The 140,230-nt window shown below is 41.9% G+C and overlaps 1 protein-coding gene across 1 annotated transcript; it reads right to left on the bottom strand.

Annotated features, from left to right (window-relative positions):
- Nucleotides 1-22,105: 22,105 nt before the first annotated feature.
- suclg2 (succinate-CoA ligase GDP-forming subunit beta) lies at nt 22,106-116,666 on the bottom strand. The gene is made up of 11 exons (XM_079579316.1): nt 116,576-116,666; nt 100,153-100,294; nt 85,615-85,714; nt 84,586-84,676; nt 83,093-83,245; nt 81,266-81,355; nt 80,425-80,521; nt 78,493-78,654; nt 75,947-76,089; nt 35,139-35,259; nt 22,106-22,702 (listed from the first exon to the last, which is right to left on the bottom strand). The coding sequence occupies exons 1-11, from the start codon at nt 116,657-116,659 to the stop codon at nt 22,590-22,592; spliced, it is 1,296 nt and encodes a 431-aa protein (XP_079435442.1). The 5' UTR covers nt 116,660-116,666; the 3' UTR covers nt 22,106-22,589.
- Between the last annotated feature and the right edge of the window lie 23,564 nt (nt 116,667-140,230).

Genomic DNA, 140,230 nt, shown 5'->3' with positions numbered 1-140,230 from the left:
AGGTGCGCATGGCCCGTGGTGATGTCCTCCTCCTGCATATGAAATGAGTGATTGCGGGTTGTGGGGGCTCTTCCCTCACTCCATGTCATATCCAGGCCACACAGTCTCGTGGGTGGGGGGGGGGGACGGGTTCTGGTTCGGTCCCCACGCTCCAGCCCCCCCAGGCCTGTGACATACACATAACACATTGGCACTGTCACCGCCGCGGCTTATTTTAGAGCGGCCTTGGCTTGGGCAGCAGAAGGAGAGGGGGAAAAAAACAAAACCACACTTCAATTTTATGTAAATGGTGTTAATAAATATGTGTGTAGGGGGGATAAAGAGGGATGAGAGAATTCCCAGAGCCACACGGTGCAAAAGTGACGCTGACAGTAAGTCGACAGATGAAGAAAGTGAAGCTCCATGTGGGGGCTGTTACGGTCCAGAGAGCGCGGACAAAAAGTGTTAAAGCAGTGAAGTGTAAAGGCTAACTGATGTGTTTAGTTATATATGTACTCATTTCTTGTCTCTCTGGGTTTTGGAGCTCATTTCCTGGGTGGTAAAAAAATGAGTGGCCTTATCCTCAATAGTTACAGTGTATAGTTACATATAGTCCGGAAATCACGAATCGACCCATACCACGAGACTGAAAAGTGCGTATTTATTTTTATTCCACCTTTGAATTATGCTGTTGCGTCCGTAGGCAAGACACTTGTGTTCAGGTGTTAGTCCTGAGCCATTGCGACTGTGGGCCAACCTGAAGAAAATGTTAGCGGTAGGGGAAACCGTGGCATCCAGAGGAAACCTGGCCGGCTGCCTTCAGTGATCCTCAAATCCTCTGGTCCCTGTTTCAGAGCGTGGTGTCCTGCACTGGTCAGCTCCTCCACCTCCTCCATCCTCTTCCTCCTGTGTAGCTCCCGCTCCACAACAGCCTCTGCGTTTGTCCCGGTTTTGTTTCCTGTAGCACCTCCTGTAACACCTCCACTGTGCTGCAGGTGTTAGGGGGGTCTTGTTGTCTCTTCAGTGTTTCAGAAGAAGCTCATAAGCTGTTTGTTTACTTTTAAAAAGCTGCTGTCTTCAAGACCATTATGGTAAAAAAAAAAAAATCAAATCAAACTCCACAAAAACACGGCAAAGACGTTCAAAAGCATCCAGTAAAACAATGTGGAACACAAAAAACACAAATGCAGTTCGCAGAAAAAGGCAAAAAACCCTGCTGTACCAAGAGAGAGGGAGGTTGCTGCTTGTGTACGTGTCGCCGTGACACCCACATTACCTGTCGTGCCCATGTTCTCGGTAGCTCCAGCACTGAATACAGTTATTATGTCCACAAACAAAATCCTTCACCGACCGGACCTGGCATGTCTATTTCAATCTTGCGCTAATGTGTTTTTTCTTCTAATCATGCTATTTTACCCCCCACTTCAGCACTGGGTTAATTCGCGGCTTTGCTTTCACACACTTTTGTCTTTTATTTGAGTGCAAACTGAGACGACAACCCAGTTTCTTCTATTTGTCCAATTTAGCCCCCGCTGCTGCTTTCTAATGGGCCTTTCCACTGAACTAATCTCCTACGTTTCCTGCTGCACCTGGCCCCCTGTCACTGAGATGGAGAGAGTGTGAGGGAGGCACCACACGGATGCAGTCTGGGTATACGGTTTGTGTCTCTCTCATCTTATTTTTTGTCTCGTCCATGGCATTTTTGAGACAGTGTCAGTTCTTAAAAGACAAATGTGGGCGTAAATCAAAACTTACATGGTTTCAACAAGCGTTTGCTCTTGCTTTGACTCGGCAATTTGTGGAAAGGCACTCTCTTGAACACTCACATGTCGGCAACAAACGGGGCAGTGTTGTTATTGTCAATGAAGATTGTAACAATATCATTACGGTGATGCACCTTTTTGTAGTGACGATAATCTAACAATGAAAAGATAAGAATAGCTCTTTGGTGACTAAACCATGACGAGACATTTACGAGTTTTCGATGATATTTGCAACTAGGGCGTGAGCGTGGAGCCGCAGAACACATCCGCTAAATGTGACACAGGTCAGATGGGCTCACATGCGACCTGCTCTCCGTGCGCTCCAGTCTGTGCCTATGGTTTGAGCGTGTGATTGACCACAATCAAAGTGTGTTTTTCATGCTAAACTAAAGTGCAGACGGCGCTGACTGAGGAAGCGATGATTGAGGATGAGGAGAGCGACCACTTTTGGGAAAAGCCATATAACACTTCTGTCTTTATGGTGTAATCTGTCTGTCAAAAGCATAGGACAGCCTGTCAACTTTCATCTCAATTTCCAATATGTTGGTTAAGTGATGATGGCACGATAGCGCAGCGGTTAGCACTCGTGCTTCACAGCTAGAAGGTCCCGGGTTCGATTCCTACCTGGACGGGGCCTTTCTGTGTGGAGTTTGCATGTTCTCCCCATGTCTGCGTAGGTTTCCTCTGGGTATTCCGTTTTCCCCTACCACTAAAAACATGTACGATAAGCTAGGAAGAATTAAAGTGTGTTTGAGAGTGTGCATAGGGGACGGCAGATGGAAATTAGCCCAAGGCTACAATCTGGAAACCAATAATACTAATTGCTCTACTTCCGGGTCCAACAGAGTTTTAACCCTATTCACTTTGGCTGATTTTGACCTTTTTTTGAGCTGACTACAAGGCGCTTTTTTAATCATCTGATCCCAAAGAAATATTACATTTTTTCAGGATTTTCTTTAACAATGCTTTTCTGACATTAATTATTATACATTTTTTTTATTTTAAGTATAAAAACATCTTTATCATCTTTATATATATTCATTCTGCCTGGAGAAATTGTGAGCTATAGGATTCTACTTTGGTGTAAAACAGTTTTGGGCCCTTTATCTGTTGTTATTTCAGCAGAAGATTCAGATAAAGCTGCATTTTTTGCTGTGTTTGTCTATGCAACGCTCAACAGTTTGGACCCGGAAGTAACTTATTATTGTGTGTGATGACACACTCACCAAACGCATACGTACTTCTTCTAAATACTTATCGACCAACATTCCTGGGTTGAAATAGTAATACTTGATTACTTAAAACTAGACTAAAATTTGACTAAAAGTTTTTTGACACACATTTAGATATAACTAAAAGGAGACTAAAACTAAGAGGGCTGCCAAAAACCTCAAAAATGTGTGGAGGTGCCTGGAAAAGAGCTGTCCTCATCTACGCGATCAAATATTCCAATACATACTCCCTCCATCTGCATCATATCATGGTACAAAATGGCAATAAAATCAATTTGAGCTCGTCATTGTGATGTTTGGTTACTGCTTGGCAAAGTCTGCGCCTGTAAACACTCAATGGATAATCCCATCTGTTCACACGGTGCAAATCAGGCTGTGTTTGTTTGCAAAGCAGCCATGAACTTTCTGTTTTACTACATTTTGGATTCCTTTTTTTTTGTCGGTTTAATTTTGGACGCGTTGTCCCTGTGCACCTTCCCCCCCAGTCTCGCGAAAAAACAATGACGGAGACGTAAGCCTGGCACATGCTTCCAACCGCGCAGACCATGTGTTGATTATGAAAGTACACATATGTTCCCCGTCTCTTTGGCTCTACGAGATACAGGCTGCTCACATGCTCGTCCTAATCATTCCAACGGCAGCCCCAGCTCTCAGGGGGGATGCCAGCCAAAGCCCACATTTCCAAAAACACTTGTGGACATTATGTTATCAACTGCCTCACAAATAAATGATGAGAGAAGGACACACAAATGCTGTTTGCAATCGCGCCTGAAGATCCAAGGGGGGAAAAAAGGCCTAGTCATTCACGCTCAGGGAATTTGCTTGCATGGTTGTGGATTTCAGATTTTTTTTTTTACTAGAACCAAGTAAAATGGAGCTTTTTATTTTCATTTATTCATTTTATTATTTTTGGCGAGAGACTTAAGTGGTGAAGCAAAGACGCCGAAGCCAGAGCCAGCGGCAAGTTATGTCAAGGTCGCCTTAACCAAACGGGTCTCCCATCAATGAAGCCAAAGCAGCCGAGGGTGCTCAAGGACTTATCTTTTTTTGCTGTGAAAACTTTTCTTAACACTGTCTTCTCTTTTATTCATCATCATTAGCTGCTGCCAACTGAGAGCGCCTTCCAACATCTTAAGTTGCATGAATTCTTTTGCGATTTAGTTGTCTTACTGCAAAGTTGTGTGAGACAAGTCTATACTCTTGACAATGTTCAACACCAGAAGACTGTGGATTTAGCCGTGCAGATTGAAGTGTTTCTTTTTGTTCAAGGATTTGTGATTTTATGTTGCTCCCTGCTCTGTGAAGCACTTCAAATTACCTTGTGTATGTTGCGTTTTGTGTGCACGATAGTTCCATCACTTAATTTTTCTGAATTGATCTGCTGGGTGAAAGATTACAGCAGCACTTAGATTCGTGTTTGCACTGCAAGCATGGTGGAATAAGTTGAAAAGTGTTCCTTGTGTATGCAGCATAAGAGCAGCATATTCAATCATTTTCATCCTGTCGCAGAAAGATAAAGAGTTGCCTTGGAGCTAGTTTCTCCGGTCGGAGGTGAATTTCACACATAGACAAATAGTGTTCATAAACTTGCTCTCTCTCATACATTTGTGAAGACACTAGAGAGTGGTCGCCTGAGGTGCCCTTGGCGTGTTCTTCAGGCCTTTGTGGTGAACACACAGAGCACACCATTGTCAGCGCAGTGCCCCCCGACACCCAGGCCCCCTGGTGTCCTGATGCAAACTGTGCTGAGGTCAGCTCTCATGGTCCTCCTGCCACTGTGGAAGAGTGTTGGACATGTCAGAATCAGAATCAGATTTGGTTTTATTACCATGGTTATGAACAGGTTCACAACTAGAATTTTTTTTTCGGTCAATCATGCAACATGAAACTTAAAGAATATAACTTTAGATAATTATTTAACTATAAAGACTAAACTATAAGGCTATAATACTATAAAGGCATGCATAAAATTTAAGCTATGATGATAAAGATAACAACAATTTGACATAGAACAACAGCGTGAGTGTATTCACAGATGTACAGGTGCAATATGAGTGTGGACATACCACATAGTGCAATAGAGCAGATTACATTCACGAGTCTGTAACAAGTCTGTTTTAAATGACGAAAGATCAATGCTGAGAGGCATTGATTTGAGAAATAAACCAGGCTTCTACTTTTGTTTTTATGTTTGAAACTTATATATAGACAGGTACGTATCAACTCGTCTAAGCTCAGGTAGGAACATATCACAGTATGGAAGAACTGTGTGCCCTCAGTCACGCAAAAAGACCAAAGATGCTGTTAGCATTTGGCCTCTCCCAGCATATTCCTACAGCTCAGTGAAGTTAGAAGTGACCATGCTCTTCCATGGGCACACACAAAGACCAGACAGGTATGTATCAGCTCGTCTAAACTCAGGTAAGAACATATGTCAATATGGAAAAACGGTGGCCTATTCCTTTAAGCAGGTGACATGTCTTCATGTTTTCTGTTCAAAAGGTCCTATGGAAGTTCAGATCAAATAGTTAATCTGTGTCACACGTGCTCGTTGATGTGTCGTAGACCAGTGTTTTTCAACCTTTTTTGAGCCATGGCACATTTATTTCATTGAAAAAATCACGAGGCACACCACCAGCAGAAAATGTTATAAAATGTAACTCTGTAGCCTATACTCAGTCGTTCTCATCAAAGTGTCTTGAATAGGAACTGTATAGTCTTGCAAACCACAATGCCTCAATGCATCACTAACTCTCTTGTCTCAAAGAAATGAACTACCTGATATGAAAGAGTATCATATGGTTACTCTGCCGATCACTAGACAGCACAAACACTCTAAACAGTACATTATTTGTGGATAATAATGCATTTGTTTAAAAAAAAAAAACTAGGTGAAATTGGATAATTTCCCAAGGCACACCAGACAATGTCTCATGGCACACTAGTGTGCCACGGCGCAGTGGTTGAAAAACACTGTCGTAGACAAGAAAGAAATCAAGAAGTTAAGAAAGCACACTTATGCAAAATATTTTAAAGCCTTACATTTGTGGGCATTTTATTTTAAAATCTTTTCAAAACATAGTATGCTGGCCAGGTAGTGTCTTACCCGCATGTAGCAATCAAAATGCCTTCCTCATGCACGGCATAGTTCCCTGCAACATTCATAAAATCTGTGAACCATAGCCTTTGTGCCAGTAAAAGTTGTCATAATCCATTTATGGGAGGTCATGTATTCTTTCCCGTTCCCTCTCCAGCGGCTCTTCCTGCACTGACACATGCAGTATTGTGCCATCTGTGTGTAGCTTGCTCACGCAGTTTGGTTCTGACCAGAGTGGAGCCAGCTCTGAGTCCTGGGACCTGCCCCTGGAACCCTTCCTCCTGCTCCGGCTTTGATTTCCAATATGTCCGCAGGCTGCAGAAACACATACTCTTGTATAGAGTCCCGAGGCACAGAGGGGCAGATACGAGGATAATGTATTAGAATATTTGAAGACTTTGATGCAGGATATTAGTCATGGATTCAGTTATTTCTAACCAATTGTTGTTTCTTTTCCTCCTATTTCCGTCTCTCATTTAATCTTTTAGCAGCACTGAAGGACCAAACATTGTTACAATGCATGGATTGACTGCCCAACAGATAGCAATTGAATAAACTACAGGCAAGTATTTGTCATAGCATGCTGTCATACCTTTGTCTTTACCTGTGCTGAGCTGAGTATTGCTATTCGACAGAGACCCTATATATATTGTGTTTGGTTGGTATTCGGTATTACTGCCCAAGTGATTCAGCATTGTCTGGTAGTTATGCACATACACAGATCGATTTTAAATTCAAGAGATTACAGTCAATTTGAAAATGACATTTATTTGATACACCCAAACCGCGACGTGGCCCTTGGGTCGATAAGTTTGCTCATTCTTGCCAAAGTGGGGCCACTTTACAAAAGGCCCCAACCACATTTCTTTGGCAATCCAATGCAAAACCTTATTCCCGTTATTGTTTGTTTAGTCGCCTGCTAAGTTGTCACGTCTGCTGCATTTTGTGAACTCCAGATGGCAGAGGGCCCGACTCAGATGAGGACTGTCACATGAGGCGGTCATGGGACATCGGAACAGAAAAGCTCTCCTCCTCTGCTCATCCATCACCTGCCTGTAGCGGGGGAGCCAACTGTGCGCAAACGTGACCAACCCCGGGGCACTGTAAAGCTCATGGGACGGGACAAGACTTGACATGTAGAAAAATGAGATCAGCCCTTCTTGGCTCATCCGGTTATAACACATCCCAAAGTCATTGTCTCATAGAATAAAGTCTGTATTAAGCAATGTGTGTGTGTGTGTGTTTAGACTTGGCAGTTGTTGGGTGAGTGCGTGTGTGTGTTGGCCTTACAATCAGGTGAAGACTGCTCACGATGTAAATGATAGATGCCGCTTTTTGTCGGAGATGGCGTGTGCATCCGCTGGGATATACAGTATCTGCTTCAGGGATTAAGCTGCCCACAACCCCCCATTCTCTGGAGGATTCCACCGGGATCCAATGCATCCTCCTGCGCACAGGTGCAGGCCAGGCCCACCCCAGAGCTCAGCACATTAAGCAAAACTCTATTTATGATGTGGAAATAGCCCTCTATATTTATTCCGTGATTATGATTTACAGATTTTCTGTCTATAATGGAGATGTTTATGCTCTGAAACCTTCCTCATCCTTTCAATATGCGCATAGGAAAACTCACCAAATACAATGATACACACTACCAAGTTTTTAAAAAATGACATATTTATTACAAAAGTAGAGGCTGGGAATTTTTGAAGGAATAGTACTTAGGGGGTCGTATTGGTATCACTATGCTTATAAGTCCAAATCCCCATTAGCTATTGGGTGACACATTGTACCTAGGAAATGTCATCCAATGTAATGCTACGTAACAATTTGTAATCTATTTTGGTACATAATGTAATGGTTTCTAACATTTCTACTCAAAGTACCCTTTTTCTCGCTGCCAATGATTGCCTAACTTGAAGGACTTGAAGAAATGTGTTTGTTGTTAAAAAAAAAAAAAAAAAGAAAGACGAAAAGACCCCAGTAAGAGTACCTGAAGCAGTAAGCCACTGACGCTAATGGGGTTCTTAATAAACATAATTTAGAAAAATAACCAGCTGAGCTCAGATTTATTTGTATTTAGTAGTGTTCAAAATGAAGCTAAAACACCCATAAAAGTGTGTTATGGAACTTTTGACGTGAAAAATCAATTTTTATTAGTGAGTATATGAACTTTTAGTGACCCAGTGGTTAGCATTGCACCTTTACTTTCCATTGTAAAGGAAAGTGACCTCAATGATGCTCCAGGATCAATTGTTTTTCGAGTTTCTGGGAGGATTTCACTGTGGACGGACCCTCTCACGAGAAAACCTACAAAACAACCTGCAGAGTTGTAAAGGCCACTGTGATCGAAAGTAAAGGCACCATGCCCATACAGCCATTGTCTCACAAAAAGATAAATTCCAAGTTTTTTTCACATAAAAAGTTCCATAATGCACCTTTAAATTTAAACCTTTTACAGCAAAACATCATTGAAATTATTCAGTTTCATCTTCTATTTGATCTGCAATAATTCCAAGGACCCCCTGCACATTTTTTGCCCGTACCCCTGATTGGGAAACACTTTATGCCGCACAAGGTTAGCATGAGGACAGTCTTCCTGGAACCCAGCGCTCTCATACATACACTTGAATGTTGATACTACTTGTTTTGAACATATCCACCCATCCATAGCTAAAAATAGATGAAAACTGATGACTAGAATAAACATCAAGCAAAAAGAGCCCACAGGATACACAGGGCACAGTAACACATCAATATCCCCCGTACCACATCATGGGATCTGTGACCACTTTGGAGAGCATTTTGTGGCCCGGCTGACACGCATGTCCCAGAAGAGAGCAGTATTGTGTGTGTTGGGGGTGTGTGACAGTGGATCAATTGTGTTTGGGGCAGTGCACCCTCGGGACAGCAGTACAATATGAAAAGCCAGTGCTGAACGCTGCTCAAGGCCCTTCAGAACATTCCCTGTGAGTTTGGCCCCTGAGCCAAGGTTAAAGGCAGCGGAGACGCCATGGATCCTGCACGGGCCCCCCAGGACTGAACACTGGCGACTGTCTGTGTCAACAGGGATTGCTCATGCCATAGTACAGTAATACTGCGGTCATCACAGTAGGTTGGGTTCATGATTTACAATTCGATGATCAAAATCTCAGATCAGAGACGTTAGAAAGAAAACTCAAAACAGTGCCTTCTGGTGGGGGTTATGGAATCATTCAGATGTACCAAGCTGTAATAAAACAGAAAAGAAACCGCTAAAATACAAACTGTGAAGGTAAACTACATGCAAATGTTACACTAACACCAGCTAAGGCTGCGCTAACTGTGGCTAAACACTAATATCGGCAAAATTCCCTTTTAGAACAGCGGTATGATAAAAATATTAAATCCATATGATGTCAATAGTGAGGACTGTCAACTCTCTCGTTGCCAGTCAGGCCAGCGTCTGTTCACGTCACGTTAGTACGGCTTAGCTTGCTTTGGCCACATCCATAGGTCGGACCCAAAAGCTATAGCTGGTCAGACCGCACTGGCACAAAGCTCGCCAAACCGGGTTGTACAGGGATTGGGCTGATACACGCTTGCCAGCTTTTGTGATATTTTACTTTATTTGTCCTGGCAGAGAAGATATTTAGAAGGTCGATGTAACTTTATTTGTACCACAAAGGCACAAGCTCCTCGATTGCCCCAAAACGCCGACTATGCCAGTCTTTAGTTCACAGGGAGTGAAAGGGAGACTGTAGGTAAGTCGGCAAATAATTACAACATAAATAAAGGGCGCCGGGCCCGAAGATGAGCTTCTATAAAGTCTGATATCTTACTTTCAGTGCAGCCTCTGTGAAGAGAATGCAGCAGTCTATCCTGCGCATCTCTTCACAGATGTTGACCCCCAATACATTACATTTCCACACTGTTTTACCTGTGCGAGTCAAGATAAAAAAGACTGATCCATAAAACCTAGCAAACACTTAACTCAAAACATACATACAACTTAAATTGCCACATTTGCTTAATCCTTGAAAAAATGCATTCTTTGCATTCTTCAAATATGGTTTGCTTCACTTTTGGGAGTATTACTCTGAACTACTACTACTACTTACATTTTTGTAATGAGTGCTAATTCTAATCTTAGAAGCATTAAGGCAACAGTAACAGTCAAGTTAAGTATTACTAAAGAAATAGTGACTCCTGTGTGTAAATGTATAAGAGTATTCTTTGTTATTATTTTCTGGACCAATGATGTAAGAACAAGAAACACAAAATGATGTTACTTCATTTGCATATTTAACACCGGTGTAATAATCCACATGTATATATGTAAAAGATTAAATTCAGGAAGACTGTAATATGGCGCCTGGGCGGTGTTAACCCCAGTGATTTATTCTGACTTAATTTCAGTCTGAACACCTCTTTATTGCTTTTACTAGCATTAACGGCCCCTTGGAGGGAGAGGCAATAAACCGCGTGGCCATAACACCGCTAAATCATGCATTAAAGCAGCATACAGAGGATGTGAATGTCCCACTACCAGAGGGGGAGATGAATTAATAAAGTCACTGTAACTTTAACATATTCCCCAGGTAATAGAAATATTTCAATTCAAAGTATTGCCATAAGTATATGACAAGTGAGTATATGACATAATTTTTGGGAACTACCGCAATTGTATTGTATGCTGTCACCTTTTGTTCATTTAGTCTTTATTTAACCAGGAGAGTACTACTGAGAGCTATTTTACAAACAGGTCATAGCCAGCTCAGACGCAGTGCTCCCAAGTTGCAATGTAAACTCAAAGTCAATTAAGCGTAAAACCTCAGCATGGACATATCCAAGTATTTCACTATTAAAGCTAAATCTCCCATGCAATGCCCATGCTGCATCTCCACTTCCCCGACAAGCCATCATCGTAGGACAACTGATGGAATACTAATTAGAGCTGTGCCATTTGAATAATTCATGCATCTTAATTAGGAGAGATTTCCCATTAGGTTTTTAGATGTGACCGTTTGGCTTCTAGTAGTGCTATAGACCAGAGGTGCCCAACCTAAGGGCCGTGGCCCAGAACCGGTCGTCAACCCACTCCAGCCCGTTCACATTCAGTCCGAATTTGACTAGAACTGAGCCCACGCACCTTTTTTTATCTGGAGTTAGACAGACTCAGCGCAGCTTAGAGCTTTATGTGTTTCATGCATACCTGTGCCGCTCACAGTTCATCATTTGCATGTGCAATGGAACAATGTGTGTGTTTCTATGCACTTTCCCCGGCAGACCCCCTGGTCTGGTACCGGGCCTTTGTGGAAAAAGTTTGCTGACCACTGCTGTATTATGAGATTCACAAACATGTCTGTCATCTTCACCTGGATCTGGGACTAGAAAGAGTAACAGCATTCTGAGGATGAGAATGTCCTAAAATGTGCACTGTAGTACACAGAGTATGCTAAGCAGAGGGATGCAAAAAAAAAAAAGAAATCTTTACAAGAAAACAAGACAACTTTACTATACAAAAAAAATCTATGAAAACTTCCAAAGTCTTGAAGTTTAAGCAGAGTCACCAAAGTGAATATTTTAGTGATGAACCACTGACAAGGGCCAAATGGTGTTCTGGCTCTGCAGCAAACACTGTAGTAAGAACAGCAGACCACTTTGTTATGGTGGCATGTCGCTGCAGTCCAATTTAAGTATGCATGAATACTAAACACCAGCTGCTTTTTTTTTTTTTTTTTTAACCACTGCACAGGAACACACAGGTCGAGCTGGCCTTTCGGTTTAGGTTCACTGATCAGCTAATGTGCTATAGCCAAGACAGTACTCAGCAAGGCGTCCTTTTTCTCTTTCCTACGCATGCCCTCTCCTTAGAACAAAACCGCAAGCTCAGCCAATCCATCTGCCACAGTTTAGTGCGGAAATTAGGCACTCAATGTAGCATATTTGCTTAAGTAATTGGAAAGTAATTAATAACCTGGAAATACAATCATGCGCAGCGCCACAGCCATATCTCTTCTGTAAACCATTTGGAGGTAATGCAAGCAGATGCTGAACTAAACGACAACGTCTCCTCAGCACATTAGGGTGCAGCTGCGGAGTGCGTATCCAGCAGTGGGGTAAACAGGGTGACACAAATCAAATGTTGGTTCATAGCAGTACATGACATCGCGCAGCGGGCAGCTCATTGTCCGCCCCGGAAGGCTGGAGACTCGAAACGCACACCGGGGGAAGGACAGGGCTGAAACTGGAGCCGCGAGGATTAGGCCACATTAAAGCAGCCTCTAATTACGCTGCTCCAACATTGTGTTTTTATAAATATTTGATGAAATGTCATGGGCTGCTGTGAAGTGAGGGAGGAAGCTGGAGGGGGGTAGAGAGCCAGATTTTCTCCCCTTTCTCATCACCAACATCTCAAACGGCTTAGACCCGGGAAGTTGTAAAAGGTTTTATGAAACAAACAATTCAGTCAACCACAGGGGCAAAGACTCTTAAGTCAATTAAAAGGAAGAGGTACTATACTCACCCACCCAAACTTTGCTCCAACAAGTCATGGTAATGCCATTTCTGGCTTATCTCAATAAACGCATTGTATTTTTAGAGACAGTGTTTCTGTGTTTTCCCCCCCATTCTGAGGAGATGCGGATGGGAGAGTCTTTCAGGGCGAGAGGGGACGGTGGGGCTGTGTCATCCTGAAGTCCACAATCATCTCCGCTGTCTTCTGGGCGTTCAGCTCCAGGTTATTGTGGCTGCACCAGGACGCCAGCTGGTCCACCTCTCTCCTGTAGGCGGACTCATCACCGTCCGAGATGAGCCCGATGAGGGTGGTGTCGTCCACAAACTTGATCAGCTTTACAGACCGGTGACTGGAGGTGCAGCAGCTTGTGTACAGGGAGAAGAGCCAGGGGGAAAGTACACAGCCCTGAGGAGTTCCAGTGTTTGTAGTCCGAGTGTCCGAGACGATCTTCCCCAGCCGCACGTGCTGTCTCCGGTCTGTCAGGAAGTCAGTGATCCACCTGCAGAAGGAGTTGGCATTCCCCAATTTTCTGCTGAAACTCCCATTCAGATTATGGAATACATTTTGTCGACTGTACAAACTTTAGTTGACCTTGATGACAGAAATTGCCTGTGACTTTTTTCATCATCAAACCGAGCACTAAACCACAAAGCATTTCAAAAAGATTTATTCAAAGCTGCACTGTTTTGGAAATTTCCAATTAGTTTTAGTGGTTGTGATGTGTCTTGTTCCTTCTTTCTAATACTTCACCTAACCCCCCCAGGGGCTTTCTCGCGGTTAATTAAGAAGCACATACAAGCTGTTTCATTATTTCATATTTCTGCATAATGCTCTTTTGGAGATCTCATTGTCTTTCTCGCACACATACCGCCCCATTCGCCCCCTCCAGAGCAGATGCTGTCCCGGCGCTTGGGGACACCTGCCTGCATTACCAGAGCCCACCGCGCACTTCTTTTAAGCGTCCTTGAAAGGGGAGCTTGAAGGGCGCGCGATCCAGGTGGAGGGAGACAGGAGGGATGTCCCCAAGCCGCTGCCACCACTTTGAGGCTCCACCAAGACGGCGCAATGACAGCTGTTACACTGTGGAAGGCGCGCGGGAAACTGCTGCTTCACCGCTTTGTTCAGGGAGAGCGCGCGTGAAGAGCAGTCGGCAGGGCAGACGGAGTAATCCCGCCGTGTGATAGGAAAGTCAACGTGAGATTAACTTTAAGATACACAATGGCAAATCACGCGAACCAGCACTAAACCAGCACAGGCTCAGCAGGATGGAATTTCCAAAGTTTGAACGTTGATGTGCAAGAGCAAGAGTAATGTGAAGCACTGTATTACCCAATCACATGAGACGAAAGGGATAAGACTGTACTGATGGTAGTGCCCATGGACAACCTCGCCTGTGTGAATGGTGGTGATCGGGGAGGCCATTTCTGTCAGCCGATGGACAGCAATGGCATCATAAGCAGTTGTCTACTTTGAGAAGTTTGTCAAAATACAACATGAATTCAAGACATGGGGCCCGATCTTGTGCATCAAAACGGAGACGATAGCGTGACATTTTGCGCTCAGTAGGAGCGCACTTTGTGATCTTGCCACTCCAGACTTGGCGCATTTAAGTGGGTTGAGACACACACATTTTCCTCCAACCAGATCGACTCCGTGTCCAGGAGAGTGGTTGTGTGGGGTGAACATGTGCTTTTGTTTTGCTTCGCGTTCACGCCAAGCTCGGGCCGATCCGCGCCACAGCGGACGCTGTAGCTCTTTTTCTCTCGAGACGTGAACATCGTTTAGCTCACGATGGGGTAAATAAAGTTTTTAGTTTGACCTGTGAGAGCCTAAGGCTTAAGACAGAACGCAAGCCGTGTCAGCCGTGTTTCCATCAGTGCAGTCACCTCCTCTTGTGACGCCCCCTCACAGGTGGCGGAGGCGAATGGCACATATAGCGCCGCCACTCGGAAAATAATTCGCCAAGAGCCTGCGCCGCCCCGTGCGCCGCCACAAGATCTGGCCCATTAATTCTATTGTATTTGGAAAAGCCGCTACTTACACGTGTTAAAAATGACAGGAAAATGGAAACGCAACACTTCTTTTACTAACTTAGACTTTTTTTTTTTTCATATACATATATACACAATAGACCTATTTCTCTCAAAAATTGTTCACACATCTGTCAAAATCTGATAGTGAGTGTCCTTATTGTGTGGATGATCTGTGTGATGATCTTTAATGTTGTGGTCTTTGTATTTCCTTGATCTGCCAGGGACTACAGATGGAAGAAGAAGAAGAAGAAGAAGACACTTTATTTATATAGCACCTCTAACAGATAAAATCACAAAGTGCTTCACAGAGAATCACAAAAAACATTACAGAATTTACTTAGGAACAATCACAGCATTGTCAACTAAAACCTCGTCTGAAAAGCAGCGTCTTCAGCTGAAAAGGAAAGTAGCCATTGGATAATTCTGGCATATTTACATTTATATGTTCATTAATATGCATTGTCCCTTTGAATAAATAGATAAATAAATATAATACTAATATCTATATGTTAAGTAATATGTTATATTCCTTAGTTACTGAAAAAAGTATTATATTATTGTAACAATACGTTACCCCCAACACAGAATATTCCTATAGGTAATCAGCATCTTGATGTCACAGCTGTGAGTTTTGTTGAGTGTATACTTTTGTAATGTTGCGACTTAGTGGGGTTCACCCATGAGAGTTGGTAGCCTGGCTAACACCAGACTAAAATCACAAGTGATATTTAGTCTGGGGACCACCAATTCATTTTCTCGTAGGAGAGGTGTGGTTTACGATCGTCCATAGTCGTTTATTGGGCGATACGGAAAAAAAAAAGAAAAGTCTATCATGCGTCTGCACGTAGTCACAGCCAATCATATCATCGTATGAGATGACGTATGACGTACCCGCTGTAAACTTTTGAGCTAAATTATTTAGAACAAGGTCTAAAGCTTGATCGAAAAATACCATTGTGTCTGCTGCTGTCATGTTGGATCCGTCAATAAACTTCTTTTTTTTTATCCGTAAATAAACTACAAGCTTCCGTATATCGAATAGCGCGTCATCGTCTTGCCGTCCCTCCTTGTTCTGTGATTGGTTCCCAAATCCACCGGAAAATTTGGGCCATGGTCCCCAGGCTGTTGTGCAGTTCGAAATAATTCGAGCGCACACAGCAGCCTGGCGTTAGCCAGGTTAGAGAGTTGGTATGATATTTCAAAAGCAGAAACTCAAGAAATTGTTAATCTATGAACCATTGCCATCTCAAGAAAAGTTAATAAAACGCAACAAAAAACCTTTCAGGCAAGTGGTTGGTTAGGGATGTTATTGCGGTCGTTCTTTTAGAGGAGAAAATTGCATACCTGCACAAATCTCTATCCTTCTGATTAGCTTTGAACATCGCGTAACAATGATACTCTATTCATTGATCCCACAAATGCCGGAAAGCCTGAGTCCTACTGAGTGAGAGACAGCTCCTGAAGCCTTGAGCCTCTCATTCATCTTCACTGGGGTAATTGGACAGAGGGACACACTGTGGACACGCGCATCCACCTCCTGTGCGCCCAATCACAGCTCCATTTGCATGAAGAGCTCGGCAATTCCACCTCGATAAGACGGGACCGCCTTGAAAAATGAGTTTTTAATCTCAGCCTGGAGATGAGTATGTGACCTGCACCCGTTTTGTTTTCACACTCCCCTCTTCCTCGTCACAATAAAGCAACCTGTGGATAAATTTGCAGAGGCAGGAATGGGCACTGGGCGTTTATGAGTCCAGTCATTGTGCATTCATTAGTTTCCCCATATCTGACATGGCAGGGGAAGTGGTTGGAGATAGAAAGGGCACTAGACAACTCGTAACAGGCAATCAAAGAGGCGGACAGCGGACTGCGAGGCCCGGTCAGAGGTCCAAGTATTTATTCTACTTCTATTGCCCTCTATTGACCCGGGTAATGGAGGATTTTACAAGTGGAAGTGTTTGAAATCTCCTGTAGCAGTAGGTAATGTCTGTGTTCATTCAGGAGAGCGGTCCCTTCTTGGCCCACGCCGAGTCTGCTCCGAATGACATCAGCTACTTTTCAATCCAGAGAATCTCGGGGGGAAAAATTCAGTCATTATCGAACAGTCTGTCTGCCATGCCTCAAGCCATTTATAGCCATCCTTTCATTTTGCATGAAAATTAAAGCTTCAAATAATGTATGGAAAACAATATCTGATCACATTCGTCCCAGTTCAAACAAAACATGACACACTTACAAATAGCTGCATTATCATTGTTGCAACCTAGGGTGGAGGGAATTAGCAAAAAAACAAAATGGAAGATGGATAAATTAAGGTGTGTACTTTAATAACAAAGTGGACAAAAAGGCGATTTACAAATATACAAGTGCAAACAAAACCAATAAACAAAGGTTGCAAACTAACAATATCAGGGTACACAAAAGGAAACAAGTGTACGAACAAAATTAGGCTTAACGTATACAAACAAATGCAAGGCCAGCAGTCCCAAACAAGCAGACAGGTGTGTCTTTAAATAGGCGTGGCCATTCCAGGTGGAGACACAGGGTTGGGTCAGTCACACAGCTGCCGCACCAATCACAACGAAGAAGGCAGCAAACCACCAGGACCAATCATATTGCAGGGCTTGAAGTAATGACCAATCGAAACCGAGGGCTCACACAGTCAGAGGATCCATGCACAAAGAAACAGGTTTAAGGCCAGTGTTAGGGAGAATATTTATAAATTGTCTTTAGTTACTGAATACTCGACAGGAGCAGCAGATACCGCATCATATGACAGACATGAGTTCATAAGACCCTTTAACTGCTGCTGACATCATCAGTGACATCAGCTGGAAGCAGGAAGTGATCAAGAGAAATAAGATTAAACTAAAACCAGCGATTATAAGTGTAAAACTACAACTAAAACTGTCTTGTTGTGGCTTAAGGTACAAGAACACAGTACAAAGAGGAATGACATTTGAGACGATAAAATAAGGTTTATCTGATATTTCCAACAACAGTTAAACATTTCTCTATCGTTACTATGACAACAGCTACAATGGAAATCGATAGGAATCTAGCTTCCTGCCTCCAGCTAAGCCGGGAATGTTTACAAACAATTAAAGGGTCTATAATGTTGTGCAATATGGAGCTAAAATGTAATGATTGAATACTGTGATATATTCCCTTGATATTTGGAAACTGTAATACTCTCAAATGAAAGGGTAACTTTACAAGAATACAGTTACTCTAGTTACTCCCAAACGCCGTTTAAGGCACACATAAAACTAATATACAAAAAAGGGAGCTTGTAACAATCATCATTAGCATACTTTGTACTGAAGACAATTTGAGTGTAGAAATGATAAGGTGAAGCTTAGTATGGGCTTTTTAACACAGATGTGCAGCATCTGGAGGAGGATGATATGAATCTTAACATACAGCATGTTAGTGGAACAGAGCATTTTGAGCAGTTGAGAAGGAGAAAGTCTGATTACTCAAACATGTATTAGATTAGGTAAAACAAAATGAGGCCTGATTTGTTTTCCCTTTTCATGGTAAAACGCTCACTCGGTTTCTGCAAAACGGGCTCTTTACACAACGTGCCCAACCCTCCTCCGCTGTATACCTCTGCCACGGCGTCTCAGTCATTTGCATCACAAAATCCAGTCTTTGTGTTGATAAAAGGCTGCTTATGCTTCAAAATAAAATGCATTAAATCAAAAATGATAATGAAAGTACCAGCAGCCACTTTACTCTTTACCTTTGGACACTCTGAAATAAGTTTAACCTTTAAAATGTTGTTTCTGTGAGTGAGACAAAAGTATCCTCAGGTACATGTAGCAGATTCATGAAAATCACAAGTACATGCTCCACAAAACCCACTGCTTACACGACAAATACAAGAATGTTTACAATTAGCCACTACAGAGTTTATGTATTCATCCTATGCAAATGGATTCTGCACAGGCAAATCCTGCAGCAGGGCTGAGGCGTGCTTTAGCGGCGTTTACGCTTATGGGGAAAGCGATCCACTTTGCTTCTCTTTGCTGAACAAAAACAAGCACACAAGTATTAGCCTGCATAAACAGACTGGAGCAAACGTCTGCACATACCCCACGTACAATTACTTCCAAAAGTCACATTGTGCCAAGCTTTATCCTCTTGTTCATTTGGTGTGTTCATAGGCGGCCCGTCTGGAAGCAGCCTTCATCTCGCCATTACCGCTCAGAATATATGGTGAAGCCAAAATCAGAGGTGACAGGCCACTTTTCCCTGGCTCTGAGCGCGAAACATCTTGTGAGTGCGTGCTGTGGGTTGGAGCGCTTGACGGCGATAACATGAGACACTCGCGAGGCACAAGTATGAGAGCGGAGAAGATCAGGGGGGAATGAGGTGTTATTGCTGTTAGCTGTCAAAGTCACCTTTAGAAGCTCTTATGAAGCTAGACTCACCAATATGAAGGATTAGACCTTTTTCCAGGTTAACTGTGGTTTTGGAAACTCAGCCGTTCACCTCGCAACAATAAGATTCAGGACTTTCTGTGTGGATTTTACGTGGTCTCCCGGTCTGTGTGACTTTCCTCCATGCTGCTCATATTTGTCAAGTTCTTGCAATTGGAAGACCCTTGCTGCTCTGCATGTAACCACACTGGATGCTGGTTGACATACAGGCAGCATATGAAGGTTTTATGTGATGAATGAGAGCAAGATGGATTATGTAGTGGTGAAGTCCAATGAGGAAAGACTTGACAGGAGAAGGGGAAGATGGATTGGTAAAGTACACTTTCCAATTTTCAGAAAGATCGGGATTAGCACAGTGATGCTGACGAGTCCCTTAGGGCCACCAGCTAACTTTCCATTAAAACTAAACATCCGTTTTCGTATTAAGACACAGCCTGCATTGTTATTGATTGAGAGATGTCTGCAAAGCACAGATTGTCATGGTAAGGCAAGATATCGCATGTGCATTTTAACACTTTTTAATAAGCCTTTTTTGAGACTTACCCAAGGATATTTGAATCAATAAGTCCTTCAATTACACAGGCATGACAGTATCAGTATAAGTAGACACGGAGAGTCTAATGGTACTTTCAAAAAAAGTCATTTTCACAATAGCTGTCAGTATGTGTTGGTTCTGCGGCGATGACAGACGACAAGTGACAAACGATCACACGTTCGGTGTGAACGAGAAGTGTCTTTATATAAAGTCCCGACCATATGGGGAAGAAAAAGGCAGAAGAGCATGAAGAAGTAAGAATATACAGGGTTAGAGCTTGGATTATGGTTTCTTAGGATCTGCACACAAGAAAATAAACATGTTCATCAGAATGAAATTGAAACCTAAAAACACCTAAAAACAAAGTGTAGGCACAGTCACTAGAAAACACTATGTGCTTATTTAAAGATGCATTATGCAACTTTTATGTGAGAAAAAAAAAGTTGACATTGTGTGTATTTGACAATGTAGTGACCCAGCAGCTGTATAGATACAGATGGCATCTCTGGGATGACCCATATATGGTCATGTTTGAAAACAGTTAAGGGGGAAAACAATTTTGAGAAAAATCCCAACTTTCACAAATTGTTCAAAAAGTACTTTAACAAATGCTGAATTATGAATATAGTTTTCTACTAAATAAAGATACATTGACATGGGGAGGAGAAAAGTGGTTCAACAGCCCGTTAATGCATAAAACGGTGCTACATGATGCTACATGTTAGCATCGTGCTAATGCTAACAGCTAGCTAGCGCTTGCTATGACTTGCTACAATCTGCTGTGAGAATATATCCATATGGGCCCGATTTACACTTGACTTTTTTTGTATGTGATAAATAAGTTCATATTGCACCAGAAAATGCTAAAAATTGTGTTTCCCAAATTATTCTATTTTCCCCCTCGGCGAAGCCTCGCCCCCACGTGAAGAAGAAGAAGAAGAAGAAGAAGATCTTTATTTATATAGCGCCTTTCACAGACATGGTCACAATGTTGCCGTCTGTATCTATGACTGGTTACAATGGCGCCTTTACTTTCCGTCACAGTGGTCTTTAGGACGCTCTGGGATCATTTGTTTGGAAGGTTTTCACTGCGGACGGACCCTCTCACCAGAAAACCTACAAAACAATTGATCCCGGAGCGTTGTAGAGACCACCGTGACTGAAAGTAAATGCATCATCCTGACCACTCATACAGCCACTGGGTCATTACAAGGTCAAATACCAACTTTAATTTTCACATAAAAAAGTTGCGTAATGCACCTTTAAGATTGCATTGTCACTGGACTTGACATGAAATAGCATTTGAAACATTATTTGTCTGAATGTCACTTGTTCCATCCACATGAGTTCAATGACAAAGTGTTTTGGACTGGTCAGAGCAGGGACTGGAACAAAACACTTCAAGATTTATGGGCAAATGTTCTACCACTGAGCCACCATTGCCTCAAGTCTTCGTCAGCCAATAGTATATGTGTATCCGATTTGCTTTTGACCTATCAGGAGGGATCTGTCTGGGGGGGGGATGGACTGACTGGACACTGCCCGATTTAAGATTAGACCAACCCATTAAAGATGCAACACAATAGCCAGCACAATTCATGCCCGCACGCCGTCTTTATGAACCAATATATTCACAGTCACTTTGGAATAACACAATAAATCCAATACTTCCTGCGAGGAGACAGGCCTGACGCTGTTGTCTCAAGGAATCACACTCCCCCCCCTTCCCCTTCTGCACTTAAACACTTACGGCGGCTTCATAAAGTGGCAATTACCGTTTGACATCAATTCACGGGCGGCTTGAAGAAGCAAAACAGACAATTACAAAGAAGAGAGATACTGCGGCGCTGCCAGGGAGGAAAAATATAACTCCAATGGCATAATAATTCAGCTTAATTAAACCGGTCGGCCATTTCAAAACACCCCTCCCTCCCCTGCCCTCCCCCCCTTCCCTCCACCTGCTGAGGTGTAGGCAACAGTGAAAAGCAGGGGAAGGAGTCTCCAGGCTGACCTCCAAAAGCTCATCTATATTTATATGAAGGAGCGGCGCTAATTTTGCCCAGTGAATCAGTGTGCACATTCCGTCGTGACCTCCAGCTCGACTCTGAATTAAACAATATTAGGGCCCCGAGAAGCTCTGCCTTAACAAGCTTTTAAATTCCTCCATCCAATCCATCAGCGGAGAGATTCCTGACACAGAGGGGAGAGCATGAAATAAGGCAATTATTGAACCCTTCAGCCCATTTTTACGCCGCGGCAAAGCCAAGGGGTGTACAGCGGAGCGCCACGGAGCGACACACCTCTGAGTGGGCGCTTTTTTCCCCCGATGACTTCTGCTGATAAGTGCAACAAACTTTGTGCCCAGCGTCGGGAGTAGTTTGGCGAAAGGCAAATGACGCACTGCGTAGCCCGACTTTGTTGACTCACGATGTGACGCTTGGAATAATAACGATAAAACATTATTCGTAAAAAACGTTCATCATTCATTTATTCTCAAATTACACTGCACACACACATCATTATAAAACTGTAAGAACAATTATTATCTTTATTATGAAACTATTGCTTAAATCTGTCATTATTTTTTTTGAAGTGTGTACCTCGGTTTTCTGCGGGCACAATTCCAGAAAGTAGCTCCTTCAAAACATAAAGCGCTGTATGAGGAAAACAAACATAGAAGGCAATGGTTGTTTTTTTTTTTGGTTTCAAGACACACGATGCTGAGCTACTCTTCATTTGGCTTTAAATGGACAGGAGGTTTCGTTATTTGTGTATAAAAAAATAATGATAATCAAATAAAGGCAATTACGCATGTCACCTCAAACGGAATGCACCAGTGTAAGGTCACCTCATCATGATTCAAACGAGCAGTTCCCGTCGACACCGGAGAAAAGGAGGTGCGCGGTGGATAGATTGCCAGTTCAATTAGCAACTGGCTTGGCATCGACAGTGCTAGTGTTAAACAGACGGCAGTTTGAGACACTCCGCGCGAGAAGCACTTAGGTGTTACTTCCCGATGGCAGCCACGGCTTTCTTGGCAGCGTCGTCCAGGTCGTCTGCGGAGGTGATGGGGAGCCCGCTCTCCGACAGGATCCGCTTGGCTTCTTGCACGTTGGTTCCTAAAAAAAACAAGATAACAGTGTATTTCCAATCAGAGCTGAAGCTGAATATATAAATGTACGTATTAGACTGGATGGTGGCAGTTGCTGAAGAGCTGCATCTACAGCATTAAGCTACATCATGAAAAATGGTAGCTTTGGTTCTAAATAGTGGAAGACACGGCGACACGAGCAAGGCTTTGTTTATTAGAAGCAATAAAAGATGCTCCTTAAAGGCCTTTAACAAACAATGAAAGAGGAAGCAACGTAATTAAAATGTTAGTTGTGGTCCAAACTCATTCCTAACTTTCCTAATATAATTGTAGCTAGGGCCCGACCAATATGGATTTTTGGGCTCCAACAGCAATTTGACTTATTTTTTTAAACATTTATGAAAATAGTAAAGGTCTCAATCACACAAATATAAAGAAATAATATCTATTAGTAGTCGACCGATGCAGAATATGCACCGTTCCTCTATACCAGTGTTTTTCAACCACTATTGTGATATTGTCAGGTGTGCCTTGGGAAATTATCCAACCTCACCTAGCTGTTTTTTTTTTTTTTTAACAAATGCATTATTATCCACAAATAATGTACCATTTTCGAGTGTCTTTGCTGTCTAGTGATCGGCAGAGTAACCATATTATACTCTTCCATATCAGGTAGTTAATTTCTTTGAGACAAGAGAATTAGTGATGTATTGAGGCATTGTGGCTAGTGAGACTATACGGTGTTGTTCCTAGTCAAGACACTTTGATGAGAACATTTTCTGCTGGTGGTGTGCCTCGTGATTATTTCAATGAAAAAAAATGTGCCTTGGCTCAACAAAGGTTGAAAAACACTGCTCTATACTACTGTGTATGAAGCTTCTAAACGTGTTGAACTGTGACAGCAGGGGGTGCTGTATGTATTCATGTTTCCTAGCTGATATTTAAAATACACTAATATTGGTCCATATCCATTTGTAGCATTCCAATTCTTCACAGGGATGAGTTTGTAGACACATTTCACAACTGGCAGGGTCACTTTTACAAATTATGCTTGAAAACTAGTCAACAAGTTCATGAAACTGATTTAAATGCTTTATAATTAGATGCACAGTGTTTTTTCCCACCCACAAATGGCTGTGTTTACAATAAAAGAGGAAAACTCCATCAGAAAGATCAATAGTCTCTGCTGACAGATGGGTGAAGTTAAGGACTAAACTCGGGCATTGATCCGATAAAACATCCTGCTGTGAACAAGGTCAAGAGACCTGTTTCTTTGGCTGTTGCTCTGATATGGGGAAGCAGGTGCTTGGGTGATGCGACGGCACCCATGGGCGAGCAAAGCACCAAGCAAGCACCCTCGGGAGACAAGACTGGGTGACTCACTGCACACAGTTGGCACAACGTGAACAGAAAGAGGAAAAAGTCAAACGGAAAAGGGGCTGACTGGCAAAAGGTCAAAACAATAAAAACTTCCAAATCAAAAACCAGGGGACCAGAAGAGGACGTGCAAACTAATTAAAAGTCTGACACAAAAAAACTGCAATCATTGGCTTTGCCTGTGGCCGCATGGAAAACGAAAATTCATTATATTCCACAAACAATCAACGCTCATGCCCTTATCACTTTAGGTAAATGTCGAGGATTACCACCTGTAATAATGTAATATAATATAATAAAAAAACACAATATGAGTGATCACGATGTTGTCACATTCAGGGGCTGTGGTAGGCGATTCAATGTTTTACATAAATAATAAGAGTGCTATCATAGTACAAGGCAATATAGCTGCAAAGGCGGCAATTATTGGCCCTCGCCGACCCCAGTGCCCCGAGCCCTATTTCTAACTCAATCTTAGATTACAGTATTATTGCTCTCAGTCAGCCACTGATTTAAAGGGCTCTGGACAGTTACAAAGTTGACTTTTGCATTACATACATGTATGTGCACGACGAGAGGAGTGCATTAGTGTTTTTCGGGGAGTGCTCTCCGCTCATGTTGTGCTATATGATTATAAGAGGCCCTTTCCCAGCCCATGGTGGCGCTCGGGCTGAAAAACAAACTTTATAAAACAGGGTTAGAATCCTGGAAACATCAGCTGTTGCCTACCATTCAACAAAACATACGTCAAAAATTGAAAAAGTAAACAATAACAGGGACAGATTGTTTATGTGGGAAAGCAAAACAGTGCTCATTTAGCTTTATTTTAATCCTGGTTTAGTTTGTTAAGTTTAGTAAAAAGGTTTACAGGAAGTATGTGATATTACTTATATATCATGCAAATGTTTATGTGGGTGCAGACACCTGTGGTCTATGATAGGAATAAGAATGAATAATAACACATTTACACATATGGACTTCTCATTGTTCTCCATTACATTCTAACTACCAAAGATCAAGTGGACAAACTGTCAAGCCATAACAAGATGTTTTTTCATATACTCCCTGCTTATACAGTACATAACATCAAAGTACAACGAAAAAAAGAAAACATTCTCTTCAAATACTCATGGTGAGGTGTGCGCCGTGAGCTGTCAGACATCGCGACCTCTGCGCTCCCCGTGGTTGTGTAATTAAGAAGCTATGATATGTGAATGCTCCAGAGGCCCTGATCAATAGACCTTTTATGAGGACTTCCATTACCGGCCCCCACTTAACGCCTAATATTTCATCTCCTTTGTCCGGCTAACAATAAGTCATTCCAAACACATTCCTGCAGGCGCGCTCGGGCAAACAATCAATTATGTTGTGTCGTTAATTAGAATAAGAGCAGGACGAAGTGGCGTCATACGCAGGAGATAGAGCGCCTCCGCTTGTCGGGTAGTGGACGACGCGCCTGGAAGCCAATCACACTAACCATCTCAGTCTGAACAAAGTAGAGGCACAACTAACTTCAAATGGCAGAGGATAAGGGCCCGGAAAGCAGCCATATGTGCAGAGATACATAATTCAAAAGATATCATGCAAGACAAATAGGCTTGAGGAAAACGTATACGGCGTAAAGAAAACTGAGTCGTATACATATTCATAGAAGTGGACTCTGAGCAGAGCAGTATTGTCAAGTCTTTGTTTACCCGCACAAATTATATGCAAATGAGCTGGTGGCTGGTTTTGCTAGGTAAAGCAAAAACAAATTAAAGACAGAGCTGAAAACAGTCAGCGTTTACAAAAACTGGAGGCATATTTTCTTTTATTTTGCATTCTTTGCTTTAAATTGAGAGTTTTTTTTAAATTATATTTATCTTTTTCATATTGCTTTAAATTTGCTCTGTAGTAGTGGAGGTTTTGGTCTTTTTAGCATCATCTTTTAATTCAGTAATAAAAAAACTTTATAACAATAACTTCATAAACTGGCCAATACATCTAGCATTCACAAGAAACTCATGTGTTGTTTGAGTCTTAATAGTAACTCTGTTTTTTCTTGGTACACAGCTGAAGTCAACCATAACACTACATAGAGGTGTGTGAGTCGAGAGCAGTTCCACCATGAGCAGCAGGGAGCAGTGATGGCTCGCAGCAGTCAGCACCATGGACAGCGCCCTCTCTCTGGCGCTCAGCAGCAACAGAGGGAGGGAGAGTGCGCACCTGCGGCCACTAGGTGCTGCCAAAGACCTACACACCGGCTGGACACGCTCAACGTACTCAGCACCTTCACCAGTAACATTCTACAGGGTTTATACAAGCAGAAGGAAGTCACATTTAGTGCTGTTTATTGCCATTTTAATACCTAAATAATGAAACGAACGGCTAAAAAATTGGTGCATATAGGATTTGCAAATATTTCATCAAAGGGAATAATAATAATAATAATAATAAAAAAATAATAATAATAATAATAATAATAATAATAATAAAATAAAATAATAATAATAAAATAATAATAATAATTAATAAAATAATAATAAAATAATAATAATAATAATGAAATAATAATAATAATAATAAAATAATAATAATAAAATAATAATACTAATAATAAAATAATAGAATAATAATACTAATAATAAAATAAAATAAAATAAAATAAAATAAAATAAAATAAAATAAAATAAAATAAAATAAAATAAAATAAAATAAAATAAAATAAAATAAAATAAAATAAAATAAAATAAAATAAAATAAAATAAAATAAAATAAAATAAAATAAAATAAAATAAAATAAAATAAAATAAAATAATACACCATACAAATAATAAACACCGCAAAGGCGGTATGGAAGAAAATTACTTGGACAAAACTAACTTTTGAGCATTGTATACTTGGTAAATTTCAGCCAAAACTGCAACTGAATATGTTTTAGACCAGCTTGTCCTAAAGTCTGGGACATCGGAGCCCCTTTATCGATCAGAAGATTTAATTTTATCGGGGCCCCAAATAATAATGACTCTTATTAAACCCCACCTGAACTGACCCCATTATTCTCCAGTTCGACTTTAACCAAATTTAAAATCTTACAGCAACACAAATGAGACGAAAACGGGGATGAAAAAGTCACAAAAAACAAACAAAAAGGTGTCAAAAAAGCAAATTAAAAAAGCCACAAAAGAGCAGCAGAAGAGCAACAAAAATGGGACGAAAAAGTGATGAAAAGTGACCCAAAAGTGATGAAAAAATGACAAAAATGTGATTAAAAAAAAGCAAAAAAAAGAATGAAAAAGTGACAAAAAAATGGGGGGGGGGAAATGTGACAAAATGTGACGCAAAATGTAAAAAAAAGTGGCGATCCTGTGGCTACAGTGCATGGAAAAAGATCCTTCTAGATTTTTTATAGGTCTTAGCTTTCAAATGAGGAGTAACTCTGGCCTATAGTATGCAACCATTTAGATTTGTGTTTTTTGAAAGAACTTCTGCCGTAAAATTTTTGACCAATGCCCTAATTTCACAAGAAACTTAGATTTAATGCAGAATCTGATACAGATTTAAGAAGAAAAATGGTTTGTGTAGTTTTGCTTTAGTGAACTAAGAACTGTATTTACACTAAAACCTAAATAAGGAACCTAAATGTTCTGAACTTGTGGCTCAGTTATGTCAGTTAGTACTTTTTTCATTTCATTTCATATAATCTATTTATTCCCTTTTCATGGTAATGCAACAAGAAAAGCCACAAAAAACCATCAAACAACAACAGTAGCATTAATACAATCCATGACAAGAAGAACAGGAGTAGGATGAAGAAAAATTCTATGACTTTGATGACTTCAGAATGATAAATGATGTGATTTTGTGATTGTGGAAAGGGTTGCAACACCTAATGGAAATAATGATGATGATAATGGTGATGATAATAATGATTAACACACTTTAAATGTCGTCCAGAAAGTATTCACATTCACGGGGCTTAATGACTCTTTTGAATGACCAAGCAATCTTAGTCACAGTCTAGGCTTGTTGAGCTGAAATGATGATACAAATAAACAAAATAAATACATGCCAATTTTGCAAAATGCACCTGTTCACAGAGAAACGAAACCAAGTTATTGCAACCTTGAGTTTTCTCTGGAATGGATGCAGTTCACCAACGGGCCACCTACTCAAGTGCTCCGTCCCATTAACACGACAAGCCCTGTGCGGAAACAACACAAGAACAAGCAGCGTGTGATTACATTACCGCTTGACCACACGTTTCTGCTGGATTTCTGCCCCAATTAGCCGCCGTTCTTTTGCAACGATTGTGAAAATGCCAGTTTAAAGAGGGAGTCAATTAGCGGACAGCATATTTCAGTGGAATAATAAGGCTTGAGGTTGGGCCAAAGGACGGTGCCCACCAGAGTTTTGCAAATGCTCTGGGTTATTTTGAACACAATTAGCTTGAGCAGGAGCATTGTCCACTCCAGCTGCGTTTCTCAAACTGTGAGACGTGTACTGCTGGTAAGTACTCGGGCGCCTTCTCATCTTATTAGACACATTATTATTTATGCATTTAGTCCTGAAGTATGTGGCGCTTTTCTTGGGTCAGACAGGGTTTACATTAAGTGCAGTGGAAGGCACTCTTGCCTCACAGTCAGAAGGTTCTGGACCGAATGGGACGTTACTTTTACAAAAAACATGCTGGTCAGATTGGCCCATAGTGGCAGCGCATGTGGTGACACTCACGGTGGGTCAGGATTGTCCATCCATCTCATCAACGCAATTTCATTAAAAAAATGGAACATTTTGAAGGTACACTTTATTGTTCCTGTGGAGAAATGTGTCCTCTGCATTTGACCCTTCGATGGCGCTGGGGCAACACGTAAGGAGCAGTGGGCAATGGCACCAATGTGGAGGCTGATGGCTGGAGGAATCACCTATTGGTAAATGGTAAATGGTCTCAACTTATATAGCGCTTTTCCACCTACATTAGGCACTCAAAGCGCTTTACAGCAAGGATCCACTCACCCATTCATACTCTCATTCATACACCAATGTACGCAGACACTGGGGGCAATGTGGGTGAAGTGTCTTGCCCAAGGACACAACGACAATGTGCCGTTTCAGGAGGTGGGATTCGAACTCCCGACCTTCCGATCATGAGACGACTCTACCATCTGCGCCACTGTCGCCTACTGTATATGTTTTAGACCTGGATCCTGTTTTGGACCAAAGGATCCATGAGGTGGGACATGAAAAAGTTTGAGAACCCGTGCATTACAAGATTAGACTGGTCACTTTTTCACTGATATAATATTTTTTAGATTATCATGAAAAAGTGCATTTACTTCTGTTATTCAACTTAAACTGTGAAACTAATATATGGGAGACTCATTTCACGCAAAGTGAGATATGTAGCCTTTATTTGTTATAATTTTGATTATTTTGGCTCACAGCTTGTAAAAAAAACAAATTTAAAATCTCATAAAATTAGAATATTTAAAAAAGCCATAATAATAATTGTAAGCCATGATCATCAAAATTATTACTTTGCATGTAATAAGTCTATATCATACATTACTTTCACATTTTAAGTTGAATTACAGAAATAAACAAACTTTTTCATGATATTCCTAATTACATGGCGAGCCCCTGTAGTACATAAAGGGGGTCATTTACTAAGCCAGGTGCTAAATTGCTTCTCCAACGTATATATTTCTTGCATAGTTTTGCTTCACATAGCCGAGATAAATACGACAGCGCTCGCTGAAACGCAATCATTTTCAAGCATTTCCCCGCCTCAAATTTTGCACATTGTGGAGAAATTGCCTCCGTGTGCATATTCATCAGGGCCCATGCACCAAGTTTGCCGTTTTCTAGAAAGGTAAATATCAACTGCACTTGCTTATTGCTCCACTTCAGTGCACTCTAAGGTGTTAAAACACTTAGTAAATGACCCGCAACATGTTCAGAGACAAACCATATTTATTAATGACCATCAGGAGCCATCCATCTCTTCTGCCTTTACTGTCAATGTCAAAGTAAGTTAATGAAATTCTTAATGAGTAAATTATGAATAAGATAATAATTAATAGAATTTCCCCCTTTCTTCTAATTTGCTGGGGCCCCGGTCTTTCCTACTTTGATGTGTTTTTTTCTGTACCTATGGGTTGTTTCTGATTTTTGTGATCCCACGTGACTGTTGTTTTGGTCAGGCTCCACACTGTATAGGTACGGTATAGGTCTGTTTGGTCTGTGCTCAATACACTTCTCTGCCATCTGAAAATGACTCGTTGTGTGTAAATAATATTGCAGTTTATGCATTGGAGCTATTGTAAATATGTCTATGGTCTTTTCAAGGCCCATGTTGCAGTTTTGAAAGATGTCTTTGAAAAAATGTCTATGGTATTTTATACGTCACATGTTTGTGGTCATGTGAGACCCCCCTGTTTTAAATGGGGCTCACACACCTGTGATGTTACTTGCCCTGATGAAGACGTTGGTAAACGCTTTTAATAAACCCTTTTTTCCGCAAATTCAGAGTGCCTCAGCTCATCCTCTTTTGCCTAAAGGATATTTTACCGTTCCATGATTGCGTGTGTGTTGGACAGCCAGACCACAGAATGGCAAATATGTGAGTAGCTAAGAGCAACTGAATGTGACTAATATGTCATGTCCTTATCTTGGCAATTATATTCATTGTTTTTTCCCCAAAAGTCAAATTATTATTGTCTTTCTGTATATTGTAAAAGAGGACATGTGCGAAAGACCTTTCCTGTGCATTTATTGTAAAGCCTTTTTATCGAACCAGCAGCAGGCTAACATTGCTTCCTGGAAGTTGAACAACGTGCTTAAAAACTCATCCATGTCAAAAACTTGGCTGGTGGAAACGCTTTATATAAGTGAGAATGGGACTGGAATGGACCACCAACTAACTAATATAAAATCCATGCGCTCCCTTCCATTGCTTGCACCGGTAGATTAAGATGTCCCCACATTGGGTGGAATAGACTTTTACAGTCTATTCCACCCAATGTGATGAACATTCCATGATTCCCATGTGAAGGCGGAGAGTAAAAAATGCTTTTATTGGCTTTCTATCCATTAATCAAAGCTTTGTGTGTGCAGAAAGAAATGGTTCAGTAAATCAATAGAGTGAGGGGAGTGGTTAGACGTTATAGCCTCCTTTACTTGAACCCCGGGGCCTCTCCGGGCGTTTACTACAGCGGCACAGAGGACTTTTACGGAGAATGTGTGACTAGTGAAGGCGGCTCGGGATTGGAAACATTTAGCATTTTGGTTTGAATACGACTTTGAATGCCATTTTGATGTGTTTGTTGTCACATATTCAGGATTTTGAGGGCCACTTTGATAATGCGCATTCATGTGACCTGAGTGATGCTATACGAGCTCAGCAGTCACACCACGACATTTACTGCTGCCTTGTTATTACCGCAAAAAAGTACTGCTTTGTGCCGATACCCTCCTCCTAGGGCTTTTTGTAGACGCTTCGCAGCCTTGAATCAAAAGTAAAGGTAGAAACTAACATTCCAAAGTGCTTTTAACTCCACTTTTACAATGTATTCAAGATGAACCGTGGTCAAACTGGAATAGCAGTCTTGATGATCATAATTCATCATTCTTTAGGTAACATAACATCCGTTCTCTTTTTATGAAACTCCTGTAAATCAAACCTCCACATGTTCTGAAAGTGCTCAGTGAAGTGAGTATTGACTTTTAATCACAAATCTAACAATATGACTTCAATACACCAGATCGCAATTAGATATTGTTGAAAAGCGTTCAGCCCAAACGTTTAATTTACCATTTTTTTCTCCTGAGTTGCAGAGCGGACTTCACACTGAGATCTCATCATTCTGCCACTGTGCACCCAATCATAATAGCCGTAATTTTTGATAACGACGTAATTTTGCCGCAATCACGGTGAGGAGACGTTTAAGCGAAAAAACAAATAAAGGCAACATTTAACAGCGTCCGTGCTGAGATATGGGGATTTCTAACTCCCCTCCCGGTTAATCGACACAAGCCTTTAAAGGTCCTATATCATGCAAAATCGACTTTTTGGAGCTTTTAGCCATGTTGTTATGCTATTTCCTTATTAAAAACACCCCCAGAGTGGTTTGTGGCTTCATTCACGCAGCTCTCCGCAATCCTCCTGAATCCTGCTCTCTGAGCAGCTGCTCCTCCCTCTCCTCGTGAACGAGTGAGTGTTCAATTGTGTCGTAACAACGGCGGAACGGAAGTGCTCGACGTCTGTAATGTAATGTCTTAATTCTATGCTTACGGCCTGATTTTAATTTGTAAAACAGCGTTTTCATTATTTCTGTCATAAGAGAGAAACAAAGAGTAAAAAATGAAAAAAAAAAAAAAAAAACAAAACAAAAAAAAAAAAAAGGATGTGTCCGAGGTGCTTCCAGGTCAGCTGTGGCCAAAACAAACACATCGCGTCTGAACAGATCAGTCATGTTTGCGCTGCAGCTGTGAAGATGGAGCTCGTTACCTATTCTGGACACAGCTGTTTTTTATTCTTAACTAACGATAATGTCACGGAGAAAAAGAAGCGCGTTTGGCTACGAGGACGAGGAGTTTATATTCAACCCTTTTCAGGAAGAGGCCACTCAGCTGTTTTTTTCTCCGGGATTCAGCGACTATCAGCCAAAATATTGTTTTTCTGTGACTGTCTCTGATGGATGTTTGGTGAACCTTCGCCAGAATCAAAGTGGATTAACTTTTATAACCAACGCGAGTCCCATAATGTAAACAACGATGGAGCAGAGCGGTGAGTCAGTCCAAACGCGGGTTAGCTTGTGTGTTAGCATATTAGCATGTGTGTTAGCCATTTATGAAGCTGTGTTGCAGATGTCAACTCCGTATAACTGCATCGTGAAGTGACTTCACTTATTGCTCTTTATTTATATTACGGTAAAGTTGTATGTGCGGAGAGAGGGGGCGGAGTTAACTGAATCGAAGCGTTTTGTCTTCCGGGTTTGAAAAATACCTCCAGAAAACACTTATATTTATCACAAAAATGAGTGCTCCATAATGGTAGAGGTACAATATATCATATAAATGCCTATACTTAACTTTGGAATGGCTAAAATAGCATGATATAGCTCCTTTAAAAGAAGTTCTCCCAATTAAAAGTGTGCCAGTTAATCCACTCTGATCCCCGTTGAAGAGCGCGGGCCGCCGTGTCTCGCCCCCGCGGTCAGCCTCGCGAGTGGAGCTGATTGATTCTGAACAGTTTTCTCCACGCGACTGCCACCCGGGAAGTGATGACCCACGGCTAAAGCTCGGATTTGTACCAGCGAGCTCAGACAGGCCACCAGCAGCCACCTTCTGGACTGTGGAGCTTGTGCAGTCAGGTGAAAGTGTCACATTAAAAAGATGCAGATGAACTTTGTGTGTGTGGTAATTTGTTTTACTAAGGTTAAAATGCTGATGTTACTAATGTATGTGAACTTGGTGACCAGGTGCATCCGGCTTAATGTCACCCAATCCCTGATGGTTCAGACATTTAACAGCAACACATTGAACTGGTGTGCGCCTGTGGAGATTCAGAGTCATTGAGGTAGATTTTTAATCCTTAGGATGGTTTTGAAGGCTTATTATGGCAATTATCTGATGCAAAGTACAGCATCTCTGGCTGTGTATAGGTTTCTGCACATTGAAGCGTGCTCAGAATAAAACTTGCACATTAAAGTCTGTAGTGGAAACACGATCTAACTCAAGTCGCAGTATATTAAGAATGTCAGATAGAAAAAAAACAACAAGAAGAGAATAACTAACAAAACAACAAAACGATGAATCATTAGTTGTGATTTAAAAGTTATCATAATAAAGAGCAATAAGACTATTCCAATTAAGTCAATTCTATGAGTTTATAACTAGACTCCCGTGACAAATGTTATAAACTTCCACACCCCTGCAGTACTGGGGAGTGCAAGCTCCTCTGTATCTACCCACGGTGGGGCTCTGGAAACAGCTTACACTGCATGACCCACAATGCATATTAGAAAACTGCGTGGACCGAGTAAGCAACAGGCGACGCACACATATATGGTACATAGTCTTCCACCGGACGCAGGCATTGCCTGGCAGGATCTTGACAATTAAGCTAACCACCAACTGGCCCCGTGCCTCCAGGAGTCACCGGTGCCACCCGCACACACACTGATGCTCTGGTTTCGTTAGCATAGAGGGGTGAGGGGTGAGCCAATCAGTGCTGTCTCTGCTGTTATTCTGGCTGCCGCTAATGACTGGTGCGGCACAAAGTGACACGTATGAGGAATGCACTGCTGTCCCCACCGAGACACTGGGCCACAATGAAGACGGATAGGCTCAGGAGAGGAGTGCAACTATAATAGAAGGCTTCCCAAGTTCGGAACAAGGCAGTGCAGACGTATATAGCTTTGTGGAAAAGTATTAATAATTTTCATTAAGATTCAATGAAGTAGTCCAACCCAACTCAACACCCCACTACAGGTCTGGTTATTTCAGATATACTGTAGATTTCATCTGAAACTGTATAAATTACAAATTCATTGAGCGTTTCACAATGTTTTCAATTATGGTCTTTCCTTTCAACAAAAATACCACAGTGGATTAGCTTGTGTCATACTTTTAAACTCTTGAAAAGTCTAGGGAAAAATTGATCAGGATCAGGATTACTTCCAAACTCCTCCATTCACATTTTGTTACACAGTTTTAGAAGTCTAACTGTTCTAGAAACTTCTACAAGAGGCTAAAGAGAAAACTTCTGATGATGGAAGCAAAATGTCCTCTACTCAATCAACCCAATACAGTCGATGAAATTAAAACATCTTTGCTACTATGGACAAATCCTGGATGACTGAGAGCCTACACAAACATATCTTCTATTGTCCTGTTAGAGAACTGGTTTGAATCAGTTCGCACAAAGACATTTTTTTTTTTATTGCTTGAAACCATTGCGAGATAGGGCTAAGGATTTTACCTTCAGCCACAAAAAGAATTAGTCATAACTGCAGTGTGGGCAGGCTTTTATGTGGAGTTGCTCAGTCAATGCTGCATTCCTCACTGAACAGATACAGTCCCACTTCTATTAACTGGCTACTCACCTTCAAGCCGAACCACCAGAGGCACCTTCAGCTCCAGCTCTCGGCAGGCCTTGGTGATGCCGTTGGCAATGATGGCGCAGTTGACAATTCCCCCAAAGATGTTCACCAGGATGGCTTCAACCTAAGCGAAAAGATGGGATCAAAATAAAGTATAGATACAGACAACATCTATATGGTCAAGTTCGAACCAGCCATTTCTCCATCATTACTAAAAAAATGCTGAATAATGACTATATTTTTTTTACTAAATAATAAAGAGACAGAGACATGGAGAAGAGCAAAGGGGTTCAACAGTCCATGAATACAAAAAAAACAGAAAATGCTAACCGGGAACTATGCTAGCTTCATGCTGCATATGCTAATTCTAGCAACGAGTGCCGTTTTTCCGATTCTACTGAACAATTTGCTGTGAAAAAACATCCATATGGACCCAATTTTGGCTTGACTTTATTTGCGTGTGATAAATATGTTTATTGTCCGCCAGAAAAACGTGGAGAAAGTTGTGATTCCCATGAGAGATGAAGGTTCTAGAGCAGGGGTGTCGAACACGGGCCAGATCCGTACAACTAGGGGGCAGCTTAAAATAAACAAAAAAGTAATGATTTAATACTGATATAATAAGAGCTCAGGATATGAACAACACACTATAGCAACTACTATGTAGCACTTTGAGAAACCTGTGACACAGGCTTGTAAAGCGCAATTCAAGTGTAAGCCGTTGTTATTGACTAGGCCAAGTTGGGGCTTTGATCGCCAAGGACCCTTCGCACCCATTACATAGTCTCTTCAAGGTTATGCCTTCAGGGAGGAGACTGCGGAATCTATGGGTCAGTTCCAGTCGACTGAGGAACAGTTTCGTACACAATCAAGGATGAGAGAAACATAATTTCAAACGATTCACATGGTTTGACAAATAAAAAATCTTGAATCTTGACCAAATCACAGCTCATTATTAGAATTCATTCATTAGAAACATTTTCTCCAAAGTATTTTCCTGTTTACATAATAACCATGAATAAACCATCTAATATGGCTGTATTTAATGGGTCTAGACACCAGGCCGTCACAGTACAAATGCATGGAAAAGTCTCTCCCAGGCAGATTTAGACACGTCACACTAAATTGTCTTTTTAGATGGTAAAGGGCAGCTGATGTTATTGATTTAAAGTAGCTGTTTAAGTACAGGTCTGAGTCCACAATTTAGTTATATTCAATAATTCTTAATGATGATAATTTTGTAAGCTAGTAGATCTCTATCCACATGGAAAGTTTAACATTGTCAGACAAAATGAACTACAGTGAAACCATTTGTATCCAAGCAGATGGATTATTTTATCACATAGCGGTAACTTTGTGCACCCAAGCATTGATAAGGTTCAGTGGATTTTCAGTTTTCAAATGACATCCAGTTGAAGAATGGTTTTGGCCATTCATCTGAAACTTTAACATCATACTACAAACGCAAACTACTCAAAGTGAGTTGATGTTTCAACATTGCGTCACGTTCAGTTGTGCATCCTCACAGCAGCTTGATCCTAAGGCATGCTCCTGTGGGCCACACCTTTAGATGATATAAAGCACTGTCACTGCAGGCAGAATAAAGTGGAATGTATTGTTGGCAATAAAGAGGCCAGCAGGATACACTCGGGCAAAATAATAGAGCAATATCTCAGAGTGATACCGTGACAGCAGAAATTACACACATTATGGATCTTGCTTAGTTCTGACAATATGAAACAGCATTCACAAATAAAGTATTTTAAATACTCCATAAGCTAAAATGTCACATTGATTAACTTTCCTTTGCTTTATTCCCCGGCTGGCAGGTGACTCGAGAAAGGCTTTTCAAAGCGAGGCCCTGATTTGGGAGTGACTTGTTTTGCCACTTGAAAGTATTGTAAAAGTACTAGTTTAACTTTATAATGGGGTGTACAGGATAGGACCCAAAGTAACAAACACACACAGTCCATTCCAAATTACCTTGAGTCACACTACCTTATTGCCTTTTTGTTTAAAGACTCATAGATGTGCTCCTAATGCACACTGATGGTCTTATGGATTTATACTGAATCATTTCAATTACTGCCGTTAAATGAGCCTGAAGATAACAATAATGAAACACAGATCACAACTTTAGGGGATTTTTTGTTGGAGAGGAGAGGGGGGTGTAAAGGTAAAGGAAGCCAGTCATGCCTCTCTGTCCGCGCTTTCACACAATGGATGTTCTCGGTAATCAGCGTGCTAGCTCAGTGCAAAGTAGACTGGGCGCACACAAGATTAATCCCCCATGTTTGTTTATAATCACTGCTAATCTGTGAGCGGCCATTTGGATGAGCAGCCCGTGTCTCTGCGAGATTGTGCATGTGGTGTGTGTTTTCTGTGTGGTAATGATGTTTACAGGGACCAGAGATCAAGGACTTTGGAGCTACCAGAGCAAAAACAATAGTATTGTCCTCTCAGTGTAAGCCAGCCGAGAGTTCTTATGAAGGCCATATTTACTAGAGAGTAAAAACAATCTACATGGAGTGCTTTTACACAGTATTAATGTGGACATGAAATTGCAAGAAGTTCAAGTACAGATGTTGAAGTCATATAGTTAATAAAGTAATTTCCACACATTTAATGATGTATATGGCCAAAACAGCGACATGTGATGAACAGCCATGTAGCTATGGTAACAAAACAATACTAACTTAACTATTCGTATGCAGATCCAAACAAATACTTAAGCCTTTCGAATAAATAAAGTACAATTCATACAACACTGGGGAATAAAGTAAAATAAGTATTGAAATGAGAAACAAGAGAAGAGTGCTGTGCATCAAACACCGGTCTCCCACAGCCCGCCTCAGGGCCTCCTGTACACTTAACTGTACATTTACATTAACCTTGGTTAGCTCGATCATTTCTCAGCAAGACTATTTTAATGCACCACAGTCCACTGTGACCCAACAGTTGGACAACTGCTGGGATTAAACATTACTGCGGTGATATTTTACACAGTTCACATTCAGTAATAAGGATGTGGAGATGAAGAAAGTGAATGGTAAGAGTAGTGTATGGTAGTAGTGTTTGGTTTCAAACAATGTTTAGCAAATAATAGTTTTCCGCTTTAAACTGGACCAACACATTTGCATAGAAAAATTCAAAATAAGAAAATTAAAATGTATAAACACATACTGATGACAAAGATTGACTGATAAGTGAATAATGAAAACTGTAAAGCAACCTTTGAGATCAGTAAGTTGTAAAAGAGAATGATTGATTAAAGGGATATTTCAGGATTTTTGAATAGGGCCTCATTTCCTAGTTATCCAGAGTGTTGCTGATTTCTGGAGATATTTTTTTTGTAATTCATGCAGTTCTTATATTTGAAGAGTTACGTGGCGCTAGGCTGCTAGGCTAGCACATTTCTATGGTATCAGCGAGCCTGCATTAAAAACAGTCTGACACATTCCACAGTGCACCTGAGGCAAATCATTTATAACGCCAGACTAACCACATAAATGCTTGTGTCGATAGAATAATTTTTTGGAATATAACTGACCTTGCATCACATGAATGATCGCATTTTGATGGACTATTTTCCAGCAGATCACTCCGCCACTGCGTAGCTTATACAACCACGAAGCTGATGCTGCTCAAAAATAAGTTATTTTAAATGCAAAATGGTTAAAATTATTCTATCGACACAGACATTTATGTGGTTAGTCTAGCGTAAGTAATTTGCCTCAGGTGCACTGTGGAGTGGTTTTTAATGCAGGCTAGCTGATATCATAGAAATGCACGAGCCTTGCACTAGCCTAGCGCCACAAACTCTTCAAATATAAGAACTGCATGAATTATATCTCCAAATATCTCCAGAAATCAGCAACACTCTGGATAACTAGGAAATGAGGCCCTATGTCAAACATCCTGAATTATCCCTTTAATTCTCCTTACATAATTGCAGTACATTATATATAAATGCCACATCTCCTGGTTATAAGCAATCATATGTGTATAATAGAAAAAAAGTGTTTTTTCATTTTAATTTATTTGTGCAACATAAATAAATACATTATTTTTTGTACTGCAAATATAAAGCCTCTGTTTCAAGGGAGTTTTGGGAAATCAAATACATGCATACCAGGCTTCCTGCGCCCACTCACAAATTCAATTCACTGTGGAATATTCTAATACAGGTAAAACTGGAATTGGTGGCACATTACAATATGTATGTGCATTTCGAATACGCAATGGGCTCACCTGGGTCTAGTGTACACATATATACCTTCTACGACCTATTCTTTATACAGCAAGGTCTGCCTATATGTAAACACCAATACTGCACACAAAGTGCAGAGACAAGCCACTGGGGGGCAGTAGAGTTTCAGATGCTTTGTGAAGGCGCATTGGGGGAAGACTATGTTCTCCCTCTTTCAGCAGCCCATTTTTCAACTCTGCCTCTTTTGGGAAGAACCATATTTCTTCCATTCATGCGTCTCCAATTGACAGCCATGTATATTAATGATACATAAGACATGATTTATGCTGCTTGGCACAGAAGTAAATGCAGTTTATAGAAATATGGATGTAGCTGGGAGTTGCACTTTGCTGAAAGTTTGTCTTTTAGTGAATCTTTTCTGGTTGTGCATTGCATGCAGCAGTACAACACTTTGTGGGCAGTATCTGGAAATCGGTTGTGCTGTAGCTAAGTATAGCCACTGCCGAGAAGAATTTTAACAAAACTACAGTTAAGTGTAAAAGAGGACATAACCCAAACCATTTTATTTTGGTTTAAGATATGAAGCCAAGGAATTGATAGAACAAATATCACTATTGTAACAAGAGGCATATGGCAAAAAGTGGTGTCTCTTGTTTTTTCATGCAGAAACTCTTGAAACCTGAAGAAATGTCAAAAAAGATAATTGCGTTGAAGATGGGCATCATTATCTAAGGCAAACACAAAATTCAACAATATGATAGAGCCTGATTTTCCTTTGTCCAGATCCTTTAAGGTTCAACGGAATGGATGAAAAATAGGGGCTAAATTTAGGTCCTGGTATGATGCCCTTTGCAATCAAAAGTCCTACTCTGCTCAGCTGCATTCAGGCGCTGAGTGTTTCGGAAATCCTATCTTCAGGTATAAAATGGCAGTGCACAGTCCAATCCGCCTCAAATCTCCAGCATCACACTGGGGAGAGTCGCTGCACGGAGCACTGCCGCTCTCCTTAAAGGTATTCATTTCAGGTAAGTTGGCAGCAGGGTGGATGTCTTTCATCAGAGCTCAGCATAAAGGCAGCCGTCATAATGTAGCAGCTTGCGCTTTTCGCAGGATCCGTGTGCAGCAATACGCCATGAGCCGGTGCCTTATGTGTGCCGCTGAAATGATTCCGATTTCACAAAATAGGATTATTGCTGCTGCCAATGCGAACCACACCAAGGCTTTTCTGTGTCAGAGTAAAAAAGCACCTTTTCTGTCTGGCTTTATGTACTCACCAAGCACACCGCAGAAGGAAGTGTGACTCTGTATGAATATCAAAGTATTATAATGGGATGATCAGTCATATGATCAATCCAAGTCTGCGGCTACAATACGCTCTTCCTAAAAAGTTTGCCTCGAACCTCATAGGGCGAGTGCTTGAGTCCAGCAGCACTCACAGGATCAGAGCTTATGCCTCTGCTTGAATTGAAGTGTCATGCGGGCTGAAGACTTACATGATAAGTAACCAATCCGAGCAATAAAAATAAGGAAAAGTAACCAAATGGAGTAATTAATGGCCATATGCAGCACTGAAAAAGCATGGTGATACCTTACACACAGAATCATTGCTGCAGTTTGTTATTTATAAAAACCCTGCTTGAGGGAAGTTAAGGAAAAGCGTGACTTCAAAGTTGTTTTCAATGCACTCTAAAGCTTAAAGATGTTGCACTTGACGATTCATCCAACAAGCAGTGAAAAACATTGTATTCTTCATCATTCTGCAAGCACCCCATTCTTGGCTGGCGTGTGAATTATCATTCAAATACACATTTCCATGCCCACACCCCTGTTCAGCACAGCTAATCTCTGCAGGGAGGAAAAAAGGCAGAGCATCTTGTTTTTCTTTGTTAGTGGAGAGCCGAAAGGAGCAGGAAAAAGCCATGGTTGGAGATGGGTGCTGTGGCCTATTAAGGGCTATTGTTCTGTCTTATCTGGTGGAGACAGCCTGTACAGTCACCGCCCGCTTTGGCAGACCTTGTTTATTTGTGAGATCTGCCTGGCCCTCGGGATCCAGGTTAGCATGCACAACTTCTAAATTAGGCTGGCCTCACACAGTGCCAATCAGGACAGACACTTTTAGTTGATTGCTTCATATCATGGCCTCAGTTTGAAAGTAAGTAAGAAAATAGTAATAATAATAATAAGAAAAGTACTTTATTTGTCATTGTACTAATAATACAAGAAAAATTGTGTTCAGGTGTTAGTCCTGAGCCGCTGCTACTGAGCATGCCACCATTGTGGGTCAACCAGACCTGTTTTGGAAGTAGAGGAAATAGTAGCACCCGGTGGAAACCTTGCTGACTGCCTTCAGTCTCCTCTGATCCTCTGAAACACTGCACCACCTACTGGGTTTGTCCCTGTCCTACACTGGTGAGCTCCACCTCCTCCTTCCTCTTCCTCCTGCGCATCTCCCTCCGCTCCACAACAGTCTTCAGATCATCTTCTGGGAAGAGGTTAGCAGTTAATCTGTTTTATTCTCCAATGAACATTTATTAGCCAAAACAGTGGTAGGGACAGAAGCCACGTGTGGCTTAAGTTGTGAGTCTTGCCCGGGTACCTCCTCCTTTGTCCTTTTTTGTTTACAGTTGCACCTCTTGTGATGACTCCACTGTACTGCAGGTGTGGGGGGCTCTTGGTGCCTCTTCGGTGTTTCAGAAGAAGAAATCTGTAGCTCTCAAATGTCTTTAGCTCATAAGCTGCAGAGTGATTACTTTAAAATGGGATTTAATAACGTGACTTTGTCCTGTTGTGAACAGCCTTTGGATAACTAGACCATTCAAGGGCTGCCTCCACCATAAACAATGTTCTGAATGTGATTGAAGAACACATTTCCTCTAAAACAAGAAAAAAGTTGGTTCACAATTACTTATTACAATAATGATTTTTCTAAATGGTTTATAAATGAAAGAAAGGACAGCACTCCCAGTCAGGATTGACTTTTATAGCCTGTCAAATACGTTGTGAGTTGAGCGCGTTTTTGCTCGTCATTTATTCTAAATGGTTTATCCCATGCTCCGTAAGGACTAACAAAATAACAAGCTCAACTTTCAAACAGCTAAACTAGCTGTGCATTGTGGGAAAGTGTTGAATACTGGCACAAATGGGAAAAGAAAGTCTAGTCTATACAAATATACAAATTCTGCCTTGTTACTGAGATAATGATAAACATCAACATCTGTGACAGCGGCACATTCAGACTGCCGACAGAGCCAAGCAATTTCAAAAAGTCATTTCATTCCTTCAGAGGCTCGTACGCCGTAATTGTGCCTCACTTCACAGCTGAATGATGAGTCTTGCATGGTTAACGGATGGAGCACAAACCCATAAAAAGTACCTTAGAAGCAAAGTCATACAGAAAAAGGGACAACTTTTCAGCACATGTTTCCTAAAGGTGGTTGACATGTGAGCCTTAGTCATTCACTGAGAGTGAAAGGTGCAAGGCTAAGAGAGAGCGTGAGGGAACAGAAGCTGCTGGAGTCAGACAGAGAGGGAGGCACTGTGCTCGCTCCTATTGTAGGCTTGGATTGGTCCTGGAGAAGAGGGATAAGACGGAAATAATTATCCAGCCTGCTGAAGCATGACAGCCGCTCCTTGGTCTGCGGAGAGACAGACAGCGTCATGTCACCAAGCGGTCATGTAACTGGCTCAGACACCTCCTGACCGATGACAATCTGCACTTTTACTCCAGGGTTCACAATCCAGCACTCCTTTCAGCCTGATCGATGCCCAGAGAAGATGCACTTCACCTGGGAGAATGAGCACCAGCAGACAGCTCTAGTCTAGATGAACATTTACTGTGCTTAAAAGGAGCATATCATGAAAAATGTACTTCTTTGAGCTTCGAACCATGATATACTCGAACACATCAAGATCAATTCCTGGATTTTGTTAGGTAATAAGAATTAAGAAGATTTTCAAAGCCCAAAAACCATCACTAGACCCATTTTGAAAGCGAAATTTGTTTGTTAGCATGGTATTGGCAGAAAATGATGGCTTGTTCATTCTGTTAAGCTTCTAATGCTGTCAGCATAAGGCACTTTTTGCATTGACATGGGCACATAGGGCGGCGCACGGGAGAGAGAGCTTCTCGAACCGGCGGTAAATGACCAAAAACACATTGACAGTGAGTTTTGCAATTCATAATCCTGCTGACTGGTTTAGCCCGCTTCCTGTTTGCTTGCATATGTTCTCCTCTGGAAATGTAGTTGATGCCGAGGATTTTTTCAGGCAAAAATAGCTGCCCTCATCAAGTTTTGCACACACATACGTTCATTTCAATTGTTACATAAAAAATATGTATATACGCCTAAAAGCACATTTTTTTAAGTAAATTGGCAATTTGATATACTCAATTCAATTTCTGATCAAATAAAAGCAAATGTGCATATGCAACACCTTAACTACATTTACATTACTAGCCAATGTGGTTCCCGGGCCAGGACACATGCAAACAAAGACACAACACAAAGTCAAAAGTTGAACACAACTCCTCTTTGATTCCTGTTTTTCTCTGCTGGCTGAAGAATATGACCGAGTCTCGGCAGAAATGTCGTTCTTTCACACCTTAAGTGGTTGTAGCTGTACAGAAAGTGAATCCAGTTGAGAAACCAATTTAGACAACCTTAGCCAGAAAGCCATAAGAACTTCTATCGCTCCATCACCACATAAGTAATAGCTTTCTAAGAGTCTAATTCATTCTCACTAAAAAGAAAACACAAGTTCAGAACAAAAAAGAAATACTTTTTTCTATTGTGATCTTGGCCAAGCAGCAGTGAATGGCCTACTCTGTGTGTGTCTATAGAGGGCAGGCATAGTTCAATGGTTATAAGTGAGGCAACACAAGTTTGGAATTGCTTGTTACTATTACTATAACAATTATTATTATTAATATCATTATGAAAAAGAAGTCGTCACTGTGTGTTGATGTGGGACATTCCTACCGTACCGTACTATCTTGGCAAATCTGTTCTCCATAACAAGAACAACAAAAATGTGTGATTTGATTGATGTGGCTATCCCAGATAACAGTTTAAACAGGCGGAGAAAAATCACAAATTATCGAGATCTGGAGATTGAAATCAAGTGCGTGTGGAAGCTCCCCGGCAGAGTCATTGCCAAAGAAATAGAAAAGACGACGCTGTTAGGGTCTGCTTCAAAGAGCACTTGGCTGAAGACAGTTTATTAATAGATAGCCTATATCTGATAACATCTTGTTTGCAAAATGAGACTTTATTGATCTCACACTGAGGAAAAGAGGACCAATATTTTCATTCACAGCAATTACTTTTAAGAAAGTCTCTTCGGTATCGGTTATTATCGGATATTGGGAGGTGTTCAAGCCCCCAGCATCGGTATTGGTATTAAACGCAAAAAAAGTGCATCTCTAATAATTAGTTTATTATACTTTTTAGAACATGTTTATCTAAACTAAAGGATTAGGGTTTTCTACCTATAAACCACAACAAGCCATAATATTGTGTTGTTTGTAAAGGACAGTGTCTGGATATGTCATCTTGAAAGTCTTCTGTAAATGGACAACTTGCCAAAGAACAAAGGTCTGTTATGTTAACAATTTATATTATAATGGGAGTTTTTGAGATTGTATAACCCATAACTGGCCCAAATTGTTACTTCACCTCCAATCAATGTACAGCATGCAAAAGCAGGCAAATCATTAAATGGCTAATTATCTGTGCTATGAAATTATTGGCTACAGCCCATTGACTTAACTATTACTATCATATTAGCACCATTAGATCCATGTAATGGCCAACAACAGATAATTAGCTCATTAATAAGGTCTTAGTGTAGCTCATATGACCCACTAAACCATGAGCAATGACACGTGGTGAGCGGAGAGTGGCGGGCACTTGCGGTGAGCTGAAGGTTTGTCAGATGTCAGGGAGGGATGTATAGGACTGGTCTCCTGCTGCTCACCTCAGGGTATCACAATGTCCATCACCGCATATACACATGCACACACAATGTAAACCTATAACGGACACACACAGCTCCACTTCTCTGTGAATAGGATGCCACAATTGGAGTCTGTGCGGCCCGGGCATATTATTCATCCCCAGAGGGTGCCGTGTCAGCGCTGACAGGGAGACATAAATATTCCTCAACCTCTTCACTGAGGGTTAATGGCTGTCCATCAGGTACCAATGAGACACGCGAACGCACACAACGATGCCGCGTGGACACTTTCTATCCAAAAAACCAAGGTCACTTATGGGAATGGATGATGTTTCTATAATCTTTGTTGCACAACATACAACAACACGACAAGAGCTTATACAAAAGTAAATACTACAACAGACCCTGAGATTTCTACTCACGGGTCAGAGCAGGAAATTTCCTATTACATGGATCATATGCATAATAGTTAGAAATTGGCATCCATAATCACTGCAGAGACTGAGTACAACAAGATAGCAGATGAATTTAAAAGAGCCAACATTTTCAGCGTTGTTTCTAATGCTGCTTGGCCAATCACAATTAATTTATTCTAATGCATGCACACAGAAGGTCAATTAACCAAATGATTCCAGTTCACACTGCACCTGATCTTGGGAGCCAATGAGCCATCCAAAGGGCAGATGGGTGTGCTTTGCAAGGCAAATCATTGCACCCAGAGTTTCTTTTTGTCACATCCTCATCATTAGCATGTCTAAATATGCTGGACACTTGCACATATTAGACTCCATTCCACAAGTGGGCAAACAATTTGGTGTCAGAGCCAACAGAGAACGCGGAGATGCCAGTTTCGGTTCTTGTAGGTCAAGCACTCTTATTTCTCACAAACCTAAGAAATTATCATGGACATTATTAGTGTATTAACATGTGTGTCAAGTGTAAACAAACAGGACCTCTCCTATGCAGGAAATCTAAGAATATAGCAACATATTACCGTAGTTGCTTCCTGTCAGTCCTTTCCAGTTTTATAATAGCTGCAGATGCTGTGAGATTCACAGTTCCTTGTTAGCATTACATTGTTTCGTCACCCCCCCAACCTTTGCAATAATTGGCAGACTTGCAAATTCCTCCCCTAAAGCCAATTAAATGGCTCTACAAGCAATGCAGTGTAACAGTTTGAATAAATACCTTGGGGGCCCAACAAGTGAAACAATGCCACACTAGCCAATTAAACCAGAATGAGTGCATGCTAATAATCTAGAGATAGATTTCACCATGCTACCAGCTACTACAGTATTTCTGACTCCTACCTAATACTCACGCCCTCATTATCCCCATGTCATTATGTCGATGTTGATGATGCTTAAAATGTTCACATTACTTGTATTTTCTTTTTATTCTAGAGTCTATAGAAGTCTATACTCAGGCTTATGTGGCATGTGCAATGAACCACATCTGCAGTTGGTGCGTCACTATGAAATTATACTTTCTGTTTTGACGCCATGTATTTTGTTAACGTATTTCGAAGGGGAACTTTCAGGACAGACTGCAGGTTTCCTTTACATACTACTGACTGAAAGCCAGCCCGGTAAAGTGATTTCCGGACACGGCGAATGACTAAGGCTGCGCTGAAGATATGAGTAATTCTGAAATTATAGAGCAGGCACAATTCACTCGTCCTGAGGTCCGGGCAAGATTCTGCTAAATTGTCAGAAAAGCACAAAGCAAGTCGAAACAGATGGGCGTAATCAGACTGCAATTTCTCAACATGCTGATTGGCCATGTTAGCACTTTCCCTACATACATTCCACTGCTGCAAGAGCTGGAATATTGCTTTTCTTTCCTTTTTCTTACCCCATCTTGTCAAAACCTGGAATTGTCTGCCCTGGTATGCAAATGAGAAGCTATTTGAGTTCAGGAAGAGGGGTGTGGGGGGTTAGCTAAGTCTGACATTGCGCCCTGCAGACTTCAAATGGAGCTCAGGAGAATAGCGCAGCATATCAATTAGCCATTAAGGGTTTGCGCAGGTATTAGAGGGATCAGAGAACCCAATGAAGGCCTATACTGTAGAGGCAAAGGAAAAGGCGCCGGTTTTCAATCAATGCACGTATTATCCAGGGGCCTGGGCCCGAGTCAAAAGGTGGACCGATAAGGTGACCCTTGAACTGCTGCTACAGATGGAGCCTTTAATAAAGAAGCAATCTGACATGTAAGTAATTTCACTCTTCGATCGGTTTATGAGGTGTGTTAATGTACTGAAGAGGTAATTTTATTTTTAAATTATGTTTTTTTTTTCTTATGAAGTTGTTACAGATGTGAGTCACCGCTGTTCACCGTGTGTGGAGCTGCTTAAAAGCGCCGCAAGATCTAAAAACTCTAAAAATCAAAGAGAAAGGGTTCACTTTGCCTCTTTGATTTCTTTTCAGTGGAGGCAGAATTGCGCAGCCAAGAATTCTTCCAGGCATTACTGTAAAAATCGTAACATTACTACAGTTAAGCTTTCATACCTTGCTGTTTCGCCAAACCAAACAAGACAAAAAACGTTCTTTGACATTTCAGCAGCCCGTATGCAGTATACAGGTAGGCCCTTTAAAGAGGTTTCGCAAAGTGTTTGAAAAGCCAAAAGACATTGTGATTTTGTATCTCTGAAGTGCGTGACGTTTGTTTAAAGCTGCTGTTAAGTCCTCTCATCCCCAGTGGCTCCGTTAGGCATGTTCCACCGAGCTGCTGAGTGGCACATCCAATATGGAGTTAGATTTCCGGGTTACACAAGCGAGCACTGCCATTTTCCACCCGCCTTTGGTGTCTTAATGCTCGCAGCGCTCTTCGGTGGGGTGGAAATGATTGAATGATTATGTATAGCAGACACACACCACACAGATAAGCAATTCTTTCCTTTTGGATTCAAGGTGCTCTTTGGACTAAAGCAAGAACTAGACCACATCAGTCAGACTGATCAGCCTAAGGCCATCAATTCTGAAAGCAAGGGTTTCAGTTAAGTTAGATGAATATAAAATAAGCTAAATATATATATATATATATATATATATATATATATATATATATGTATATATATATATATATATGTTGATTGCAGTGGCTTCACTACAACTCTGTGGATTGTCCCGTACGGTATGCTTGTTTTGTAGATGTATCCTACGGCATTGTGATTATTTTTACTGCAGTTAAATTTCGCTCAATATGGACATGCTTGTTCTCTTAGTACTTTTTCGTCGCTGGGTCTAGTCGCCCTGACCCTCGTCGCTGGGTGAGTTTTACAGATGAATTAAGCCTCTAGGCAAAACGATTAGCAACACTGCAGACCCAGCGCTTCGGTACAATTAAGACAATATTTTGCTCTGGTTAAATCCAGCACAAACTCTGATTTAAGGAGTGTAGTCTGTAATAAAGTCAGCTCTATGTGGAATATTGTATTTCCACTGAAGAATTCTCCAGTTCGTTGCTCTTTGCTCTCCTCAGCTGAGAGGTGTGCCCTGTAGCTGTGCCACACGTCATGTGGTGTTGATGTATATACCATGGTAATTAAATGTGTAATAACCATCAGTCTACCCCAAGGGCAGCTGTGGCTACAATAGAAGCTTACCACCACCGAGTATGGAGTGAATGAATAATAATAATGCAATGTAAAGCGTCTGAGTGTCCAGAAAAGCGACATATAAAACCCAGGCATTACTATTATTCTAATTATTAATTATTGTTAACAACACAGTAATTATGGTAAATGCAAGGAAATGTTATTTCTTCTTTGACACAACAAAGTTAGGCTCCCTTTGAACAGGGTGTACTGAGTGGTTCACAGCCTTGCCTGTTGAACGTGTAAATGCCCATAATGTGTTGTGTGCTCACTTATTGTGATCTGATCTCCGAGCATCAGACGCGTCATTGTTCAGGGCGAGCCCCCATCCGGTTATTGCTATCTGCTACCCCAGACTTGGAGAAAATAAAATTAATATTTTATGACAACTCTTCCAATTCTTGTGTTAGAAACAAAGCTCCAAGAGCCAAGTGCAGTCAGAGGGGTCTCAAATCTCACTTCTCATTTGTTCTGCCAGAGGCTGCAGTAAAAGTGCACCTAATTCATTCTCCTTCAGTCCATAAACTCTGGCAGCAGGACCTTTCAAGTGGTCAGTGCCGCCCTCCCACTACAGATCAACTCTTTCAGTTCCCGAAGAGTAAACAGGCACACTCCATCAACACAGCGTCCCGTATAGCCCGTCAGCTACTCCCAGTGCCGCCCATGAGTGTGCATGCATGGCAGAGGGGACGCGATGGAATGGAAGTCTTTGCTGGCAAGATGAGCTCCAGTGATTACAGGCTGAGACAGTTTTCTAATTATTTTGTCAAACATCAATCGTGTGGGCTGATGCGGGCTGTCCTGTGGCCTGATGGACAATGTAATCACCGCTGCGGAGCCCCCACTCCTCATGTGCCATGTGTTTAAGCGCTCTTCCACGCCTGAGCATTCCCACCCTCTGCCTCTATCTCTCCTCTCAACCTGTCTGACACACTCAGTCAGTCAACATCACACGTCACAGCACATTTTATATAATGCAACTATGGGAACTAAAATACTCCAGAAAATTGTACACCAAGAAAGAGTGAAAAGAACACATGTAAATGGTCATGCTCGTTGTAAATTTAATATGAACTATTTCAAATGATGTTGAAATAACCATAATGTCACTGACTTAAATTATTCCATTTATTTTAGTTCTGCATTAAATTCAGCTCGATGTGCTCACAATCATTGTTTTACTAAATCAAGAGAGTTGTGTCCGTTATTGCTTTTAAAATATTTCTGCTTCCCCTCCTGGAACCGCCACCTTAACGTGGTGGGGGGGTTTGAGCACTCGAATGATCCTGGGAGCTCTGTTGTCGGGGGCTTCGTGCCCCTTGTAGGGTCTCCCATGGTCCTAGGTGACGGGTCAGACAAAGAGCGGTTCAGAAGCCCCTTATGAGAGACCAACAGGCCCGGTTAGAACCATGAGGCCTTCCTTCCGTGGACCCACCACCTGCAGAAGGAGCTATAAGGGGATGGTGCAATGTGATTTGGGCAGCTCCAACAGCTGCCCCCATGACCCGGCAACAGACAAGTGGAAGAAAATGGATGGATGGATGGCTTTTTAAAAGAAGAACTAAATAACTTGTTTACCTTAATAAACCCTTTTTGTAGTCCCTCTGGGTTAATACAAGTGTTCAATGGGATGATTGGGGGGGTCATTCATCTCCCCTTGTGTCTCTGTCCAGAAAACCACAATTGCAACGTCCCTGCCTCCAGGTCGGAGGCACAATACAGACTAATGGAATCATGAAGAAGAAGCTAACAGGCCAAGAGGCAAAGCTAACTACGGGCTTGCACCACTTTAGCAGTTTTTACAGCCACGTTTGAGTAAAAATTAGTCATTAAGTTGTGGCACAATGTGCAATATCCCTCTCTCCCGTTGTCTTTTCTGTCAGCATAGTATTTACTCTAACAGAGCAATGAGTACAAAACACAATATGCTACGACACCTGCAGTGGCGCTAATGGCCTCTAGGGGCATGAGTTACTTAGTTCTGCTTTAAATGTTGATTGCAATGATGATGATTATTTGCACTGTATATATTGCACTTTGTAATTCTGCTTTTGTCCCCTAGGACTACAGATGGAAATTAGCTTGAAAACCCTACAGCCTGGTACAAGCTCTTTGCTTACGAGAACATTGTAACTGTACATTGTCCTGATAAATACATAAATGAATGAAATGAGTCCCTACACCTGCAGCACACAGGAGGCGTCACAAGAGAAGCTACAGGAAACAAGGACGGGACAAACGAGGAGATGGTGAAAGACTGTTGTGGAGCAGAGGGAGCTGCGCAGGAGGAAGGAGGAGCTAGGGGAGCTGACCAACGCAGGACACCATGCTCTGAGATGGGGACAGGCCCAGGAGGCGCGTACCGCCTCATTCCAGAGGATCAGAGGGCAGCCAGGTTTCTTCTGGGTGCTACAGTTTCCCTTCAGTGACCACTGACACACAGTGGCAGTGCGGCTCAGCTGCAGCAGGACCAGACTGATACCTGAACACAATTTAGTTGCACGCTTCTACAATGACAATAAAGCACTTACTTCACTTTTTACTTTAAATGAAAGTAAACAGAGAAGTCTCTTATAGCTACAATATTCAATGCTTTAAAAACAAAGCCATTTTCTGTGGTTTCTGGACAAACTTCACACATGGGGTAAGCAGGAATCAATGCGCCCAGAGTTGATTTACCAACATTCAGCCTTGAGGTGAAAATACAAAATGAATGTATACGGATACTGTATCAACTCCACATATCTTTCAAATACTTCAATCTATTTGTCTGATTAAATTAGATTTATTGCACGTCCCGATATTGTGATATGTGCTACTTTAAATAAATGTCAAGAACAACGACAAAAGGTTGCTGTCTAGGCAACCACTGAGATGTCCTCAGCACCTATAGAGACAGAGCGCTGCAGTGTGAAATCAAAGAAAGTGCTTACGGTCAAATCTATTCCAGTACGCAACTGTAAACTCCACCATTCATTGTGTTTAATAGCTTTACAACATGTGACAAAATTGAGAAAGAATAAGGACTAAAAGTATGACTGTGCACAGACAAGATTATCATGCAAAAGAACCCATAATAACAATAATATAAAAAAACAACAACAATAAAGAAACAAACATACAATATTATTTAGTGCAAGCCTAACATGCAATCCAGTAAGGCAAAAATAAATGCTGCTATAATTCAACAAAAGAAGCAAACTGTCAAACTGCAATTAGCGACGTTTCCAGAAACATGTAACAGCTAGGTTGTGTTTATGAGGAGGCAGATATTGACTGAGATTGTATGTCTGACATCAAAGCTGCCTGGAGAACAAGGCGCCGCAGACAGTCGTGTCAGTTTGGACAATGTGTTCACTACGCCACTGGATCATATAACACAATACTCAACATGTGTCATCAAGCTGCCACTCATGAAGACAACCACAGCAAAGGAAGCCGGATTTTATGATACTGTAGCCTGAGCCAAGTGAGAATGATTTCTAGGAGATAATGAAATGTACGTCGCTCCTTTTTGATTTGGAAATATTTTCATTCCATCCATCCTTTACCTCTTGTCTAAACCAAAAGATATAGGCAGACAGAGAGAGAGAGATTGTTTCCATTCAAGTCAAGAAGAACGGAACTTGAAAATAGAAAAACAACATATTTGGAAAAGATCGATGTCTTATCTTAAGTGCTACAATCACATCCAATCCCATTGAATAATTTCTCAGCTGGAAAAGATCATTGCAGTGACAAAAATCTATTCCATGCCTCACCATTTAAACTAACAAATACCTGGCAGACTATTGAGGAAAGGCTTCTGAAGAGAACAGCCCTTAAATGCTTAAATATATTTGAGATTGCATGTTGAAGAATCTGAAGTAAAAAAAAAAAAAAAAAGATTTGAAATGCCAAGATTTATTCTGCCTTAGAGAATGTGTTACAAGTGTAGGACAACATTCCATTACGCATTCTCACTGCACACACTTGCGTTTTTTTAAAGAGTGCATCAAAGCAGCGGGGTGAGAAGAAAAGACAAAATGGTGGAAAAACAGCTTGGTCAGTGAACCTTACAGAAACCCTGGGGGCCTGGGCAGCAGAGACAAGGCCAACAGGGTCCGAGTGCAACCACAATCAGGAGGTTAATGTGAGCTGTGAGCGGCCTAGAGCTTTGTTGGAACAGACAAAAGCCTGGACACGAGCCTGATCTCTAAATGTAGTAAAACGCTCTGCTGAAACAAAGCTACAAAGCGAAACAGGATACACAAAGACAAAGTGCATGTTACTCCTCTCAGGAGTAACATGTGATTAGGGCATATCCCAGTAACTAAAGCCTGAATAATACAACTGAGAAACAAACAAAACACATCAGACATGTGGTGGAACCCCTACATAACGGGGACTGGACAACTAGAACTGGCGCTTCTTCAGTTCTTCTAGACGTTCTTCTCTTGGCACCACCTGCAGAGGGACTCCCGTCAGCCCTGGGTCTATCTACAGCCTTTCCGTCCATAGGAGTGGATCTCTGCTTCTGTGGGTCTCCCCGAGGTTTCTCTTTTATCCAACTGAGTATTTGAGTTTTTCTTTGCTGGGTAGGAAGAGTCTAAGGACAGGGGGCGCCTCTGAGGCTCGTCACCATCTGCTGTTGAGGCTTATTTGGACATTATCTCTACTGGACACTATGTTTGCCTGGACACTACATCTGCCTGAACATTACATTGTGTTGTTCATTGTTTCAATGTTTGGTGCAGCCCTGTGAGGCTACTGTTGTGATATTGGGCTATACAAGACGATTGATCGATATACACAACAATGACCATCAATATCTATGGGCTACGCTATGGGAAGTAGGAATGTGAAAGGTAAACTGTCTACACAAATCTACACAAAGACGGCATATGCCCAGAGATCACCTGAACTGAAACAACCACATCCCTGTGAAACTGAACAATAAACCAACTAATTGATCTATTTAAAGAAAACATTCTCAATGTAAATGAGACGAGGATAATGAAAATAGAAAGATACAAATTGCTATCGTAAACCAGATGGTAAACCTTAATATACCTCAATTAAAGTACCAGTCAGACATTGAGACCTATGGCTTCAGTAGTGATGTGCTTTGAGGTTTGCAGCTGTTGAAGCACATGTTGTTTAGACTCCAAAATATAGTCAACAAAATGAAAGAAGAGGCATCGTGTAGTCTCTGTTAGCTGCGTAAATGCTCCTCCATTGAAATAACAGCATTTCCCATTAAAATGCAAATCTTCTACTTAAAATGTGTTCTCCTGATATTGCAAATAAAAAGACAACATACCATGCACAGCCGGACCTCGTACTCCATCCGCCTGTGTGACAAGTTGTTGACAATCCTGATGCGCCACACGAACAGCGTGTAATATCGTTTGCAGTAAATAAAGTTGACTGTGCAGACAAGTATAACAGTCGGGTTTTAACTTGTAGGCCACATTTTTTTGTAGAAGTGTGTGGCACAGACACAGTGCTCCCCTCGCCTCATCGGGGAAGCGCATTAGAGGCAACCACACCTTTCTATCTTTCAAAATGCAGTGTAAAGTCAAATGAACGGGTTAAACGTATGAGCAGGAATAGAGCGCGCTGAATGAATGAGCCCAGGTCAGTGTGTGTTGAGCTCCTCCTTCCTTACCTAACATCGACACCTGATAAAACTTTTGGGAGCTTTTAACCGTGATGAAAATCATAGGACAAGCTTCAGTCAATGTCTACCCTAAAGGCACTCCCACCATTTTATGTAATTTAGCCTAGGTGTTGTACTAGTCTAGTCTGGTTCAGTTCATACATTCTCTGCAACCACTGTTTGTGGTTCTAAGTATTCCATATGTTGTGGCAGAATTAACACTTTGGATTAAAAAGGTTGCAGACCCTTGATCCAGACCCACATAGTCGTGATAAAAAAGTGGGAGGTCATTTTATAAGAATCATTATCAGTTTTACATTTTATCCATAATCAGCCTCTACTTCTTTCTTTTCTTTTTTTTTTTTTTATAGGAGACCATCTGCAAATGATCTTCGGTATGACTGGCATTCAGCAAACAAACCAATTAAAAAGACTCAATGTTCCCTTGATATTCTTTGCCGATAACTGCGGGAGGGAAACAGCGCTTGAAGTAAAATGGGTGGTCAAAGTTCAAGTTTGAGCAAACAATAATATTTTGTACTTTCACAAAGGATTGGCAGAGAAAATGTGTCTTGTTTATGAAAATAATGATAAAAGTGAAATGTTTTGCAAAACACTTAAAAGGCACATGGATTCTTTACTTTGGAAAGCAGCAGTCCATTCATTAGGCCTATTTACACTTACTGGCCTCCTGTGTCGGTTTAGTTCAAGCAGAAAGATGAAAAGGCATTTCTGAATCTTTGGCCTGTTGGCAGTTTGCAAGGCCACGTCTTTAACACCGCTAATTAATTTACAGCGGCACTAAACAGCTCTCAGCGCTATTAACCTGTGTTTCAATGTTGCAGGAATAACCTCGACAAGAAAATTCATAAATATCCCGGACATTAATAGGCTCGGAGGACAGGAAAGGGCACAGCGTTCCTCGCCACACACGCCTCAGAGAACACCAATGATCTCATCAACTGTTCGACATGATCACCGCGAGGGGTAGTGGGTGGGTGGGGGCGTAGAGGAGGCGCAGGGTACGGGTGGACAGTCCCAGAGCAGGACACGTCCGTCTGCCATAGCCTTCCTCCCTCACGTCTCCTACATGGACAGATGGATATGGCGAAATCTAATTGGTGGCAAAAGGGAGGAGACGGCAGATGGTTAACATGGACAGAAACTCCATAAAAAATAAATAAAACAACTCCGTGGCGACAACATTAGCTGGCAGCAGTGTTTCACATATAAGCAAAAAGGCATTATGCAGAGTTCAAGATCCATGACTATGTTGAAGCCATGTGTGAAGCGTGAACATAGCACATTTCCCGCTCAATAGGCATGGGACTCGTGACCAGAGGCTCTGAATGGTTAACCAAGCAGCAAATCTGGTGGTGTATATTGTTTCCCTGCTTGCCGTGGGTTGTAAAATACGCAAATAGATTCAGATATGGAAGGTTTAAAGCCTGAATGCTCTTTAATCACAGACCAGGAACAACCTTTTAACACACTTCAAAAAGATTAGGATTGCGCTTGCATACATGTTACGCATATGAAATATATTCTGCATTCCATAGGCACAGGACCATTGACAAAACAGGTAATAATCATGATGCATTCTAGATTAGAGAATGCCCACTTAAATGCAGGACTGTATAATGCAAATTCAACGGTCTGTGAGCAGCGTCCCAAAAAAAGCAGCAATAAACACTGCGTTCCAAATTATTATGCATGGATGGTATTGTGTCTAAGGGCTCTTTGAATCACTGACATCAATCTCAAACACCTGTGATAATTAGTAAAGCCTAGTAGAAAAACTACTGAAAAAGGACGTTCCACATTATTAAGCAGACCATTTTCAAGCAATATGGGAAAGAAAAAGGATCTCTCTGCTGATGAAAAGCGTGAAAGTTAAATGTCTTGGACTAGGTATGAAAGCTTCGATATTTTATGACAGATTAAGCATACTCATTAAGAAATTTGTGGCTGATTCAGAGCACACACAGGTTTGAGCAGATAAAGGCACAATGAAGACGGTTTCTGCCAGACAAATACATCAGATTAAGAGAACAGCTGCTACAAAGCAGCAAATTGGTATTTGAAGCTGCTAGTGCCACGGGAGTCATCAAGGTGTAGGACCCTCCAGAGGCTTGCAGTTGTGCATAAACCTTCTATCCGGCCTCCCCTAAACCATTCATTGAGTGCTCATGAGCAGAAATGCCTGCATTGGGCCCAGAAATACATGAAGACTAATTTCCAGTCAGTCTTGTTCACTGATTAGTGCCGTGTAACCCCGGATGGTCAGATAGATGGAGTAGTGGATGTTTGGTGAATGGCCACCATGTCCAAACAAGGCTGTGACGTCTGCAAAGAGGTGGCAGAGTCATGTTTTGGCCTGGAATCACGGGGGCCCTTTAATCTATGGTGCAAAAAGAAGAACTGTGCTTTCCCTAACAAAATCATCTTCATGCAAGACAACGCACCATGTCCTGCTGTAAAGAATACCTCTGCATCACTGGCTGCTATGGGCATAAAAGGAGAGAAACTCATGATGTGGACCCCATCCTCCCCTGACCTCAACCCTATTGAGAACCTCAAAAAAAAAAAAAAACATCTATGAGGGTGGGAGGCAGTTTTCATCCAAACAGCAGCTCTGAGAGGCTATTCTGACATCCTGCAGAAACTATCCAAAAACTCACAAGTTTAATGGATGCAAGAATTAAATAAGACTCCTATGTTAAAATGTAACTTTTCCTGTTCAGATGTTTTTGATTGAAATAGCTTTTGATTTCAGTAAATATGACCTCCTAATGCTGCAAATGCAATAAATGACCATGTTCAGTTCATTACAACCATTAAAATGTATTGAAACTATGAGTTGCATAATAATTTGAAAGTGTAGATTTTGAGTTGTTTATTATATTTATTTGGGAATAAAATACTGTTATCACTAGCAGGTTTTTTCAATCACATTCAAATGATCCTCTAACAGAGAGTCTAAACTAAAGACTTAAAAATTATGCAGTCATTTGAGTTGATAATTTAGAAAACTTATAAAAATATCATTTTCATAATAATTTCGAACGGAGTGTGTTAGTGATATAAGCATGTAACAAGTAACCAGAAGTGAGCAATAAAGTGTCAAAAAGGCAGCAGCACTTTCTTTCCATGTGATACTATGATGAACAGGTTTGAATCGTGGGTGCCAACTTTCAGACACTTTGCTATACAAAGTGAAATATGACAGAGACAGGTGCAGGACAGCAGCGTGGAGGGCTGTCGGCTGTTTCATAAACAACATTTCCCGTTTTGGCCGCGTGGAATAGCACAATGCTCCGAAAGGGGCTTCATTTCGGAAAGATAATCTGACAAAGTTCGCAAGGTGGTCCAGTGCAGAAACAACAGTGCTCCAAAACAACAAAAAAAAGACAAAAAGGCGTGCAGCAATAGGTTTATATTTTTCAAAACGCAATAAAATCCGTTTGGGGTGGGAACCTCTGGGTACATCATGATTCAATGCACGATACATGGCTCACAATAACAATAACTGAAAATAGCTAAATCAATTGCAAAAATACGATTTTATTAAGGACTATGTGATAAATGTTATTTATCATTTACAATTGTTTTCATGTGCCTTGTACCTCTTTTTCTTGAATAAATAAGTGAATAACTGATCCCTGACTCACTGAAAATGGGTCTAATTTATTGATCTGTCAGTGGCATCACTTCATTTACATTCAAATAAACAAGAATACACAGTCCTATTTCAAGAGGATTAAATCAACCCCAAATTAATCTTATTCATAATTATAAAAAAAAATCATTAAAGTAATATATTTGTGTGACAGTGTTGATTTTATTTATTGGTTTATTTGGTAAAGACAGTGCATGTTAATCGACCCCCATGAGCTGCCACCTTAACGTGGTGGGGTTGTTTGAGTACCCGAATGATCCGAGGAGCTATGTTGTCTGGGGCTTTATGCCCCTGGTAGGGTCTCCCATGGCAAACAGGTCCGAGGTGATGGGTCAGACGAAGAGCAGCTCACAAGACTTCTATGGACGTACACCAATCAAGGACCGAGACGTCGCCCGGCATGGCGCAGCCGGGGCCCCACCCTGGAGCCAGACCTGGGGTTGGGGCCCGAACGCGAGCGTCTGGTGGCCGGGTCTCTGCCCACGGGGCCCGGCCGGGCACAGCCCGAAGGGACGACGTGGGCCCGCCCTCCTGTGGACCCACCACCCGCAGAGGGATCCGTAGGGGTCGGGTGCTAAGAGGACTGGGTGGCAGTCGAGGCCGGGTGCCTCGACGACCTGGTCCACATGCACAGCTTCTGGCGTTCGGGACATGGAACGTCACCTCGCTGGGGGGGAAGGAGCCTGAGCTTGTGCGGGAGGTTGAGAGATACCGACTAGATATAGTCGGGCTCACCTCCACGCACAGCTTGGGTTCCGGATCCCAACTCCTGGAGAGAGGCTGGACTCTCCATTTTTCTGGAGTTGCCCGCGGGGAGAGACGGCGGGCTGGGGTGGGTTTGCTCATATCCCCCCAGCTCAGCCGTCACGTGTTGGAGTTCACCCCGGTGGACGAGAGGGTCGCGTCCCTACGCCTTCGGGTCGGGGACAGGTCTCTCACCGTTGTCTCGGCCTACGGGCCCAACATCGGGGCAGAGTACCCGGCCTTCTTGGAGTCCCTGGGAGGGGTACTAGATAGTGCTCCGACTGGGGACTCCATTGTTCTACTGGGGGACTTCAACGCCCACGTGGGTAACGACAGTGAGACCTGGGAGGGAGTGATTGGGAGGAACGGCCTCCCCGATCTGAACCCGAGTGGTGTTCTGTTATTGGACTTCTGTGCTAGTCACGGTTTGTCCATAACGAACACCATGTTCGAGCACAAGGGTGTCCATAAGTGCACGTGGCACCAGGACACCCTAGGCAGGAGGTCGATGATCGACTTTGTAGTTGTGTCATCTGACCTCCGGCCGCGTGTCTCGGACACTCGGGTGAAGAGAGGGGCTGAGCTGTCAACCGATCACCACCTGGTGGTGAGCTGGATCCGCTGGCAGGGGAGGAAGCCGGTCAGACCTGGCAGGCCCAAGCGTGTTGTGAGGGTCTGCTGGGAACGACTGGCGGATCCCTCTGTCAGTGGGGTCTTCAACTCCCACCTCCGGAAGAGCTTCACCCAGATTCCGGGGGAGGCGGGGGACATGGAGTCCGAGTGGACTCTGTTCTCCTCCTCCATTGTTGATGCGGCTGCTCGTAGTTGTGGCCGTAAGGTCTCTGGTGCCTGTCGCGGCGGCAATCCCCGAACCCGGTGGTGGCGCCCGGAAGTAAGGGATGCCGTCAAGCTGAAGAAGGAGTCCTACCTAGCCTTGTTGGCTTGTGGGACTCCTGGGGCAGCTGAGAGGTACCGGCAGGCCAAGCGTGCTGCAGCTCGTGCGGTCGCAGAGGCAAAAACTCGTGTCTGGGAGGAGTTCGGGGAGGCCATGGAGGAAGACTATCGGTCGGCCTCGAAGAAATTCTGGCAAACCATCCGGCGCCTCAGGAGGGGGAAGCAGTGCTTCACCAACACTGTGTACAGTGCGGGTGGGGGGCTGCTGACCTCGACTGGGGATGTCGTCGGACGGTGGAAGGAGTACTTCGAGGACCTCCTCAACCCCGCCGTCACGTCTTCCGATGAGGAAGCAGAGGCTGGGGACTTGGAGGTGGGCTCGCCCATCACCGGGGCTGAAGTCACCGAGGTGGTGAGAAAGCTCCTCGGTGGCAAGGCTCCGGGGGTGGATGAGATTCGCCCTGAGTACCTTAAGTCTCTGGATGTTGTAGGACTGTCTTGGCTGACACGTCTCTGCAACATCGCGTGGCGGTCGGGGACAGTGCCCCTGGATTGGCAGACCGGGGTGGTGGTCCCTCTCTTTAAGAAGGGGGATCGGAGGGTGTGTTCCAATTACAGAGGAATCACCCTCCTTAGCCTCCCCGGTAAGGTCTACTCCAGGGTGCTGGAGAGGAGGATCCGGCCGATAGTTGAACCTCGGATTCAGGAGGAACAATGCGGTTTTCGTCCTGGTCGTGGCACACTGGACCAACTCTATACCCTCCGTCGGGTGCTCGAGGGTTCGTGGGAGTTCGCCCAACCAGTCCACATGTGTTTTGTGGACTTGGAGAAAGCGTTCGACCGCGTCCCTCGTGGTGCCCTGTGGGGGGTGCTCCGGGAGTATGGGGTCCGGGGCCCTCTGCTAAGGGCTGTCCGTTCCCTGTATGACCGCAGCAGGAGCTTGGTTCGCATTGCCGGCAGTAAGTCAGACCTGTTCCCGGTGCGTGTTGGTCTCCGCCAGGGCTGCCCTTTGTCACCGGTTCTGTTCATTACTTTTATGGACAGAATTTCTCGGCGCAGCCAGGGGCCGGAGGGTGTCCGGTTTGGGAGCCTCAGAGTCTCATCTCTGCTGTTTGCAGATGATGTTGTTCTGTTGGCTTCAACAAACCGGGACCTTCAGCACGCACTGGGGCGGTTTGCAGCCGAGTGTGTAGCGGCCGGGATGAGGATCAGCACCTCCAAATCCGAGGCCATGGTCCTCCACCGGAAAAAGGTGGTTTCCCCTCTCCAGGTCGGTGGGGAGTCCTTACCTCAAGTGGAGGAGTTCAAGTATCTCGGGGTCTTGTTCACGAGTGAGGGACGGATGGAGCGTGAGATCGACAGACGGATCGGTGCAGCGTCAGCAGTGATGCGGTCGCTGTATCGGTCTGTCGTGGTGAAGAGGGAGCTGAGTCGGAGGGCAAAGCTCTCGATTTACCGATCGATCTACGTTCCCACCCTCACCTATGGTCATGAGATTTGGGTAATGACCGAAAGGACAAGATCGCGAATACAAGCGGCCGAAATGAGTTTCCTTCGCAGGGTGGCTGGGCGCACCCTCCGAGATCGGGTGAGGAGCTCAGCTACCCGGGAGGAGCTCGGAGTAGAGTCGCTGCTCCTCCACGTCGAAAGGAGCCAGCTGAGGTGGCTCGGGCATCTGTTTCGGATGCCTCCTGGTCGCCTCCCGCGGGAGGTGTTCCAGGCATGTCCTAGTGGGACAAGGCCTCGTGGAAGACCCAGGACACGGTGGTGGGACTATGTCTCCGAGCTGGCCTGGTGTCGCCTCGGGGTCCCCCCAGAACAGCTGGAGGAAGTGTGTGTGGATCGGGAAGTTTGGGCATCTCTGCTGAGACTGCTGCCCCCGCGACCCGGCCCCGGATAAAGCGGAAGAAAATGGATGGATGGATGGAGTGCATGTTAATGAACACACCACAAGTTTGGTGCTTAAAATTGTTGTACTGCCCTCGACTGCTACGTCTTAATTCTTGATCATTATTGGCCTCTATTGACTGCGAAAACAGTCGAGCACTGCTACCTCATTAATGTACATGACGGCATCAAAAGTATCAATATCGGAATGAAAAGTATCTTCGTGGTATATTGCAAAATCGATATATTGTCAGATCTCCAAAAATCAATGCAGGGCAATACTGGCAAAAAAGAATCTCACTATTGTTTTTAACTTTCTTTATAATTAAGTGCCACTTAGGTCATCCATCAGATATTTACTAAATATATTCAAGTGACAGCTCTTTTTGCACATCAAGGCGCATTAGTACCAACGAAACGGCCTGTCTCTAAGTGGCGGGGCGACGGTCTGTTTCTTCTCGTTTCTTCTTATCGCCTCATATTTTTTCTACCTAAAAACCCGTCTACACAGCGGAGATCTGACACAGCAGGTGGTGCAAGTGGCTTAAGTGTGCAGAAAGGTCTTTTTCCACACAAACTACGCTTCACTTTCAAGTTTCGCTCCCGTTTTTATCAGTGAACTTCAAGCCTAAACACGGCATTTAACAAATCCAAGCGCATCAATGGAGAAAACAGACGGGAAATATTACAGATGTTTGCTGAAGATGGAGGCAATCTTATAATTTCATCTCAACATAGCAAAAACCAAGGTAAGATAACTGCATAACACTGATTTGTACAGTAGTAGTATTAAAAGCTTTATTAAATGAGAGACAGTGACAGTTGGGTATGATTGGGGCATGCAGCCAATCAGAGCGCTGCTTGTGAGGTGACAGAGAGCAGCACTGTTTGTGGTTGAGCAGATCTTCCAGACTCCAGACAATTACACTATACTGCCTGTCTTCAAGTCTATATTTAGATAAAAAATAGAGAGAAACAGGGCAAAAGGAAGAACTCTCTATGCCCCGAGAAAGTTCAAAAGGAGGGGATGACTAAGATGTATGTATTCCCTGTATGATGTTATAACTTGCACATGTGTCCCATCACCAGGTGCAGAGCTACTAAAATGAAGAAACTCCTTTAAAGGCTTGGGATTAAAAAAAAAAAGCTACGCTCGCGGCTGCGACTCCCATCTCTCCTGCGCCCGACTTCACAAGGTCGCTCAATCACACGCAGCTTCCCTCCCCGTGGCTTCCGAAGGCCCTATCTGATCGCTGGCTGCTCTCCCCGGCCCCATGGTGTGAACCAGGTGCGCCGATGACAAAGCGCTCCTGGCAGCAATAAGAGAACAGAGAGAACGGAGCTCAATTAGCCCAAGCTCCAATCCCGGATCCTCTATTGATTTCCCGCAGATGAAGAATGGCAGACAGGCGAAAGCTCAATCAGATGAGCCCATGGGACCCGTCTCCCTCTGGTGTTAGAGTTGGCAGGGGACAAATTGGTGCCGTCACAAGATGCCGGGGTGAGGCGCATACGTTAGGAATGTGCAATTGTTATGCATACATGATGGGTAAGTAAAAGCATTATCTAGACACTAAAAATGACATGGGTCTTTAACCGCTTGCTGAGGGTCCAAACCTGATCAAACACAGCAGGAGACAGACAAGCATTAGTTCCCTTCAGGGCAAATCAATCTGACAAGCCCCATTGGATTCCTCAGGACAATTCTATCACTTCCTCAAATTAACCTTCACAAGAGGCATGGGAAGTAGACCGCATGGCCCCTGACAGACTCACCTCTTTTTTCTGCAAAGTCAGGATGAGCCCAAGACTCATTAAGGGCATATTTTGGATCAATGGTTACGTACACATACAAATCTCCTGTTGGGCAAAATATAGTGCACTTACACAGCTGCTGGGGGCTGCAGAATAACAATGTCTTTGAATCAAATGTCAAAGCAAAGAAATTCTAAATCAAGACAAAAACACACAGATCTTACAGTATTCCCAATGAGGATCATTGGGATGTGCTGGAAAAGGCTTTGTACAGTCAAGGCGTCACAGGCAATTTTTTTTTTTTTGTCACCTATTATTGTTAAAAGAATTAAGCATCTCTACTTCCCCCATACTTTTCTTTAAATTAATGTTATCATCATTAACCCAAATATAAACAACATTCATACCGTCAGTCATCATATATGTTTGGCATCATGGCAACCCTAATGGTAATAATAATAATGCATTGGTTTTATATAGCGCTTTTCTGGACACTCAAAGACGCGTTACATTGCATTATTCATTCATGCCATACTTGGTAGTAGCAAGCTACTATTGTAGCCACAACTGCCCTGGGGTAGCCTGATGGAAGCGAGGCAACCAAGCCATCGGCCCCTCCGACCACCACCAACCACTCACTCACTACATTCACCCAGGCTTCCTTGTGTTCCCAAATGGTCCCCCATCCAAGTACCGACCAGACGGGATCGGGCAGAGCAAAGCAACTGAACGCTAAAATGCTGATCTCTTAACAAGCGACAAACTGCTAAAATGACAATATATCTCTACAAAAATAAACATGACACACTAGGAAACTCAACACCGGTCGGTCACACAGTGCTTAGCAAAAAAATACTGTAAAGTACTTTAAATGTATTTACTTTCTATTGATGTCACTTGCCCACTAGATGCCCACTAGTAACTTCATGTGCATTCGTCTTGTTGTATGAAGCGCTTTACCTTTACTCTGTGTTCAAACTGTGCTCCCCAGCAGCACTGAAAGGTTCTGCAAACACTTTTTCCAAAGAAACAACTCTCTATGTTCAACGAGCAGAAGGTCGCCCCGCCTCGGCCCACACACCACCCAGTATCAAAGCTGAACAATTAGCCTTTCTGCCATCCCCCTGCATCTCCCTGGCTTTAAACGTACAACCTTGAGGGTGGCGGACATAAAAACATACACAAACAACAGATAGACTTCCTTGGGCTCATGTCGAATACATTTCAAGGGCTATAGCGCAGGGTCAGAAAACTCAGAATACGGACTACACCACAGGTTTCTCACATCGCTGCATGGATCTGTAATGTACAATAGAGCCGAAAAGTCCCATGGCACAGAGAGAGAGAGACCAAAGGCTGATCTGTCGCAGGCTTTTAATGCATTGTAAGCAAATCCCCAGGAAAACCATTATATGAGCCAGAGCCATTTCCCTATAATGACACACCGATCCAATGACCTCCACTGAATACACAGAAAGCTACATGAGTCACGGCCATGGGTAAACCTACAATCTCTGCTCGCCAACACCGCTATTTAGCACTTTTCCTGTGAGTAAGGCCGCCCTCGTATGATGACTCTATCGGCGGGACGGAGTACTAGCCACTCCGCGGTCAGGCTCCAGTTTAGTTCTTGTGCAATATTTAGCGCACCGGGAATAAAAGTCTATTACAGCCCTTGCTTGCCTTCCTGTCCCTCTCCTCGTCTCTACGGCTTTGCTTGTGTTTATAGCACAGGGGACCTCCATCTCCCACAGGCTCTCAGCTTCAGGCGACGAGGCGCTTTTTGTGTCCCGCTGAAACAACACACAATTGGGTTTTTCGCTTTGCAGGTTGCTCTCGTGATTAAGAGTTGCCGGGGTCCCGATGGAAATGTGGCGATGTTGTGGCCTATAACAAATGGGACTGCATGCTGTGTTTATTTTGTTTTGTAGTCACAATGAAACAGGGTTGCAATACATTTATAATGCTTTGTGATTACAACATTGCATAAATCAGATTTATCACAATACTGTCTTGGTCCCAACTATATGTTCACCATCAAATTAATGATCCTATAAAAGCCTTGGATAGATAAAATGTTTGGAGTGTCCAGATCTAGTGGTGTCTTATGTGGGACTAGTTCTACTTTTAGTCTTGGTTCTAGCTGCATTTTAATTGGCAACACTTTTGACTGGTAAATATAAGCTCTTTAGTGCAGTTACAAAATATTTCAAAAGTGTATCATTTGGATTAGGTTTTTCGAGTCTTTTCACTAGAGGTCGGCCGATATATTGAGATTCCCTGCACCAACTAAATTTAAAAAGAAACAGCACACTGGAAATACAGGACTTTTCTCTACGTGCATTTGCGTTGAGAACTTTAAAGGGGCTAGATGCAAGTTTGCCCTTTTATACTCACTACTGCCATCTCAGGTCATATGTGTAACTGCACCTTCTATATTAAGCTTGTGCATGACGGCACTTCGGACCCGAATTAACACCTTTTTGAGTGACAGTTCATGATTTTAGAGGCAGTTGTGGTGAACAGGTCTGGGCTCATTCTACACATTAGGCCATGGCTGGAACATGTAGGGGGAGGAAGATACATTGTTTTAACATGTTTAAACTGTGTATAGTCCCTTTAAGGAACAGGCCATCGTTTTTCCATACCGAGATGTGTTCTTACCTGAGCTTAGACGAGTCGATGCGTACCTGTCTGGTCTTTGTGCGTGCACTCAGTCACGCAAAAAGTCCAAAGATGTTGTTAGCAATTAGCCTCTCCCAGCATACTATATCATATGGACCCAAATGGGGGTGAAGGTAGAAGAGACCAAGCTCCTCCACATATTCCCCATTTAAATACGGTTACATGAGCAGTTACACGATCCATGTGTAGTTACACAAAATGAAACATGTTGTGGATAAAAAGGGGCACTATATTTTAAGGCGTAATAACACCTTAGAGGCACTAGGGACGTCTGCGAGTGAAGACATTACTGCTACTGATGCAACCATATTTAAAAAAAGGCAAATGTGGAAGAGCTTGGTCGCTTCAAACTTAACCTCCGTTTGGCCCCATAGAGGAGAGGAGGAGAGGCTAAATGCTAACAACATCTTTGGTCTTTTTGCGTGACTGAGCGAACGCACCAAGACCAGACAGTTACGCATCAACTCGTCTAAGCTCAGGTAAGAACATATCTAAGTATGGGAAAACGGTGGCCTGTTCCTTTAAAAGTTTATGAATTTGATCACATTTTTCCTCGAACCCACGTGTGTTCAGTCAGACTACAACGCTGCCAGCACAGGGTCTCCTCCACGTTACAGGCGAGGGAGGGCATCCTGCTGCGTGGCACCTGTAGCTCTCCATCATCTCCTCGTGCACAACTTTATGTTTGGATTTGGCTTCTGTTATTGCGTCTTTCTCACGTCGGAGTTCTTTCATCAGAAATAGCCCAGTGGTTTTGGACGCACTTGTAGTAAAGCCCTTCGGAGATCACTGTAATTTGGCTAATTGTAGACTGCTGCTGCTCACACTTTACGCTTTAATCCATCAGAAATTGTATAGGTGGTTTGAGAGGAGTCAAGTAGGCAAACTTAGCAATAAAAGAAATCCCTTCTTAGAATAAAAGCCAGCCGTAAAGTCTCCAGCTGAGATACCACCAAAGTAAATGTAAGTATCCGCTAAGTATGACTTTAGCATTATTATGAAATATCCCCGGAGTCTAGCTTTGCAGGCGCAGGGAACAGTATTGAAGTTCATGTGAGTTTATCCTCTGCTCACCTGGTGCAGACCGCGGGCGCTGGCTGTGGGCACTTACATGCGTGTGAAAGGCGCACATTAGACATGGCTCAGACGCCGCCTCAGGGGGATGAGAACAGAGGTGCCCCGACTCCTGCAGGTTTTGCAGCTGGCCATGAAACGGAAGGAGCTTTTCACATTGACTTTAACAGGATTTAGCCACATGAAAGGATACACGAAGAAAGAGGGAAACGCACACAAAAAAAGGGGGGGAAAGAATGGAATCGTAAGGGGACAGGACGCTACAATATGAAGTTGTCTGGAAAGGTTATTTATGGGAGCAAAATGGAACAACGGGCGCAAGAGAGTTTAACAATGGTGAGCGTGGACATAAAGGTCTGAGCATTGACCCAATAAATCCTTCTCCACAGTATCACAGTGAATCATCTACGGCCATCGTCTTCTGCATTTTCATCTCTTTATAACGTCACGCCATGCAACTCTAGCTCTGTCTCCTTCCATTAATTTGACCAACTCAAATTAAAAGCACAATTTGAAAATCCTTGCTGTATCCATCTTCATGTATTCCGTCAGCATCAAATCAAAACTGACATCTTTCCTTTACGTTGGATGAAAGCCTTTTTTTTTTTTTTTTTTACATTTCACAACCTGCCACTGCACCTTGATCTGTCACCCGTCACCCACATTTCATTGCTCTGTGCTGTCGATTATGTTATTATCCCCTCACACTTTCCATCTCCTCACTTGTCTCTCTAGCTCTCATTTCTGAGCCAGCATCACCATAGAAGGTGAGTCCCTCTTCTGTCTTGAACTCCTTTGACACAAGTGCAGCACATCTTTATTCTCCTTATCACTTAGTAGCACAGATCTTTCCGGGCACTTTCTTCTGGGCATCTTTCTGTACATTTTTGAGGCCGAGTTGTTGTTTTTCTTACACATATTCTGAATGCGATTACATTTTCTATTTGCATATCAAAATTCAGATTCAATTCATTATGCACAGCTTGTCCAGGATCACAACAAGTGAAAGAAAACTGAAATATGAACTGCTAAAGTAAAACAAGTATTCTATGCATTTCAGAGCTTGTTTACATAATACATAATTGGACAAAAGGGGACAATATATTTTGTTGCTTGTAAGAGAGTACATTACCTGGATAATTGCAGTCAAATTGCTATTGACATTTATTAGTTTGCATAAAATCATACTGCCGTTTCCCCAGTGTTACGATTCCTCTGATTTGAAGTTAAGCCAAAGTTAACATGATTTTCAATTCACTTTTTTTGCTGCTTATGCGGACCAGTGAAGAGCATCACGAGGGAAAAGAGCAATCCCACAAACAAGAGTTTGGTTAAAAAGGGGGGCACAGGTGATTTAACCATTTCAGATTCACTGAGCTGGAAAGAAGAGTCTAAACTTTGGCTGGAGGGCGGTGCGGGGGAGATCTCTGGGACAAGCATGATCATTTTGTACAAACATCAAAGCAGCAAAGATGCCGAGAGATTTTACAAGGCAAACTGCAGATTAATCATCTACACACAAAGGAGCGCCGCGGCTTTCCAGGAGCTCACACGCGTGCTCTCCGAGGCTTTTGCACATGTGCGTTTGAGCTGCACGCCACTCTTTCCCAGGAGGAGATGAGTTGAGCTTTTGCACAGCATAAGCTGGGCAGCATCTCAGGCAAGTCGTAACAAAATGGAAAGTCACATTAATTTCTATTCATTTTCCCATGCTCATCCTGGCCTATTGTATATGTTTTAGGAAACCGAAAAAAAAAAAAAAAAAAAAGCGGTGTGGAATTTGTCAGAATCTTTGGCAAAATTTGAAAACAGGACCAGGCTCAAAAAGAACATTTGTGAGCTGAACTGAAGAAAGTGGCATGAGTCAGGCTCAGCTGTGCCAGGAGGAATGGGGACTTTCATGTTCTGGTGAAGCTAGTTTAGGGGGGAAATAAATCCTTTTATGTCTTCTATTAATAGGGTGTGTTCACATTCTAGAATTTGATGTGATTATCTCAGATGGAGGGCAGGGGCCAGCACAGCTCTATGGGAGAGAAACTGTTTTTGAAACAAATTACCATTATCTGGTAGTGACGACCTCCACAAACCTGCTTTTAAATCTTTTGGCTGAATGTCTTGACAATTATTGAGCACATGTTTTTGACTATTGTCACCACATTTAGATATCTTTATGAGAAATAACCACACTTTCATTTACTGTATGTACAGACAGAGAAGATGCTAAAATGTATTTCTGTTTTTTGTTTTCTTTGAATAGGCCAAGGAATGACAGACATACATACCATACCATAAAACAAAATGAAACATCTGCATTTAGATGGCTACCATAGGGATCACCATATTCTTAGATGCACAGTGTCTCAATTTTAACTGAAGGCTCTTTACAGTGTTGACATGTCTTGTGACTCTAAGGGTAAAATGGTAAATGGTAAACTTATATAGCGCTTTTCTACCTTTATCCGGCCCAAAGCGCGTTACAGCAGGGAACCCATTCACACAGACACTGGAGGCAATGAGGGTGAAGTGTCTTGCCCAAGGACACAACGACAGTGGACACCTTCAGGAGCTGGCAAATGTAAGGTGGCCTGTGCAATAAATTGAATATTCCTATCCACCTTATTCCTGGGGTGGCTCGTGTAGAAACGAAGATGGGGAGAATTTCCGGTGAGATGCCGGAAGTCACTCTGAGCCATAGGTTTATATTGGTTTTCAGGGCAAGTTTTCGTTTTACATAGTGGTATATTTCTACATTTGAAGATGATTTTCTTAATGACCAGCCTTCGTAACGTTTGAAAAGATGGCCTCGCGCAGCTCTGGAACACGTTTCGCTTTTCGCGGTTCAATTAAACAGAGAAACAGAGAAAATGATATTTGTGGCTCTGGAACATGCAGTGCTAAAACCGGGCTTAAACTGTGACATGTTTGGGGCGATTTTGAAGTTGCTCAATGCTACTGACTCACATAAATTTACGAAGAAAGCCTTCGCCCACGGAGGTAAACAAACCCTGTTAACACACTGACTGACCTGCTCACACTGTACGAGTGACATGAACCGAGCCCTGGAGGCAATGCAAGCTGCACTGGGTTTGAATACATTGCATTTAAAATTTCTTCGTTATACAAAGAGCATTCCAACTTTTTTCTGGTCGTAAATGCGGTGTATGTAATGATGCTTCATAAACAGACTGTAGCTCAGTTTAATCTGAAAATGTGAAGATCTCCACGGATATTTGACCAATCAACACAAAACAAAAAGACTGTTTTTATGCTGACAATCCATTCTCTAAGCTTTAAAGCAGTACTAAGTAACTCTTCCCCCTAGAGGCCATAAGCGCAACTGCAGGTGTAGTAGCAAGTTACGATTTTTTTATTTATTAATTGTCATGGAGAGTAAATACTACGCTGACAGGAAAGGCGAAGGGAGAGAGGGTTACTGTGCAACCAATTATACAATGGAAATATTATTTTCACTCAAACTTGGCTGTAAATACTGTTTAAAGTGACGTTAGCCCGCAGTTAGCTTTTCCCGTTAGCATGTTAGCTTCTTCTTCGTGATTACATTAGTGTTGCTTTCTCCGCACCGGGGGCAGTCAAGTTGCAAACATGGTTTTCTGGCCAGAGACACCAGGGGGAGATGAAAGACCCTCCAATCATCCCATAAACACTTGTATTACCCCCACAAGGACAACGGAAAGGATTTATTAAGGTAAATAAGTTACTTAGTACTGCTTTAAGTGCCACATCTGAGTAAAGTCTTTATTGTGAGTAGCTAATCACGGCTCATAGTTTCGTCTCAGCTGTTACAGCTTGTGTTCCAACATAGTCTACACCTCTAAAGCTCATAAAAAGTGGATTCAAGCAAAAGGCCTCCATGAAAACAATCAGCAGCCCCGGTCATACCGGAAATTGCCCCCATCTTTCACGCAAAGGCTCATGGGGCGTAGGAAGGTGGATAGAAATAAACCATTGTAGAATGTACTACTAGCAAATACTGTCCATAGACTAACTTTATATTTACTCTACATCCTCTCTCATCAAACAGACTTCATGTTCTCAATCACAAGATCCATAATTCTAATTTTTGGTCTTCCTCTTGATCCCCTCCTTGTCTTCAAGATCTATCGTTATGGCAATTCCTATTCATACATTTCACTCAACTTATATCGCATTGTGTGACAAGATAAGAAAAATATATCAAAGAACCTTATACTTTATTAATGACAGCAATGGCACAGCTTGGATGTGGTAATAATTTAAAAGGGGTGATACGACGTCCAGTAAAAAGACACAGCGCTGTTGCTTATAAAAATTACAGGAAAAAGCCCAGAGCCCTGAGAACAAAATGGATGGATGTTGGACAAAGCATCCATCTGCCACTCGCTTTATGGCCCTGGCACAAAGCAATAATAAGGTTATTTGGCTGTCGGTATTTGCTGCCTGCTCTGGCTCCATGCCTACAGGTGCTGCAGGGGGAAACCTCAATAAATTCAGTCAGTCTGTCAACAAACTGTTCTATACGTGGATATTAAGAAAGCAGGGCTATTTATTCTAGCACGGAAAATAAATATGTCCCCGCTTTTAAAAGCCCGGGGCCGAATTCAAACAACGCTGAATGCTTTTGGATCCAGCTGAGTTACACGGCACAATACACAGTGACTTATGATTCATCTTTCTTCCAATCATTTCCCCTTCCTGTATTGTGGTACTCCGGCGGAGAGCTTTTCTCATCCGCTTCCACTTCATTTTTCCTCCTGAATATAAGCTAATGAACGGCAATAGAGAACACAAACTGAAAAAAAAAAAAAAAAAAGAAAGAAAGCCTTTGTCGTCCCGAAGTACGCTCTCGGTCCGATTCTATGACAGCGCGACACTCAACTTCACAACACTCAGTACAATGCACCATAGACTTCAAAGCTCAGAGATGGAAAAAGCCAGAGAGAGAGAAGAAAAAAAAACAAACATCCGCATAAAAAGTGACTGTGGAAGATAGAATGACACTCGTGCTTGTTTTAAGCCAAATGTATGACGTCATTAGAGGTGGATATTACCTGCCGCATTGGTCGCAGGGAGCGCATAAATCACTGGAAGGTCCCCAATGAAAAGCCCGTATTCATGTATGCAGGTGAACATTACCCCCCCCCCCTCAAGCCGCATTGAACTTATTTCTTCTGCGGCGGCAAAGGAGGAAATAAGCCTCCTTAATGGTGTGTGCTGAGAGACGCATTACAACGGCAACCGGAATTGGCACACTTTTCATTTTCCAAAAGCAAAATAAATAAATAAATGATGTACGATGCAAGCAAAGCAGGGAGCAAAACCTCACCGGAGAGTTTGTCTTTTTTTTTTCTTCATTTGAAGGCTGTGACTTTCTAGAATTGGAAAAGAAAAAGGCACTTACGTGACAACTTATTGACACAGTGAATCAATAATAGTTTGCCTTGTCGCCTTCTCGAAGCATACGGCACGATTATAATTTCAATTTCTGCTCATTTTTTTTTCTTTTTTTTACTTTAGCTGTGGTAATGTGAGCGTGGAAAAAAAGCCAAATGCAAATAAGCAGTGCCTTCTCGCTTCTTATTGTGAAATGATTAACATTCCCTTCACAGATCAGAGCAGGTTTCTTAGCTCCCTTGGTTGAAATGCTAATATGCTTCCAACCTAGTTTAATGTCAGTCCTATTCTACTTTTCCCTCCTGTTAGGGAGGAGCTGGCTGTCTCCATTTCCATACATAGCAGCATGAACAGGCAGAAGGCTTTCTAACCCATCTGGAACGAGGGAATCAAACCAAGACCGAGAAGAAGAGAGGAAGCAATGGGAGGACGGCCAAGGAGGAGACTAGTGTCCATGCGGGGGTTTAGAGACCAGCAGTATAATGAATATAGACTATACCTCCCGTCTTTGCTTGTGGAAAAACAGTTCAATAATTGTAGATAGCACCCCTTTTGAGCTAAAAGTGACAAATCTTTGTAGTTTCTCTCCCCCACATCGATCGCAATTCGTTTTTATCCACCAGTTTTTCGGTCTAGCCAGTCAGTATCACGCGGGACTAAATAGACTCTACACACAGTGGAAATGTGAGCACGGCGATGCATCACCTGCTGTGCCTGTGTGGCAGAGTTTTGACTATATTCATCTATAAAAGAGTGAAACAACATGAGGCACAAACGGTTGCAAAATGCCGCCATTTCCGAGCTCTCCACTAAAAATGGGTGACGTGAAAAGCTCAGCTAGGACTATTGACTTGGAATAAAAGTGTTTGAGTTAGGAAAGGAAGTGCATCTGAATACATCAATAATTGTGCTATTAGTGGAGATTTCTGTACAGGCCTAAAACAAAGTCTGCATGGGGTAAGCAGCCGTTGCTAGCAGGAACCCTTTCACGGAGAGTTGGCGCTTTGGTTACAGTTGTGTAGCTTCATAAATGCATACAGTGTTCGTAAACTTTACATTTAAAGGTTGTCCTCTCGGTCAAGGAAGTGATTTTTCATAGGTCGCTCATGTGTCGAAATGTATCACCCACTTGAACTATCTACTCACGATCTATGTCAAAGACTTTGTTAGGCCATATGTAAATGTGGTGTTAAATATCAGGCAGATGAAAGCCATACTTTTTCAACTTTTACAACACTGATTGTCATTAAAGTATATTCATAGATTTAATATATAGCAATAACACTGGACGAACCAGATTCATTTTTTCAAAGCAATGGTTCTCAACTGCTATTGTGTCGGGACCCACAATCCCCCTGGGAAGCATATTGTAGAAACAAAAGAATATAGTAAGGGCTATGCTTATTTGAAGGCACCCCACACTAATTTAGACATGAACATGGGAAAGGGAACAAAACTAGAATTAGGACTGGGGTGGAGGGCACTGTGTGGCAGCTAGTCCCAGGACCCAGGACTGGTTTTGGCTTTGGGGTGGAGGCAGATGTTGGGGGGGTAACACCTCAGGCCCTGCAGGTTTGTGCCGGACCGGACGCCGGATGGTGTCAGTGACAACACATGATCATTCATTTAATTTAGTTCTGTTTGCAAGTTTCACTTAATTTAGCATCAGCTTCATTTAATATTTTTCCATGTGTCTTTTCTAATGTGTTCTGTGTCGTCCTCACTTATGTAAATACGCACCTTATCTGTCCACCACTCTATGTATGTAATGTGTATCACTTAATAATAATTGAAAGATATTTAAATGAATAATATATATTGTTGTTTAATAAGCATTAAATAAGCCACAAAAGCTGAAATTATGAAAAAAAACAACTCAATAGTAGCGGTACTTTATATCATTACTTGTCATATCATCATTAAAAGAAATGTTTTCTGGGAAAGGCTCACGACCCACTTTTGGGTCTCGACCAACCAGTTGAGAACCACCTTTTTCAAGTGTTAGCACATATGCTAATTTTCAACACTTGTCCATAGGGGGCTTTTAGGTTACAATAGCTAAAACACATCATTTAAAGGAATAGGCCACTGTTTTTCCATACTGAGATAGGTTCTTACTTGAGCTTAGGTACTGTTTGAGTTCTCTGCTAAAGATGTTAATATTAGTCTGCAGTTTCAGTCCAGTTCTACAGCGTAGCCCCCTTGAAGGAGAAGCTTCACAAAATAATATGTGATTAGTGTGCTAAAACATAACTTAGAGCAAAGTACAGTATGTTCACTACACAGTATGGATAGAGCAACTAAAGAAACAGATCCAGCATAAAAGCAGCATTATATTCTGAAGGTCTGAATTAATCAGTATTTATAGTTCTTGAATGCAACTTTCATTACAAGACATAGAAAGCTGAAGCCTAAAATATGACGATCAATCTTTTGTTCTCACCTTCGGTACAAGCTGCATTAGAATCACTGTCAGACTTGTATATGCACATAGTAATGTGAAAACCAAAGACACCAGTGAGCAGCGAGACAAAATCATATGAGACATTCAGACTCCAGACACACGTCGCAGCGGCTGACATGGAACGCTGTATCCTGTTACCAAGTCTTTTAACTTCAGTGTTAGCCCCCCAACTGTTGCAACCATGCTGAAACTCCACAATGCAATCGTTTTACAAATAATTGCAGCCTGAAGTGAAGCCGACGTTCCAAACATCCAAAGGCGGTCTGATGGAGTTGGATGTGAAGCAGCAGAGCCTGTCAACACACCATCAGCCCCTCGCTATCGTCACAAGGCTGGCTTTGTTTGGTTTGGACTTATTAGCTTTCTGCACACAGAGCCAAATGACTTGTAAAACACCCGAAGCTGCTGCCACTCAGAGACTTTGGGAAGAGGGCTTTCATTAAAATTCGTATATGCGCTTATTATTTTGCCCCCCCCCATTAATATGCATGTGAGCACGCCGGACACCGCACGTGCAATGATGAGTTCTGTGAGGCGCGTGTTTATTACACTGTACTGAGGCGCAATTCATCATGGCAGAGAGACAGAGAATGATGGCGCGTAATCGTACTCCTACTGAATGTGCTTTTGGAGTCAGACATGGACATATGCCAGGGTCCCCCAGTCTAATGAGCGCTGCTGTGTCTCTGACTGAGCGTTAGGCAGAGAGACAGCGCTCCTCGCCGACAAGATACATGACTGCAAAGCCAATGAGTTTCACAGCTAAATCCTGACTTACAGAGTACCTTTTACTTTTTAATGATCAAAAGAGCAGTTAAGTTTGTTGTTTTCACATACCTTGGGATCTGCCGTGAGCAGTTTGAAAGCTTCGTAGACCTGTCTCTCTTTGACTCCTCCCCCCAGGTCCAGGAAGTTGGCTGGTTTTCCCCCATGCAGGTCAATGATGTCGCAAGTGGCCATGGCTAATCCTGCCCCATTGACTGCAAGACAAGAAAAACAAAGTTAAATATTGTGGTCCGCAAGCGGGATACTAGGAACTACTGGTACTTTGCCTCACAGATGATGTAGTGTCTGTTAAGTTTTTAATAATAAATAAGAGGCTTGAAAAACAAGTAAGTAGTAGTAGTAAGTAAGTAAGTATATGTCAGAGTATGTAAGTAAGAGTAAGTATGTATAAGTAAGTGTAAGTATGTAAAAGAATGTAAGTGCAAGCAAGTGCAAGTTAGATAAAGTAAGTACAGTGGGGGAAAAAAGTATTTGGCCGAAATCCAATAGAAAGTCTATAGGAAACTGACCAAATACTTTTTTCCCCACTGTAAGTAAGTAAGAGTAAGTAATTGTCGGTAAGTAAGAGTAAGTAGGTAAAAGTAAGTGTAAGTGTAAGTGCAATTAAGTGTAAGTATAAGTAAGTGCAAATAAGTGTAAGAAAGTATAAGTAAGTGTAAGTATGAGTAAGTAAGTGTAAGAAAGTATATGTAAGTGTAAGTAAGAGTAAGTGTAAGTAAGAGTAAGTAAGTACAAGTAAGTGTAACTAAGTGTAAGTAAGAGTAAGTGTAAGCAAGAGTACGTGTAAGTAAGAGAAGGTAAGTATAAGTAAGTGTAAGTAAGTATAAGTAAGCGTAAGTGTGAGTAAGAGTAAGTAAGTGTAAGAAAGAGTCAGTAAGAGTAAGTGAGTGCAAGAAAGCATAAGTAAGTGTAAGTAAGAGTAAGTATGAGTAAGTATAAGTATAAATAAGTAAGAGCAAGTAAGTGTAAACATGTAAAAGAAAGTAAGTTTAAGTAAGTAAGTGTAAGTAGATACTGTAAGTGTAAGTAAGAGTAAGTATTTAAGAGAAAGTAAGTTTAAGAAAGTAAGGGAGTAAATAAGTGTAAGTACAGTAAGTAAGTGTTAGGAAGTAAGTGTAATTGTAGGTAAGTGTAGGTAAGTGAGTAAGTTTGAGACCTTGAGCTGTACTGTAAATCATTCTCAGTGGACACACGGGTTTATGAAATCAGGTTGAAAACAACTGACTACAAAAACGAGCGAGAAGTCGTGGGGGTTAAACAAAAGCATGGAGGGAGACCTAATAAAGAAAACATTAAAACAGTGAAGGAACCACTAAACACCAAAAACACTTTGTCCCGAGAGTTGCATTTGAACCAAAGACATGCAAAGCGCTCAGAAAGAAAATCTCCTCTTTTTCTTTTGAAATTGCATGTGCGGCAATTGAAAATATTCAAATCAGTATTGGGCGCTTGAAGTCGAGCAACAGGGAGAAAATCTGATTATGACGCTACTCACGACTTCAGAAAAAGAGCGCTGATTAAAAGGCAGTCTGCTGCGCCTTTTTGCGGGGCTATGTCATCATTTAGCCAGGCGCCAGACCGGCTCTCCTGCTGAGATGTGTACACGCCAATTGCACAAAAAAATGTCTTTGCTCATTTGGTTTAGCCCGAATGAACGCGTGTCCTGGCGAGTTCCCGACTGAGGTCTCAATAAGAGGGAAATTAGCTCTAACAGCTGCAATTTCAGTGGCACACGGCCCTCTCACAGAACCTGCCGAGCCTTAAAAGCTATTGTTGCTTCAAGAGACTTAGGAAGCACCAGAGTGTCAGGTGTGGGTGGGGGTACAAGTCAAGCAGCTCATGTGTTTATCAGAGCTTGTAGTTTGGGACGAGAGCACCTGTTAGTGTTGCGATGCACTGTAAGTGCTTTGATTTATGACAAGAGAGGGGCCCTTTAATGAGAATGCTAACAATCTGGCTCACTGGAGACTTTCTGGGTGGATTATAGCTAATTAGAACGCATTGGATACGGCAGCCATCCTTCTGGAGTCCTCCGAAAGCTGCTTGTAATGTGGACTGGAAGAGCGCCCAGGCTGTTTTTAAGTCAACCAAGTTTTAACTGAGACCAAAAACTTACAGCACCTATGAGAATTGTTAGAAGATTTGGAATATTTACAGTTACTGCTAACACTGTGCATAGCTTCATACAGGTCTTTATTGTCAAGGTCAGTTTCTGGTAACGTAAGACGTATCCAAGTTTCTGTCAATTACAAAGAAAGAAACTGTCCATGTAGCGAAATAAAACATGCAGGAATCTCCAGTTTCAAGATGGACTTTTTTATAATTATTTACCGAATGCAAGTAAATAGAGGTGCGTTATTAGAGAGATTATTAAAGCAAACACCAGCAGTATTATATGGATAATGCATCTTTATCTAAACCTGTATTAATCACAAACACAAGGAAACTGTACTTTGGAGCTTTATTGCAAAACCATTATTCACCTTCCTTTACTGTTGACTGATGACAATAAAATTGTTGTGAAGACTAAAAAATGCCACTTTCTGTTCTGTTGCTGCCTTGTTTACATCCACACAGGCTACCCTCCAGCCTCTTACCAAAGCAGGCGATGTTTCCGTCGAGCCCTATGTACTTGAGGTCCCACTTGGCAGCCTGCATCTCGGTGGGGTCGCTCTCGCTCATGTCGTCCATGGCGAACACTGCCTTCTGACGGAACTCTGCGTTGTCGTCGAAGTTGATTTTGGCATCAAAGCAAACCACTTGGGTAAAGGCAGGGAGAGTTGAGATGACACAGAGCGTTAGAGAGACAGACAGCAAAACAAGAGAGACCTGAGTGGGAAGGAGTGGGAATCTCAATAGAAACTAACTTTGAGCAGGGATAGTGCTCATAACCTTAGTACTGTAATGTACCGTATTTTCCAGACTATACGTCGCACTTTTTTTCCATAGTTTTGCTGGGAGTGCGACTTATACTCAGGTGCGACTTATATATCAAAATATATCATTTCACATGTTAGTTATTTTCACACTGACAGCCGCCAGAGGGCGCTCTAGGCTTGTATCAGTATCTGCTACTCCTGTAATCGGTAATCGAGCAGCTGAAAGAAAGTTTGGAGTGAGCGAGAAGCGGAAGTTACTCTTAGAGAAGAAAACAAAACAAAGCTAATCACGGGCTAAAAGCTAGATGGCCACATCTAGAGGAACGAGTATGCAAATGAGAGCTTGAAAAACATGCTGTCGGGAGAGGCTTGTCAACGGTGCAGTTACGCCTCCGTGCTCAGGTAGTTGCCAAGGCGATTTCAATGGATTTAGTTATTTGGAGTGAGATCGAGTGTTTTGTATGTTCTTTCTGCTATAGTTATCTGAACAAGTTCCCAAATGAGAGCTTGAACAATGTGATGACGGGAGAGGCTAAACGATGCAGTTATGCCTCCATGCCCAGGTAGTTGCCAAGGCTGGTGCGACTTATAATCTGGGGGGACTTGTATATGTTTTTTTTTTTCTTCTTCAATATGCATTTTTTGGCTAGTGCGACTTATACTCTGGAGCGACTTATCTGGAAAATACAGTAATGCAGAAATACTGTAATCCCTTTTCCCTTGCATTTGGAAATTTAACCAGAAAACTCCAGACCCAAGTCTACCACTGCTTTGTTCATGTCAGTCACCGATAGACTGATCATGCAGCCAGTTATCACTTGCAGGGCGACAGTTGAATTCTAATGGCATAAAATATCTGTTTGGGCAGCTTGTCGTTTTGCACAACTTCACACCTTACTTTTCTCCTTTCATTTTCTCATATCTAGGCCACATATTGCACGTCAAAAAGCAACAGCAAACTAGTGAGAACATAAGGCAAGATAACCTAACTACAAAATTATAATCATTATCTATTATTTAGTTTCTCTATTATCCACAAAGTATTTCAAGTAATCAAATTAGCAAAATCTGTGAAACTGTGTCCAAAACATCATCATCTAAGATGCATTGGCTCACATGTGACAAGCAAATGAATGACTTGTATTGATGTGAAAATGAGCTGCAAGTGAAAACATTTGCTCATTTGTAAGGCGTGTTCAATTAATATTTATGAGATACTATAAAACAAGGGACTTCCATTGTCAATTTTTCATAATCCATATTTAGAACAAGAGTAACCGTCTGGGGAGACTGCATAACGTCATAACTGTCCACAGGCTGTGCTATAATGTACCTCAAAAAGACAGAGGAAAAACAGGCGTAGCGTGAGTTTAACACTTGCAGCATCACAACAATCTCTAACATGCTGAGGAGAAGCGAGTTTAATTTTCCTTGGTACAAAGTGTAAACACAGAAAAATCAGACTTCTTGCTGCGATGGGTTAGTCGACAGGGTATGAGCAGATGAGAGTCAATGAAAGTCTGGGAACGACTTTGTGGGAAAACGCTAAATATTAAAAACTAAGCCCAATAAATGAGAGGTCACAAAAGAAGCACAGATAGCTAGGTAGATTAATTAGATCTGATAGATAGATTTCCAGGGCACATGTACCTTGTCCTTGAGGAGTCTCTCCAAACGGATTGACTTCGACTTGTGTGGCGTCGACTTTCAGGAACAGATCATAGAGCCTCTTAATCTGATCAGCTGCCTATGGAACCACAGAAGATTATTACCTGAGCATAACCCTAAAAACAACATTTAACACGTGTACTTACATGAAACAAGGGCAAATACTTTTGTGTGAGCAGAAGAGGTGACTCTGTAATATTTATACCAATGGCTCTAATATTTTTGTCATAAAATGAAGTTCTGTGTTACGGTAATCCTTTAATTAGATAAGTATCTTTTACAGACACTGTAAAAACTCAGAACTGCGGCTTTTCTTCTGGGAACAGGGACTCATTAAACTGATTTAACTCTATTTGTTATGTCACAAATCTAAGCTAATCTGATTTCTTCAACCACAGAGACAATAGCAAGGAAAAACAATGCTTTGAAACTCACCAGCACTTATTCTAGATTATAGTACATCAATGCCGTATCGCAGCAATAGTCAGAGACATACCCACTTGACTAGTAAGACATTTATTGTTTAAAGACTGTAAAGACAGTGAGTGTATTACACAAACACTTTGTTTTTAACAATACTTAATGTCACATGTTGCTCAGTTTTGTCTTGTTTTTTTATTCTATCCCTGTGGCATATGATCTGTGCGTCACAGCCAGAAAAAACATCACCCACGTGGCAATGTGCCAAATGTAATGGCACTTGACAATATTCCATAGCAAAACTAATGATGGGAAAAGCATAGTGTGTTGGGGAATGAGCATACGTCCCTTTGTGTATACATCTGCACTGCTCTCACTTTGCATTGTGCCTCGGTGCTGTTACCTGTGTTTGCAGAGGTCCTTTGAAACCCAAATTAGCTGCCATCCGGAGTGCCTGTTCATCCTGAACTCCTTGGAAAATATCTATGACTTCCTATAAAAGAGGCAGTCAGAAAAGAAAAGAAAGCGATGATGAGAAGTACTACCAAATAATGGACAGTAATAAGTGGCTATGCGGATGGAATGCAATGTGAAATAGTTGAAAGAAATTAGGTACATCAGAGTAGGTCACTATATTGAATAAGTTCCAAGTTATTACATTTTCTATAATTCAAAAATAATATTGCAGTGCATAAGCCGACTGGGAAGCAATGGGTGTGCCATTCTGTTAAATCCGCAGCGCTACAGCAGCATGTTGCCATCCATTCCTTTGCAATATCTAGTACTATGACAGACACTGTATCTTTGCACAATCTTTGCAATCTGTGCAAACATCTGCAAACGAGGCAGAGAAAAAAACAAGCAGAAGAATATGCTGGTAGAATCTCCATCTGTAAGGCTTACTTTGTACATCTGTTAACAATGATGAGGACCTGTTTTATATCCAATTATTTTGGGAATCGAACCAAATGACAACTACTAGTGACGGCCAAAAAACTTGGCGCTCCGGAACTTGTATCGCTCTGCCTGAAGCAGATAGCTTCGAAACACTACGCCGAAGCCTGTCTCCTAGCTGGTCACGTGACAAAAGTCTCTATTGTCTTGAAAAGTGCTTCAGTCTGTAAGTTGCATATCAGTGTCTCAAAGCGGGGTCACCGGTTAAGAGTGTTTCACTGTGCTGCCTTGAGCGGCGAGGCGCTAAACCCCGGATGTTTTCTGGTCCATATAACGATGGAAATCATTAGTGATAAATAAATGAGCTGTATTTCCTCCCATTTCCCATTTCCCCTCGTTCATGTGCTGAAAGTGTCTGCGCCAGACTGTGGGCCACTTCTCCCATTCTTTACAAAGTCCTGCTTTTGAAGAGATACAATAGCAGGCGTGGATGGATGACCAGGCGAGGGAAACGTAAGGAGCGCCATCTACAGCAAACAGTGGCAAAATTAGGTCTGACTGAAATAAAATAAAAAGATTGCGAATTGATGCCCTGCCTCTGAGGAGCAGTGCCACTGCAAGTGACTGAGTCGGTTCCGCCCACTGAAGCTCCGTGAAGCACAGACCCACGACACCAAGAAAATGATTCTTATTTATCGGCCTATGATTGATTTGATCATTCAAACACCAATATCAGGCTGCAAATAATAAAACTGACCGTTTGAAACTTGATTGCGTTGGTGCTTCAGTCATGCTTATGAGAAGTCGCAATAATAAACTTTGTCCACAAGAGGTCAGTGTTCAAACAGAATGAAACAGCGCTGAGACTTTGAACCTTACAGACTTTTTTTGCCAGGAACGCCTTTAGGTGTTACGAGGCTTCACTCGCCCATCACTAACAACTACGGATGATGTCACATTCCTATTCATTTGGGGAAAATAAAGTAAGTGTTTATGTTTTAATAAAGCACTGATGCACTGCATAGGAGATATAGTTCGCTGTTTCCATTACAACTTTATTATATCTCTTACCAATGCACTGAAGATGCATTTGGCTATTAACATTCTTGAAGAATACCAAGGATAGAGGATGTAACTTTGCAGGTCTTGAGTGTCTGCAGCCTTTAGTTTTGCGTTAAGTGATGATGACACATGCGCTCTGTTTGGGTGCGCGCACACACACGTCACGCGCCGTGGAGCTTATAAATTTAAAAAATAGAGGCTAAAACTTGCACCGTCACTGTGGTACGATGCATATCGTCAGATTTTTGTACACAACAAGAAATTATTACAATACCTTGAAGATGAGTTCTGGGGATTTGTCAGCCACTTCTTCAATGTCCATGCCTCCCTGGGGACTTCCCACCATCACAGGCCCGTTACAGGAACGGTCCATCAAAATGGCAAAGTAGGTCTCTCTGCTAATATCCAGGGCCTCAGCTACCATCACCTGGGCAAGACCCATTAACAAAGAAAAAGAGGAAAATGGGGTCAGCAAAAGGAGTCGACTGACATCAAGTACTACAACCGCATCTGTTTTCATTAGCTGTTATAGAATAATTAACACAGGCTCATGGATGTGACAGTGCACTAATGAAAGTTAAATAGCAGTCTGACCACAAAGTCACCAGATAGCAAGCATGATTGACACAATGTGTGAAGCATGGCCTGGAGACAATTCCGAACACATTGAATAAGAAACATGTTGGCTGACAAAGCACACAAGCTGAACAGGACAGATAAGCCAACTCAAGCAGGAGCCTCATTTGGGAAGAAAATACTTTGACGGGAAGTCATTAGTTTATGTGGTTAATGGTTTAGATTTTGTTTGAACTTGGATGTGCCATAGCCTGCACACTAATGCACTGCCCGTGTATCGACAGCTCAAGTCTTTAAAGCAATACATGCATTTTAGAACATCATCTGCTGGTCAGTTCTCCCATTTGACTTTTTCGACGAGTAAATGCCAATGTCAGACAATGTTTTCAAATTGCAAATGATTGTGATTAAACTCCCTCCTTTAAAGTCATCCTCTGCAAATCCCATCTTCCTGACTCATTCCCAAAGCAGTGTCCTGGCAGTAAATCCATGACAGCAGTGCTGGTCCTGTTGTAATCTTCAGGACAGGAACCTCAGGTGGATTTGTGATGCAAGCTTCATCAGCAGATTGACAGCAAAGATCTGCCAGTGATTTGACAGCTACAGTTCGTATGCAGTTCACAAGGCACAAGGTCTCTTACTATAATCCCCCAAAAAACGACAGCGCCCCTTTGGGACCATGTCTTTTTGTCCTCAGACTATATGCAATTCCATTTGTATTTTGTTTGTTTTCTTCCTCTGAGACATTCATTTGGATCTTGGAAATGTCCCAGGTGACTTTGAAAAGTGACAAGTGCGGTATATTTGATTCTTCCTAAACAGCGCTGTAGGAGAACAGGTAGTCTGCAGAAATCAACTGAAAATGTTTTGTGAAAGCAGGTGTCGTGTGCATTGTGCGAGTACAGAAAATGAGACTCCTGCTTGTTAGTGGCACACCGAAGAAGTTGTTTACCCAACACTTTAAATTCACACTGGGCCCGGTTCAATTTATGCAATGAAGCATAACACCAGCAAGTGAAAAGTCACAGTAAACAAGAGCGGGCAGCAACTCTTTTAACCTACCAAAACAAAGCATGGAGCCAGACAGCCTTCACAGTCATTAATTTCATAGAAGTGCATTACTGGACTCAAAAGGCCTTGAAATGAGGTCACGAAGAAGAAAAAGTGAAAAACCTGACACATCTCTCTTACCGTCTTGACTTTAACTCCTTCCTGAGGTGTCTGCTTGGTGGTCAGATTGAAGCCCAACATCTTGTTCGCCAGGTCGCCAACCACAGCTGGGCTGAAACAACAAGATAGGTAACGTTACGACTGCTTTGATTGATCTAAAAGAAATCATCCACATGAAACACGGGACAATCTGCACATACAAAAGTCCTTTGAGCAGATGAAGAGAGGTATGCGTGCGCACTTTCAGGACACTGTAACATATTCTGGCATAGCAGCACTTTGAGAAACACTAAAGTACACATCACTGTGAATGAAGCTCTCCTTATTGTAACTCTTTAAAGGCACGCTGCATTCCGGCGCCCTCTGGAAGCCTGCTCCGCTTTTAGAAGTGAATACAAATGAATCCAGAGGTTGAGCTCATCCTTTGATAGATGAGAGGAAGGTGAACCGCGCACTCGTGTCACTGTCTGGGGACGATGAACTTCAGCATGTCTCACTTTGAAAAAGTTTGCGGCTATTCCCAACCAAAGTAGGGTGACAATGATACATGTCTAGAACAACTGTCATAAATCACCATTCTGCCCTAAAGGTAGCAATAAATGGTCTATACCATGGAATATGAGCGAAAAGTGCAGCAACAACACAAAATACTACGTCTATTATTGATAACAAGAACTGTTGTGAACTCAAATTGTGGATGCATTTAGTAAAAAATAAGCCTTAGCAGTGACACCAAATCCCAAACAGCTTGGGAGTTGGGGGAAAAAAAGAAAATCAGCACAGGGCGCATAATACTTCAGCCAAACTCAAAATCCTCTTTTTTAATTGAGGGAAGCTGCAGAAGAAATGAGGCAGTGGAGAAAAAAAAAAAAGAAAAACTGTTTATTTGCAGCACAAATAATCCTAACTGTTCCTTAGTGCCTCAGGAACAGGAACATCTTCAGAGAGCGCTTTGTGCTTCCTCCCTCAAAAAGTCGATGTCACACAAGTAAGAAACAGATCTTCCTTGAACAGTGACGCCGTGTGAAATACTCATGGGGTGTTACTTACTCTTTAGTTAAGTGCACTCCGCCTTTAAGGCCACTGTCAAACACACCCTTGCCCCGACCGCCAGCTAAGATTTGAGCCTTCAGAACAATCTCCCTGGCATCTGTAACAGACAAGAGCAGAGAAAGTGGTTTAATGCTTTAAATTGAAGCCCCAACACCTGTGAGCAGGACAGAAATTGTGAGTCAAGACTGCAAGACGGCACTCTGTGTTTTGTGAGGGTTCACACAATTTGTTCTAAACATGAAAAACAAAGAACTGTCCCATTATTAGTATTTGTCTGGCTATATATGAGGGGAAAGGACACACAGCAGGGGTTCGCAAACTGTGGTTTGTGTCATGCACAGTTGTAGACTCATTCATTAATTTTAATTAGAAATAATTGTATTTAGGCACTCAAAGCTCTTTACATCAATGAACCAGTCATCCAATCACACTCTCATTCATACACCAGTGTCCGCAGACACAGGAGGGTGAAGTGTCTTGCCCAAGGACACAACGACAGTGGGCACCTGCAGGATTTGAACCAGTGACCCTTGTTGTTTAGCTTTATGCTGTTAAAAAAATAAACGGTAACACAGAGGTTAGCGCTTGTGCTTCACAACTAGAAGGTCCCGGGTTCAATTCCCACCCGGACAGGCCCTTTCTGTGTAGAGTTTTCAGCGTAGGTCTCCTCCGGGTATTCCGGTTTTCCATACCACTAAAAACATGTACAATAGGTCAGGATAAATGAAAGTGTATTTAAGAGTGCGCATGGGGGATGACGGATGAAAATTAGCCCAAGGCTATAATCCGGTGTGGCATGTTTACATGCACGAGTGCATGAGACCCATGTATGTTCATTAACATGCACTGTCCCAACCAAATAAACTAATAAATAAATAAATAAGCAAATAAATAAATATTCCATTGCAATACAAATTTACAAATTCCCCTGGGAGCAGGTGATAAGGGGGTACAAATAGGGATGCTAATTACCTAACTAATTGGCAATAAAATAATACAAATAAAAGATACAAAGAAGTGGAGTACTAACAATATTTTACAAAAATATTATTTTATAAAACAAGTGTCTATTAAGCATGTTACTTTGTATAATGGTGAACATGGTGATTTTCAATGGCCGTCAAATGTTAATTAAAAAAAAGCAGCATCACACGCTCAAGTAGCCGATGTCCAAAGCTATATTTAATTAAAGATAATGTTTTGGCATTCTTCTGATCATTTTTTATTATATGAACCACATTGCATGCTCAAAAAAAAAAGAATACGCGATTACCGGTATGCTTTTTCAACATTTTTTTCAACATCTGCATCTTTGATATAACTTTTGGTGTGCGTTGCTTCTCTTTTCTCAGTCATATGCTTTTCTTTTTTTTTTTATATATCATGTTTACATTAACATAATGTGTTTCTAATATGGGAGGTCCCATAAATACATTATTTTGAAATGTCTGCTCAAGCCAAATTTCTTACTCCATGTAAGAGATACATAGAACGGCAGTCGAGTGCTTCGTAGTTTGGTTTGGATTTCAAATCGAGACTTACACAAATCTGACGGCGTCATGTGTGGGAAGTTTGAAGTCAGTTTGTGGTCCACAAACAATCCTGGCATGAACGACCCGGTGAACTGTCGTTTTTGTTGGAAAATTTAGAGAGTGCACGGTTTAGTCACCAGTCACCATACTGTCCTGATGCATACATGGCCATATATACTGTACTTTGTTCTGAGGTCAAAATGGATCAACTAAACCATTGAGTCTTAACATGGACAAAGACTAAGGCACCCAATTGTGCACACTCAACAACACCGCTGCTACATCAGGCAAGGCAAGGCAAGGAAAGGCAAGGCATGTTTATTTATACCGCACATTTCATACACAAGGCAACTCAATGCGCCTTCAAATAGCAGTCCGAAACGTGTCTAAGCATAAAGTATCACTAGCAGCATGCTTGCATTTCCAAGCAGACTCAAACCGCTGGAAAACATTGATCATAACAAGCTGATACCGTGTTCAAGTCAAAGTTGTGAAGCTGCTCCATTAGTGTCAAGTCATGCTCCATTTTTTATCTGAAAATATAAGCTGGCAAAACCTCTCCCTGTAAAAACATATGCGCTCTGGGTGCACATGTCGCAGCTGAGCAGTGAACGCCCGGACATGCGGCCCACACATACAGTGGGGCTGCTGTTGATCCACGGTTAACTGAAAGTGACTCATTGCAAACTCTCGCCTCCTGCACTGTGACTGATCCAGCCCATACCATCTTCCTATGTATCTCATACATGGAGTAATCCAGGCTGGCTTGCGACAACATCAAGAGACTGCATGCAGACCAGAGTCAGTTATAGATACTTATTGGAACCTATACTGCACCCACTTCTCTTGCTTCCCCCTTTGCTGTCAGGAGCACCTTGAAATGTCTTACTTAGAGGACGACTCTTGGCTGTCCACTGATCAGCCAACCCCCCAATCACCAGAGTGTATCCAAATGGACTGTGGGCCCTGGCTTTGACAGAAGACACTACAGGCTGTTATTATCCAGGTGGGAGAGGGAGGTGGGTGCCATCAGGCTAAAAATTGGGTGGAAATGCGGAAGTGAAGGGGAAGTGTCCGCTGCGCAATGACTGGAGAGACACCTTGACCTTGGTTTATAAAGAAGTGCTCTTTTAGTGAGAAAAATGAACTGGAAAAGGCTAGACAGAAAGCAGCAAGCTCCAAAAAGCCTATATGACAGCATGGCAGGGATTAAAATAGTGCCGTATTAGCCGGAGAGAGTTGAGAAGTTACGCGGTAAATGAGCTGAAAGGTGCGCTCATATGCAAAAGGGGCTTTGAGAGGAGTCATAAATGAATAAATATGTTAATAAAAACGGCTACAGTGCAAAATTAAAAAGAGTTCAAAGCGAGATGGAATGGAGGGCCCGCAGGCAAGTGCAGAAAAGAAACGACTCACGGGAGAGGGCTTCTTTTTTTTTTCTCGTTTGCTTTAAAAGAAAACGAAACAAGTTAAGGAACAAAGATGTGCATCCCAGTGCCAGGTGAGGAGGAAGGTAGGAGTCGTCGTGGCCCAATGTTGGAGATGTAGGAAAAACAAAAGACAAAAGTGGATCAAATGTCCGACATGAAGCTTCATTCGATATTTGTTAAGTACTTTAACGATATATTGTGCTGCCCTAAACCGGACTCATTTCCTGCTGGTGTAGAAGCAACAAGTGAAGCCAGAAAATAAGACTAAAAATAGCTGCTAGTCATTAACCAGATGCCAGATCACATTTTAAATAAGAGGAACAACACCTCGTTATATCAGCAGGTGAGGCTTTCAGCTCTTGAGGAGACAGAAGGAACTGCACTACAAAAAGGCCATGAGCTCCAAAATGTCAGCAGAACACCATTAAAGATATTAAAAAAAGTTGTGTAATAAGCAATCAGTGGTAATGGGGTGCATCGCGGCAGGTGTTGGCTGCTGCTAACCTGCTTACTATGCCAGGCACAACAAGTCATTGTAGCAGCATCAGCAATTATGAATGGCCACTGAAGGATTAATGCACATATAATACGAGGGAACATCACCAAAGCCGGAGCAAAATGCAGAGTGCAAGATGAAAAGATGTAAAATGAAGATAAAGTGCATCACAAAGGAAGGGACTGTACTGTCAGTAAAAAACAATCCCGCGAGGAGCGTCGGTACAGAGACGCAGTGCTTTCTTTTGAAATACATAATGATGTCCTCAAAGATCACAGAGAACATGGAGCATGGTAAAGAGCATGGGGTGACCATTATCTGCTGCTATGACAGACACAAGAGGCCTCCCCCCCCACGCTCACACAAAGGTTGGTCTCTAATGAGAGAGGAGGAGGAAAGAGCACTACTCTATGTAAAACCAGAGAGCCGGCTTGCTTTAATGTCGAGCCGTGACACAGGGATGAACAAGGGGAGAGAAGGGCACATGTCTCCGCAGAGTACCAAGTGCATTATGGATAATAAATGACTGTGTAAACTGGGAGGTCGCTCGAGTCCACCGCTTTGTCTGCCAGGGTGCACCGGTCGTGACCATCGGAAGAAGTAGAAGAAACAAGTGCGTGAAGTAATCGACAACAGAAGGCCACTGCTCAAAGAAAAGAATGGAGTTTGAAGATTCATTCTTTTGTAACTTAATTTACTGTATCTGGTTTAAATAATAAGAACCAAAGATTATTTTTATTATTCATTTATTCTCCCTCTCAAAAAGGGTCCAAACAGGCCTTAAATGGGATACATCAGGAACAAAACCGAATCCGAAGACAGGACAAAATTCGGACCGATTCTGAGATCCTGAGTTAGCTGTTGAACTATACAATGAACTAAAGCACCGGATGTTCAACACATTTACCGTACCCTCTTCAATCTGGATAAGATGAGACATGTTTTTATTGAGTCGTGGCTCAATGCTATTTGTATTCTGTTAGGATGAGTGCAGGCCAGAAAGAAAACGCACTCATTTTCATCCCCATTTATTTGCTGCATCTTGGGGACCGAAGCGTGGAGATTAACATTACAGCACGACTCCAATCACATCACCCTCAATCGCAGTAATGCGGTCATCATCCTCGGGCCATGCACATCCCCCTGTAATGAGAGCAAATCATCTCTCAGTCCTGCTGCCAGTGACAGCAGCTGGCAAAGACGACCCGATCCCCTCTCACCATCTTTCTTTATGGAAGGCCTATTACTTCCCTTCCTTCATTTTTATTAATCCATGGGTGGCTAGCGGCGGCGTAAGTGAGCACTCTGATATTTAATTAGGACTTTGAGGATGTGCCATAAGGGGGAGGCTGGCTGGTAAGGGACACGTGTAGGCAGAGTGCCAAACCTGGAGAGAGTTAGACGTGGCTATCTGCTGGAGAACGAGATCAGCATGGCTCCCCTGTGAACAAATGCACAGTAATGAAAGGAACACAGTGGCTACAGGGGGGAAACTAACCAAACTCTGGGGAGGGAACACCTCCAAGCACACATGATCAATGACTCCTAACTGAGCTTAACATATGCACAGTGCCATTAAACTAAATAGATGACTAATAGAAGTGCAGGTAAGGGAGGATAAAACTGTTCTTCAGTCGACTGGACATTTCCAGTTTTGTAAACAATAATTTAAAACTAGACGTGCGGTATAAAATGAAATAATCATAAAAAGCCTTATCGTAATATGGAAGCTACTGATGAAATAAAATTAACTAGAAGACCTCGAGCATCAGACAGAGCTGCGTCAAAAGCTCATTTAGTTTGGGAACAATAAGAGATCACCTTGTGTAGGCAACAGAGGGCATTGATAAATAACAAACTGTTTTTAAGTACTACATCAAGCCTTTGAGAGAAACTAAAAGCGTGTTCTTTGTCTTAAGGTCAGGTTTGGTCAGCAGTAGCTCAACATTTTTTTGCTAGAATTTAATGACCCAATGCGCCTGTAAACTTAGCGCTTTGTGTGGTGTTGCTTTTACTGTCACTCTGAGCCTCATATTATCTTGCACATGTTCAGCTCCCCATAAACATTACCTTTTTCTGATTCCAGCAGACCTTGTAAAGGTCATGGAGAAAATGGCTTTTCAGTTGGCGATGTGAAGGCAGGTGAAGCATACACTTTCTGTCAACTTTGACTTATGATGCCTTTGCCATCTTCAAATGTGTATGACTTGCTCAGTTGAGTTTGAAAAGTCAACAAACATTGATAAAGCAATGCGTCATAAAACCTTCTTGCTACAGGCGTGACCGGACCAAATGCTGCTCTCTGTGTAACAGAGGACAAAAGGCTCTAAACAGTACGGCCACAAGTTAAAAAAAAAAAGCAACTTGTTTTCATATCAACTAAAGCTATCATTATCATCTATCCATCTCGTCGTGGTTAGGCCCACAGCAGCTGCGTGTCCGTTTAATGATGTGGTTTCGGTGGCACTTACTGAAGGAGAAGGCACAGGTCCTGCCCAGCGGTGGCACCTCTGGGTGACACCTCCTCCAGTCAGTGCGTGTGACGGCTCTGGCCTCATTACAGCCGCGTCCAGCCAGCACCCAGGCACACACTAACGACCTGATCCTGAGGAGGGCCTGCTCCCCTCCACTGACAGAGGGGAAGCTCAAACCTCCACACAGACACTGGGCTAATGCTATAATAATGGCCCTATGGACTGAAGGCTGCTAAACAACGGCAATCCTGTGGCGTCTGTTGACAGGCTTTTATGAGCGATAAACACAATCACAGAATGTCAGCACAGTTATATATCTGTCTGCGAGACACATACACATTTCAGAAAGAGGTGGGGAGAGAGAATCCTTTTGCTTAGAAAATATTTGTCTTTCCAAACAACAATACCAGGTCAAAATTATACATATTAAAAAAAAAGACTGAGCCAAGTCTACATCATGGAGACGCAAGCACTTTGAATGAGACTTTCAAATCTAACTTTCAAACACAATTTCTTCAAGAACTCATAATATCAATTTATTTCATGGGCTGAGAGACATTACCATATTTTCCGGATTATAAGTCGCACCAGCCAAAAAATGCAGAAATGAAGAAGAAAAAACATATACAAGTCGCTATAAAGTAGAAGTCACACCAGCCTTGGCAACTACCTGGTCGTGGAGGCGAAACTGCACCGGTGACAAGCCTCTTCCGGCAGCACGTTGTTCAAGCACCCATTTTCAAACTCGTTCCTCTACCTGTGGCCATCTAGCTTTTAGCCAGGGATTAGCTTTTTTTTGTTTTATTCATTGTAGTCAGAGTAACCACCGCTTTTTGCCAGTCCCTCACTAGTTTCTCGCTCACTCTACACTTTCTGCTGCTCAATTACCTTTTTTTTTTTTACATTTTCAGTGGTACAGGAGTAGCAGATACTGGTACACAAGTCTAGACCGCCTTCTCACAGCTGTCAGTATGAAAATAACGAACGATGAATGCTAAATAAGTCGCACCCAAGTATAAGTCGCACCCCCAGCCAAACTATGTAAAAAAAAGTGTAGTCCGGAAAATACGGTAGATGCCATTTCAAATTAAGCATCACAAAGTTCATAGGTCGAAACAAAAGCAGAAAAAGCCATGTTCACATTTGCCCATTTGCTGAGCATTACCGACTCCACAGACTGGACTGATAAGAAAATAATAGGCTGCCTGTCTCTTGCACATTAGTATCATCCCATCCTAATATCATCCAGCGGCCTGCAGAGTAATGTCATGTTGCAGCCACTACATGAATAGGTTAGGGTGGGTAATGAGAAGGTGGGAACCCTAAGCAGCTTACAGAAATCAGCCCGTTTGAGAGACAGGCCGACTTAGCCTGGAAAGCCTATTTACAGCTGTTAAGACAATTTTCAGATGCATGACTTTTGTGTAGGCAAACAAATGAGTCAAAAAGTAACTGCCACGGGGTATTCGAAGGTTATAGGTAACCATTTATTACTCATCGTCTTTTCAAGCTTCTTAATGTGTTGGCGAGATGAGAATCACTATCATAACATGGACATTTTGAAACCTATGGACTAAATGCTGTAAGTGTTGGCCCAAGTCACATTCATTTCTCCCACTCCTTAAAGAAACCTTCATTCAGTGTCAGTGACTTCCATTTGCTCAGTGTTATCTTGGCTGACTGACTAGACGTAACATCTATCTTATGTCAGTGTGTTAAACAAAAAGGGTTTAGCCAAGAAATGATTAAAGCCTCTCAGGAGAAACCTCCCTGTGACATGCTAACAGATATTTTGGAAATGTTTTTGACTGAATGCTGATATTTAAATTACTATAAGAGTTTTATATGAAAGTGAAACGCTTCAAGTTTCGCTTTAAAAGTAGATGTTGTGTGTGCAATGAACAAACAACACTCATGAAAAGACCTTAAAATAGAGTCTTGCAAACTGTGAAAAGAGGCTGTGGGGATTGACAAATGTACTTTTAACCCCATTCTTTTTAGCACTGCAATTGTCTTATGTATTACAACTATTTTCCCTTTCTCAATGATAATCTCAGGAAAAATTCTCAAAACATTGGGACAGGGACTTGAAAAGGTAAAACGTCAGGGAGAGGACAACCCATCTAACAGGGGATGAGAATGCACGTAGCATTAACATCCCCACATAGGACTTATGCCTGGATGTTGATCTGGCCTGCTGGCGAGATTCTTTTATGCAGGATGGCAGGGGAAGACAACAGCCGACTGCTATCTCTGAGTAGCTCAATTCAATGAATCTTGTTAGGACGCCTTCACTAGACATCATTATCCTTAAGGTTAGGGTTAGGTTTAGGGCTAGTTTATATTGATTTGCTAGCCAGTCAGAGTTGGCGGTTCCACTGCCATCCAGCATAAAAGGGTTAGGGTTAGAACAATCATGACCATCCCATATTTGAGTAATTGCAGGCAAATAAGCTCACAAGTCAAACAACAAACACATGAGGGTTATGTTTTGAGAAGACAAGGCCAAGAGCTTGAGCATATGGTAGAATCGCTTTGATGTTAATTTTCTCCAGTGACATTTATCAAGAAATCAGCCTGACCCAGACCTCAGCTGTTGTCTACTGCACACAAGTCAACAAAGCTAAAGGAGGGGATCTCTTCAGACAAAGCCTGAAGTGCAGGAGCCTACGGAGCCAACTCCACTCAGCGCTAACTGCTACTGTCAGCGCTTTGCACTAGAGACCCTGCCTCATTTTCTGAGGGGTAGGAGATGAAAGTGGTCTTAAAAGGCTCTTGAAGTGTTGAGGAGCGAATGGCAGCTCCAGTGGGGACAGCGTGAGAGCATGAGGAGCAGGGGCACAGCCAGGAGAGCTATCCCATGCTCAATGTCCTAACTCTGTTTGACAGAGGGAAATATTTGTCTATCCTCAGATCGTAGGAAGCCAGTCCCTGGAAATCAAAGATCAGCCTGAGTGTCATGACTTTTTAAAAAGGAAACCTATTAATATATCATTCTTGCATACTCCCTCTTCAGGTGTAGGACTGCAGATATCTATTTTACAAGAGTGCTAAGTGGATTCCAAGCAAGTTTTGAGTGTTCTGGGAAACGAGTGATTGACCGGGGAGCTTAAGAAGGGGATCCTGGGCGATGAATGGCTGAAGCAGGATGAGCAGCGGTGATTGGCTGACTCCAAGGTGCGGCACGAGATGGGGCCGTGATTGGATGATTGGATAATGAAGGCTGCAGGTAGGTCTTCAAAGTAGAATTTGAGCTGAAGCTTCATTTGTCTGATGGTTAAATGTTTCCCACAGATGTAGTGACCGCCTGAAGGAGTGATACTTGGCAGAGGCGCAGACAGTGGGGGTCATTATTCAAGGCGGGTGCTAAATAGCGGCTACAAGCTGAAAAATAAAATATGCTATTTTGTTGCGTTTTGCACTTGGATTACTTGGATGTAAATGAGACAATGATGCAAGTAAAAAAGGCATAAATGGCTCTGCTACTGATCCACTTTTGCACATGCGACTTGCTTTGCACATGAGCAAACGCTTGGTAAATTACCCCCAGTATGTCTTTGCAGTGCCACTTCACACCTCCACGAAAATGTAAATATGCACGTTCATCCGCTGCATCAAAGAGCTGGCGAATGTCAAGGTGGCACAATATTATTCAACGAGCCCGCATATCAGACTAACTGCTCCACTAATAAGGACACATGAGATTTGACAGTCAGGCATTAAAGTGCGCTTTGGCGTGAATATTCATAGCCAGAAATTAAATTGAAATTGTATTCTACCTCAGTTAATTGTCCCTCCAGCTCGCAGGACTATCAAGTTAAGGAAAGCAGAGGAGAGTAATTGATGGGAACTTTTAAAACTGGAACAAAGCAAAACTGAGCAGATGGGTAGAGCGTACAGAAAATTAGATTGATAGAAGACACAAATCGAACAGCAGCAGGAAGGAACGGCTCGTATCTACTAGTAATTAGCAAGCTACAATATTTTCACCCTCTCCGATGCAGTTTCCCAAAAAGCTAGTAAGTAGTATAATGTGAGCATGCATCATGTGGGAACTATTGCAGCAGCAAACCAAGTTAAGTTGGCCTGAAGAAATGCATGTAGAAAGTGAAAGCATGTGGCAAGATGTGACACTGGCACCGGTGTAGCAGCTGTGCTTTGGGGCTCGAATGAAGGACGACCTTCAAGATTTTCCGTCAAAGCTAAAAAAAAATCTGTAAATGATGGATCATTTTTGGTTAATGTAACCTCTGATTCTGACCCACAACGTTGAGGACACAACAGTGTTCTGATCATGTGCCGCAGCCTGAACAACTAGACCGTCGGCTGTTGTATGTTTTTATCCTATTGCCTGACCAACAGAAAGTTTTATATCTGTTTGACTATAACATGTTTCAAGTGTTGATCGTCATTGGAGAAAAAATATATTATTTCCAGTATAATATTCAGACAGAAAGGATTATAGGGCCTACAAAAATCAAAGTCTACTTTTCCAGTGTCCAGCTGGATATGAGGCACCCATCTGCTGAAGCAGTTCTCTTCTGAATGGCATAGACACAACATATACAGACATTTGCTGTGTGTATATATATATATATATATATATATATATATATATATAGATATATATATATATATTATCTTCGTACATATTTCGATTTAGAAGGATTTGTCCTCGATGCTCCAAATAAGTCTGCACTCATTTAAACAGCGTTTAAACACTCAGTATGAGAGAAGATCCTGTATAACGCGACCGCAATTGAACTGTCAACTTAACCACTTCATGGTTAAGTGAGTGCAGCAGAGGGGAGAATACCGGCTGATGTGCATGTGCCTAACGCATGTCACTCATTGGCGCCTGTAATTTCACGCTGCAGTGCCTTATTCTATTGTGTATGAAAGTAACTAAGCAGTCGCAGTGGGATATCTGCACCAAGCAGCAATCCATTTGCACCGGACACGGACAGTAGAGACCACTCTCAAATACCTCACAACAGGAAATAAGAGCCCACTGTGAAAAATAAAAAGTAAAAGTGAAACATTTTCAAAAGTTATATATACAAAAAAACACCAAGAACAACAATCAACACATTCTTTCTGCAAGCCTCAAGCCAGGAGAACGAAGAGTATGTTCTGTTGCCTTTTCAAGTCAGGTTGTATAGACAGAGGGGTTCCCAAACTTTTCAGGCCACGACACTCAAAATCCCTCAACCAACAACTGGGGGAACCTCTTCTGTTAAATGTAATTAGCATTTATTATCATTAAAGATGCAAAACATTTCAAATCTGGTTTAGTGATGTACAGTATTTTGATATTTGGTTTAATTTCACTAAAATATGCCGTTTTCAATCAAAAAACCTTTTTTTCCCTCTGTCTTAACAGTGTATTTTCTCCAGTTCAGCTTTACCCAAATCCATAAGGTCATAGCCTATAGGCCACTTTCACCCCTCATTTGAAAGCTAAGCCCTACAAAATGAATCATAATGGAGTTTTTTCCTCATGTTGCTTCTGCTATTTTTCCATCGCTTTTTTGATAGGTTTCTGTCACATTTTAGCCTCATCAGATTCCAAAGATCACTGCACCCTTGACGACCCTAACTGGAATATGCCAGGGCAAAAGGTAAAAGATAACTTTTGCCATCATCCATATGCACATGGGCTCCCCTTCGCCCTAAGCCTCATTGTCAACACTGGAAATATACTGTCTTCATTGTAAGCGGGTGCATGGAAAGCTGAGCCCCAGGCACGGAGCCCAGAGGCAGCAGCCAGAGTGGCACCTCGCTGGCTGACAACCAACCTGGACGCTCTATCAGAAAGCCTGGACTGCAGCTGCGAGGACACTGAATAAAATATAAAGTAAAGAGTGGTTTGGTATGTGGGAGGAAGACAGAACAGGACAGGAAGTGGTATATAAACACAGCTGAGAGAATACAAATGGGTCCTTGCATCATCTTATTTTTTTGGTCCGAGCATCTGGATGCATTTGGATTCTTTATTCACAGGAAATAAAAAAAAAAAAATCAACAACACAAAAATCCTAAACACAAGCATCGGAACGCGTGAGAAACTGAAAATGTGCGACTGTGAAACCAATTATTTCGGTTGACTGCAACAGATGAAAAACGAATCGGGCAACTCTGTTAGGCTGGGAAAACACAGGCTCCCATGCATAAGAAAAACAACATAAAGACGCGATTAAACATGATAAACTTCAGCCCCGATTAGACACAGCCATTTGCCCAGGCTGCGACCGAACCGCAGTGCCATGCAGCAGAAATAATACCATTAAGGTGTTACACTACAGCACTACAATTATACAGTAATTACAGCAAATTACTGCTCACAGAGTGGAGTGAATTTTCAGCATTGGTCACAGCAATGTAAAAGAGGAAACTATCGACGTGGAATACCATGAACAACCCATGAAGTGGAAGTGAGAATCTAAAAGATGAAACACATTAGTTTGTCCACGCATGTAATACAAAACAGATACAATGAATCAATAATACTGTAATATACAAGGCGCTAATTGCAAAGATTTTTTTTTACGATGTAGACCATGAGAGATCCAGATCGGAGACCGACACGAGAAACTAGAGGGATGACACAGAGATCACACTGAGGCAGAGAAAGTGCAGAGGAAAGCATACCTCCAGGCAGCACCTACAGCAAGTCTATGTTAATCAGACTGACAAATCTGCTGAAACTTAAAATAAAACATGGCGGCAGCGTCACTGCAGCGTTACTTCGATCCTATTATATAATGTATAAATGTAGTGCGCATAGGGGCCTTCTTCTTTTATCCCAATTAGATATTACTACAAACAATGATTACAAAAAGAGAGTTCAATAAGCCTATCGCAGTCTGTCAGCTTGTCTTTATAGGTGAACAAAATGTATTAAGAATCTGTAATGAATGGTTGTACTGGGGGAAAAAATTCAAGATGTACGTGATGAACATATTGGTTAATGTTGACGTCCTGATTTGAGCGAGGCGCTGTGTGCAACTTTTATGTTGGTACTTTTGTTATTTGGCTGTGTGGTAAAAGGATAAGATTTAGTCAATGAATGCTGTGTGCGTGCTGCTGAGAAGGTGATTGGCTGTGAGCTCCCATCTCCCCAGGACCTGCTCAACTCCAGGACCCGGAGGCATGTGGGTCGGATCACAGCTGACCCTTCTCACCCTGGACACGGACTATTCACCCCTCTACCCTCAGGCAGGAGGCTACCGTCTATCCAGACCCATAGATCTCGTCACTTGAACAGCTTTTTCCCCTCCGCCATCTGACTCATGAACAAAAAAACAAGACCGAATAGCTTAGTTACAGACTCGTGGATGTAATCTGCCCTGTTGCACTGTGTGGTGTGTCCACACTCATATCCACTATCACTTTATCACTTTATCTTTTTATACACCTACACATCTGTAAAAAACTATCCCGCTGTTGTTCTATGTCAAATTGTTGTAGTTTTACCATATTTTACTTTTTATTGTATTATTTTAATATTCTTTATGCATGCCCCCTAGCCTCATAGTTTAAAGTTTTATAGCTTATTTTTGTCTAAATTCTGTGTTATATGTTTTATGTTGCACTTCTGCACCGAGAAAAAAATCTAGTTTGTGAACCTGTTGGCAATGGCAATGGCAATAACAACTATTCTGTGTCTCTATTGTTGTATATCGGGTTCTTACCTGGATAACTTTAATTGTAATTGACATTCTAAAACTTTCCAAACAGATTGTGATTCAATAATGACTAAAAGATTTGTATTTTCCATCATAATGGAACAGCTCTATTTGCACAGTGAATGTCAGATTTAAAACCTTTCAATGAGGTGTGAATGAGTCACTCTAGTCACAAGGTAAAAATGAAAAATGAAAAAGGAGCAATTGTTCATGCTGCAGATCAATATGCTTTGTATCAACGGAAATATATTGAAAAGAAAAGAAATGTCACAAGGTCACAACTCCAGAAATGCTTCCTTTTTTGGTCAAATGGTCTTACTTATACTGATTGATGAGAACATTTCAAGAATGTACCACCTACAAGCTTAATGTTTATGGTCTGGGTTAGTGTGAGGTACTGTATGCAAATTGTATGGCAGCGCCTTCATTCTTTGCTTTGTGGTAAAAGGATAAGATTTAGCAAAATAAAAATAAAAAAAGGCCAATTTTGACAAGAAGACGACGACATCATCGAGCCACACGTCCAATCAGAGAACATCGCTCTGAGACCTTTATTCTCCTTGAGAGAAGCAGCACAGGGAGAACATCGGTTTTGTCTGTTATGTGATCCTCTGAGTGTTCCTTAGAAAATCTGTATTAAACTCCTCAAGTTGAGATCTGTCTGTTAAATGTCAATGCCTTCCCCACACCTAAAGCAAGTAGTTTGATCAGTAATATCCAGCGGATGGACAGGCCTTCTTGCAAAGGGAGAAGAAAAAAGATTGATGTAGTAGTTGATCTTGTACGAGGAAGAAAAATTGAAAGCGCAATGTCTGAATGAATAAGTTTGAATAAATAAATAAACACGATCAATGGACTGACGCGTAAACAGGGGTCAGTCTGAAAGCGTGGCCTTGTGGGCGCCTTGCTACTTACTTAGCCTCTTTGCTGCTTCCAGAGCCTCAGAGGCTGTGTCGGCCACGAAGAAGCGCTGGACTGCCACGCCACTGTCTTGCATCAGCTTCTTGCTCTGATACTCCTGCAGATTCAGCCATCTCCTGGGACTCAACCAGGTACTCTGAAAGATAAGGCAATACATGAGAGATGATTAACGCGATAAGAAAACAATCTCATGAGTCGTGTCAAGACTAAAACATTTCCCCCCCCCACGATACGCCTGAGTACTATCTGCTGAAGTATCTAACAAGTGCGAGAAAACATCCCTCTGCCATTCCGTTCACCCTCCTTTGGCTATAATGAGGCGTGCAGCCAGCCAGGCCTAAGCTGCAGGATGGCTCAGCAGCGCTTTGCTCCATCAGCAGACAAAGTCCCTGTCAGCTCCAGCTGTTGTTGCTATTAAAAAGAAATTGGCTTTTTAATGTAACAGAGCAGTGCAGGCTGTGTCAGAGTAAGAATCCAGTGAGCGTGGGAGTGTGTATGTGTGTCCACAAGCATGCCCGCGTGTATGCAAATGTTTTCACAGGAAAGATCTTCAGGGAGTCGTTAAGGAGAGAAAGGCCATTAAAGTAAAGGGAAAACAAGGACTGTGAGGTAAATTATGGTTCAGCATGTAAATTATGCTTTCTTGCGTGTATTTCCTCAGCCAGAGAATATTAAATACAACGATAACATCAGGAATGCGTTGTGCGAATGGTACTGGCAGTTTACTTACCGAAACACAGAATATGCAAACAATTTGTAAGTTGTTGTGAATATTGTTTAATTAGAAACACTGCAGAGCTCATTTAAATATTTGTCCAAACATATTTACAGCAGAGAAACAGTTACATTTTACAGCATTCAGGTTATGCCAATATACATGCCCTATATGGCCACATCGCAAACAATAAAGATTATCTAACTGGCTAATCCAAGGACAGTTATACATTCAACATAGACTCATGACCATCATGACCTCCATACCTCTGGATGATTGGATTGTATGACCTTAGCCACTATAGCAACAATGAGATCTCTTAACAAAACAGTTGCCTGCGCAATTATTGCAGTCGGCTTCTCAATGCAATGTTCTTCCAACATGCAATTATATTAAAGTACCTTGTTTACCTTAATGTATGTCCTTTTCGTAGTCCCTCTGGGGATAATACAAGTGCTAATGGGATGATTGGGGGGTCTTTCATCTCCCCGGTATCTCTGGCCAGAAAACCACAATTGCAACTTCGCTGCCACCGGGTAGGTGTCCCCAAAACTCACTCGTGGAATCACAAAGAAGTTAACAGAATAATGGGCAAATCTAACTACGGGCTAGGGCCACTTAAACAGTGTTTACAGCTAAGTTTGTGGGGGAAAAAATATTTCCATTGTGTAATTGGATGTACAATATACCTCTCTCCCTTTGTCTTTTCTGTCAGCGTAGTATTTACTCTCACAGACAATTAGTAAAAAACACAACATGCTACGACACCTGCAGTGGTGCTTAGTAAGTCGTGCCTGTAGAGGCCATGACTTACTTAAACTGCTTTAAATATGTAACGCAAGTTGTCATTAATGATCATCATTATGATCATATCCTGCCTCTTGATTGTGTAAAAGGAAAGGACTTTATTTGCACAGTGCCTTTCAGACATGGCCACAAAGCGCTTTACGTGGGACAATTTTACGTGCACTCTATACTCAGAGGTGGGAAGCTACCTTAGTCTCTGCCCTGGTGTAGACTGACGGAAGTGTGGCTGCCAAATCTGCGCCCTTGGCCTTTCTGACCATGGTGATCGCTCACTCTCACATACACACTTACACCATGTACATGTTTTTAATGGTAGAGGAAACTGGAGTGCACAGAGGAAACCTACGCAAAACGTGCAAACTCCACAGAAAGGCCCCGTCCGACCGGGGGATCGACCTGGGACCTTCTAGCTGTGAAGCACGAGTGCCAACCGCAGCGCCCCCTTAGCCAATCACAGGGCCGTACTCTAGATATTGTTTGACACTTCTGCAGAGGAAATTAAATTATCTTTTCAAATGGTGCTTTAACCCACACAATCAAATCTGAGCTTTTAGCCACAACACAATTCAGTGTGTGAGAAAGGACATTCATGTGAACACAAACACAGTAGCCCAAATATGGAAACTCGTCTCAGCAGTGCACCACACCTTGAAATCGAATTTTTGAAGAACTAAGAAAGAAAGTGACAGTTGCCGGAAACGTCCCAGGCGTAACAACTGTCCAAAACATGTTCTTTGGAAATTTGTTACAGAATTTGGTTTTCTCTTTATACACACAATCAAAGATGAACTCAAACGAACATTTTGCTGTGTGTTTTTTAATTATACTAAAGTAATATAAAAAGAAAACTATTTTACATAAAAGATTACAAAACAGATTAAAAACAAAAACAAGAAAAAAAGATTGATTTTGCAGAACGTAGGCTTTAAACCTGGCCTGCTTAATGAAAGCACAATATTTTCATTTCAGTAAAGATTTTGTAGCAGTTGATTAAAATTATTAAAACTCATATTTAGTGATATTGCACAGCTTCAAGGACCTTCTAAAACAGATATTTTAGTCATAATTTGTCCATATGAACTAATTTAAATTAAGTTGTTTTCAATATTGCGTACAAAAGTGGTGTATGTTTTGGTGTGTTGTGATTATACGCTGAAGGACGCGTGTCATTTATGAACCTGTGATTACCGCGCCAATCCTGCCGTACGCTCGAGCTGCTGATAAATGCGGTGTTGGAAAACCAGCGGACTCAAATTAACAACTATTTGAGTGTCGCTCAGATCCACACAAAATTTGTCCAATGTCTATAGCGGTCTTTTATGTAAAATGTACACCTCACATACGCTCCAATTTCGCTGTACGCAAGTTTGATAAATGAGGGCCAGTGAGTGGATACATTACTATGACTAAAAATTAAGATAAAACACTATATTCTAGTCAAGTAAATAAACACTGTAAAGTATGTGGAGATTTGAGGAGGTCTGGAAGGGCATTTCATGGTCTGGGAGCTACTCCCTGGAATGACCGTCTGTCAAGAGTCTGCCATGGTACCTTGCGTTTACATATTTTCTCCATTCGACCTGTCAAAAGGTTTCATCTGCGCCGAAATGCTGACTTGAGAGGAATGGAGCATGCCCAAGTACAGTAATCAGGGCAACAGTGGGACGTAGACCACTATACCGCTCATACAGTGGAAACCAGATGTTTACATACACTATATAAAAAGACACATATGCATTTTTTCCTCAGTGTCTGACATTAAACCATAATTAACTTTTACTTTTTTAGATCAACAAGAATTTTCTAAATTATTTCCTTTGCTAAATGCCAGTAGAATGATAGAAGTTTCTACACGGTTTTATATTACATTTTACAAAGTCAAATGTTAACATGCATTTCATTACTATTTGGTAGCACTGCCTTTAAAAGGAATAGGCCACCGTTATTACATACTGAGATATGTTCTTACCTTAGCTTTGACGAGTTCTATAGGACCTGTCTGGTCTTCCCCCGTGCCTTCAATCACGTAAACACAGCGCAGACGGCGTTAGCATTTAGCCTCTCCCTCTCTCCACTATAGCTCCAAAACAGGTCAAGATAGAAGCTACCAAGCTCTTCCACGTTTTCCCTATTTAAATATGGTTACGTGAAGTGTTACACTACAAAGTATAATTACACCAAATTAAACAATGTGGATTTTCTAAGTGGATAAAAGGGGGAACTATATTGTAAGGCGTAATGATACCAGGAGTAGTTCGAAATCCGCGCAGTAATCTTCACTTTACTGTGCGGATGCCAAACTACTCCTGGTATTACTACGCCTTACATTATAGTTCCCCCTTTTATCCGCTTAGAAAATCCACATTGTTTAATTTTTTGTAATTATACTTTGTAGTGTAACACCTCACGTAACCATATTTAAATAGGGGAAACGTGGAAGAGCTTGGTAGCTTCTATCTTGACCTGTTTTGGACCTATAGTGGAGAGAGGGAGAGGCTAAATGCTAACGCCGTCTGTGCTGTGTTTACGTGAAAGAAGGCACGGGGGAAGATCAGACAGGTCCTAAAGAACTCGTCAAAGCTAAGGTAAGAACATATCTCAGTATGTAAAAACGGTGGCCTATTCCTTTAAACTGTATAACTTGGGTCAAACGTTTGGGATTTCCTTCCACAAGCTTCTCGCAACAGTTGGCAGGAATTTTGGTCCATTCCTCCAAACAGAACTGGTGTAACTGAGCCACATCAGTAGGCCACTTTGCGTGCACATGCCTTTTGAGCTCTGCCCATACATTTTCAACTGGATTGAGATCAGTGACGACTTCAAAACACGTTGTAACCAGTATTGGCCATATGCTTTGGGTCATTTTGCTTTTGTCCATTTGGAAGACCCATCTGCACCCAAGCTTTAACTTCCTGGCTGACGTCTTGAGATGTTGCTCCAATATTTCCACAGTGTTCTTTCTTCATGATGTCATCTATTTTGTGAAGTGCACCAGTCCCTCCCACAGCAAAACAACCCCACAGCATGATGCTGCCACCCCCGTATTTCACAGTTGGGAAGGTTGTTCTAAGGCTTGCAATATTCCCCCTTTTTCCTCCAAACGTGACAATGGTCATTATGGCCAAACAATTCAAATTTTCAGATCACAGGATAATTTGTCTAGAGAAATTAAAGTCTTTATCCTTTTGTGCATTTGCAAACTCCAATTTGGCTTTTTGATGTTTCTTTTGGCTTCTAGATTACCCTCTCAGCCCATGTTGGTACTTGTTTCACTGTGGATTAAGACAAACTCGAACCAGTTTTAACCAGCATCTTCACCAGGTCTTTTGCATTTGTTCTTGGGTTGATATTCACAATTCAGACCACAGCACATTCATCTCTGGGACACAGAACCCGCCATCTTTCTGATCTGTATGATGGCTGGACATTTCCATCATTGTTTGAACTAATGAACCTGGCACTTATAGTATTTTGAAACTGTATCCAAGCATGAACCAGACTTGTGCTTCCAAGAACATAACATTGTCATCTGGGCTTTCCCAAATCTTAGTGTATGAAAAAATTCTAAACAATTATATCTCTCATTCTTCTGGCATTTAGCAAATAGAATTAATTTTGAAAGTTCTAATTGACCTAAAAAAGTTTTCTCAATGTCAGACATTGAGGGGAAAAAATGCAAGACTTTTTATATAGTGTCTGTAAACATCTGGTTCCCACTGTAAGTGCCATAGATATCGTGTCATGAGTCAAGGCAGTGGTAACAGTCAATAGTTCTGGGAGTCGTCTCGGGCACTTTGGAGTTTAGAAACAGGTCAGCTATAAAGACATAGCCATGGCAAAAAAAACTGCTGCAAAACAAAAGGACAAAAGCATAAGGGAAAACCATAAACTGACTGGACAGAATAGAGGTCTCTAGGTCTACACAAAGCCAAAAAAACTTTTATGTGAGATTGCGGATGAATTAGGAGAAACATTTATAATTTTAAGAAATCAATTTCAAACTTTTGCTGTAAATTACTGACACACATTAGAGGAAAAGATGTATGGAAGTTCCATTTATTGTTTCCATTATTTTTTCAAATTTAATTTTAGTAGTAGTAGTTTTTTCTGATTTCAGATATCTGTCTTAATTCTTGAATAAGTGATTAAGTGAAAGTCAGTAAAGACTTTGCCTTGTTTTACTAGCTCAATAAATCAGGCTACAAATTAGATATTGAAAAGGTCCTTCTCAAAAACCCTTCAAATCTTAAGGTGAAAGAAATTGGAGCCAGTAGCTTCTGTTTTCAGTGCAGATTTCATCGTCAGTGTGAGAAAAATGCAATCTGAGGAAATGGCCCTTGAAGTTACAATTTTCCATATCTATGGTGACTCCTTATTGTGAAAATTAGGCAATTATCTGCTTCCAGGTGAAAGCAAACTGTCCCAAAATCAGAAAATTGATCAAAAAGAGTTTTACCTTCAGTCTCCCCTACGTAAATAAGTACATTGGCATTTTTGTTCTAATATAAAAGGCAAATCACATATTAGATGCTATACCGAGGACATCTTTTCTTCTATTACAGCTCTACACCTTTTGGAATAAAAAAATGGATTCCGAATTGCATGAACAACTCTTCCCATTTCCTCTCGCTGAGCTTTTTGTACTAGTTTTGCCAAGAGTCTATCTGCAAACTTAAACAAGGCTGGCTGTTGGAGGACTTTTCTTGTCTCGTGGACTAATTCGACTCCTGTCAGGTAGCTTCAGGGCAGGTCTCTACTGCGCCCCTTAAACACATCCACTTCCCGGGCCGCTCAGCCTGTTTGCCTTTGGGAGGATCAGCGCTGCCACCGGGGTGCGTGTCTCCGTCTGTCACTCTTTGCCTGCCTCTATATTTGACTACACAAAATGAGAGTCTGTCACAGGAACGGATGACTTCTCTTTAAAACGACAACTGGTGGTGATCAAACATTCACTCATTTTTTGACATGAGAAACATGACAATACAATTCAGCGTCATAGCTCGACAAATCATCATGTATAAGATTCCTCTATCCTATACTTAGACTCAACTCAAGTCACTTACCTATATGTTTATGGGGATGTGTTAGCAAAAAAAAAGTCAGAACTCGTTTCAGAAGTAACTAGTAACTAGCTCAACTATTTTCTTCTCTATATAAGACTATGTCCGTCTTTCTGTTGTCTTGTTTCTCCTTGTTTTAAATTGTGTATTGCTCTCTATTATTTATTTTTTTACATCACTTAAAACTAGAGATGCACTGATCCAGCTTTTTATCTACCGATGCCGATACTGGGGTTTGAGTATCTGCCGATATCCGATATCTGCCAATACCAAGAGATCTTTTTTAAAAGTGTCTTTCTCTGAGTGAAAAAAATAATTGACTCTTCTCCCTAGTAAGATCAATAAAGTAATATTTTATTGTCATGAAACAGATCAATTATCAAGAATATCTATTGATGAACTCTTGGATAAACATTTAACAAAGATCACTGGACTTTTCTATTCTTGGGTACATGACAGGCTTTAGGTTATATTAAACAACTCACAATAAGTGATCTGATCATTACAAATATAGATCAGTTTCCTAAACTAAAATACAAACACTTGGCTTTAGCAGTAGTTGATTTTATTTTGTCCCAGCCTTGATTAGTTTCCGTTAGCATTAGCATGCTCCCGCTATCTTTAGCTTGCTATTGCTAACCATTGAATTTTGCGCGTCGAATAAAAATACATTTGCCGAGGTTAAAAGTAAATATTGAATTCTCCAGGTTCTTAGCTTTACAATGATATGTAGCATGCCCGTCACTAGATTTAGGTGGTAAAAGTTGTGTTTTTAAGGTGTTGAGAGCCAAAACTGGTATTGGTTCAGTATCGGATATTTGTAGCCAATTCCCAATATCGTATTTTTTTTTTCAGTATCAGCTCCGATATCCGATGCCAGTATCGGATCGGTTCATCCCTACTGAAAACCTGATTTTTTGATGATTCCCTCTCAGCGATGCAAAGGGTTAGCAACAGGACGCTGATGTTGTGTCCTTGGGCAGCACACTCTTCCTAAACTGTCTGTGTGAGCTGTATTTATTTAGGGTGTTACGATCGTGTGAGTAATTCTTAAATCATTTAGACAAAACAACTATGTCCTTGGTCGAAGTGAGTTCCTTTATTGTCTAAAGTGTGCGATAAAAGACATTGCAAAGAGCTAAGGCTTTCTAAAAATAACTAGCTCCCTGCTGGAGGAGTCACGGGGCTGCCAGTGCCCCCACAGGCACTGACAGTTACCTCGAGCGAAACACCGGAGAGTGGAAAGGAACCTCAAGCGCTTTTTTTGTACAAGACGAACCCGTGGATAAACTGCAGCGCACAAGCTCTATTTTTAAAGGCCGCATAACACAAGTGAGCTATGTTTCATCGGTTTTACGTACATTGGCCCATGAACATATTGGCATAGACGAAAAAGAAGAAACGGGCCATCATTGAGGACAACTCAAGTGCATACACCAATGAGTTTCATGTATTTCTCATGTAATGAAAAGACACAGGAAATAACAGAACACACATTTCACTGTATGTAGGAACCAACAAATCCAAAAACACAACACTCTGAGGAACTTCACTGCACTCAATGGCAATTTCAACACATCTGCTTCATAAGTGAAAAAATAAGAGATAACAGTCACTCTTGTGAAGGATCAGAGCTTTGGGACGACGATCAGCTGAACGAGGAATCTCTATTGTTTTCGTATTGACGGGTGATGAACAAGTTACATATTTGCCATGAAGGAGAGAAGTAAGTGGCGGACGGCGGAACAGCAGCGAGGCAGGAGAGCAGCTGGCACACATGCGCTCCCAGGAGGGCCTCTCTCTACAGTAATTATCATCAGCAGCACTCGGGGGACAAACGCGTCTACTACCACTGCTCTACTTAAGCTTAATACACTGCTAGGTTCGCAGAGGGACATGAGGCGGGCTGCGCACTGACGAGACATGGCACAAACTGCGGTGCGTCCCAAAACATTGGGGGCGGGATGGGAAGGATACACACAAAAGCTTTACAAGCAAAAGCACTCAACATCCTTTCTCCCGGATGCATTTAAGTGACAATAACTGAGGTACAGCTGCAAGGGATCAGAATATTTTTGGCACCGATATTACCAATCACCCTCATCGTCAAAGGGGGCACATTCTGCTTTGTACAGGCATTTCCACTACATAATACTTACTACTTTGGAAATGTTAAAATAAAGCTAAAAACACAAGCTGCTGAGGCACTTTGTGAGGCATTGGCATAATGAGGTGAATGTTCTGAGCTTTGGAGAAGGATAACATGGATCACTCAAACATGCATGAAATAAGCATGTTCTTCAAGATGCTAAACAGGCAGAACATGGAAGGGAATAAGATGAAACCTTTCCCTACAGCCATAAATCCAGAAGATAAAACTTAGAGGAAAGAAAAGGCAGAATACAATTGCCTGTAACCTCTTTAGGGGATTTTATATTCTTTCCAAATTGTGCTTTTGAACTTGTTAACAGTGAAGTTCGGATGAAGCACAGGCGAGAGAGGCTTGCAGACACTATTGACTGTGAAAGTGCTGTGCTTTGGGCAGGCTCCAAGCGAAAATCTTGACATCCATCGAGTTATCCCTAAATGTCACGGCGCCACAATCGGAGAACAGAACCGTTTTAAAATGGAATTGCGTTTGTATGATTAAACTCTCGAGATTTGTTAAGACCTCATGCACCCACCCCACAAGGGGATATTAGTCATCTCTGCATCTCACAATTGTTATACTAGTAATTTTTCTTATGAGGTTATTTTTCTTATTCTATCAAATTTTAACAGGATTGAGGTATGACAAATGCCGAGTGACGACGTGTTGCTGAATATTTTTCAATAAAAAAGCATTTGAAAAAAAAAAATGGCAATGGAATGGCAATAACCATATTTGTCTGAAAGATAGCATGTGGATATTCTGCGGAAAATGTTAAGCATGACCCTGTTAACAAAAGCAAAAGTCACAGACGTTCTGCACCGGGTTGCCAAGTCCATGTGGCTGTGAAGGACAATCGTGGCCTACGTAGCTGCTCCCGTCGCTGTTCCCTGGGCATTTCAGCATTTCTTTGGCCCGTCCATATGGTATTCAGCTCACCAGCACCGCTCCTCATGGGATGCTTCAAAGTGTGGAGTTTCATACTTGGGGAGGAGGATGAGCAATGTCAAAGCTCAGTCGTTGGAGAAGAGTCATCACTGTGAGTGGATGCCTGATGTGGCACTTTGCAAAGTCATCTCCAAACATGCCATGTCTTTGGGGTGTGGTTTGCCCTTGTGTTTTGCTGAAGGAAGAGTCAATTTCCAGTGATGATTTAAAGCAGTTGACATTTATATTACTAGTATTTCGATTTTTCTTTTAATTAGGAAGGTTACAAGGCGGATAATCATCTTGGATCAGGCTTGAATTGAAGCAGCAGCGGTCAGTGTACCCTTTCAGTCACTTGAAATTTCTCGCAGAAACACTGAATATTTAACAATGGGCTACATGCACGCAAATATGTCGTCGTGTCCTTGGGCAAAACACTTCACCCGCCTTGCCTCCAGTGTCTGACACTGGTGTATGAATGAGAGTCTGAATGAGTCAGAGTCTGACCACTAAGTGACTCTTCTTTTACTTCTCTTGTACTTATTCATGTCTGTCACATTGTTTGTTATCATTTCTGTATTTCTGTTATCTTCCTAAGGACTACAGATTTAAATTAGCCCTGTGGCTATAATCCGGCATGTTTACATCTGTTTTTGTTGTTTCAATGCAGATGTTCATTAATGTGCATTGTCCCTGTCAAACAAATTAATAATGGGTGGGTGGTACCTTAATGTAAAGAGCTTTAGTGCGTAAAGAAGGCAGAAAAGCGCTATATGAAAGTGACTTTTTCATTTTTTTTAACAGCACCAAGATTTTGAACGAATGGCTAATTTTTTAGTTGTTCAATTTCTCTGGTGTTGTTTTTGATCCTAGCCATTAGATCCGGGGATAAAAAGGTTTTCAATTAACAAGTATTTACATCCATCATTTGCCTGGCCTGTCAAACTACTTGCTTTTCCATAGGTATTTGAAAGATATATAGTCTGGTGGGCGTGATTGACAGACGGCATCAACCAAATAAGAGTACCGCTAGATACATCACTGTAACAAGCGGCAGGAAGCCTTTTCAAAAACTTCCTTTTTTATGAGGAACGCTTTGAACGCTGGTTTCTTGCTCCGGGTTTTAGGGATTTAATATTTTCCAAATGATTCAAAACAGACAAAGGTTCAGAATAAAACAGTGTATCGGTTGCTGCGCCGCCATCTTTAATGTTTTGGAAGAGCGCGTGGTGGTGACAGGTGACGGCTTCCGTCTCTTGGTGCGTGATTGGACCGATGTGAGTAAAATTGTAAAATGATTGGCTGCGAGCAGCCGCCCAGACGGTTCTTCTTTTGAACAGAAATGAGAAGTGTCTGGCAGGCCAGGCAAATCCATCATAATGTTTTTAACACCTATCCAGTAACTTCCCATCAGTATCTAATTGTCTGTGATGTTTTCTTGAACTACTCGTTGAGTTGTGCAAGACATCGCTAATCCTTATTGGAAAAATAGCGAGAGAGGAAGGACTGCGACCTGGGAAGTCACGTGTCACTCGTGTGCATAGAGCCGATTGACTTTACAGAGTCACTTTACAGTTGAAAACTAAAAACTAAACTATTAAAACTGTAATTTGAATTGCATTTCTCATAATCGTGTTGTACGCCAGAATTGATCTGATGAAATAAATAATTCAATCATTTAAGCAGTACAGGCTACAATATAGATATTTAAAGGGTGCTGGGTGGATAGTCTAAAACACTGCTGCTGTACCAAGTGTCAAGTAAGTACTTCACACTTCTCTAATAAAAGTGCCAGGAGCTCCCTGAGGCAGAGCTGTGTAGCTGACATCATACAGTGACTCTCCAGATGTCTCGTGAGGTTAAAATCATCATTACTTGTCATGGCTGGACCATAACCCCTTTGAAATGACTCTGGCTTATTAGCTACGACAAATGACTGTGGAGTTAATTAAGCAGAATGCTCCTTAAAGGCCATTATCAAATGTTTAAGAAATTAGCAGATTGCCAGTTCACCAACTCTATGTAATTGATTTGTTCCTGTTCAGGTTATGAACTCGGCCCTTTTCCTTTTAATTTACGAAGCACAAAGCGGAACTATACGTATTACAGAGTGCACTTTATATGAGCAGAGAGCACAGAGCACACACTGATCCTAATTGAACTCAAGTGTTATTTTCCTAATGAGGTGGCAGCTGCAACTCATAAATGCACTCTGTTGAGATTAGACAAGCACGGCGTAGTAAAGTGAAGGGGCTGACGCAATTTCTTTGAAATACACAATTTGAAATGGATTTGGGGATTGGGTATCTCAGCTGTGTGTTCACTGCAAGACAACCACAGGAGCATGCCACATATCCAGACAGAAACAGAATATTATATGTCTCTGGAAGGCCATACCTCTTTTGGATTTTTCACTTATTCTGGGTTTCGTCATTTCAGATGCGTTTTCAGGGAAACACAGACAAAGCTCTGTCCTATATGGCTGCACAGTTTAGTCTGAGAGCAGTTTGTCTGATGAGTATTGTGGATTTATGTTTTTATAATCACGACTCAGATCACATTTGCAGTGCACTTTAGACGTATCTGTTAACAATTGGAAGAAGTTCGAAACAGCGAGCTAAACTTAAACAATAATCAAATGCATTTCTAAACATGTCTGCAGAGGTTTGAGCAGGGTTTGCAGGTTTACAGAATAGGATCCAGTAGATACAGGACTTTTTGTTTTGTTTGTTACAATTAAATAATTACTGAGAGGCAGAAATAAGCCTGTTAGCTTCTTCTTTGTGATTTTGCTAGTGAGTATTGCGCCTCCAACCCGGAGGCAGGGAAGTTGCAAGGATGGTTTTCTGGCCAGAGACACTAGGGGGAGATGAAAGACCCCCCATCATCCCATCAACACTTGTATTACCCCCAGAGGGACTACGAAAAAGATTTATTAAGGTTAACAAATTACATGGTTCTTCTTTAAATCTGAGAGCGGCATTTTTCTTTATTATATTTTTCTTATGCAGATTTAAATCATATATATTATTCTGAAGGGGTGAGATGTAGATTAGCAGTTCAACACAAGGAGAATTTCAACTCCGGGTGTTCAACTTTCAAACTAACCCTAACCAACAGAGGAAAAAACTGGACCAAAAAAAAACATAACATAAACGACTATTGAACGTACATATAGTTTTACACTTGTGATATTTGAATGTACATCATAATTTAAATCAAATGTATTTCAAACGACTAGGGAATCAATGGATAGCATCCAAGAGCGAGGGCGCACCACAGCAGAAGGCATTAAAGTGCACCTGGATTTATGCGCGCGTGTGATTTGCATCAGGTGGAGGTCTTTAGCCCGGGCTGGTCTAATCTTCAGCAGACAGGCTTAAAGAAGGAGGACCCGAGCCCGGGGTCTCCAAAGACAGGGATTGAACTACTTACCATAGTTAATTAGACCAAGTGCAGAGCGAGATCCACTGATGTCAGGTCCAAATGAAAACAAACAGTGACTTTGACTTGCAAACATGTAACCTTGCGCCGTGTTAACACCCTTCGGTAAATAACATGGCCGTGATGTACAGAACCTCTGATGCATTATGCAATATGTTCTGACCAATTACGCCAACAAGTGTTAAGAGGACAGATGAGTACCGACAAGGTGCTTACACTTTGCGACTAAAACTTTGCGAACTAAAACAGCGTCAGTGAAAAGTTACAGTACTGCGTGATGTTGTTCCATCATAAGAGATGGATGAGGCTGTGCAGACAGTGAGCCGTCTCGACAAACTGCACATTTGATGAATTACAGCTGTCGAGAGCTGGCACTGCTTTCTCTATCTACTTTACTAAAACACTAACACTTCCTGCCATTAGCAACAGTGCAACAACAGTGCAGCATAAACTAATAGCAGTGCATTCACTCACTGAATTAGCCATTCCAGAAGCTGCCAACACTTCCTAATGACTGCAGCCCTTCTAAATTATTGAAAAAGCCTAAGCACCTCAGCAGCTACAGAAATGACTATTAACCTTGGTGAAGCGGTATTCAAATCCAGTTAGAGCCAACTTGGTCCTGCAGTATCCCTCGCGGGGAGGAAATGTAAATGTGTTCTGGTGGAGACAGATGGAGAAGCGCCCGCCGTTTGAAGTTCCAGCCGAAGACGTGGTGGTGAGCATAGGACTCTCCAACCCCCTTCGCTTAAATATTCAGCACCGTGCTTCATTTAGACACCTTTCCTCCCCGCGTTTCACTTCAAGCCATGTTGGGATTCGACACCCCTGGGTGATTACCGGGCCGAGACACCTCACCAAACAAAAAAAAAACACACGAAAAAAACCACAAACTTAGCAAACGTTTACAAATGTGCCACTGTGCAGAGAAAGTGAAAAACAGCCCGAGGATTATCTTGCTGTGCAGACAAGAATTCGGGAAATGTGATTTATGAGAGAAAGAGAGAGTGAGGGCACCAGGCGCAAACACTGCATCTACTCCTTTTTTTTTTTCTTTTTTTTTTTAAACAGCTTCCTGCAGACTAACAATCTCGAAATGGTGAGGCATCTGTATTGTTGCTGACAAATAACCACAAATTGAATTCCTGCGCTCAGCTGTTGTCCTGTCAAGGTGCATTTGAATCTATTGCGCAGATACCGGTCTGTCAGTCGTTTAGGATCTGATAGTGACAGGCATAGAGGAGCCATGATACTCAAGATACTCTTATCGCCCGAGCCAATGGGACGCAGGGGAGGAGCAGAAACATGCAGCAGAGCGGGGGAAAGGAAAGATTACACATTGAGCGCTGGAGAGACGCAGAGGTGCTGAATAAACATCTACAAAAGCAGACGTCCAGAACGTGGGGTTTGTGTTTCAATCTCCTTAGGCCAACTCCAAATTCCTACTTACTCTGCATTTTTCTTCCTGATGAATTGAAATGGCATACAAAAGCAAAACTTCACAGGGAAAGTTTGAGCACAAATCGAAGCATGATCTAGTGAACACTCAATTACTTTTTAAATGCAGCTTGCCTGCATCACTTTTTTTGTGTTTAAAGTCCACAAAATTGACACTGCATTGTAGTATTTCATTCAAGTATGCACACAACGGATCACCAGCAATCACTTCCAGAAATACAATTCTGAGGCAAAACTCAGGATTCCAAACACAAAATCTCTTCAACTTGCCCTGCCCTATAGAATCAGCCTCATCACTATACATTTGTTAAGTGGTGACGTCGCAGCTCTGCTTCCAGGGTCGCAGATCCGCGAGAAACTACAAAAAAACTCTAAAATACTGCAATCAATATTTCTGAAACTCAACGGAGAGTTACTGAACATACTTATTTATCAGGCCCATTAGCCAAAAATGCTGAACTTACTGCTATAAAAGTAATATTTACCAAAATCGGTACTTCCGGGTTAGCGGAGAAAAAAGCTAACGGCGCAGCAGCTACGCTAACCCCGGAAGTAGTGACTTTAGTAAATAATACTTTTTAAGCTGTAGGTGTGGCATTTTTGGCTAATGAGTCTGAGAAATAAGTAGGTTCAGTAACTCTCTGTTGAGTTTGAGAAATATTGATTGTGGTATTAAAGACTTTTTAATGTTTTTTTTCTCGCATATTAGCCGGTATGGTAGGACCCGGAGGTGGAAGTCGTGACGTCACACTTAACAAACGTATATAGCTCGGGAAATTCCACAGCTACCAAGGAGATCCGCCATCTTTGCAGCTGTTAGCATACATTTCCATTGACTAACATTACCTAAAAACAAGTAGATCAAACACACTGTGGTGTCCAAGTGTTTTAATGTGAACAATAACTGCAGTATTTATAACTAATTGCTGCTAATCCCATAATGCTTAGCGATATGAGGTCGCATTTCTGAACTCTATTGCCGAGGGAAATATTGCCAAGTGATCAACAACAAAGTAGAGGCCAACTCCAAATATTTGAACCTAAAAAAAAAAAAAAATCTGAGCAATTCTTGCCAACCCACTTTAAGAAAAAAAACAGAACAAACAATAAACGAGTGCAACAATGTCGAGCTCTGGAGTAAACGATTCAAAATGTTGGGAATCGACAAAATGTCTACAGTACGACAATATTATACAACACACAAGCAGCAAAGCACTAACAGCTCAGATTTGGCTCAGATTTGTATTTTGTTTTGCAACAATACAAATGATTTTGATTTGACTGGAATTACTCTTACAAACATTAATCCCTTTAAGGCTGCTTTAGTTATAGTTTATTTTTATTTGGTCCCTCTGTCAGTCCACAAAGAACTGAGGGGAAATGATGTTATGTCCTAACAACAAGCATCAGATAAAACTGATTAGTTCAGGAAAGAGGTCTAAGTTCAAAGTGCAAGAATGAGGCACAGTCTGTTGGAACAGCAATGACAAAACACGCTGACGTAATAATGAAAATAATACATTACAAAGACAAAGAAAACATGAATTGACCTACTGCTTTTAGATATTTTACACTGATTTACAGCTCAAGCTTGGGGAGAAGTTTTAATATTTTCTGAGCCAAGTGTCTTCATGCAAAGTGCACGTTGTGTTCACGGCGAGTAAAAACAACCTTGAGAACAGCAGAGAACTGTCGGGCTTCAGGTTAAACTTTGATCTGTCACAGCACTTAGTACCAGCCATGCTAACGATGCTAACAAGGTAAGGCGACTGCAGGCTCTAAAACGCAATGACAGCGCTCAAAAAAAGCGCAAACAGAGCCTCATGAGAACGGAAAAGCGTCTCGCATGGAAATTACCTTCAGTTTGTCAAGTAGGACGTGTTTAGATGTAGCTGTCCTCAGACCTTTTGCAGCAGCCTGTGATGCCATGGATGCGGCCATGTTGACACGCGTGAGCGGAAATGACGCAGGCTCGACGTGTGCGAGGAGCGGACAGCCACTCATTGGTTGGCTGGTCATGGAGGCGGGTCTTGCACAATGTTTTAGAATGAAGACGCAAGTGATGGATTTTTTTTATTTTTTATATATATATATATATATATATATATATATATATATATATATATATATATATATATATATATATATATATATATATATATATATATATATAAAAGAAAATAATCTGAATAAATGTGTTTCGTTTGATCCACACACCACTTTCGTGCTAAACTGAATGTTGTGGTGTTGACTCCACAGTAATCACATTTCTTGTAAGGGACAGTAGATATCTATGTTCAGAATTTATGTATTTATTTATTTTATGTGTCAGCTAGTCTTGCAGGTTGTCTTGTTGACACAATTAAACAGCCCTGTTTATAAAGAAAATAGGCAGTGGATATTTTGCCGGGACCATCGATTGTTTGCGCAATTGTGCCGTAACTTGCTCCTAAATCATTAATTACCATGTGATACATTGTGGTGTCATGGTGACATTCACATACTGCCCAGCAGCAAAATGTTATTTTCATAGGATAGGGCAGGGTCAGGGTTATGTATGATTAACCCAACGTCAAAGCACATGCTATGGTTATTGCGGTGGTTTGCCTGAAAATATATACAGAAATAACCCTAACCCTAAGGTATACTATATAATTTGTGTTATAAAACCTCAAATGTTTCTCACCTGTATTCATGTGATACAATTATTGATGGATTTGGAGCAAGTTGCAGCACAATAGCAAAGGAAAAGCTGGTCCAGCTAAATACTGCTAACAAAATAAGAATGGTGCCATCAGAAGAGGAAAGTGATTCGATTAAAACATCATGGTCATAGAACAGTGCACTCCCTATTCCCTCCCTTTTTTGGACTGGAAGGGCTTCAGAAAAAAAAAAGAAAAGGTTTGAAACCTGTGATGGTCTTGAATTGTATGTTTTTCAGCAAAGAGGGACATTTTAGCTGGAAGATTTTTAAATAAAGGGGTGAACCTGCTCATCTGCAGTGTGTGACGTTGTGCACAGATCCATGAGGACAACCGAGCTCAGATAGAAGCATATTGGTGAGGGGTTGGACCATGGTACGTGTGCTCCGATCTTGTCTAAAAAGCTAAATAGCCCACTCACACTGCAGCCCTCCAGAGCCCTCATTACATGCAGCATCTGAAAGGGCAGAGAGGGCAAAGTGATCATAAAGAGCCGTGATTATGACTGAGGCGGAGAGACAGGGAGGAGATAGTCGCTCTGAATGCATGAGTGTCAGGAGGCTGCAAAAGAGGGACACGGGTGGGCTCATGCACGCCAAACCAAGCGCTCTCCTCATCCTTGTTACGCTCAAGTTGTAAACGCCAATCTGCATAAGAAAACTTTGACATTTCTGAAAAATTTACAAAACGCACCACTTTAATGTCAGCTGGGAGAACGCCGCCTCATGTTTATTTGATACTTTGAAATAGTGCATTTTGGATAAGAGCTTTGGCATTCAGTGATCCATACCGAGGCTTGCAAAAATATTCCAGAAAGTAACCACTGTAAAGGCACAATGAGGTGAAAAGTGCTGCCAGAATGCGAACAAATCCCACATGCCGTCTTTGTATCAGAAGAGAGAAGCATGCTCGATGGCAAAAGGTCCAAGGCATACCTACAGAAGATGATTCACTTCAGCATTTCCTGTTGTTTTTTTTGTATGAATAGGGCATATACCAAAATGTTCTTACAGACACACTTCTGTATCGAATGTTCTCAGCAGAATGAAATGTCCGTGCCTGCTGAGGAGCTCTTATTCTTGAACAAAATAAAATGCCACAGAGCTGCCTGTTCCTGGTTACCATCTGCACATGATTTCAATGTACTAACAGAGAATCGGAAACAAACCACAGTTAGTTCTTACCACATTCTTATCACCTTTATGGACAATTAAAGAGTTATTTTTTGTACTTCCAAGCACCCAAAATGGGGAGTAAAACATAGGCAAAAGTCCGTAAAATAAACGTGTTCTATTTTCATTTGGTCATACTCATACACTCATACAAGTTTCCGTCTATTAGTCGTTTTTTCTCCTGCCATATGCTCCTGAATGCCTCTCCTCCTCCTCCCTGGAGAGATGTGAGAAAATGCGCAGGCAGAGCAACTAATTTGTGGTTTCCCTCAATAATCTATGTCGGGTTTCCACTCAGTGAGCTGCAACACGTCAGAATGCGCCAGGCAGAGTGAAAGCCACAGCTCCCAGCTGGCCGGGCAGTGTGGTGAGCCCTTAGCCCTGCTGTCGGTGCACAGCGCAGTGGGGGTGCTCCGCTAACAAACCACACTCCCTCCCATGGGCGATCTCCTCCAGACTATACTCTGACCAGACTGTCTACCCATCAGCTGCAGTTTGTCGAACTCCGATCCTGTGCATGGTGTTAATGCTGTTGTATTTTAGCCGCATTGAGTTGCCTTGTGTACGAAATGCGCGGTGTAAATAATCATGCCTTGCTTTTGTTAACTTTATTTAGTTTTTATTCTTTCCCCCCATTGTCCTACAAGGTGCCCTAAAGATGGGTTTCTCTCTCCTGCTTTGTAGAGCTCATATCTGCTTTAACCTCTTACCTATTTTTGTCGCTTTTCCGTCGCATTTCTGTTGCTATTCTGATGTTTTTTTTGTTTTTTTCCCAAGCTTTTAGATTTGGGTAATGCCAAACTGGGGGAAATGTGCTCGGTTCAGGTGGGGGTTAAGAGGTTAAACAATGTCATGATCTTTTTTTTTTCAATTACTGAAGAACTAGCAGGGGTTTGTTTCATTCAGGTATCTGAGGAATCCTGTCATTCTGTCAAAAAAGCTCTGTTCCCCCAGGCTGATGCTATGAAGATCTGCAACTGATGTCTGTTTTAAAAGAACATACGCTTTTTAACTGAGTTTTTCAGCACTTACATTGTCCTCACTACAAAAAAATATGTCACAGCTGGCAGGTTTTAGTCTTAAACTGCCTTTCCTACTTTGAAACATGTCAAGTGGAAAAGAAAACTATAAAGCTGCAAGCTGCTTTCTTTCTTTCTTTTTCTTTCTTTCTTTCTGTCTTTCTTTCTTTCTTTCTTTCTTTCTTTCTTTCTTTCTTTCTTTCTTTCTTTCTTTCTTTCTTTCCTTCCTTCCTTTCTCTCCCTCTCTCTCTCTCTTTCTCTCTCTCTTTCTTTCTATATTTCTTTCCATTCCTCCCTCCCTCTCTCTCTTTCTCTCTCTCTCTTTCTCTCTCTCTCTCTCTTTCCTTCTTTCTTTCCTTTCTTTCTTTTAATCTAAATATAAAAGTTTGTAAAGTTTCCTTCCGCTCAACAGCACGCCTTAAAAGTCAATGAGACAATGACAGCAACGTTCTTTCCATCTCATTAAAGTGGCTCACCGGACAGCGTATGAGATCACAGGAGGAACGAGGCAGATCCCACAAGCATCAGGGAGATTTTTCCTCTCGGTCCGTCTGTCTGTCCGTTTCACTCAAAGCGGTCGAGTTTAATGACCCTTTCTCCGCCTGAATGCAGATCCGTCCCATTCATTTCATTCCACCGGCGCTCATGCTCTCTTAAAAATGCCCGAGACTTCTTGCCCAAGGAGCAAGTGAGTTTGACCTCAGTGAATATATGTATATACTGCCTCCAGGGCTAAAGCACTGGCGGAGCATGTGAGTGATAGAAGTAGCAGTAGAGTTATTACCGCGTGGTGATCCTCCTAAAGCTGCCCGGCTCTATTATACGTTTACATATAGATTTAGGTGGAGGTATCGAGCCGGCGAACACTTTCCCTTTCCATCTGACAGAATATCAAATGAGCTGGATAGATGAGGAATTAATACGCTTAACTGCTGAGTCAACAGGCACAGAATCTAAAAGCTTAGACGTGCATGGAGACAGCTTGCAGGATGCCTGACAGGAAAATTAAAAAGGCAGGGATAACATACTAAAATGCAATACATATCAAGTGACGGCGGGGTGAGAAAAAGAAAGTTGGGGTGGTCTGTCAAGGGGACACGCACACAATCTGTACTCAGCACATCTCGGAAATGACAGAAGGCAGACATAATTAGTCATCATATTCTGCGCAACCCTTAGTCCACACAGCGTTACAGCTTTGCATATGGGTGAGGGCAGAATACAGATTTCTGGATTTTGTGGTTGGGTGGAAAATCATACTGTAAACCAGAAGTTCAGGGCCGGCTCAGGACTTCAACATAATTTGACACGGGGCACCTTATATAACTTGTTCTAATCGGGCTCAATGTTGATGATTGGTAAATGGTCTACCTTCATCAGGCCGAAAGCACTTTACAGCAAGGTACCAGTCGCCCATTGACACTCTCATTCATACACCAATGTACGTACGCAGACACCGGGTGAAGTGACTTGCCCAAGGACACAATGAGAGTGCCTCTGCAGGAGCCGGGATTTGATCCCCCAACCTTCCGATCATGAGACAACCCGCCACCGTTGCCCCATTGTGCTCTTCGTGCATGGTCCTGTGCAGTCCATGTCCAATTATGTTTAATTAACTTCTCTAACTGTTTAAAGGGAAGAGTCTTTTGAGACGGCGTTAACTACTAAGCACATTTCCCCACACATTAACAGTTCAAAAATAAGTGTAGGCAACACAAATTTAGCAGAATTTCATTGTTCCACAGTTTTCAAAGTTTTCAAATGTAGGCACTCTTGGGGGGCCACTGGTTGCCTCAGGCCCTGAGCAGTTGCTCAGTCTGGGCCGACTAAGGGCAAGTAAAAACATAACATAGAGCCACTGAGTCTTGGGACTTAACTCTTGGAATACATCCTGCTTTAATTCTTTATAAGTTGCCATGAGTTTGATCAATCCTTCATCCATGCAGTTATTCACCAGGGCCTCAGGACGACACCTCCTGTCTGGAGCATGTTCTCCCTGTGTCTGCGGAGGTTTCCTTTGGGTACTCCGGTTTCCCCTACCACTAAAAACATGTTCAATAGGATGAATGATGTGTGCGCATGAAAGAATGGAGCGTCTGATGGCCAGGCAAGTTCTCGGTCAGGACATATTGGAGTGCCAACTTTGTGCATAAGTGATATAGACAACAGCTGATAAGTGAATCCTCCACTAGAGCCTCGGTCAGTGGGGACTGTGTTCTTCCAAAATTTACAAAATCTTTAGGACAGTCCTTCTTTTTTAATGGATCCAGACTGTGGGACTGTCTGCTCACTGACTTAGAACTACAGACTGTCATAAACAGCTTTAATAGAGGTCTGAAACAGTGGCTGTATGTCTATATCAAATAAATGAATAACTAAATAGTATGTGCACATCCCTGTCCTGGTAAATTCTGCTCGCAGTCCTGCAATTTTGGGCCTAACTTCATATATTCATTCACTGTTTACAAACATTGCTCTGTGCAATAGCACATCAAGGGATTTTTCTATCCCTCTTTTATCTGTTGTCACCTGTGCATTGCCTGAAATAACTTTTACTTCACTCACTATAAAATCCATAACAATCCTCCAAAGTTAAGACTTGCCTTGTGCTGCCGGAGCCGTCAGCTTTCGAGAGTGAATCAATACAATGACAGGAGCTGCCACGTTGTAGCTATATCTCCCCTCCCAGATGTCTGTGAGGCGCACTCAGCTGGAGGTCCTCCATTAATGTGCTGCAGAATAGAATAGTCCGAGCCACGTCTGCGCTTGGAGACAGATGTATCAGACGGAGCTTGTGAAGTGCGGCCTCTTCAAGTGTGTGATGTTCTGTAGGGTTGTTCAGCCGCTCCCTGGATAGAAATAGCTCAGATCAAAGCAGGGGCAACGTAATATTATGATATCACACCCGAGAAACTAATGGAGTCAATTGATCTCTTAATTTAAATGCATTACGGAGAAAAAAAAAGAAAAGTTGCTGAATATATAGTGTACATCTATGATCAAACATTAACAGGCATTTGATAGGCCGTCTTGATGAGATGGATATATTAATTTTTACTAATGCTTTATTCAGCCCTATCAAATACCCAACAGTTTTGAACACCTTTTCAACGTTTGTGCTTTTGAAGGCTCTCAGTTGTCTTGAAATCTTTCATCGTAAAAGAGGTTCTCAAATATTCTTTCAAGGACTGGGTTGACTGAGTGGAAGACGTTTCGCTCTTAGAGTAATGAGAGTAAATACTACGCTGATAGAAAAGACAAAGGGAGAGAGGGATATTGTACATCCAATTACACAAATGGATAACATTATTTTCACTGAAAACTTGGCTGTAAATACTGTTTAAGTGGTGCTAGCCCAAATCTAGCTTTGCCCGTTAGCCTGTTAGTTTCGACTTCGTGATTCCACTAGTGTGTATTGGTGGCTCCTACCCGGAGGCCGCAAAGTTGCAATTGTGGTTTTCTGGCCAGAGACACCAGGGGGAGATGAAAGACTCCCAATAGGATTTAAGTAAAACTTTATCAATCTCTGTAGAGAAATTTGTTCTCTGCATTTGCAATGTCGCTGGGCGACCTGTAGGAGCAGTGGGATGCCAGCATGGGCTGGCGCTTGGGGACCCATCTTTATGATGTGGGACCAGGCTGGTGGTCAGAAACACCTGGCTGGAGGATTAACCTATTGCACACATGTTTTTACTACTAACCTATGCAGACACAGGGAGAACATGCAAACTCTACACAGAAAGGTCCCGTCCAGGTGGGAATCGAACCCAGGACCTTCAAGCTGTGAGGCACAAGTGCTAACCATTTTGCCACCGTGCTTATTAAGGTTAACAAGTTACTTAATACTGCTTTAAACAAGAGATGTGATTGTTTTTATGATTAATGTCATGACCCCTTCTACCAGCAGTGGCCAGAGTTTAATTAGGCCTTCAGCTTAAATGTTTGTTTTTTTCTTTCTTATTTCTCAGACAAACAGGCAAGCCTCTCATCCAAAAGGTTTCATCAGCACTGACTAATAAGCCTTTTGGATTTTAGATGAGAGGTGAAATGGTCGACACTTCAACTATAGCGTTCAGAAGATGACTCAAGAACCTCAATTGAAGACTCAACATGTTTTGATAGAAATCTGCCATCTTCTTCAGAAGTGTCATGTGATTGTGGATGTGGCATATCTTATCAACTGTTGTCTACTGTCGACAAAAAGAGAAAGAATAGAAAATTGAAGCAAAAAGTCCTCAACACATTTAAGCAAGTCCAGTCGACAATATTGGAACATCTCTACTTTGATAGAGAGGTGTGAATATGTTCAGAGGCAGGGTCATCACTTTTGAAGGTAAAACACTCAAAACATTTATATTAATATACAAGCTTCAAGCTTCCAGTTTCAAGATTTAGTGTTCCATCCCACACTGGGTCGTTCAGCTTCTATAAACAAACAGAAAGTCATGCAGTGCGGCAGAAAACACACTGACAGGTATTTCCAAACAGACACACAACGGCACCAGACAAGAACACAGCGCAGGCCAGCGGAGCTCAGAAGTGCTCAGATGTGCTTAGATGTGCATATGAGAGAGATTCCTTCACAGGCCCCTCGGCACACGCTGTGCCACCTTCGCCACCAAAGGAGGGCTGGGTCATCCTTTAAAACTTTTAGCTGCTCATCTCATGCCTCTCATTCCCCTCACAGAGCCGCACATCAGCAGTCCCCGTCCGTGACCTCCAAGAGTCAGCAGGACGCCTCTCCGCCTCTCCGACACACTCTTCACATGAACCAGCAGTGTATAAGGCACAGAGGTGGACGGTCAGCAACACAAATATGCTACAAAAGGAGCTGTAGGCATACAATAAAAGAATTGTATTTGCAATGTCTTGATTTGCCAGCTTTTTGAAATGCGGGCTTTCCATCATGGGGCAAACATGAAAAATGCATGCAGGTGTGATGGTAGGAAATGTCAATAGAAGAATCAAAGCAATCAGTGTGCTTCTGAGGGGGATATTGGTGTGATAAATCATGCTCCTCCTGACGCGGGTCACAGGGGTGGGGGAAGGAGGAGGAGGCACCGGCGATGCAGAGAGAATATGGAGGTGCCTGGTCTGGTGCAGTGTGCTCAAACATTTGCTTCAGCTGAAGAAGACACGCTTTATTCAGAGGTGATCCGCAGACGTGATGCAAAGTCATTTGTGCCACAGTGACCTTCAAGAGCCTGCGTGTGTTCTCTCTGTGATATAAGCTGCTTCACTCTGCAGGAAACAGTGATACATCAGTGGGCTTGAGATTAGCTGAAGATACAGTTGTGCTCAAAACTTTACATACCCTGACAGAAGTTTTGATTTTTTGGTCATTTCTCAGAGAACACAAAAAGTTTTTTTTTTTTTTGCTCATAGTAAGTGGTTGTGCATTTTATGCTATGTATAACTAAATCAAAATGAAAAAAGAAACTCCTCCAGGAACCGCCACCTTAACGTGGTGGAGGGGTTTGAGCACCCGCATGATCCTGGAAGCTCTGTTGTCGGGGGGGGCTTCGTGCCCCTGGTAGGGTCTCCCATGGCAAACAGGTCCTAGGTGACAGGTCAGACAAGCTCCTTATGAGAGACCAACAGGCCCGGTTAATCATGAGGCCGTCCTCCCGTGGCAGGAGGAGCCATAGGGGGCTGGTGCAATGTGATTTGGGCATCTCCATGAGGATGACTGAGATGGCTACTCCAGAACCTTCACTTTATTCTGCTGTAGTCAAGGTCGACATGGCCTTGAGCTTTTCCTCCCGTATTCTTTAATAACATGCTGCATCTATCCTGAAGTCAATTTAGTTTCCTGAAGCTCACACATCCCCAAAACATCACTAAGCTCCGTGTTTCACTGTAGGAAGGGTGCACCGTCCATCACATGCATTGTTGACTTCTCCAAATGGTACGTTTATGGTTATGGCCAAAAACATCTCCCAAATTACATAATTTCAGTAATGTTGAGGCTTGTCTCTGTGCTGTTTGGTATGTTGTAAGCGGATACTTTGTAGCATTTGCGAAGTAATGGCTTTCTTCTGGCGACATGGCCATGCTGCCCATTTTTCATCAAGTGCCTCCTTATTGTGCATCTTTAAACAGCTACATAGCTTTTCTTTCAAGAGTCCTGTTTTTCAGCTGAAGTTCTCAAGTATCTCTTGTTTTTTTTCTTTTCATCCACAATTTTCCAGTCAGTTGTTGCTGAAATATTTGTTGGTCAACCTGACCGAACACTGCTGATTGATACTCAATACCTTTGATATCTTTTTTATAACCCTGTCCCATTTTATACTTTTCTTGCAGATCCTGTTAATGAAATGGTGTCCGAGAGGATAGATGAAGAATGGGCAGGAGTCTTAATGTCTTATGCAGGTGAAGTTTATTTACCATCAGTACAGGACCTGAAGACATGAACTCGAGACATTGCACTAGTCCTACCATTCAAGTCTGTCTATGCTTCCACAAAAGAGGGATAAACACCCTCTGTCTAGCATCATACTGATATGCAAGCAAAACATTCAGTAGCTGAGGAAAGGCGCCCGAGCACCACAGTCAAGGCTACGACAGACAGAGCACAGCTTGACTCACAGATAGATGGCGATTTGATTTTATTCTCTAACAATCCTCTGACAATTCTTTTGCTTTCCTCATGACTCAGAAAGCAGAAATGTCAGTGCAGCGCTGGATGAAAGATGCAAGGGTCTGTCAGGAGCCCAAAAACTCACTGACCTTTAGTACACACACAATAATTACAACCACAGATAACAGTGCCAACTTGTGTGCATATTATCAGGCCAAGATCACCAGGGTATGTAAACATTTGAGCACAACTCCTGAAAGAAGCATAAATGTCCGCTTTTATTGTATTTAGTTTAGTTTGTCATTGTACTTAGACCAACAATAAATGTTTGACTCAATCATTTACCCTCCAATCTATTCATATAAACTCACTCTTTATCCCCTCCAAAACCCTCCTCAACTCCCACCGCTGCACCATCATAAACTAATACATTTGCACATTCACAAGATTTGCACAAAGAGTTAAGTAATGACAAAATCACCATGGCAAAAATTCTAACAAGAAGTTCACAGTTTGGGGTCCAGACCTCACTTTCGGGTGGCACAGTGAAGGGGAAAAGAGAACTGACTTTCATAGAATAGACTTTCATGGGTTTGTTCATATTTTTGGCCATCTGTCCATATCTGCCATTGTTTGGTGACTGATTTGAACTCGTAATTCAACCAATATACTGGCAACTCCTCTGAGTCAGTGCATTGGCATGGAATGATAAAACAGCAAACCGCCTATTTCATTGTCATGTACACAAGGTACTGACCAGCATAGCCATCTAACACTGTCAGTGACTCTTCCTTAAGTAGTGCCGACTACCTTAAGTGTGTGCACGTGGATGTACTGTTATCTGTGGCTCCATTAACCTTGTTTGTGTAGCAGCACCTCCGCTCTCCTGGGCCCACAGCGTGCTCGATCCTCCGGGGAGCCTGCACTAATTAACCTTGCAGAGACACCCCCGGTATGAAAAAAAAAAAAGGGGGAAAAAAAGAGGCCGGGGCCAGAATAATAAGGAGGGTCTTTGCCTGGACCATTAGCAGAAGATTAACACATCCAACTTCAAGTAGCTTTTTTTTTTTTGACAAAAAGCCAATATGTGTCAGCACTGGTTTAAAGCGAGGAGGGAGGGGCGCAGACATGACATATATGATTCAGACCAGACCCAATCTAGAGGTTACCCATTGCAACGGCAGAGCCAATAGAGTTATCACATTGTCTTCTGCAGAAGTGGAACGTAAAATAGAATCCATGGCTCTGTGAATTTGCAAAACTGACTCTCCCCATTGTTCATTGTTGTGCTGTCCAATAAAGCCTATACAGACCAAAATAAATAAATAAACAGAGAGTGAAAGTGGCAGAAAAAAAACAACAAGTGCATTGTGAATTAGAGCAAGTGATAAAAAGTCGTACAAATTACATTCAGTATCATATGCCGCTAATCAATAACAGTTAGCAAATCCCCCTTCATCAAGAATGTATCAAAGCATGACATTTCTTTCCAAATTCAAATGTGGATGCTTTCTTGTGTACACCGGTACTTGCAAATGGCATGCGTTGGGTACAAATGCTTTCTCGCTGTAAAATGTCCTGCCGGAGTTTTGAAAAGGTCACGGTGTTTACATTTTCCTTTCTTTATTTACTACGTTCACTAATTTATGACAAACTTGCTCTCACTTGGTCCACCTACGGGCAATTGAGATTCATTATGTCCTTGACCCATGCACACTAGCTGTGGGTGAAGAAAGTTTTGACAAGTTGGTAAACAAAATGAAATGTTTTATGGCATAGCTAATGACTTGAGCGCTGTGAGGTATTCAGAAGACCGAGCTGTTTCTCCCTGTGGCCCAACATTCACAGGTGAAAAGAGCAGGGTTTGAGCAAAGGTTTGATCTTTCCTATGAAATTGGCTTGTAGTGAAAGAGTGAAAGTACCAACCCAGACCATTAATGCCGGCGTAGAGTAGGAATCAGCTACAGTTATGAGGAACCTTCGGAAAAAAATGTTCTTCCAAGAGCATGTTCATAATACTTTTATACTGAGTAAAAAAAGATGCTCTATTAAAACTATACTAAGTAACTTGTTTACTTTAATAAATCCTTTTCGTAGTCCCTCTGGGGGTAATACAAGTGTTAATGGGATGATTGGGGGTCTTTCACCTCCCCCTAGTATCTCTGGCCAGAAAACCACAATTGTGACTTGACTGCCACCAACCGGAGCAACCAAGACACGAAGAAGAAGCTAGCAGGCTAGCGGGCAAAGCTAACTGCGGGCTAGCGCCACTTTAAACAGTATTCACTGCCAAGTTTTAGTGAAAAAAAATATTTCCATTGTGTAATTGGATGTAAAATATCCCTCTCTCCCTTCGCCTTTTCTGTCCGCATAGTATTTACTCTCACGGACATTTATAAGCTGAAAAATCGCAACTTGCTACGACACCTGTCGGAACTGTCCTCCGTTTTTCCATACTGAGATATGTTCTTACCTGAGCTTAGACGATTTGATGTGTACCTGTGCGTGCACTCAGTCACGCAAACAAACCAAAGATGTTGTTAGCATTTAGCCTCTCCTCCTCTCCTCTATGGTGCCAAACGGGGGTGAAGTTAGAATCGAGAAGCGGATAAAAGTAGAACTATATTGTAAGGCGCAATAACACCAACAATCCGCGCAGTAAAGATGATATTATGATATTACCATGCCCCGTTTGGCCCCATAGGAGGAGAGGCTAAATGCTAACAACATCTTTGGTCTGTTTGCGTGACTGAGCGCATGTGTAAAGACCAGACAGATACGCATCAACTCATCTAAGCTCAGGTAACAACATACTGTATCTCAGTATGGAAAAACAGTGGCCTGTTCCTTTAACTAGAGCAGTCACGATAATTACTATATCGACTTATCATTCATTAAATGACAGATAAACACTACACTTTTGGGCTCAATATTTTATCCTATAGGCATTTATTTGCATTTTTCACTTTTTTCTCATGTAGTGCTTTTCAAACAAGCTTTTTCTGTCATTTTTAAGCTTGAGAGTTAGGTATTCTATAATATCGTTTATCGTGATATTTTCCTGCCTGGATATACAATATATCAAACTACAGATTTTGTTATCATAGCAGGCCTAGTATTAACTGTGATAAAACTATGAGACAAAACTTTATAATGATGTAAGAAAAGTAAATTTGTATTTTGGGTACCTTGACACTTTAAAGTTATTTATTTCTTGTATTAATTTATTTTCTATGGTATATGGACATACTCTAAAACTCCTTTTTTCAAGAGCGGTTCATAATGTCATTCCAGAGTTAAAATGTCCTATGTTTTGATAATATTTTTTTTGTCTTCCCTTGTGTCCCCCTGTAAATTAAGCTCTGAGTCGAGCATTTTCTGTATCGTGCAGGTGGATTTGGGAAAGAGAGACAAAAATCTCCGTATGACTTAAAAACTGTCAAGGCTGGTATAGAAAAGCAGTTTCATCTGACAGTGCTTGACATGCTGGGATTTGTGCCGGCAATTTCTCTATGAAAAATGCATACAAAGGTGAATGTCTCCCCTGGTCGGGATCGTGAAATGGCACCACATCACTTGTTCTGTCTCTGATCTGATCCCAGTTTTATCTGACTCCGGCGTTCCCCCTCCCCACAGCATTTTAACTTTATCTGCCAAACACAGCCGTGCACTGTTTGGGCCGTTGCCATATCTGTATCGCTTCCCCAAACTTTCCGGGAGAACGTGAAACTTTCTTTTTCAGGTGGATAGTCGAGAAGAAGTGAATGGCAGTTTGCATCACACGATAGACCGATGGAGGTGTATATATAAGCACACTAAGTTAAATCTCCACATGATTTGGACAAGACACCAAAAATCTTCTTGCCTTTAAAGGGAGGTATTATGCAAAATCAACTTTTTCAAGCTTTACATCATGTTATTATGTCATTCCCTCATTAAAAACATGCCTGAAGTGTTGCCTTGGCACATTCACGTATTTTTGAGTAATCTGTAAAAACTCTGATGGCGGCCATTTTAGGGATAGGTTTGCCTGAGTCCTCCTAGGAACGCCCCCACCTCCTGGAGACGCCTCCGACCTTTCATCACCAGCCGAGTAACCAACCACTGCTCCTCAGCAGAACCCCCTCCCCACTGATGCCACAGACAGCGTGTGGAGGGGGCGTGTCGGAAAGGGTCAGATGTTCTTAAAGAGACAGAGGCCTATTTCAAGACATTCGCTACAGACATTTTGAGAGAGCAATTTTATAACTGGCAGTTCTTCTAATTTACTGCATTTACAGACCAACAGAAGGTTTCGTCATCATTGTAGTGTGCTATAGACTGGTGCTATGTGATTGAAAAAAGCATAATACCCCTCTTTAAAGGATCTATTTAGACTTGGTGTTGTACTTTTGGACACCTTAGCACTGATTTTGTATGCCCTAATATCTGAGCATACTTGTAGGCGGACAGAAACAACATATCTGAGTGATTTTAAAGACCTTCTTTGGAGCAAAGGCCATTTCAGTGCTGAAATCATCGGTATGATCTGGCTGAAGATTTTTAAAACACAGTATCCTGGCACAGTTGGTGAGGTTGGTTGTGGTTTCATTAAAGTCTTGTGGAGAGTCTGGACGCTGAATGCAAACTAACACACATGCATAAACCATATAAAGTAAAAAACAATAGACAACTCCTCCTCACTCCTCCCTCCGGCCTACATTATTATACGAGATTTCTAAACTGTTTCTTACGAAGACCAGTCTGGTTTCTTTAATTGCAACTAACCCAGCGTTATCACAGGAGGAATATTGAGCGGTAGAAATAAGTATCACAAATATTGTATCAAAGTATCAAATATATCATCATATAAGTTATATTTAGTCTGGGGACCAATTCATTTTCTTGTATGAAGCTAAACTATTAAGAACATGGTCTAAAGCTTGATCAAAATATGGAGTATCTGCTGTCATGTTGGATCTGTAAATAAACTTATATATATACTAGAAAATAGTGAGTCATCATCTTGCCGTCCCTCCTCGTTCTATGATTGGTCCCCAAATCCATGTGAACATTTTGGCCATGGTTCCTTAGGCTGTTTTCCAGTTCGAAATGATTCAAACGCACACAGCAGCATGGGTATTCCCAGGCTAGTTTTTAACGTGTCTAAAGTGCAATACTTGCTAATGGGAGACTCGCGGCTATGTAGGTAATATATACAGTATGGCAGACCAATAGCAGACCCTAGTGTCACGGTCTCGAAGCAGAGCAGCCAGCGGCCATTGGCATAAACATATATGTTTTTTGTAATGGACAACATCTATACAATGGTTAAAAACTAAAGAGGTAGGTTTAACTGGATATGTGACCGTTATTGAATGGGGCAAGTGGTGCATCCAGCTATACTGTATATCATGAGATAACACGTCTCATGATATACAGTACGGATGGGTACACCAGTATACCTGGCCTTAAAATATGCAACTGCAAAACATATTAGGTGAGTCACGACTTAATTTTGATCTATCTTTATCTGCAGTTGTTCACAAACCTTTCACATCAAGTACCACTTAAAAAAACATTTTTTCTTGTTGAGCACTATTCAAAATCAATCCATGCCTACAAAAGGATAAAAACATGTTGATATTCGGGCTAGACAGCTCTGACTAACTGCAGAGGAGCCAGTGATAAACATCCTACACACTGAAACGCTATGCTCAAATGTATTATTATTGTGATTTACAGCAATGGCAATAAATTGTAGAATCCAGAGTCTTACTATATCCTCCGTGCATCCTTTCGCACAAACGCACTTGTCAGATGTGAAGGCGACAAAAGGTGCGCGTCACACTTGAGTCGGAGTCGCCCGGAGGTCAGGAATAAGCGTTGTAAGAATTATCACCTCTTAACCCCTCATTGATTCCCCCTCCAGGCTGCGGGGTTTTTGCGACAACGTGCCTTGCCGCAGGATCACTGTTGCTCTGGCTTTGTTTTGGCGGATCTGGCGACAGCGTGGGCCATGCTTAGAGACCTTCTGCGCTTCATGCATAATGCTCTTTGTGTTTCCTGCAGGGGATGGATGGGTGACAGCGAGGACTGGGTGTCTTCCAGAATCTCAAACGGGTGACTCTCTCTCTCTCTCTCTCTCTCTCTCTCTCTCTCTCTCTCTCTCTCTCTCTCTCTCTCTCTCTCTCTCTCTCTCTCTCTCTCTCTCTCTCTTTCTCTCTCTCTCTCTCTCTCTCTCCTTCTCGTCCTCCTCTGCCTTTGATTCTATTGGATGGAAACAGGCTACACCATTGATGTGGCCTTTTCCTGTGTGTGGCATGAGAACAAAGCATCAGCACTTCTTTAGCATGCCGCAACCGTCTCCCACTCTTTCTATGTTTATCCTCTCCTCTGTCTCCATCTGTCTTTACCTCTCTTTTATCTCCGACGTTTAATGATTCCTTTTCTTAGAATGTCTGACCCGCCTGCCAGTGAGTTCTTCGTCTTTTTTTTTTTTCTTACGCGCATTGTTGTGAGAAGATGTATTCAGCTTCAGTTTCGCATCCCTTGCAAACTGTAGTCAGTGACAAAGTAAATTGACTTAAGTACCGTTCTTAAGTAGAGTTTTCAAGGATCAGTTCTTTACTTCAGTAGTTTCTGAGAACTTCTACTCCACTACATTTGAAAGATGAATATAATTATTTGTTCTCGCTGCATTTCTATAAGGTGTTGAAAATGAAAAAAAACAAAAAACAAAACGGAGATGCAGCTTTGGATCGGCCAGATTTATTGAGCATACAAGTCTTTCACAAGCATTCATTCATGCAGTACTATCTATCTATCTATCTATCTATCTATCTATCTATCTATCTATCTATCTATCTATCTATCTATCTATCTATCTATCTATCTATCTATCTATCTATCTATCTATCTATCTATCTATCTATCTATCTATCTCTATCTATCTATCTATCTATCTATCTATCTATACTTCCTCCCTTCCCTCCTTCCTCCCTTCCCTCCTTCCTCCCTCCCTTCCTTCCTCCCTCCCTCCTTCCCTTCCGCCCTTCCTTCCTTCCTCCCTCCCTCCCTCCCTTCCTTCCTTACCCCCTTCCTTCCTTAACTCCTTCCACCCTCACTCCCTTCCTCACTCCCTTCCTCCTTCCTTCCTTCCTTCCTTCCTTCCTTCCTTCCTTCCTTCCTTCCTTCCTTCCTTCCTTCCTTCCTTCCTTCCTTCCTTCCTTCCTTCCTTCCTTCCTTTCTTCCTCCCTCCCTCCCTCCCTCCCTTTGAATGTTAGGTAACTGATCATGTCTACCACTGAAATACTTCTGTAGTGACACTAAGCCAGTCTGTGAATGGGCCAATACGCTGTTCCCTTTCTTTGGCTGAGACCATCCCTGCCAATAAGTGTGAGCTAATAGATTAGAACAGCCACCTTAACATGTCCCAAGGGCCGGTTCTGGGCACGGGCCGTATTAAGAATAGATGTATACTTACAGTCTGCTCCAGCACAGTGTGAAACTCTCCCTATAGTGCTTTATAACACCTCTCTCACATATCCAGGTCAGTCACTGCAGCTACAGCCGCGGTCCGCTCCAGCGCAGATTAGAAGAACATAAATCAGGGCCGCGCGTGAGAAATGGGCCCCCGGTGTAATGCACAGGCGATTATGAACTCAAATGTGCACTCTTTTCAATAAAAACATGAAGCATGGTCAGGTTTAGGAGAGCTGAAAGACACTTACAAGAACATTAACGCGGCGTGTTCTCCGAGAGGTGAGGGCAGACACACTTTCAGACTATTGTCGAACCAGATTTATCACGGCGCAAAATCACATAACTGGATTTTTTTTTTTCAGAATTAAATTAAACTGACTGCCTTTGTATCTGTTATTTTTGCATGATAAAAATTACTGTTGTCCTTTGGTATACAGTCATATATAAAAGCAGACATTTGTGAAAGAAAGACCTTTGTGAGCTGTACCACAACTTATAAAGTATGTTTACCGACTGTGAAAAAGCAGGCAAGTTGTTTACATTACTGTGAGAGTAAAACCTCCTGATGAAGTGAAATACGATAATGAACTCATCCTTGTGAAGTAGGATGTTAGAAATGTGTTAAAATAGAAACTCTCCCTCTTTCATTGTTCGTAAACAAAACCAGGTAGTGGATAAAGGAAAACAACGACGTCGGGAAATAAGTTTCATACAATTTTGTGAGACTTGATTTGATTGGTGGATTAAATATTGCTATACCAATACCATACTCCATGGTTAGGCAACGTCAGGCCCAGGGGCCAAATCCGGCCCTCAAGATGATTTTGAGAAATAACTTTACACAAATCACAGATCAAAGGCCTGCCAATCTCTGTGTCGAAACCAAGAAACCAAGACAAGAAAGCAACAGAAAAAAAAAAAAGATGAAAAAGCAACAAAAACACGACAAAAACTAATATGAAAACACAACACCTGCTCCATCTTAAATAGATATCAATCTGTCAAGAAGTAGAACAACACAGTTCACACAGGGATGGAGCCATTACTGTGGAGACCGGTGCTTCTTTTTGGGTAGGCGTCACTCTGTGTTGGCTGTCTCAGGAAAAAGAATCTCCAGGTGGGAAACCATTCAATGTCGGGGATTTGTTGTGTACAGTCGACGCATTCCCACTGGCAAAAAAAAAAACAACAACAATTGAGCCTGTCTGTCAAGAAAAAAAAAGTAGACAAAAAGATAATGTGATAATTGGAGTTCTCTGGGTACATAGTTGTGCTTTTGAAAGAATAAATTGTAAAAAACGGGGGGGAAAAAGGGAAAAAGCCACGTCTTTTCAGAATGAGACGTCCTTTTTCTACAGGTGCAATTTTTGACCACTTGATTCCTGTAATCGAGTTTTCATACTGAATAATACATGCTGGAGCTCAGAAAATTCTCAGAAGCGTCGAACAATTTTGATGCTAAGGCGCAGAGCTGTATAGGTGTTGAATTTCTTCCCAGAATCTAATTAGAAACAGCGTTGCTCATTCAGCTCTGCCTGCCCTTCGTTTTGCATGGTTCCTGTTAAGTCTCCAAATTGGATTGCAAATGCAAGATGTGTTGTTTCTCCCCGAACCCTATGGAAACTTGGAGCCATTCCTGTTGCGAAGTGTGTCTGATTAGTATTGTAGTAGTTATCATAAGGCTTCTTACATTTCCACTCAGATGTTTCAGTTACACACAGCGCATTAAACACCAAAAATTGTGCATCCTCCAAAAGTTCAGTCTTCTTTCCCCTTTTAGCAGGGTCCTCCAGAGCACATCATCTGCCTCAGTGAGCCGTGATTTCCACCTTAAAGACACTATATGGGATTTATTTCTAGTAATGGAATGAGATTTGTTTTGTCCTCCTTGTATATTGTACTCATGTTTGGGAAAAACACTGTGCATCTAATTATAAAGAAATTGAATACATTTTGTGAACTTGCCGGCTACTTTTCTAGCATTTCTGTGAAATTGACCCTGTAAAGTGACTTCGCAAGTTGTGAAATGTGCCTATAAACAAATCCCTCAAATAAGACCTCAAAATAACTTTTCAGTTTAGTTCTTTGTACCATCACTCTTTGTACCATCATTTCCGGACTATAAGCCACTATTTAATTCCCATTCTTTGAACCTTGTATACAATGATACAGCTAATTTATTGATTTTTATGGTCATACATTAATTACAAGGGTGTCCAAAACACTTGCGACGTGAGAAAGACACAATAACAGCTCCAAATCAAAACCTACAGTTGTAGGGACGCTGGAGAGCTCATGGTTCCTTTCAGACCTAACCCACAGGATTCCCTTCCGCGCTGTAATGTGGCGTTGGATTCAAAATAAATGTGTTTAATTCTAGGAGGGCGGCTCTAAACACGGCTCACTCCTCCCCCGTGGAGGAGTTGCTGTGCGGGCAGCACTTTGGCTTGAACATGTGGGTTTAAAGAATAATATCATTAAACTGATAACCTTTTAAGTTCTTAACACACTTTTATCAATGTAAATCTACCTTGTACCGTAAATGTACGGTCCATAATCCGCAGCTGTCCAGACCAACAGCGGTCACCACCCTAAAGAAAAGCTGTGTTCACTCACAAAGGCATGGCAAGGATACCGAGTTGTATCTGGTTTAATCCACAAGGCCAGACCAAAACTTTAATTTCATATACTTAAAAAAAAAGAGAAATCTAAATTATAGCTGAATTCTGAAGTGGGATAACAAGCTGCAAACAAAATAAAGATAACATTCCCAAATTCCGTCTGTCTATCTTTGCTGCGGAAGATTTCAGTTTTGGCAGATGGAACATGTTTGAAAACATCTACCTCAGAGCACAGCGTACCTGTAAAACTCCGGCGTGTGAACGTTGGCTGTCAGACTGCCTGGGCCCCCATGTGCTGCTGAATCACTCTCTTTCTACGTGCCAAAGTGAGCTTCCTTGTTTGTTGTTTCTGCTAAAAGTACTCCATATGAGGCAGATACAGAAGTGTGTTTGTTTTGGCTAGCGTAGTCTCCTCACTAAACTTTCCTCACTGTTGACAAAGCCTCAGCAGTGGCTCACAGCGCGGCGGTGGATAGTGCCTAAGTTTGGTGACTCATCTGACTGAACCTCCGGACGCTGGGTTCTTTTCTTTTCTATCTCGCCTGACTTTGCATAAACAGGCCGGAGAAGCCTTTGTCGTTTAGGCCGACTGCAGAAGAGTTTTCCCTTTTCTGATAAGCGTTAATGTATTGATTATTAGTACAATTATCTGTGGTGGTGGAAGATACATTTCCCTTGTACATTACAGGTGCAATCCCATGTTGAAAGCAGGGCCGGATTTAAGTAAAATGGGCCCCGGGGCTAAAGTTTTTTCAGGGCCCCCATAATCAATCAATATTTATTTATATAGCGCCTTAACAACATTTGTACATATACTGTATGACTGTCTGCCGGATTTCTCTCTCACTACAATGAAAGGATAAATGATTTTTTTTTCTATCTTAAACTAAACTAGTTTTAAAAAAAATTACACATTTGTGAGAAAAAAACAAAACAAAAACAGTTTAACATAATGACCCCAATTTGAGCTCCGTGGCCCTCGTGGAAGAACCTTTGGGGGGACTCATTTAAAAGGGGGGTCTGGGGGTCCTCCCACAGAGATCTTTTTTTATTTTAATGGTGCTGGTGGTTTAGACCTGGTTTAGACCTGGTGTAGACCTGGTGTAGTCCTGGTTTAGTCCTGGCTTAGTCCTGGTTTAGTCCTGGTTTAGTCCTGGTTTAGTCCTGGTTTAGTCCTGGCTTAGTCCTGGTTTAGACCTGGTTTCGTCCTGGTTTAGTCCTGGTTTAGTCCTGGTTTAGTCTTGTCTTAGTCCTGGCTTAGTCCTGGTTTAGTCCTGGTTTAGTCCTGGTTTAGTCCTGGTTTAGTCCTGGTTTGTTCTCAGGTATAAAATAATCTGATAAATGTCAGGGAGTATGCAAAGAGAGAGGGAACTAGTTTACAGCCCACACTGAGCACGCATTTTTCTCCATATGCCCACGGGCCCTTCAACCTGCTGGGCCCCTGGGCTTAGCCCCTGTCAGCCCCTGCATAAATCCGGCCTTGGTTGAAAGCAGTGTTTTTATGGGGGGGTCGGTAGTGTATAATTGATTAGTGCGGCAACTCAACTGAGATATTTCTAAAAAAATGTATTCAGAAGGTGTAAAGTTCGCAGTATATAATTGATTATACCAAACAGAACTGAATTAAAGGTCTGAAAAAAAATGAATTTTCATTTGTAATGTTGTGAAGATTGAGATTCACGTGGGCTGTCTTGTGTTTAATGTTTTCTAATGGTGTTTACTGATTGCGGCAGCAGAATCCTCCAGGTGTGTAATTGGGATTCCGCGGCTTCTCTGATTCCAGGGGGAGACTGTGTTCAACTCAGAACGCAATCTATTTCACGTCTAATAAACGCCCGCTGAGAGATATGATAACCTGCTCTCAAGTAAAGCTCTCTGCAATTCCAACAAAAGTTGCGATGTGCTTTAAAGTGCAGATAATAGCGCAGCTTAAGTCTATGCGGCACGGAACCATATTTTTGTGACAATTATGCTATATTCCAAAGTATAGGGGGCACTCTGCTGTGGGAAATTGGTGGAAAACCGTGCGAAACAGCAAAGAAGCACCATAATCAGCTTTCATAACAATTTAAAAAATGCCGATATGTTGACAAGAGAGAAATAGTGCTGCAGAATACATTGGCAGCTTTCAACATTCTACTCCTACATCCATCTTACAGGGTCACAGAGGCAGAAGTCTAAGCAAAAATGCCAGAAAACTTCGACAAAACGCTCTAGGTAGTAGTGGGTTGTGATAATCATACGTCTATTCACTTTTATTACGTTTTTCCACGATGTACAACAAGCATTTGAAACATGTCATCTTCATTAAACTCCTTTAGCAATGCTGAATACTGTATATTATCTCTGTATTAGAAAAAGACAAAACATATTTTTAACAGCTTGTTGTTGTGATTTAAGGTCATCTCACATTTGATTGAACTATCTGATCTATTCTGATTTGATCTGAATTATGTGTATGTTGTTAAATCAGTACTAACTAAGTTGTTTAAATCCTTTTCGTAGTCCCTCTGGGGGTAATACAAGTGTTGATAGGATGATAGGGGGGTCTTTCATCTCCCCGTGGTGTCTCTGGCCAGAAAACCACAATTGTAACTTTCCTGCCACCGGGTCGGAACCACCAATACACACTAATGGAATTTACAGCCAAGTTTGAGTGAAAAATATTATCTCCATGCTATGACATCTGCAGTGGCTTGAGTTACTTAGTTCTTTAAAGCCCCAGAAATGAAATAGGTTGTCGTCAGCTTGGCACCTCCCCGGCCTCACAGTACAGCCCCACCACACCCTTCACCTGCTCCTGTACCATGTAAACAAAATACGTGGGAAGCTTTGAGGTAGCAACAGCTAGCAACAGTTAGCACAATAACACGCCAGTTCAATTGCAGTTGAAACCCTTTGTTTACCTGTTGAAGGCGTTCAATGGTGTTAGTCGGATATACAACTTGATTTGATTTTTTGATTTGATTTATTTTCACATAATAAAACAATGGCATGATAACATCTGGTTTCACAAATGTGATGGAAGGTTGCCGAAAACCCTCAAGGGGCTTAATGAGTGGCAACCTCCATAAGTTAAAATTAAAAGCAAATGTGAGGCATGCAATTGTCAAAAAAATAAAGTAAATTAAAGTACATTGTCAGAAAACACAATACAACGTACATCAATACTGGGTTTAGAAATGGATCCCAAGAGGAAAATAGCGATCACTCAGAAGCAAAGATTTAAGAGATTTTCTAAACTGAATTGGGGAAAGCTCCGTGAGAGGAGTTGGCAGGATATTCCATATTTTGGGTCCTCTGTATAGAACACTGAACAGAGTGTCTAGAGCGAGCAAAAGGTGCTCTGATTAGATTGCTGCTGCGAGTGGGAAATCTATGAAATTCATTGTTAAAGGAAAACATTTTATTGAGGTGCTGTGGCAGTAGACCTTTAACGGAACCGTAAACAAATTGACCAACTTGGAAGTGGTTAACCTGGTAAACACTAAGAACACCGGCTTTAGCAAACAGGGGCCTTGAGGAATGTCTACGATCTACACAAAAGATTATTCTTAAGGCTCGTTTCTGGAGATGAAGAATTGGCTCGAGTTTGGTTTTATGAGTGCTGGCCCAAGCAATATTACAATAATTAATATATGGATATATCATTGTGTAATGCAAGATCATTGCAACATTTGTGTTGATCAGATGCCGAGATTTTCCCAATATACCCACTGCTTTGGCTCATTTTGCAACTCCACCAGGACTCCAAGGAAGCGAGCTGAACTCACATTCCTGATGGGAATGCCATCAATTTGGATTTTTATAGAAGGGTTTAAACTTTTATGTTGTGTCCCAAAAAATATAAAGCCTGTTTTCTTAATGTTAAGAGATTATTTATTTTTCTTAAACCACGAGGACAGTTTTTCCAGTTCTTCATTAACCACATTTATGAGCATATTAGTATCTTTA

This window comes from Gobius niger (assembly GCF_951799975.1).
Source record: "Gobius niger genome assembly, chromosome: 20".
Taxonomy (NCBI): domain Eukaryota; kingdom Metazoa; phylum Chordata; class Actinopteri; order Gobiiformes; family Gobiidae; genus Gobius; species Gobius niger.
The sequence above is the reverse complement of the archived record's forward strand: the minus strand, read 5'-3'. Positions and strand labels throughout refer to the sequence as shown.

What these genes read in the sequence shown, in the direction of transcription:
- suclg2 (XM_079579316.1), bottom strand. Translation starts at nt 116,659, where the DNA reads ATGGCCGCATCCATGGCATCACAGGCTGCTGCAAAAGGTCTGAGGACA. An exon ending in AAGGACCTCTGCAAACACAG is followed by an intron (nt 80,522 to 81,265) that starts GTAACAGCACCG and finishes GTGGTTCCATAG; the next exon opens with GCAGCTGATCAGATTAAGAG. An exon ending in CGGAAACATCGCCTGCTTTG is followed by an intron (nt 76,090 to 78,492) that starts GTAAGAGGCTGG and finishes CTTGTCTTGCAG; the next exon opens with TCAATGGGGCAGGATTAGCC.